Genomic DNA, 144,179 nt, shown 5'->3' with positions numbered 1-144,179 from the left:
GTCATAAATCACTTTTTTCACAAGGACTACCTGTATTCAAATGAACCCATTCAAATACAGGTAGTCCTCGACTTACAACAATTCACTTAGTGATCGAAGTTACAATGGCACTGAAAAAAGTGACTTATGACCATTTTTCACACTTATGACTGTTGCAGCATCCCCATGGTCACGTGATTTACATTTGGATGCTTGACATCTGATTCACATTTATGACGGTTGCAGAATCCCAGGGTCTCATGATCTCCTTTTGCGACCATGTGACAAAATTTCCTTAACAACAGTATTACTAATTTAACAACTGCAGTGATCTCCTTAACATGCAAGAAAAGTCATAAAAAGGGACAAACCCACTTAACAAATGTTTCACTTAGCAACATAAATTGTGGACTCAATTGTGGGCGTAACTTGAGGACTACCTGTATCAACAGTGATCTTGCCCACTCCCAAAATTATGCAAGCCATTTCTACAATAATGTTGAATTTTGATTGTGCTTATTATTTTGATTGGAAAGGATGTATATAAATGAAATTATTATTGCCATCATTATAATGACTTTTTTTCATTACTATTCGTTTTAGATACACAGTGAGAGTTTGAACCAGAAGCTAATTCTTAGTTAACGAAACAATATTTTATGCATGTGTACAGTTCTTCAACGTTATATAAGTTGACATCTTTGCACTTTGTCAGGGGGAAACTAATGCTAAAACTTTTGCAAAACTTCAATCTTAGAAGCAGGAGGGGAAAATATTCAAATTAAATAACCATATGCAATGATAAAGTTTAATTTGAACAATTCATTCTGGTCAGAGAATTTGTGTTTCTTTGATAAAGAATTTGGATTTTTGGCAGGCTTAGATTGCCCACAGCCCTAAAGTATGCTATATATTTATTTTCTTTTCATTTTCCATCTTCTCCTACCAAATATTTTGTACAAAAACTGGAACATGTGCCTATAAATTATTGCACTCTCTGGATTAGGTTTATGGTTTCTTAAAAAAAGTGATTTTTAAATATGTGTGTGTGTATGTGTACTGCTCTTTCATATTTAACACTTGGCACATTAGCAAAGTAACAATCAATAGCAGACAAAATGACTAGATATAATATTCCCCACTTGTGTCAACTTCTGTGCAATTAAAGTGGAAAAATTAAATATTGTTGAAAAGTTATGCATAATTGGAGAATCATTCACCCAGAACAACCACTTTGCAAGTGTCTCTTTTTTTGGTTTACAACCGATTACAATCAAAAATTGGCACGCTTCATCGCACTGATATGTTGTTTTGTGGGATGCAAGATTACGTTATGAAGCTATAAAATGAAATGTTGATTTTATTCCCGTCATAAATATGATTTGTCATGGTTTTCCAGGCATTGAGAAGGCTGAGGAATCTTAAGAAACCAATTCCCTGGAAATAATATCTGCTTACCCTCAAAATTAGAATTAAATAGAATTAAATAGCTCTGGTTTTTCTGTTATACATGGGAGGAAATGCTCTTCTAGCGTTTGGTATGGTGGAATTTGCTACTTGATAGGGAAACCAAAGTGGAATCGAAACAAAAGCCCTTCAGCTCTTTGTTAATCTTCTCAGCCTAATACTCTCCAATTATCTTGGACTTCAACTTCCATAATTCCCAGCTGTGCAATACAGGACTGACCTGTATTGTTGCAAGATGGATGGAGGACTTGCCCAAAATTGTTTTGGCTGTCCTAAATTACTGTAACTAAAATTTAGCCTGCTACCTATTAATCAATGAGTCATTAAAATTGGTGGTGCATTTTTAGAGAATATTCATTCAACTTCAGATATTTTTGGAGGAAAGATCTAGTTTCCTCTAAAGAAAGGGTACATATAATGGATCCAGGTTAGTATTCCTTGCTTGCTAGACTATTTCTTTAAACAAAAAGCATAAACCAAGTGAAACCTTACTGAATTCACATTCTATCTAGGTAATTTATTTATGACTACCCCTACATCAAACAGGTTCTGTAAAAATCAGCTAGAAGACACCTGATGACTTATCCGAGATCGTGATTGGTCAGCCTGAATTTTTGTCCTTGAAAGCTATTCTCATCTTTAGAAGACTGCATTGGCTGGATTATATGTGATTTCAGATGGCTGATGATGAGGAAAGAAAGGCCCACTTGACTTAAGTCCAAAAATTATACCGTACATATCTTCAAAGGTTTGAGTTGTTGCTAAGCATGCGTTGCTAAATCTGATAAGTTATTGCATTATTTGTTCACAATGATTTGGGATTCCTTTCTGTTGGATTTATGAATTGGTATAATAAATTGGGACAGGACTTGGTTTAGGCTTTTTTGCTTAATTTAGGAAATTGTCTTATCCCTAGTCAAGAGGCTGCTGGGCATATTGAAAATGTTTGCCTCGTTTTTATAGAGAATATCTTGTCCTTCTCTAGAAGATGCGTGGATCTGAATCCTCATGATCATGCTGTGGATTTTTTTCTTTATCTATGTTTTATTAATACTTTTTTTATATATCACATAAAAAATTCCATATCTATCTGAATAGCATGTTGTCTGGGCACATTTAATTTTAAGTATAAATGCCATATTGATCAACATTAATCATAATAATAAACATAATAAACATATCAGTAATAATCGCAAAATGGTAATACAATTAGTTTATCTTACAAAGTTTTCAATACAAAAGTTCTTATTACCTTTTGGATCTTTTTAGATTCTAATCTCTGATTCTGTTGATTAACCACTAGTAAAACAAGTCCCATGTCAAAAAGTATTCTGATTCTTCCTTTTCCTTTATTTTAAGTGTTAATCTGGATAATCTGGATTATTAATAGTTGTAAATCAAGTCATGACAATATATCTATCCCAGAAATATATAATTGTGTAGTTCTGGCAGGCATTTTACTCATAGATTTGGGAGTATAAATGCCCTTTGGTTCTCACAACAGAAGGATATTTTCAATAAACAAAACAATAGCAGAATTTTGAATGCAGTTAAGAACTACACACTCCAGTCCACTTCTCTAAACGTTATGCAAGGTCTTTCTACAATTGTCACTCAGAATTAGCAATAACAATAGCACTTAGACTTATATACTGCTTCATAGTGCTTTTTCAGCCCTCTCTAAGTGGTTTACAGAGTCAGCATATTGCCCCAAACAATCTGAGTCCTCATTTTACCAACCTTGGAAGGATGGAAGGCTGAGTCAACCTTGAGCCGGTGAGATTTGAACTGCCGAACTGCAGCTAGCAGTCAGCTGAAGTAACCTGCAGTACTGCACTCTAACAACTGCGCCACCTCAATAGTTAGCTCTATCATTAGACACAATTGGAGGCAGATTAATAAAGTTATAAAGATTCTCAGTCATCCCGGTCATGGTTGTCCCTTTTTCAAGTGGCAACTGGACTTCCTTTGTTTTTCCCTGAAGATGTTTCGCTTCTCATCCAAGAAACTTCTTCAGTTCAGCTTCTTCAGAACTGAAGAAGCTTTTTAGATGAGAAGCGAAACGTCTTCAAGGAAAAACAAAGGAAGCCCAATTGCCTCTTGAAAAGCACCTTTGGGACTTAGATATGCCTGGAAATGATGATTCAAAAACCATAAAAGACAAGTTGGACAGCTATTCTGAAATCTGGTGGTGTTACAATTATCATACTAGGGTTGATATTTTCCATGGATTTCCTGCACACTTTTTTACATGTGTTACAACCTGCTCTCTGCGGACTTCACATAGGAAAACCTGGGTAGAGAAGACTAAGGAGTCAGGACTCCTATGAAGCAAATTTGCTGAGTCCAGGCTTAAGTTCCTACCATGCAGGGCTAAATCTTGCTTTGAAAAATAAGGAAAATTAAAAGCACATGTTCCCATGAGACTGATTTATGCAACTCAGAGTCTGCATACAATCTCAGCATGCTACACATGCTCTCTTTTCCCAAATAAAAGGTACCAACCAGGAATATTATCACAGACAAGGACAGTTTGTTAATACAACTAACTAGGTTCTTCTACCACAGACACTCCCTATGTGACCTCTTAGCTACTGTCCTGAAAGAAAATATATACAAAGCTTTAAAAGGATGTGTTTGGGAGCAACCATTCAAAAACTTTTGTTACATGAATAGAATAGAATAACAGAGTTGGAAGGGACCTTGGAGGTCTTCTAGTCCAACCCCCTGCTTAGGCAGGAAACCTTACACCACTTCAAACAAATGGTTATCCAATCTCTTCTTAAAAATGTCCAGTGTTGGAGCATTCACAACTTCTGGGGGCAAGTTGTTCCACTGATTAATTGTTCTAACTGTCAGGAAATTTCTCCTTAGTTCTAAGTTGCTTCTCTCCTTGATTAGTTTCCACCCATTGCTACCTGTCCTAAAGACAAGATAGCTGTCCATACATTGAAAGACAAGGTATGGACAGCTATCCTGAGCTCTTGTAATGTTGCAATAATTTATACAAAGATTGACATTATCCATGAATTCTATGCATATTTGAAACACATTTTTTACAGTAAGGTTGTGAGCTTAAACATCTTTAAAAGGGAGTAAGCTCCAATCAGTACATCTACTCCCAAGTAACCCTGTATAGAGATTTGCAGCAGATTATGAAGCTTTCATGAATAATGCTGCTTTTTCCCCAGTTTTGTATTCTCAAGAGTTGCACTTCAGAATAAGAAGAGATGACTTACAGTACAGTTTGTACAAGAAAACCTCCCAGTGATCGTGCATATTATTAAAAAGAAGCTGGTGTTGTATCTTGGCACACCATTTTTTATTTTTTTTTTATTTTTTTGAATCTTAAGAAAGTTAATGGGTATGTTTTCATTTATTCATTATGGGTATATATAGCTGAAAGCAATTTTTTTAAGGTCAACTGAAATTCATTCATCCTTTTCAACCAGTTTATTAAAAGTCATTGTGCCTGAATAAAAAAACATCCACAATGAATCAGGATTACATTTTTTTAAAGGTTGATTATTTTAGAATATAGGTATCATTGCAGATGGCAAGAACTACCTAAGGAAATGCCCTTTCGTCTTACGCATGCAGAGGTTGGAAAACTTCTTCTGAAGTAGCACCTACTATAATGACATGTTTATATATCACCTAAAATTCTGTTTATGTTAAAAAAAAAAAGCTTGCTTCAATCATATATAAACTAAAATAGACTGAATGGATTGAATTGGCTGACTAGGTCCAATCACGCTGATCATTCAACTGAGTTTCCTTTCATCATGAAATTAATAGCATTATAAGAATAGAAGGTGGCAATCATTCTACTGTCCTGTTCTGCAAACAAGGGTTTAAACCAATTGGTTTAAAAAATTGCAGAGTCTGTGTGGATGCAAGATACTCCAGGGATACATCTGGATTAACACAACTGCTTGAATATCACTATAAACAAATGAATGGAGTCACTGTTTTATATATTAACTTTGGGAGTAGTCCTTTAAAGAGAAGCATAGAGCATCTCCTTACCATAAAAGGATTATAGATGGGCCAGTTATAGCACCCATCCTAACTCCCAACTTGTGAGTATTGACAAGTTGATCTATAGCTTCTAAATAATGTGACTCGTGGTGGTTTACTTTCATAAAAAAAATTGAAAACAGAAATAAAAACATCAACATAATCCGAAGGAAAAAAATCAAATAGCAAATAGTAATTTCACCATTGAAAGTGCCAATCCAACAACACTAGGCAACTTCAATTTCTCAAGGCCTTGGGAAATAAATCTACTTTTGCAGCCATTGACAAAGATGCCAATCTAACCTTCAATGGAGGACTATTACACAAACTGGTCCTCCCTACAGAAGCATCCCATTGATCTCAGATCTCCTAAGAGCCAAATCCCTGCCCTTCGTTTTAATGTAATTTATTATCTTCTAACGCTGCATGATCTGAAAAGACCTTCCATTGTAGGGGTCGTCTGAGAAAAAGTCCTGAGTTTCTCAGGAGGGAGGAAACACAGACAGAACATTCTTCCACTACTTGTGATGTCTGCCTTACCTATCAAGAATATTGAAAACATCCCCTTCTTAAATTTTGGAAACAGAAAGCCTCTTTCAGATGTCATCTGCCAGTGATCCTTGTTTTCAGCACAGGAGACACAAGCTTGGGGTGAGGGGGAAGTATTCCCATTTCCTGTTACACATAGTGGGATGATTGTTCTAAGACTGTATCTGCTGTGTGGGGTTATATGTAGTATAGGAGTAGATACTATAAGGCAATGTTTCTCAACCTGAGCAACTTTTAAGATGCGTGGACCTCAATTCCCAGAATTCTGGAAATTAAAGTCCACATATCTTAAAGTTGCTCAAAAACACTGCTCTAAAAAAAAGGAGAGGTATTCCTTTATGGAGGATGCCTCTTCTAAGAAGGGACCTGCTGCCTATATTTGGCAACCTCTTGTGGCTTTAAGGTAAAGGTAAAGGTTCCCCTCACACATATGTGCTAGCCATTCCCGACTAGCACAGAAATGATGCTCATCTCCGTTTCAAAGCCGAAGAGCCAGCGCTGTCCAAAGACGTCTCCATGGTCATGTGGCCGGCAGCATGACTCAATGCCAAAGGCGCATAGAACCCTGTTACCTTCCCACCAAAAGTGGTCCCTATTTTTCTACTTTTTTACATGCTTTTGAACTGCTAGGTTGGCAGAAGCTGGAACAAGTAACGGGAGCTCACTCCGTTACACGGCACTAGGGATTCAAACCACTGAACTGCCAACCTTTCAATCGACAAGTTCAGCGTTGTGTCACTGAACCACCATCCTTATTTATTTGTTTGTTTCTTTGTTTGTCAACAAGTACAAGGAAACAAGTAAAAGTATAGACATAGACACATATAAAAGGAAATAAATAAACAAAACAGCCATAAACACATAAAATATATAAATGGGAACAAGTAGGACAGGAACGGTAGGCACACTGGGGCGCTTATGCACATGACTTTTTTGGGGGGGGGATTTGATTTATATGCCGCCCTTCTCCGAAGAATCAGGGCGGCTAACAATGCGTTAAGCAATAGCCTTCATACTTTTGTATATATTTATACAAAGTCAGCTTATTGCCCCCACAATCCGGGTCCTCATTTTACCTACCTTTGAAAGGATGGAAGGCTCACCAGGCTCAAAGCTGAGTCAGCCTTGAGCCTGGTGAGATTTGAACTTGCAGTAATTGCAGGCAGCTGATGTTAATAACAGTGCTTTAGTCTGCTGCGCCACCAGGGCTCTTATTTATCAAAACTACAAAAGAATAATTGCCCCAAATCAATGACATGAGTCTAATATTCATTAAATAAACCAAATAATCAGTTACCCTTCTTGGGCAGATAGTTTAGCCTCCAGCAACCATGGGCAAACTTCAGCAGGTTGGCAGTTCCCGATTGGGGGAACTGCCCAATCAGGGACCAGGGTAGACATGGTTAATACTTGGAAATCATCAGGCAATTCCAGAACGGTAAGCTAAACTAGGGAGCTGAAAGGAATAGCAGAAAATGACCACAGCGTAGCATTTCTGCACTGTTGCCAAGAAAACCACATTAACAGATACATGAAGTCACCAGGAGTCAAGCTTGACTTGGAGACTTTATTTTTCCCATGGCCAATGGTAAGAGATGATGAAAAATGTAGCTCCAAACATCTGGAGGACCTCAACTTGAGGAAGGATCACTGAATATCACAGCCTAAGGAACCTTGTCAGATAAATTGGAAAATCTTTCCTGAATTGTAACAATAGTGGTAGCAATCTTGGCATTTCCAGTTCATTGTCATACATCTGAGGTTTAAATGACTCCTAGATAGCTATAGAGACACATAACTATTTATGGCAATAATGATGAAAGACATCTGTAGATCCCGCTTTTGCTGCTTTTTCAAAAACCTAGCATAGTTGCAATGTCTGATGGATGTGTAAAAAAAGGGGAGAAAAGCACACAATCCTCCTTTAAAAAAAAAAAAGATTAATGTTTAATTGACTTTCTGAACCTGTCTTTTTTTGTTGTTATTTATGATTGAATATCCCTGCCAGGAGGACAAGTCTAGAAGACATGTCTGTAATAGCCATGCTTTGCCTATCTCTTTCTGCCCTTCCCATTTGATGTAAAGCACAGCAGAGTTTAACTTTCTTTTAAGGTCTTCAAGTAATCTTCTGCCATTCTGTTTGTTTAGAAAGACTCTGAAAGAAAGGAAAGGTGTGGGGGGAGGGAATCCCAGCTGGTAAAACCAGCATAATAAGATCCTGTCACTTTTAAAAATTATTTTATAGGACAAGAGTTGAAATAACTTTAAATAGAGACAATGAGTTTATTTATTTAAAAACTTGTTAAATAGAGTCTGGGAATTCAAATATTCTGGGGTGGATATTGTATAGAATTGGCTTGGAGCCAAAATATTTGGCGCTAAAAGGAAAAGCCAGCTAACAAACGTTCTCCCTGACCGCCATTGAGGAAGAGTTTGGTTTGTGTGTGCAGTATTTGTCTTGTTTTTTTTAAAAAAAAGACTAATTAGTTATACCTATACAACCAATATCTGAATTGGGAGTCCATCCCTACTATTCAGCCTCAACCAAGGAACTTCAAAGACCTGTAAGAATATTTAGCTTTTTAATACTGGAATTGGTGCAATATGTCATCCTTTTCAAATAAAAAAAAAAGCTGTGTAAACAGTACTTTTCCTTTTGTAGAAATATGTCTTCATGTTTTATGTACGGCTCTCACCTCCCAGGTATAGTTCTTATTTACAAGGTTTTTCTTGCCTATTTGCAGTGATTTGAATGAGGAGGGCGAGTTTCTCAGCTCTTCCTTTCTTGATTCAGGTTCTAACCCATCTGTTTCAAACATATATCAAATTGCGATGTCTACTTTGGAAGCAAATTGTTGGGAGTAGACAATGGAGGCTGGGCACAGAGCTGGGTGGAAGGAACACAAGAAGCTACTGGTAACTATCTAGTACTTTGTCTTCTAAATAAGTTTCCTCCAATGGTGGTCTCCAGAGATATTGAGACTTGAGCTTCATAACTATCATTTAGCATGGCCAACACTATGCTGTTCTACTTTACTGGCTGGGAATTAGGGGGCTTGAGTCCCCATACATTTAGAGAGGGCCACAGAAGTTTATTCTTCAATGAATGAAAGCCAAGATTTTGTCCCAACTTTTTGAAATCTGGACCAGAAGTTGTAGAAAATATATACAGTTACCTTATACAGTAAATGCAGTACCATAGAACTGTAATTCCTCTATGAACAAGAGAATTGGGCACAAAATCTATTCTTTGGGGGTGAAATTAATCCAGATTTCAAGACATATATCAGCCTTTTGTCTTTTCTAGATAACCCTGAAATATACAAAACATTTTCACCTGAATTTGGAAAGGTTAGTCCCAACAGCCTTAGGGGGAAAAAGTGAGTACTTATATGTAACTTAATTAATATTCTACATGCTTAGATGGATTGATAGGGTAATCTTCCTCCAGGGACTATATTTTAAATAGATGGATACTGTTTATATTTTTCAGTATTATCTGATTTCCATGAATAATTTATTCCAAATACCCATGTATAGTGCAGCATTGTTGGTCAGTAAAATATATATAATGTAAATGTGCTTCTGATGACAGACTAGCTTGTTGTGTATCACTGAGGAATTTGGTTATAAATTTTGTGTGTGTGCATGCGTGCGTGCGTGAATGATACAGTAAACCATCTATCAAGTAGGAGGATGGTGTGGAGTTTAAAGAATTAGTGACTTTGAGAGTAGTAACTGCTGCAGGTATGATTATATAGGTTTATTTATCCAGATACAGAAGGAGCAATGAAAAGGAAGACACTTTGATAAACCAGTAAGCTTAAAACAGTATCAATCTGCAAAGCAAGCCAAGCAAAGATGGCCATTTTTTTAATACTCAAAACATTTATCCCTTCCTGGAGTAATAAAACTATAATCATTTATCGATGTCTAGCTAAGCTTATGAGCTACCCATTGATTCTCATTCAAACTTAGCCAAGGCAGATTGAATAGGTTAGATGATGCCAGAACTGTTGATAAGGAATTTTGGCTGGGGTAATATCTGATTAGAGTAAGTATATTGTGTGAAGAGAGATACTGAGTAGTTAGGATTAGGATTAGAAGTGAAATGAGTCTTTGTTCTACTTCAATATCCAAGGCATAACCCCTCTTTAATTATTTCTGCTTATAGCAGCCCTTCTCAAGATTGTATTGTCCACATGTGCTTGGAATACAAAGGCTATACATGGTGGGGGGGGACTCTCGGAACCATAGCTCCAGCTGAACTAAAAGACACCAGATTAGAGAAAGCTGGTTGTGCAAACTCAGAAAATTCAGATAAATGTGAAATCTGGTTAATGAAGGGTAAGGGCATAATGCACACCCAGCCACTAGATCTACCAAGATCCTGGTAGGTCACAATTCCTGGTGTCATACAGTGTTTCTCCCAAAACTCTACTGTTGGAAAACATAGGATCGCCAGAGGCAAAAATGGTCTTAGTTTATAAGATTATATGATAGCAAAGTAGAATAGGAAGAGATTCCCTAAAAGATGGTTTAAGATAGAATTCTTCATAAAATTGGGTGTAGGTCAAACGGCTCCCAACCAAATACCCCACCATGCCAACAACCTAATATAATTTCACACTCATGCAGAAGAAATACCATGTTCTCTACTAAAACATAATTATTTATTGGTTAGTCTCTTCATTGATTTATTATTTCAATCATAGCCCACTTTATATGAAACCCTGAAAGAAGCCTACAATCAGAAATAAAATGTAAGCAATTAAAATCCGATAATAACCATAATTGGTTCTCAATGAGTTGAGCAGGTATTAGAGAAGTTGAGCAGGGTTAAATCTGGTTGGACTTGGATGGGAGACCACTTGAAAATTTCATGGCTGTCCACTAGATTGGAAAGTTTTAAAAAAGGAAGTGGAAAGAAAACTACATGGGACATGTCTACGAATTCACCAAGAGGCTAGCTTTCCCTTGAGAGATTCTTGACTTTTGCTAAAATTATTATATGCAAAGTTCAAATGCCCAGACTGAAGAAAAAATTGTGTGTTTTCTTCATAAAGGTAGAAAAATAATAGTTGTGTATGCTGTAATTGAACGTTACATGTGATATATGCAAACTATGTCACCAGAGGTGGTATTCACCAGTTCGGGCTGGTTAAGGCGAACCGGTAGTAGCCATTCATCATCCTCTTCAGCCACGTTTTCTATCCATATGCATGCGTGGAAGCTGTGCATGTGAGCAAAGCACATGCATGGAAGGCCATGCACATGCCCGGAGGTGGTCACATTTTTGGTGCTGGGCGAACTGATAGGTAAATTATGTGAATCCCACTCCTGTATGTCACGTTAAACATTCTTGGCATGATTGTTAAGGAATTCGCAGAGTAACCCTTGAGTAGCAAGGGTGTGCACATGAAAGCAATTGAGAGTAGTTACGAATAAACACAGCCAACACACAGATACACTGAGTTGTGTTTACTTTCAGGAAACAGTAAGGCACAGTCCAATAAACAGTCCAGGTCATACACATATAAAGCAGGAGATAGCAAAACGACAGTCCAGGGATAATCCAATAACAAAGTCTTCTTACCAGTTGTCGTAGTCATAAACAGTTCTTCTGAATTTGCAAACAGTAGCATACAGAGATATCAGAGAGCAAAAGCAGCAAAGAGAAACAAACCATGTTTCTAGCTCCCTCTTAAGGAGATTGGCTACAGAGCTAACCAATCAGGACACAATATGATGCAATACAGCAGTCTTAAAGCTATATTGAAGGTTTATATATTGCCCACCCAACAAGTCAGGTAATAATCATTTCCTAACAATGATGCTCCTCAGTGTTCTCTCCTATCTGCCATTGCCATTCTATCAAGTGCTAACAAAATATTTTCCTGGCTCCTTCTCACATGTTCTAAAATACCGTACCCCTCAATTTTTCCTTAACATTTCCATCTTTATTTCCAGAATACTAGGTACAGCTGATCTACTCCCCCCCCTTTTTTTTTTCTTCTCCACAGCATGTTTAAAAATCCGCCAATAACTCTTTCAATAAAGGCCCTACTTTTTCATTAAATGTTTAGACCAGTCCTTCTCAAACTTGGCAACTTTAAGATGGGTGGAATTCAACTCTCAGAATTCCCCAGCCAGAAAGTTGTCAAACGTGAGAAACACCGGTTTAGGACTTCCCTTCTTGCAATATTTTCGTCTTCCACCACTGCAAGAAGCATGATTACTGATCTGAGCTGCGTGAGGAAAAATTACCTTTGAAAATTAAAGGACAGGACACGCACCTTGGTGTGCATGTCATTGATAGGAAAAACTCTCCCTGCTGCTAAGTTCTAATGTTCGTTGAAAGCATCGTTGATCTTCATCAACCGGTACTACTACTGGCTAGCTAGGAACCATTCTTTGATATACCGTTACTAAGACATTCATAAGTAGGGTTAACAATGATAACTCAAAAGCCAAATCAACCACATGTTAATTACTACTGGAATAGCTATGAGCAGCTGCAACCAAGACTAAGCCAAGGTTAACACTTCTCTCCCCACTTCTCTGTTCTGAAAAGATCTCCAACACTGTACTCCAAGGATAGGTATTGCAAACTCCAAAGTTGGGGTAAGTCCCAGCACAACTTAGCTCTGACTCTTATAATAGCCTATAATGTTTCATTAAGTATAAGTTCATTTCACAATGTCTAGGCAAGTTAACTTTTGATATTATTGTGCTTTTTTTCCCCTTTCCAAACATTTTGCCTTCTGTGGTTTTTCGAATTCCCATGCTAGACAGATAAACTTTGGAGGTAACCAGTGTAGGATTGTACTCCCTTTAAAGTTTTAAAGCCTTAGAGAAGAGGATATAAGATGTGCATGAATGTTGAGAAATTAAGACAGGAAGATCTTGTCTACCAAAGAATGCTAACTCAGGTCATAGGCAAAGCTCCCCTTTTAAGTCAGTTGGATACGTAGAGCAATGTTTCTCAATCTTGGTTATTTTAATATGCATTAACTTCAACTCTCAGAATTCCTCCCACCAGCATAAGGAGGGGGGTTCTGGGAGTTGAAGTCCATGTATCTTAAAGGCATCAAGACTGAGAAATACTGAGAGCATTAGCAATTAATTCAAGATGTTAAGAGTGACTATTCCATAACAAGCTTCCAACTACTCAACCCCTATCCACAACAAAGGCAGATGTTGCATTTTTTTCACTGCAAGTTGTTGTGATTACTATGGCTACTATACAAATAAAACTGGATGCAAGTTATTTTGTTCCAGTTTAATTAAAATGGAATGCTAGGGGTGATCCAATATCTCTAGCTAATTTACACAACCATCTACAATTAAGAATGGAATGGGCCATCCCAATTTACTCTCTTTGGGGGGGAAGGGTATGTGTGTCTGTAGGGTCTGTAGGGGGTGGTTTAAAAAAAATTCAACAGGCAAGCCCCAAAGTGTTCTGTGAGACACATTAAAAATAGGTAAGAGTTGAATGCATCAGAGTGGGCCCCATTTTGACTTTTTTGACCACACTGTGGATGCTCTGGTGTCCTTTAACCTCTTTTCATTGAAAATAAAAGGGGAGGGAGCTGCTAACCTAACGAAGACAGCATCAAATGATCTGAGTTAGGTTCCCCACTGCCCTGTGATTTTTTTTTTAAGTGATCGTCCTTCCTAGCTCTCGTCTGCTTTTCCCTTAAGTATTAGCAACCATTCAGAATAATAGCTATTTTGAAAGGTAATGCCTCATCCAGAAGACAAGCATTAAGAGATGGGAGGGGGACTGAAACACAAGACTCTCCCCCAAGCGTCTTACAAATGACAGACGGAAGAAACAAAGACGCCTGGTGGCGCAGCAGACTAATAACCTGTTATTAACATTCAGCTGCCTGCAATTACTGCAAGTTCGAATCTCCCCAGGCTCAAGGTTGACTCAGCCTTCCATCCTTTCTAAGGTAGGTAAATTGAGGACCCAGTTTGTGGGGGCAATAAGCTGACTTTGTATAAAATATACAAAAGTATGAAGGCTATTGCTTAGCGCATTGTAAGCCGCTCTGAGTCTCCAGAGAAGGGCGGCATATAAATCAAATTAAAAAAAAAAAAAAGACACCAGCAAGGTAAAAGTGGGGAAGGAAGGAAGGTCATTGAGCACCTTTTGGGGCTAAAGAAATGCTCAGGGGTGAACTGAAAAGGCCGACCTGGGCTTGAAGATGGGCCTGAGAGCTGGAAAAGGCAGCCAAGGCCTTCCCTGGCAGGAGCTGCAGGTGTTCCTGGAGGCAAGGGAGAGAAGAGACAAAGCCAGGCGGAAGGACCTGGCCAGCCACCGGGCCCTCCCTGAAGCCCAATCAAAAGGAGGGTAAATAGGCTTTAACGACAGACAGAAATTTTGTACAGAAACAGAAATTCGGGAGTCCAGTAATTCAGTCTTGGCTGTTCTGGGAACCTCCAGAAATGGATGTCAGCTCCCAGAATCCTCAACCAGGATGACCTCTACGAGAATCCACGTCCAACACTTCTGGGAGGAACCGGACTCGGAGCCTTTCCGCTGCCTCTTTAAAAATCTGGATTTCCCAGCAGTTTAAACTTGAGTGTCAAGTCCGGAAATCGCTCCTTAGTAGGCGAGCTAACGAGAGAGCATTTCCTCCGCAGCACCGCAAAGCCAGGGCCCCGAAGTCTTTCTTGCTGGGTGAGACGTGTTCTCTACCCCACACCCCCCACGCAACACACAGAGCAAACATTGGGGAGGGGAGGTTGCCTGTCTTCCTACCAAACCCTGTTTCCTTAAACTTCCGTTTAATTCTGGTTTGCTCTGAAAGGTATCCCTTTACGCACTGAAGGCAATAAACGAAATGCTGCTTGTCTTCTTTGTAGCTCTGGTCTCATTCTGAGATTCAGACAAGCCAATAAAAGACCCCCATTCGAGACAAGATTGGGAGTTAGGCTTGCGGGGGGGTGGAAAGAGGAAAAAAAAACCCAGCCATTCGTCTCCGCTCTTCGGATTTCCAATGAAAAAGATCTCTCTCTCTCCCTCCCTCCCTTTCTCTCTCCCCCTTTCTCTCTCTCTCTCTCTCCCCTTCTTTCTCTCTTCCCTTCTCTCTCCCCTTCTCTCTCTTTCTCCCCCTTTCTCTCTCTCTCCCCTTCTCTCTCTCTTCCCCTTTCTCTCTCTTTCTCTCTCCCCCTTTCTCTCTCTCCCCTTCTCTTTCTCTCTTCCCCTTTCTCTTTCTCTCTCTCTCTCTCTCCCCCAAAAAGGAGGGGGAGATCACCCTCCCGCAGAAACCTCTGAAAGGCGCCGGACAAGCCTGTTGAAACTTGGGGAAGTGTTAGTTTACTTTGTCAAATATTTGGAAAGGCTGGATCCATCGCCACTTAGGCCAAGCTCCTGGTTTTTTAGAGGTCTTTGATTAGTTTTCGGAGCTCGGAGAAGGGAGGCTAAAATGATATACTATATACTGATAAAGTGTAAATACATATATATATGCAATATATATATTCCACTCGCTCTTATACTTGGAAGCTTTTAACAGCTACCGGAATTGTCGTCTCTATCCTTAGTCAGAGCAGAGCCAAACAAGTGCCACCTTCCTGGGGGGGGAGGGGGAGAAGAAGCTTCAGGCCCAACCGAAGAGAAATTTAGCCGCCACGAAACCCCCATCGGATTCTATAGATTTCCATGCGAGGGATTCGCGCGCGCTCCATCGACTCTCCCGTCGGAATCCCCGGGATTTCGTCTTTAAAGAAGGGTGGCTCGAGAATGCACCTTGCAGTCGGCAGAAATCCAGTCTTATTTGCTTGAGAGTATAAACACACACATACACTCGCACCGGGGGTGGGGGGGGGGAGAGGGCCTTTTTCTCCCCGGGTGGCTCGTCTTTTAAAACGCGCTCGTATTTTCTTGGATCGCGACCACAGCAACTATAAATCTCAAAGAGGCAAAAACCCTTGGACTGGAGTCAGAGGCGGCCTTCGGGATTTGTGTTCCCACGACGCGCCTGGGTCGCCTTGCCTGTTGCCCTCTGAGCGAACCCAAAGTTTTGCTTCTTCGGCGTTTTACTTGTTTGGCAAAGCAAAACAAAACCAAAAAAAACCCAAAACCACAAAAAAAAACCCAGGGACCAGCGCGTGCCTCCTGCGATCGAGTGCGACTGCCGTTCAAATCAGATCGGGTCCGCTTGGAACCCCCCCTTCTTTTCCCCCCAAAAATCACCGGTCCGCGCTGCATCCGGGGTCCCTTTCTTTTATAGCCCACGGGGCAGAAGAACCTCTTTTTCGGTCTTCACTCGGGAAGAAAGGGGCGAAATAAAAGGCACCTTTGGAGGTGAAATCAATCGAATTTCCTTCCTTTTGTATTTATTGCTAAATGAGGCTTTAGATACAGTAACATACCAATTAGCAAATTGCACGAGCGAGGAAGAAAACCCCTTCCCAATTTTAAAAGTGAAAAATGAATTCCCGTTATTTTTTTTAAATTATTTTTTGTTTGTTTTCTCGTTTAACTCTCCGCGATTTAATACTAGCAACTGTCACGGACCGAATAAAACCAGGCGATCGATGTGGGGGGGAAAAGCGAAAGGCGTTTGCAAATAAGTGCGACGTTTAACTGTAGCACTTCGGAGGTTTCGTTCCCACAGTTTCGCACGGGAGAGATCGGGCGACTTCCTTAAAAAGCGCCTCTTTTTACTACTGTTCGCGCCATTTAAGACAGGCCAAAGACTTGTGCAAAGATTATCAATGGCCAAGTCCAGCAGCGGGCAGGAGTCGGCTGGAGGGCGCCAAGAATCAAAAGCCCAGAGGTTTTTTTGCTACCGAACTTCACCTCTGGACTTTTCGGTCAGGAACCTGAAAGCTTTGCAAAGCGACGCATGTCAACTCTTTTTCTTTTCCTTTCGTTTTCTTTAATGAATAACGGACCTGTTTTCAAATTGTATCGACTGGATACATCTGCTTTAGGGGGAAGGAAAGAAAGAAAAGGGGGGAAAAAACAGCTAATCAAAGGCAGGCGAGGAGGAAGAGGGTGGTCTGTTTGGCAGAAAATTAAGACAGTAATCCAATGAGATCGTATGCTTTTTCCTCTTCTCTCCCTCCATCCTCTCCCCTCCCCCATTTTTCGCCCAAACAAGCAAATAATCGTGCATATAAAAAACAAAACAAAACATGTCACGCAAGCTATGCCACAATTTTCTCTGCAGCCCCCCCCCCCCTCCACTCCCGTATTTTATTTTATTTTTAAATTCCAGCCATTGAAAAAGTCTGGATCGCTGATGGGATCCAAACCAAATTAAGGACCGAGTTGGTCCTTAATCGTCCGGGGTATAACCAGCCTGCCCTTCGTAAAAAGAAGACTTGAAATCCTTTTCCCTTTTGTTGCCTTTCTAGACCTTAAGTGTTTTTTTAAAAAAGCCATTCATCCGAGAATAAATAAGAGAGAAACCTGAAATAAATGTAAGCCTTGCTAGAAAGTCAACCCCAGTTCAACATTCAGCGGGACTTGTGTGAAGCTCCCGAGGAAACTACCAGGAGCGCAGCTCGAAAAGCATGTTTCACAGGAAAAGGTTTCAGGGGGGAAGCCTAGGAAATCTCCTTCGAAGAATTGGTGTAAACTCTGGAAAATCCACACACGCACACGCGCGCGCAACCCACACACTGCAGTAGGATCTGAGCGCTATGACAGGCCAATTATGACTAGCGGAGACCCGGTCAGAACCCGCCAGGAAGCAAGTCTGAAAACTGACACGACCGACGTTGCGAGTCGTGTCAGACTCTTCGCAGCCTTTTCACAACTGCAAGCTCCGATTCGAGGCGCACATGCTCGGCGCTTCGATTTTTCCCACAGACCCGGTTCGCCCGAAAGAGCTAACATTGGGGGGGGGGAGAGAAGTTGACCAGCATCCATAGCCGACCTTTTGGAGCCTTTGCAGTTATTATTATTATTATTATTATTATTATTATTATTATTATTATTATTATTATTATTATTATTATTATTATTATTATATAGCGTCAAACAAAAAACTAGGCTCACTAAAGCAATCAGAGCCAAGGCCACACATGACAGCCAACTTGGCCACGCGCGAGAGAAAAGACGCGGAAAAAGGCAACAAGCGGAGGAAAACCTTGCAAAAGTTTCTCTCCGGGTTCAATGAGGGTGAACCTGGGCTTTTTTTTTTTTTTAAAGGGGAGACGAGGAGGGTGTTCGTAGCGGCTGCGGTTTTCCCACCCCCCACCCCCACCCCCTTCGAAGCCTTTCCACGGCGACCGCCCGCTTTCTTTCTGCAAGAAAACAGATTGAGAGAGGAGTTTTTACGGGAGCGGGGGGTGGGGGGACCCCGTTTGCAGCGTTGCAAAGGCGGCAATTGGAAAGTTCAACATCGGGCTTGTTTTGCACGCGTCCCACCTCCGTCCACGGCAGGCCAAGCCAGCGTGCAAGGCACGGAAAGTGTGTGTCGGGTGGAGATGGGGCGAGAAGAGAGGGGGGGCGCCCAATTTTTTTTTAAAGGCTTCTCCTGAGGGAGAAATCGGTCCGTTACGTCTAGGGGTGAGGGGGGGGGCTTCGAACAAAGAAGGAGGCCCCTCAAAACACGCGGAACCCCGAACAGGCTGGCTCTCGGTTTTTCTTTCTTTTTTTCTTTCCCCCTTTTTTTTTTTTTTTTTTTTTTTTTTTTTTTGCAGGCTTGAAACTGACCGGCCCTGAGGAGGAAAACCTGCGACGGAGGCGGCCCTGAGTTCCTATGGGATTTCCCGCCAGCCGGGGGTTCGCGGTTTGCAAAAAAAGAAAGGAAAAAAAGCGCCTTTCCCTCTGGTCCTCCGGAGCCCCTCCCCCCTCCCCGAAGTCCCTCTTTCCCTTCCCCCCCCCCCTCCCGCACAACCTGCCCCAGCAAATCAAGAAGGTCCGCTCCCTCCGCCGCCACTCTCTCCCCTGGCAACCTCAGCGCCTCCCTTCCACACACGCACAGAGAGCCCGCCTGCTCGGCTCCGCGCTGTTGTTGTTTTTTCCAAAGGGCCGACAGCGCCCACTGCAGGCGCGCCGCGCCTCTGCAAGCCTCTCCTCCCCGCTCCTCCCTCCGAGCAACTAGCGGCGTTCTCCGGCACTGAACTTTTGCTCAACTCTTTCGGCCGCCTCGGCTGAAGTTCAACCAGCCAGCTTCTCTCTAACCCCCCCCACCCCCCCCTCCTCGCCGCCGCCGCCGCCGCCGTCACCCCGGCAGACAAACAAACAAAACAGCGCCGGGCCCGCCGGCAAAGCCCAGCCGAGAGCAGGGAACTTCCCCTCCGCTTGCAAACCGCCGCTGGAAGAAAATCCCAAGAAATGCTCCGCGACTTTTTTCCCCCACCCCCCCGCAAGCGGCCGCGAGTGGATGGGCAGCAGCCCGGCAAGGGACCCGCCTTGGAAGCCAGGACAGGATCGGGCGCGGGGATTTGGGGGTTCCCCTCCGGCCCCAACGGGGAGACTCTTCCCCCCCTCCTTTCCCGGCTCTTTCCCCCTTCCTCCCCAGCCCAGAGCCCGGACGCTTCGGCCGCCTGAAAGCCTCGTGGCAGAGAAGGGGGAGCAGCAAGCGAAAGAGCGCGGACACCTACTTGTGGCCAGCTTTCTGGCTCTGCCTTTGGATCGCATGGGTGCCAAGTCCTGCGGACGCTGCTTGGATGGTGTTGGGGGGAAAGAGAGATCTGGGAGGGGGGAAACCAGTGGACGGGCTTTTTTGTCCCCTCTCTTTTCCCTCCTTTTATTTGTGTTTCCTCCCTCCCTCCCCCCTCTTGTCTTTCTCTCTCTCTCTCCCTCTCCCTCTCTCTCTTTCTCACCCAGACTCTCTTTCTCTCAACCCAGAGCTCGCTATCTCTCCAGCATTGTCAGTTTGGACACCTTCGCACATGCGCACGGGCGGCTTCTCTTCTCTCCCCCCCCCTTTCTCCCTCTCGGCTCAACTCTTCCCCCCCCCCTTCAACCATCTCCCGGTCGCCACTGCCAAAAAAGAAAAAGAAAAAAGTTTGGAGCGATCTTTCACTTTGGGGATGTGGGGGGGGGGGATCTGGTCGGCGGAGCGCAGGAGAGCCCAGCTTCTCGCTTCTCCTCCCGGGAAGACCCTTTAAAAAAAAAAAAGCGGAGGGGAAGCAAAAAAAAATGTGTGGGGGGGGCTGCGATGCGCGGATTTGCCCCGCATAAAACGCCTGAATATTGAAGGATGCTTGACGCTTCTCTTCCCCCCCCAAAAAAATAAAATAAAATCATTCCACGCCACGCCCTTCCCACTCGAGGGAATTCCGCCGCGCTCCTGTCCTGGCACGTTTACTCGCAAGCAAGCAAGCCTCGCTGGCTTTCTGAGACTCGCTTTAGCTCTCGCTCCCCAGCCCGCCTGCCTGCCTTCCTTTAGCTAAGCTCCGCAGCTGCCCAACGGAGGGAGATGGCAGCCCGGCGCTTCCAATGAACGGTACCCCGCGTTTCCTCCAGGGGCAGCTGATGCGGACATTCCTTCTCCCCCCCCCCCCGTCCCCTCCGTCCGCAGATAGGAGTGGGGCATTGAAGATGAGGATCGCCCGGAGGGAAGGGCGCCCGGCTTTTGAAGACAGCAAAATCGCCTCTTTTTCCACCTCGAAGTTGGAGAAAGGACCGGGAGGACAATAAATCTTGATTGCCTTGTGCCTGCTCGTCCCCGTAGCCAGCAACGCGCTTTTACCGTCCTTCTGATGTTGGCCCTCCCGTTTTAGTTTAAGCAAGTGGCGGATACAGAAAGGAAAACAACCCCCAGATTGATTGGGATTGGGACTGGGACTGGGACGTGGGGGTAGGGGGGAAGGAAGCCTGCAGATTTCTCTCCCCCCCCCCAAATTGAGGAGAGCCGGTTCAGATCCCCGAAAGTTCTTCTGCTCCGTGTTTAGGGGTTGTAGGATCCATCGGCCGCTCCTTTACTCGAGAGGAGACACAGTTGCCCTCGCGATGGCGGGTGGGGGTGGGGGGCCGTGTCTGGCCCTGTCTCTTAAGGCGGAAGGCCTTTGCTGCATTTCTAGGTTCAGCATCTGGGCGCCCCCGATCCTAACCTTCCGTTAACTTGAAAGTAAACCGTGCGACTTTCTACTGCGGTTCCAGGGGGAAACGGCCTCCGTTGCTCAAAGAAGTAGGAGGTGACTGACCCCCCCCTCCACCCTCGGTTTCTTGTAGCCCTCTGCGCGTCTATTCAAGAAGTCAGGGCGGTAGGATTTGCTCCCGAGTAAGCTTACTTTGAATCCCCCCATAGATTGGTGTATTTAAAGATTGATTGATTTTTATTATGTAATGCTCTCACCCATCAAAGGAAGCTGTTAACTAACAACCTGGTAGAGACCGACGCTTTAGCGTCCAGCCTGGTTAAGAAGTAAATCTTGATTTCCATAGGGTTTCCTCTCTAATAAACGTATTTAAGATCTGGCCTGTATATCGGATATGCCCTTACTCGGCATATCTCCTAACTCCCTCTAAATTCCTAGCGAAAGTAAATCTGACTAGACTGCAACAACGACTCCAACCCAGCCAATTCGCAGCTCCCAAGAAAAAAACCCATTTATTCAAGTCAACGGGACGTCATATATGTAGGATTTGAGAGAATTGGGCGAGTCTTCGGGGAGAAAAATTCCCTTCGGCTCCGCTCGCTTCTCTCCTCTCCCTTCAGATGTAACTGAATTGATGAGGATCTTAAGTAAGCCGAATTATTTCATTCACGCGAATAAACCAGTCGATAGCTGAGCATTCACTTGAAGCCAGGAATCTCGCTTCTAAGAATTGGGCCCCGTTAGAGGTATGAATCAACTCGAGCTACAATAATGGGTTTCTTTCTTTTTATTTATTTATTTTTAATTTTCCTCCGGAACAATCTCTTTGTACTAAATAGCTTTTGTTCAATACCTCCTCGACACTATTTATGTGCCCATTAATATCTGTTGCAAAATTCTGCTAGATACCATAAAATAAAATTATGGGCTTTCAGACCCGAGGTTGAGCTGGTTCGTGCAAGGGAAGCCGCTTGGTTTGCCGTTTCAAATTTTCTCCCTCCCTCTCTCTCTCTTTCAGCACCTCTTCGTGGCCGCTGCCTAATTCTAAGAAGCGGATGCGCCCGATCCTACAAACAGTTACGGTGGTCACAATCCGCTTCAGGTTTAAGCGTGCGTAAAACCGCAGTAATCTCCACCGTATTTTTGAGATAGCTGGGGAAGATTGTATCGTAACGCAACCCCTCACAACGCGGGAGCAAATGGTTTGGGGCTGTAGAGTAGCCGCAGCTATTCCCAGACACGGCCCCGTTGGGACTGGTGGAATTTGTTTCCGAACAAACATGTTTCTAATCGGACATTAAAACAGCAGAGACCAGAAGTGGGGGAGGCCCTTTCTGGTAAGAACACCCTTTTAAAAAAATAGATACCTACGAAAATAGGATTTTTAAAGGCTAATAGCTTAAATAGCTTTAAGAAGCTATTTCAATTTCGAGGCGACATTGAATATGCAACAGGCGGCAATCTGCTTCCGATCTCGAAAAGCGAACGTGTGAAGAGTGATAAACACAACATCTTCCTTTCTCCAAGTTGAGCACATGCCAGCTTCTCGGGGAGCCTAAAGTGTTTCTCAGATGTTTTTCCCCTTTCGAGGGTAAACGCATGTACCAATTCATTTCCCGGTATATGGTTCGGGGGGAAAATCTGATCATGTTTAGCTGAAATGAAGTAAATTTAGTGCGGCCATAGGTCAATTGAGGGCTTTTAGGTATGCGAGCTGAATGAAACCCTCACGTGCAGCAGCAGTCTATCTGTAAACAGTTCTCGCCTTCGCGCGTTTCTCAAGGTGAGCTTGCCTTAGTACGGTGTGGTGGTGGGGAGATCCACTCTCTTGACGGATCGGGACAGGAGAGCCCCTTTTGCTAAAGAAACCGCTCCCAGAATTAGCTTGCTGGGGGACTCAAGCTCGGGAAAAACTCAAACCTGAGGATTTTTTAGGAAGAAAGGCCTATCCTCAGAGGCCATCGGATGTGTGAATGCTCACCTCGTGATATTTACCCTGTCTCTGAGTCCCAGAACAGGCCAGGTGTTAAAGAAAAATGTTGGAGCTATCTATGAAATAAGAAAGAAATCAAATCTAGCCCAGAGAAGTCTGGGCAGAAGGCGGGGGGGGGGTTAGGGATGGAGATGAACAAGAATGGAAGAATTGGAAGTTGAAGTGACCCTCCCGGCGGTGAAAAGGGGAGGGGGCCAGATGGGGATCCGCGGACCCCAGGGCGAAAGGAGACAGCCTTCTTCCCTAGATAGTCAACTGGTGCTGCTGCAGCAACCTGTCTACTCCAGCCCCGTTGGAGAGGCCTTCTTTTATAAGCCCCCAAGCCAGGTTACCGTGTCCTTTAGAGCCCCGGGGGAAGGGGGAGAAATCCAACAGGTGAAGCAATGGCTCTCTTTCTTCCCCTTCAGATTGAAAGGAAGGCTCGGGCGGGGCTGAGGAGGGGATGCGTAACTCTTAAAGGCACAGTAGGAAAGAAGCGCGCTAGAACGGAAGGGTCTTGTTTCTTTCGCTCCTCTCCGTTTTGTAGCTGTTTGGCTCAGGGGCCTCGGACTGCCATCCCGTTATCTCGCCTCTTTGTGGGCCAGCGTGGGCTTCTCTCCCCGGCGATCCTTGGGCCTTGCGGGCAAGCAGCTACCAAGCTCAGCCGGCCAGCTCGGGGAGGCCCGGTGGAGAGCTCCCGACCATTTTCGCAGCTACAATCTCAGGGTAACAGTATCTTACCAGTAACAAGAGTTGGAAGGGAGCTTAGAGGTCATCTAGCCCAACCCCCTGCTCGCGCAGGAGATCTGTACTAGGGATTCGAACCGCCGAACTGCCGACCTTTCTGATCGACAAGCTCAGTGTCTTAGCTACTGAGCCACCTAGTCAGGCCGACGTCCAATCTGAGGTGGGGGGGGCGAGAGAGGCTAAATGAGATCTAACGAGAGTTCACACGTTAAGCTAAGTGGTTGCTTGGCTGGGGTTAAGGGTGTGCAAACAAACCCTTAAAAACTGACGTTTCTAAACTGAAACCTACGGACCAGCCCTGCTGTGTGAATCCAATCGGGGGGTCGCGCCACAAGCCATAGTTAGACCTCATCACTTGAGGCTCTGTGCGAACGCCTCTCAATCATGTGTAGGCGACCGGGAGACCCAGATGGTGAAATGGGACATCCACCTCATTTTTAACCATTCGCTAATATAGTGCGACAACCTCACAAGGGGGAAAAAAGGAAAGTTGAAAAAAAAAATCCTCCCCCCCCCCACGGCTGCTTTTTAAGCTTGGAGAAAAAGCGGGAGATAAATGTAAACCGTTATCTCCATCTCTCCCCGACCGAGTCACCGTGAACGGCTTCCACCTCCCTCTAAAAAGGCTTTACAGCAGTGTTTCTCAACCTTGGTAGCTTGAAGATGGGTGGACTTCAACTCCCAGAATCCCCCAGCCAGCGCTGCTGGCTGGGGGATTCTGGGAGTTGAAGTCCACCCATCTTCAAGCTACCAAGGTTGAGAAACACTGCTTTACAGGGTTCCTGAAACGGACATCCCCAAAATTCGGAAAGGCTTCCGCCGCCCAAGCAAACCTTTAGGATTTTCAACGCCTTGCAAATACGGTCCGACCCGAGAGGCAGGATGGCCGACTGAAAGCAACGGGGTATGAGTAAACCGTGCGTTGCAGGTGAGTTCGGTCCCAGCCGACTTTTATATCCGTGGCGTTCAACGGGGCTTTATACCAATATTCTGTTACTATTGCATCTTTAGCGTTCGCCTGGCTTGAACCATCACATTGTATAAATGCATAGTAAGCTTACTTACTTACTAAATGCATACAGAAGGTTAATAAGACTTCAAGCAGTTCTTGCTCACTCGCCTTTGGGTGTCTTCTTTGAGGCTAGCCTGGCTACCACCGACGATGCCTCTTCTTATGGCTTTGCCTGTAACCTAGGCGAAGACTGGCCAGGTTTATCGTTTCTCCATTCAGACGACGGTGCCGGGTAATCTATGCTCTCCTTAGAAAGCCCACCCCCTACTCCGAAGCAGAGGATGGGTGGGCTGAAGCCCGAAGGTTACCGGGTTTACTCAGAAAGGAATTCCGCTGAAAGGGGTCTTTAACCATGGTTTGTTCATCAAGACACAGCTGAATTTATTCATCAGGAAACCGTTCGACTCTGTTAATATGATGGACTTTAAAAAAAAACAAAACCCATCCCATTTTCTTTTGTTTATATATCACTGATTGCACACGTGTGCAAGTTGTGGTTGGGTGGATCACTGATTTCCATAATCAACTCTTCACTCATTCTTTTTCTCCAGATGGGTTGGTAAGATAGTTCGTCTCAGCAGTGTTTCATTTTGACCCTCTGCTTTCTACCCATTAAACTTCTCAACCCTCCTGCTTTACCTCGTTAACGCTTCCCATTTTACAGAAGGGAAAACTGAGGCTGCCAGCTAGTGGCTGTATTCACACAATGAGCCATGGGTTCCTGAAGAGTAGCCATGGTGGCGCAGTGGTTAGAGTGCAGTACTGCAGGCCACTTCTGCTGACTGCCGGCTTGTCTGCAATTTGGCAGTTCCAATCTCACCAGGCTCAAGGTTGACTCAGCCTTCCATCCTTCCGAGGTCGGTCAAATGAGGACCCAGATTGTTGGGGGAGATATGCTGACTCTGTAAACCGCTTAGAGAGGGCTGTAAAAGCACTATGAAGCGGTATATAAGTCTAAGTGCTATTGCTATTATGGAATAAACTAAATTAAGATGCACATCGACCTTGGTTTACAGACGCATCATGGCTACTTTCATACAACATGCCAAACCCAACTAAACACTTAGCAGTTTAGCCTGCCTAGTTCTTCTAATCACCCAGTACCATAATAGAGGCTTTCAGTGATTCTGTGAGTTCATGGTAGGCCTTGCAGAAGGTGGAAATAATAATATATAATCCGAACATGGAGAAAACAGAACATTCCTGCAGTTATTTATTTATTTATTTATTTATTTATTTATTGGTTCGATTTATATGCCGCCCTTCTCTGGAGACTTAGGGCGGCTTACAATGCGTTAAGCAATAGCCTTTATACTTTTGTATATACCTGCTTAGTAGGGCTTTCGGGGGCCCCCCTAAGCGGTGTTCTTTTTTATACAAAGTCAGCTTATTGTCCCCACAATCCGGGTCCTCATTTTACCTACCTCGGAAGGATGGAAGGCTGAGTCAACCTTGAGCCTGGTGAGATTCGAACTTGCAGTAATTGCAGGCAGCTGGTGTTACTTAACAGCACTTTAATCTGCTGCGCCACCAAGGCTCAGTTAAATGCAACTCCGGATGAAGACGATCATTATGGTTTTCTTAGCAACAAGAAGAAATTATGTAGCGGTTCTTTTTCTAAGTCTCCAGCATGCTGGGATTTTCTCGTGGTCTCCCATCCAGCAGTTAACTAGAATCTCTTCCCGATCTTGCTTAACTTTGCAGCTCACTCGAGGTCGAGCAAATGCTGCCCAGACACCAACGATAGCATCACGCCCTCATTCTAAGGTGCTACCTGGTCATCCCCTCTGGATTTCTGCAGCCCAGACCTGGAGATCTAAGCCCCGACCTTCTCCCTCCCACGCCAAGAGAAACAGGCTGGCCTGTGGCAGTTTTCATTGCCAGGAGAGGCAGGGGGGCTGCGACATGGAAAAAGGAAGCTGCTTTCCAGATGGGGGGACGCCAGTCAACCTGGGGTGCCTCGTCTCTCTTTCTCTCCCTCCCTCCCTCCGTCCATCCACTCAGTGACAGCTTTGGTCGGTCAGTCAGTCAGTTTTTTTTTTATTTGATTTATATGCCGCCCTTCTCCGGAGACTCAGGGCGGCTTACAATGCGTTAAGCAATCGCCTTCATCCTTTTGTATATGTATACAAATTCAGTTTATTGCCCCCACAAACTGGGTCCTCAATTTACCTACCTTAGAAAGGAGGGAAGGCTGAGTCAACCTTGAGCCTGGAGAGATTCGAACTAACAGTAATTGCAGGCAACTGAATGATAATAACAGGCTATTGGTCTGCTGCGCCACCAGGCTCTTGCCGGGCAGCTATCCAGGGGCGAATGAAGAGGGAAGGGATGGAAGCCGGCGTTCCTAGCCAAGCTTCCTAAAATGCACCGGCCAAAGCTGCCTGTTTAGAAGCCCGGTTTACACATTCGCCCGGCACCCTCCATGATGAGGAGGACCCGCGGCGCTTTTTCTCCTTAAAGGCCCCTTTGAGGAAAAAATGGAGCTGTCGATCGGAAAGGTCGGCAGTTCGAATCCCTAGTACAGGTCTCCTGCGTGAGCAGGGGGTTGGACTAGATGACCTCCAAGGCAGGGGTGAAATCCAGCAGGTTCTGGAGAACCGGTAGCGGAAAATTTTGAGTAGTTCGAAGAACCGTCAAATACCACCTCTGGCTGACCCCAAGAGTGGGGTGGGAATGGAGATTTTGCAATATCCTTCCCCCAGGAGTGGAGTGGAAATGGAGATTTTGCAGTATCCTTTCCCCAGGAATGGGGTGGGAATGAAGATTTTGCAATATTCTTCCCCTGGAGTGGGGTGGGAATGGGGATTTTGCAATATCCTTCCCCCAGGACGGGGGTGGGAATGGAGATTTTGCAGTAACCTTCCCCCAGGAGTGGAGTGGAAATGGAGATTTTGCAGTATCCTTCCCTCGCCAAGCCCGCCAAGCTACGCCCACAGAACCGGTAGTTAAAAAAAAAATTGGATTTCACCACTGCTCCAAGTTCCCTTCCCACTCTTACTGTTACCCTCCTTTTCTGTCTGCTGGTTGTGTGCATCCCTCTTTTCCCCACCTCTTCTCGAGCCGACCCTCCCCGCCAAGGCGGCATAAATACAACGAAGAGAGCTTTTCCCAGAGACACACAGCCCAAAGCCGCTGAGCGTTAGGAAGAACGACCTGGGGGGGAGGGAGAAGGATGCCTTCCGACTCCCGGCTTTGCAACTCCGTAGAGGCTGCTTAGGATCTTGACAATTCATTTAGGATAACGCATAAAGTCGTGCGTTTCTATTCCCCCACAAACGCCTTTTCCTACCCACCGTCCAGCTTTTGAACAAGGCCGCAGCTCTTTTGGAAAGAAACCCAGAGAGAGAGAGAGAGAAGGGGGGGACGCTTCGCGCGCCCCCCACCCCCCAACAACACCCACCCCTGGCCCCGCTCTCGCCTCCTTGATCGCGGTATTTGTTGCGCCATTGTCTTTGTGCAGTGAACTCTAGTTGAGTTGTTAAGTCAGCCACGGCCGCTTATATGGATTCTCTTGGCTACCAACGCAGGAAGATTAATTCAATCATTGTCGGGCAATGATTGTTTTACCAAGAAAACAGCGCTTGATGCCCGGATTTCGCTGTCAAGAAATTAAAAACTCTTGAACTGGCCCCACCAAAGCTGATATGAGTTTATTATTTGTATGTGTGTGTGTTCAGTCCGAGTGGAAATTATTAATTATTAAGTATTACTAAGGAGGAGGAGGATTCTCAGAACTCTGTGGTGGGACTAATTGGTCTCAAATTCAACCTCCCCCACCCCACCCGCTTTCTGGGGAAGAGTTCTCCAGATCGGTTTCCAAAGACAGCCTTTTATGATGACCCGCTGACCTGCGTGGGCGGGGGGAGAGAGAGAGCGGGCGTGAAAGTGGCGCAGCTCGGCAAAGCGGGGAGAGGCAGCTGGGGTGGGAAGTAACGTTTTCCCCCCAAGTCCCCTTGGGCTATAATTATTAGAAATTAATTGGGTTCAAGACCCTAGGTAGGACTGGGTAAATTAATAGCGCGTCTGGTTGCTTACAGTTGAATGTTTAGACCACAGGAGAGAGAGAGACAGACAGACAGACAACACTTAGCCCCCCCCATCCCTGACCCATACTTCTTCCCAGAACAGAGGTGAGATTTTATTTTTAAAAAGGCAAACTTTTTAAAAAAAATCCTTTATCGTCTCCCAAGAAGGCCAGCTTTTTTTTCTCTCTCTTTACAAGATACGCTTCCATTGGTGAGCTATCTTGGTGGGGTACCCCCCATTCATTAATGGGGCGCCTCCATTAATCTTGGCGGGGTCTCTCTCTCTTTCTCTCTCTCCATCCAGGGTTGCTGCTGACTTTGAGTTTCTTCGGATTTATTCGCCCCACGCTATGTTTTTTTTTTCCTACCCAGCCCTGCCCTGCCCTGCCCTACCTTTCCTCTTCTTCGACTCCCCTCCTCTTCCTCCTCCTCCTCCGGGGGCTACTTAGGGGTTAAAATCAAAGCGAAATCTTCCACCACCACCCCCTCCCCACCTTCCCATCGCCGGTACAGTTGGAACCGTCGCGCTCAGAGTCAAAGTGGGAAAGGAAGCCTCGGGCAAAAGGAAATTACTGCGAGCTTTCGTGACCTTTCCGAGAGGTAATCAATCAAGTGATCAACAGGGATATTTATCATTTCTCGATGGGGGCTACTTTAGAAATGCACGAGGAAGGGGGCGGGAGAAAGCCAGAGGAGGGGAAGGGGAGGAGATACAGGCGCGCCACCCGTAAGTTTGACCACTAAGCCTAGACATTGTAGCCTTTCCCCAACGAGGCCCCCTTCTGGGAGAGGGGGGGACTACCCACTCGCGACGCCTGGACACCCGTGGGAGCTACTACAGCCCAACCCGTCCGGACGGCGTCGCGTTGGCAAGGAGAAAAAAAGGTACTTGGGTCCCAGCCGCACTTACTCACCAAGCCCCGAGTTCCTACAAAGAGTCTAACCTTAAGACATTAACTACATCAGGGGTCTCCAACTTTGGCAATTTTAACCGTGGTGGTGGACTACAACTCCCATCCAGCAAAGCTGGCTGGAGAATTCTGGGAGTTGAAGTCCACCAGGTTTAAAGTTGCCAGGGTTGGAGACCCCTGAACCAGGGGTGAAATCCAGCAGGTTCTGACAGGTTCTGGAGAACCGGTAGCAGAACTTTTGAGTAGTTCAGAGAACCGGCAAATACCACCTCTGGCTAGCCCCAGAGTGGGGTGGGAATGGGGATTTTGCAATATCCTTCCCCTGCCACGCCCACTAAGCCACACCACGCCCACCAAGCCACGCCCACAGAACTGGTAGTAAAAAAAATTGGATTTCATCACTGCCTTGAATTACATTATATAAGGAGCAGTTTCTGTAAGGTTTGGAGCCCAGTCTATAGGAAATCCTGCGTTTGTCTCCCTCCCGCTTCCCAAACTTGGCCACGTGAAACGGTCCCCGCGGCTGTTTTTCGGGCTCCAATCTTTGAAAAACCCCAGGGACTTGGAAAGGTATAACGCTAACCGATCCTTGCAAAAGTGCAAAAATAAACGCGCGGAGAGGGTCGATTTAAAAAAAAAAAAAATCTGTGGCTTTTTCTTCCATCCAAGCTTAACGGAGGCAGCCTGAGCGCGCTTGCGCAAGAAAGCCCCTCCGCTAGAGAGTGGGGGGGGGGAGCGAGCTCTTATTCCCGCAAGCATCAGTCGACCCGGGATTGCGCTGCCCGCCCTCCCTTCTCCCCCTTTGGGGTGCTCCGGCGGTCTCCGCTCTGGCCCCGAAAGGGGGTTTCATTCTCGCCCAGCGGGCTTGGAGCGGGGCGGAGCCTCGTTGGGTTGGAGGAGGGGCGAGGAACGGGATGCGGGGGTCCTGGGTGCTAAAATCCTGCAGTTGCTGTCGTCTTTCTTCTCCACACATCAAGAAAAAGCCCCCTTCTAAAAAAAAAAAAAAAAGAAGAAGGATGTGGTGGCTCAGTAGGTAAGACGCTGAGCTTGTCCATCGAAAGGTCGGCCGTTCAACGGTTCGAATCCCTAGTGCCGCCTAAAGGGGGTGAGCTGCCTTTACTTATCCCACCTTCTGCCAACCTAGCAGTTCAAAAGCACATAAAAAAAAATGCAAGTAGAAAAATAGGGACCACCTTTGGTGGGAAGGGAACAGCGTTCCGTGCGCCTTTGGTGTTTAGTCATGCCCACCACATGACAAGGGAGACGTCTTAGGACAGTGCTGGCTTTTCAGCTTTGAAACGGAGATGAGCACCGCCCCCTACAGTCGGGAACAACTAGCACATAAGTGCGAGGGGAACCTTTACCTTTATCTAAACCAGTGGTTCTCAACCTTCCTAATGCCACGACCCTTTAATACAGTTCCTCATGTTATGGTGACCCCCAACCATAAAATTATTCCTAAAACCATTGAAAATATGTGTTTTCCTATGGTCTTAGGCGACCCCTGTGAAAGGGTCGTCGGACCCCCAAAGGGGTCGCGACCCACAGGTTGAGAACCACTGAAACAAAAGGGGGGAAAAGGGACTCTGCAATCAATCAGTCAGCGCTCCCCCCTCCGCATGGGGTGAAGGAAATGAGAGCTTCAATTGCAACCCCCTCCATCCTCCCCTCTTTGGCAAGGAGCCCCCCCCCCCCCATAACCTCACAGGGCAGGTAGGAAAAGCAGCACGCGGGAGGAGGGCGCACCATTCACAAGAAAAGGGTCTTTTTCTTCCCAGCAGCCAAGCTGATGAGTTGGATTACAATGCCCATCGCACACAATGTGGCTTCCCATCAGACAGCGCTTCCTTAGTCTGGGCGCTCTTGGGGAAGGGGAGGGGAGTTTTAGAGTTTCTCTTGAATTATTTTCCAGGATCCCATATTTTTGAGCTCAGCTTATCCTTAAGGCAGGTGTTTGTTTGTTTTTTTCAAACTGGGCAACTTTAAATCCTGTGGACTTCAGCTCCCAGAACTCCCCAACCAGTCATGCTGACGGGGGAATTCTGGGAGTTGAAGTCCACAGGGTTTAAAGTTGCCAAGTTAAAAAAACAACAACACTGCCTTAGTACTTTAAACAAATTGGCTCTGAAGTCTATTTCTAGAGGGGGATTTCTAGCATCTTCTAAGCTATCACCTGCTGAAGTGACATAATATTCAACATCTTTGGGGTGCATCCTCTTATCCCCTTTATTGCAGCACAAGCATGCTCTAGTTCAGGGGTCTCCAACCTTGGCAACTTCAAGACTTGTGGACTTCAACTCCCAGAAGCTTTGCTGGCTGAGGAATTCTGGGGATTTGGAAGTCCACAAGGCTTAAAGTTGCCAAGGTTGGAGACCCCTGCTCTAGTTTGTGTGTGAGAGAGAGAGAGGGGAGGGAAGGAGGGGGAGACAGACAGACAGACAGACAGACAGACAGACATGAGCCCTCATCCCATCTTCACCTACAGCTGAAGCTATTTAACTGCCTCAGTTTTATAGTTTGAGCTGTGAATACAACCTGCTGTGCTTCAACTTAGTGTAATGCTTCCCATAACGGTGGCCCCATCTTCGTGAGGCTCCATATAAATACAGGTTTAGCTCTCTCTTGAAATTGCGCTAGACCTGTGTTTATCAAATGTGATTAGCACTTTTTAAACCTAGAAATAGAGCCTGGTTTTGGCAACCGTATGTGGCTCTGTCACCTTGGGGAACATTATCAGTGTTTCTTCTATTTCCAAAACTTTTAACATGGCTTCTAGAATTTGGGGGGAGGGGAGGAATGACTCCGTGGCCCTTATGGATACTGCTGAGGACCAAGACAGAGCTGGACTACTGGCCAGCACTCGCGTTATCCTACAGCAGGGATGGGGAACTATTATGGCCTTTTTTTGACCTGTGGACCTTCAACTCCCAGAATCCCTGAGCCAGAATTCTGGGAGTTGAAGTCCATAGGTCATAAAGGGGCCGTAGTAGTTCTCCACCTCTGTTTTACAGAATTGGGAACACACGAGCATATTCATGATCGATGGCTTCCTCCCTGCCCCGTCTCTCCAAGCCTGTGAGCCCTCTTGAAAGAAGCCAACAAAAACTCTTAACCTCCCCTTGCCCATCTGCTATCTACAGTAGATGGTAATTTTCCTGCTGACAGGTGATGGGGGGGAAGCAGGAGAAGCCACAATGCTATCAACTTCCACCAATCGGCTTTCCTTGACTGGCACTCTCAGTAAGGACCAATTGTCAGCCTCTTGGCTTCCGGATCAGATCAGCAAAGGTGATGATGCAACCCAGCACCCTTTCTTATGGCTCAAGGAGGATCCTTTTCCACACAACTGTCCAGCTGTGCTTCTGGCCTCCCAAACTATTTCCAACTTCCTCTTCTTTCCCCTCACCCCCCAGCTAATTTAGTGCATCCCTCCAGCCCTTGAACCAACCTAAACGGTGTGAGATTTGCAATTCTGAACGCTACCCCCACCCCGCCTCATCTCCTTGGGCAGCCATTGGGGGAGGGGGAAATGGGTGGGCAAAGCCTAGCAGGGTTGACCCACTGATGGGATCAGAATAAAGAGGTGAAATACTACTTACACACACACACACACACACACACACGAGAGAGAGAGAGAGAGAGAGAGAGAGAGAGAGAGAGAGAGAGAGAGAATTGAACCCTCTTTCTTTGCACCAAAGACAAATTCCTTGTGTGTCCAATCACACTTGGCCAATAAAGAATTCTATTCTTCTATTCTATTCTATTCTATTCTATTCTATTCTATTCTATTCTATTCTATTCTATTCTATTCTATTCTATTCTATTCTATTCTATTCTATGGATGAGATGAAAACAGTATCAGGGAGACCCGGCGAGAAAACGATGCCAGATGCCATGTTTGTAGCATATTTATTGCAACTTCCCCTACACACGCGCATACACACACAACACAGAGAAGGGGATGGGGGAGAGAGAGAGGGAGGGAGGGAGAGTGTTCTGCAGTGATCTAAAGCAGGACTCTCCAACCCTGGCAACTTTAAGACTTGTGGACTTCAACTTCTGGAAGTTGAAGTCCACAAGTCTTAAAGTTGCCAAGGTTGGAGAGCTCTGATCTAAAGTCCGCCTTCATTACTGACATCTCGTTACAGAAACGGTTGGATCATGGCGTTGTAAGAAGCTACTGCCTAAATCACTGGTAAGAAAACAGCCATTGCTAACCGCCCACCTCTTCGTTAAGATTCAGAAAAAAGCGAGAGAGGAGAGGACGAAAGCCGGATAGCTGCAGCTGTGTGGATGAGGCGCAAGTGGAAACCCTCCGTTATGCGCTTGCTATATATATATATATATATTTTAAACGGTAAAGGGAATTTCCTGAAAAATAAAGCAGCGTTGCTTCCCCATCCTTTATCTCAGAGGGTTTATAGTAAGCAAAAGATTCCCCCACCCCAAAAAAATTATTCTGGGGAAATTGCGCGGGGCTCATTGGAGCCTCTGCCCTCTGTTCAGAGAAGGGTTTTCTTTGCCAAGCGAGGTGTGCTTTTCAAACTTAGAACAAGCTTAGATTTGCCTCCTCAAACCCTGGCGTGGCCGAAAGCCAAGGTTAGCGCGAGCCAAAACAAGAGGAGAATCCTCTTGGTGGAATCCAGAAGCCAGTCTGGATCTGGTGCCCACCGCGCGGGCATAAAAGGTGTTGGGGGGGAACTGATCCTAATGCCCACAGATGAGAAGAAACCGGCAACACGCTGGCCTGTCAAAAGCGGGGTGAGCAACGCGGGCAATGAAAACTCTCTTTCGCCATCTAATGGCCGAGCGGATTTTGGCAGCCCAGAGACCATCGCCTTAACTAAAGCAGACATCAGAAAAAGAAAAGAAAAGAAAAAACATTTGCAAACTGTTTTATTCATCGTGATCGGCCTTGCATTTCCAGGGAGTTAGAGAAGATCCTCCCTTAGACTGTGGGAATGAAACTGCTTCGTGAAAACCTTGGAGCCTTAGTAGTACAGTGGTCTAAAGCACCCTGCTATTAAGACCAGCTGCCTGCAATTACTGCAGGTTCGACTCTCGCCAGACTCAAGGTTGACTCAGCCTTCCATCCTTTCTAAGGTAGGTAAATTGAGGACCCAGTTTGTGGGGGCAATAAGCTGACTTTGTATAAATATACAAAAGGATGAAGGCTATTGCTTAGCACATTGTAAACCGCCCTGAGTCTCCGGAGAAGGGTGGCATATAAATCAAATTAAAAAAAAAAAAAACCTGCAGCGGAACACACAAACACCCAACACACACACATTCACAACACACACACACACACACACACACACACACTAACGGAGTTTCCCTTTTTTGCAGCACTCAGAAGGGTCTCGGCTTCCCACGCTGGCTCAGAAATGCCAACTGATTGTCCTGCGCTGCCTCCTAGCGGCCACAACCGGGAACGTCGGAGCGAAGAGATGCGCCACTTCTGGAGGGCGCAGTCTTTTAAAAAGGATGCTTTCCTTCTCCAGCGGTTTTGCCTACCACATAATTTATAAGGCAGGGCCTGAATGGGTCAGGAGCCGTCAAAGCACACAGGGTCTCCTAGATGGAAGAAGCCATCTTCGGGCCAGTCCCCTCTGAACTCAAGTCCTCTCTTCACTTCTGTAGTGCGGAACTCCACATTAAATCATGTTGATAGATGGGTGTCCAGCCTCTGTTCCATAATCACATTCTTCCTGTTAGGAAGTATTTTTTAAAAACATTTAACTCAGAACACCTCCTCTAAGTTCAGTGTGTTATATTAAGGCTGCACTGTCAGCCAATCCAAATTCCAGAAAAAAAGTTGAATGATCATCATCATCATCATTGGTCCTGCATAAATATTGTGCATCATCTGATGCTTTCATATTCTTTCTAACCTCCATTTGGGGCAGGGGGAACAACTGCTTCTGACAGCCACGCTCCCAAAGTAGTTGGTGGAACCAGGACAGAGATTAATGGGATTTCATGCATACCCGCCTTTCGTTTAATATGATGATTAGGTCTAGGGACTTAATACAGGGGTGTCAAGGCTCGTGGGCCACATCTGGCCCACAGGTGCTTAGATCTGGCCTGTGGTCCACCTTGGAAACAGCAAAGGACCAGCCCACAGTGCCTCTGCCAGCGAAAACGGAGCTCAGGAGGGCCACACACAGACCTCCTGGGCTCCGTTTCCGACCACGCAGGCCTCCCGGACTCCGTTTTCACTGTAAGAGAGCTACAGGAGGCCATCGTAGCTGGAAATGGAGCCTCAATGAATGAGCTGGTCACATCCACCCATCCCAGGTCAAACACAACCCTGATGCGGCCCTCAACGAAATCGAGTTTGACACCCCTGCTTTAATACCATAGAAGCAACTCCAATGGCTTCTCAAGTTGTTTTTGATGTTACTCCACCTCCATCCTTTTGTGTCAAACAGCTTTGCAAAGGAGCTTGGGAGGAGTTTTTGACTGAAGAGTGTAGCACAACTCCCCACAGCTAAGTCACCCCAGGATAACTTGCCGCAGGACAGTTCAATGCTGTGTTAATCAATTCATTCAGTGGGTAACCAAGATTTTGTCAAAATTATTGTAACTTCTTGTATTTCTGGATTAACTTTATTTTATTATTATTGGCCAATGGTTCTGTTGAAATTAATTTAACTTTTGTATTTGTTGAATTGTCCTGCAGCAAGTTGGTTGCAGCATGTTGGCAGCACTCCAGTGGTCATTGGCTAAGGATTTCTCTGCTCCCACCATTTCCAAAGTTACACTTGGCAAAAACTTTCAGGAAATCCTGGGGCTCCACTCAGACTCACTAGGGACCAGTTCTGTTTCACGGTTTATTTACTAAAGTGGAAGAAAGTCACTTAATTCAGAGAAATCTTTATTATATATCTCCAGCATCTACATATCAGATATAAACTGCCTCTGAAAAATGAAGGTTCAACAGAAGGAATCCCAACCGTGGACCACGGACCAGTACTGGTCTGTGGCCTTCTAGGAACTGGGCCATACAAGTGGTCGGCAAACGAGCAAAGTTTCATCTACACATATGTGGGATCTAGGTTGCACATGAAACCATCCACTCTGGTCCATGGAAGACAATTTTTCTTCCGAAACCAGTCCCTGGTGCCAGAAAAATGAGGACCACTGCTCTACATAGTTGATCATAGAATTGTCAAATCAAAAAAGACATTTATTCCTGTTCTTATAACTTGCCCCACAGAATTCCTATATGATAGATACATGGCCTACAAAATATTCACCCTTTTGGGGTTAAACAATGAATCTTAGGCCTGCCATCTTTTACTAAGCTATATGCTTTTCCCATTAGACTTCCAAAGGATGCTTCAAAACAGGGTTAACAGGATTATCGGCTATCTTGCAGTGCATTTCCACACAATTGGTGTGGAAATGCACTGCATTGTTATGGCTTCAAACAGCGTCACCCTTGCCTGCATGCCCAAAATTACCCACAATCAATATTTCTCTATCAAAATTTCAGTGTGGATCACACCCAGGGAATGGCTGGGTCTGAGAGTTGGAGAAAAAATGAATCGTAGGTCTCTCTCTCAGGTTCCAATTCAAATTATTTCAAAGGAATTATCCTTTTGAACCAAATTGCCAAACGGACTAGATGCCAAACTGGCAGGATGCCATCTCATCAGTTCTGTAGTAAGAGTTTCTTGTTTGGGTATCAAATCAAATAAATATTCTAATCCAATCAATTCAGTTCATATCAATGGTTCTGATCAAATCAACTCCAACTTTTTTGGAATCAGGCTGACCATTCAGTCCAAGTCAATAATTCAAACTGTATCTTGGATGATTTGCATCTTGGTAATAGACTACACTACCAGATTGGGAGGAATAAATCTTTGGGGGTCAAAAGTTATGCTTGGTCACCCATGACATGATGGGGACCAAGCTGCAGAAAGTAGGGTGGGCCCCTGACAAAAATTAGCCCTCATTACCCAGATCCATTTAAATTCAATTAAAGCAAAAGGAAATTAGTGAAAAGTCAGTGGGATTCATTGTGATTTAATTCAATAATGTGTCATGTATTAAATCAATTCTTGTTGCTTTCACGTGAAAAAAAGACTTTGGTTGGAATTTAGGAAGGGTTTTGAAGGTCACAGCCAAGGTTTTGGAGTCAGCCCCTATTTTGTTTAATGTGCAATGTCTAATTGATAGTAGTACATAAATGATACGGTATTCATAAACATTCACCAATATATAGTTTAATTCTTACCACCCAGCTGTGCAAGGGATGAATCAAAAGTCTTCATCAACCACTATTCTTTGGTTTTTCAGTAATGGTTGAAATCACTCAGCACTTCCTAAGAAAACGTCAGCACCTAACAGCTCAGGAAGATGCAATTTAGCCAGGAATGGTGGTGGGAACATGCTGTTTTATTTTCCCTTCCTTTTTTTTCCACAAAAATAGACTCGACCCCATTTTGGGAGAGGTCAACTTCACATATGTGACCTTGGGTGACCTTTGGCGCTCTATGATGACAACATCTACAAGAAATAGCTTGAACTCCTGATCCCTTGACAGTCCACAAGACATCTATCGGGTGCAGAGAAACCTTGCAATTAATACAAATGTATGTCCTTCATGAGATGGATGACCACGGTGATTAAAACAGTCTTTTCACTGGTGGCACCATTAGCCCCTGCAACCACAATGAGTGACCGATAGTCTTACATATTACAGATTGTCAACTCTATTTCTTGTGACGCTAACGCATTCTGGAAATTTATACCAAACAAGGGGAAATACTTAGGAACACCGCCTCAGATAGGGTAGATTGGGTCTTCTCTTTCTTTTTTTTAATATTTAGTTCTTGAATTACCCTTTTTTTCTCTCTAAATTTTCACTTTTGCAAAATTTGGTACTCGAAATGTTTGAGTAGTTGGCTAGGTTGAGAAGTTAAAACAAAATATACAGAGTAAGCATAAGAAGGTGGAAATGTCAAACCACTTTCATAACCAGAAGCTATCAGGAAGACTACAAGGATGAATTTGTTTTGTTTTTTTTTAAGGAGATTGATACTAATTTACTTTAAATGAAAAGAAATTCAATTTTCATTCACATTTATTAAGAAAATGCTCTGATGTCATTCTTCATTTCCTTATTGATATGTGGCCTGGAACGCATCCCTCAAAGGCCAAATCCAGTCATCTACCTAAAAAAACATGTTGCCAACCCCATATATACTGTATTTCCCCAAAAATATGACCTACCCCGAAAACAAGCCCTAGCCCGATTTTCACGCATGGACCTAAGCCCTACTCCAAAAATAAGCTCTAGTTGAGCCCTGCCCACCATCTGGTTATACGAGGTGGGGTGAGGCGCATGCGTAAAAATCAAGCTAGGGTGGGATGGGGGGTGGACCTGCCTCACGCGCACTGTACCAGCTTACCTTAGGACTTCCGCAGCTAGGCCTCCCAGGCCCCAACACCTGTTGCGGCGCTGCCTGACTTCTGCAGCTCCTTGCAACCGGATGCCATGTGGCGTGTCGTACCAGTACCGCTGCTCGTGGCAGAATGCCTAAAGGCTCATTGCACTGGTGCCACCACTCACATGCGCTATGGCACAACATGCCACACAGCCTCCCATGACCAGCAGCCCTGGTGCGACGAGCCTCACAGTGTCTAAGAAGTGGCACCGGCGCAATGAACCATGCAGCATTGCCGTGAGCAGCTGCAGAAGTCAGGCAACGGCATGACAGATGTCAGGACATGGGAGGCGTGACTGCAGTGTCCTAAGGTAAGCAGGTAAGAGATCCCCCCCCAAAAAATAAAATCTGGTGCTTATTTTGGGGCCGAAAAGAAAATAAGCCCCGGTCTTATTTTCGGGGAAATACGGTGTGTGTGTGTATACTTCTTTAACTGTGCAAAGTGTTTCATCTTGTTAATCTTAGTACATGCACCAGATCAAGATTTAATCCACCCCACAAAAGCAAGAAACTAAAAGTAAACAAGTTGTTTGCTTCAGTTGAGATCCCTGCTCCAACTGCTATTTTGTAGACCTTGAAAACAATAGCGCTTTGTTTTGGATCACTTTCTGTAAACTCAGGATGGTTTTTTTTTTTTCCTTCCCAACTTCATTTTCTGCTTCAAAGATCACATTTCAATCTTGCATAATGTTCATTACCGGAAAAACACACATGCACTAAATAGTTGCTGTACGCTTGAAATTACGTGTCTATGGCTGATTTAGCAAGGCGGCTCTTTTTCAGATGAAATAAGCGGTTGTAATTAATTGCATATCCTTTAGTGCCTTGGTGTTACTTATACCCCTAAATCCATGGAGGCTAATTTGAAGCCATACATTTCCCTGTCACTCTGGAAAGTATGTGTATATATAGAAGGGGAGGGAATGCTGCCGTGTTTTATGAGTTTATATTTATATAGGCTACACATTTTAATATCACTTGCAAGGATTTGGCATTTGTATCCCAAAGACAGTTATCATACGTGGAAGGAGATCCTATCGATATGGTGGAATTTATTCTCCCAAAAGGCTGTAAGCAATCATAGGATTGTCAGCTTCCCTTAGTATATCTTATCAGCTACACCAAAGACGGAATAATATTGCCCCATGATGGAAGCTTCTGCAGAAATGCAACAAGCAAAACAACAAACACAGACTTATTTACAGAGTGTAAAGCAGCTTCCTAAGCAAATTGTTATTCCCTTCCTTTGCTTTTGAGGGCTTTAATTAGTTGGTAGCAGGGGTGAAATGCTCCCGGATTGGACCGGATCACCCGATCCAGTAGCGATTTTTCCCCGTGGTTCAGCGATCCGGTAGCGATTGCCACCCAGGTGTCATTACTTCCTGTTTTTAACCAGGAAGTAATGTTTTTTTTACCTTCTGTGCATGCTCAGAAGGTTTTGTGCATGCGCAGAAGGTGTGCATGCGCAGGTGACACGTGCGTGCTTCCGAACCGGTAAGGAAGGTAAGTAGATTTTACCTCTAGTTGGTAGCCGATTCCAATACTTGATAAAGCACCACTGCTCCACAAACTGCATTGGCTGCTGGCCTGCTTCCATGTCCATTTCAAGATGTTGGTCATTATCTTTAAAGCCCTTCATGGCATGTGTCCAAGCTACTTGAGGGATTGTCTCATCTCACTGGGATTGGCCCCTCCCACACGCACCGGCAGAGGAGACATGTTGCGCATCCCGTCAGTCCAATTATTCCAGCTGGTCCAGGACGAGAGCCTTCTCTGCTGTTGCTCCTGACCTCTGGAACATCTTATCGCCCTCTCCGCCCCTCCCACCCCCCCACCCCCGATGTGAGGTTGGGCCCAGCCCTCCTGTCCTTTCACAAGGATCGTAAGACCTAGCTCTGCCAGTTGGCCTGGGACCCCAACAGCGCAGTACTGCAACTACTTCAGCTGACTGCTAGTTCAGCAGATCAGTGGATCAAATCTCACCGGCTCAAGGTTGACTCAGCCTTCCATCCTTCCGAGGTGGGTAAAATGAGGACCCAGATTGTTGGGGGCAATATGCTATTTAGTATGTGTAAGCCGCCCAGAGTCCTCGGAGAGTGGGTGGCATAGAAATATGACTAGTAAATAATAATAATAATAATAAAAGGCAGTGTGGTGGTAGACCAGTGGACTCCAAAAACAAATGGGTAGACCAGTGCGCTCCAAAAACAAATAGGTAGGCAGGTACGGCTCTGCAAGCAGTTAAAAGCCTGGTAGACCAGTACTTCTGCTAAATCCTAAAGAATTGTTTGTCACATGACCATCAAACCATGCCCACAAAATAAGCCACGACCACAGAGCCAGTAGTAAAAAATTTTAGAACCCACCCCTGCCCCGTGCCATCAGGTTTTAATGATTAGATTTTAAGGTTTGGCTTTAATTTGTTTATTTAATGTACATGTACAAATACACCTTTGTAAGCCACCCAGAGTTACTTTGTGGTAAGATGGGTGGCCAATAAATTTTACAAAGAATGAATGAATGAAGGGAGGGGAGGAGGAGGAGTATGCATGGGAATACAAAAAAAGGATATAAATCAACCTGACAGCGATTAGACTGGATCCTAAACTCACCCAGTCTTAACTAGTTCTAAATTTACTCAATCTAGGAAGCTACGGTGTGCAATCACCAAAACACGGCTCATTATCCTGTTATGCTTATTTAATCCTCCAGGAAAAAGAGCTCTAGAACAGCAGCAGCTCCTATGGTAAGCAGTTCCATTGGAGAGCTTCTAGGCACCTTCCCATCTTCGATGAAATACATTGGTCAAGCCACACCTCCCAATGCCTGGTTAGCAAAATGGGGAAAGGACTGATGTCACTCAACCTTGCCAATAGTCTGAGGATTCACAGAGTACCATGCCTTTCTTGGAGAAATTCTTTATTTCTAAAATGGCAGCTTTTGATTCAGGTGGTGTAACTGTATTGATACCCATATGATCAAACCACCTGGATAATGTCCACACCTTGGATTGCAGCTAAAACAATTTCAACATTGCTATTTTAATGGAGCTTAGTTATCATTTCAGTAAACGGGACCAGAATTTACGTAACATGACATAATGAAATTTGGGCTTAGAATATTGCAACAATTTTGTAAATTATAGCCTAGGACCTCAAATTGCAGGAAGCCATGCAAATGGAGAAGGCAGCCGCAAGTTATTAAAACAACAGCAGATGAAAAAGAATCATCCATGTATGTGGAGGGGAGCAGAAGGAGAAGGAGAAGGAGAAGGAGAAGGAGAAGGAGAAGGAGTCACATTGACCCTACTCCAACTCCCAGAGCATAAGAAGGAGCAAAGGAAAACCAGAGGAAGGCTTGCAAAATTCTATTACTATAGCCCAGTGTTTCTCAAGTTTGGCCACTTTAAGATACATGGACTTCAACTCCCAACATAGCTGGCTGAGGAATTCTGGGAATTGAAGTCCATATATCTTACAGTTGCCAAGCTTGAGAAACACTGCTATGGCCTATCTCAATAAAATAGAGTGCTAATCTTCCTGTAGAGTTGGTTTCATAATCCAGTGTACCTTGTAGGGCTGGAACATATAACCAGCCGTAGCCAGTGGTGGGATTCAACCGGTTCGCACCACTTCGGCCAAACCGGTTGTTAAATTGCTAGCTGGCCCCACCCCTCCCCACCTTCCAGAAGGTGGTCCCACCCCTTCCAGAAGTTCCCACACGCCCCGTTTTGGCTGCCAGGTAAGTGCAGGGAGGCCTACTAGGCCCAAAATGGCACGAATGTGTGTGGCAAATTCCCATCATGGCCCAGGTTTGCTCCCAGGGAGGTGAGTGCTACCACACCACCATGGCCATGTCCACCCAGCCAGTCATTAGGGCAGAGAACCGGTTGTTAAATTATTTGAATCCCACCACTGGCCATAGCTTATTCTATAAATCCTGGTTAAAAGGAAATGATCAGCTCTTGGCTGCAAGAAGCTAAATTGTTAATTGATGGCAGCTAAGTGAAGAGCAAAATCTAGTTCTTTTCTGCCCTCTAGTGAACATGGAATGTTTCAGAGCTCCACTAACCCCAGCTTAAGGAAAACATGATTTAAAATGATACATGAATCCAGCTGGAAATAATGTCTGGTATTTCAGACAAATTTAATATGGATCTTAAAAAGAATCAGTTAATCAGCTAAATAATATCTATTTATGAATAACTGACCAAATAAGTCTAAGTTTACTTCCTATTCAAGCTGCCTTCTTCAACAGCTTTGCAATCAAAATTATTTATGGAATACTTTTATAGTCCAGAATAGTTGGGAATAGCTAGAAGCAGACACATTTTGCTTTTAGTCGTAAAGTGTCATGCTGATGTGTTTCTAAATATTTTCCCCTGATTTCTGTATCAAATTCAGTTTTATTAGATTCTTTTAATAAAGATCTATTTTAATACCGAATAAACGTAACCCTTACTCCAGTAATTTCAGACTTGATTGATGTGTTATGATCATTGGAAAGCTGTATGAAGTAACAGTTGGTGTACAAGAACATCCTTATGTTGATATGAGAGTCCTATGAAATTTTGCCCTTGAAACGTGCCTTAAGGTGTACTCTCAGTCCTTTCCTATCATCCATTAGAAACCTGTAAACAGTTTCAGAGCTATACTTTGATACCGATGGTGGAATACATCCAAGACAAATCTTTAATTAACAGCAGGTGGTAACACCTCATTGACCTTGCTTATGCTCAGAAGCTAAAAGGCATAGTTAGTACTTAGAATGGACCCTCCTGGGCATAGTAGAGCTAACTCTCTACAGTGACAGAAGGTGAGAGTAAATTAAAAAAGGAGGGGAAACGCAAGGAATTGACCGAACAGAAATCACAATTGCTTTTGCTCATGTGCATGAATGTTTCTTAACAAATCATGGTTAAACAACGGCCTAGAGATGTGAAGGAAGATCCATTTTTTTCAGCCCCTGAAATATACCTGGAGCGTAAGGTCAACATTTGCTTGTACACTTTGGGTTTATCCTATTTTCAGGTGCAAAATAGGTATAGTCAAGTTTTTTTTTAACCTACCTGTTTTGTATCTTAACCCCTGCCTTTAATTGATATACTTTTGCTGCCCTTGAAGGCAAATTTTTTAAAAATGTGCAGCTTTTAACCATAAAACTGACCTCCTCCTGCCTTTGGGTGACCGTAAGTACTTTGGTAAGAACTCAGACACAGGTTAATAATTGACAAAAAACAAAAACAAAACCCCAAACACCCTACATTCTTATTTTAAAAGTTAATCAAGTTAAATATTTAAATGTTTAACAAATGTAATCACTTGATCCATAGGAAATCACCAACTTTTCATTTCTTGATTCTTCATGAATCACCCTATTTCTAGCCACAGACCAGAACAAGCATAAGCCTCTCTCCCGCAAGGCATAACTTTAAACATTGATGGTATCTGAGAAGCCCTGAATGGTATCATTTCTTGCCAAGTTTAAAAAAACAATTTAAAAAAATTCAAGATATACAAGTACCAGGAATCAAGCCTAGATACATTCAAGTCATATGACCATAACATACAAATAGGTGCAATAAAACAAAGGTCCAAACCCAAGCAGGAAAGTTAGTATTAGATGTCCTGGCTTGCATATGCCCTGGGATGAGAGATATTTTCAAAATAACCAGTGATATCAATTGTATCCATATAGTATGTATGTATATATGCATGCATTAATATCCACTTTTATTTTTAAAATAACTCAACAAATCCAACATACCTTCTTCCTCCTGGTTTCCCCACAACAACAGCCCTTTGAAGTTGAGTTGGGCTGAGAAAGAGAGTGGCTGGACAAGCCGAGGTGGCGCAGTGGTTAGAGTGCAGTACTGCAGCTACTTCAGCTGACTGCTAGTTCAGCAGATCAGCAGATCAAATCTCACCGGCTCAAGGTTGACTCAGCCTTCCAGCCTTCCGAGGTGGGTAAAATGAGGAGCCAGATTATTGGGGGCAATATGCTATTTAGGATACTGTCTTTGGTGTAAGCTGCCCAGAGTCCTCGGAGAGTAGGCGGCATAGAAATATGACTAATAAATAAATAAATAAATAAATAATAAAGGTATGGCTTTCATGGCTAAGATGGGACATTATTATTATTATTATTATTATTATTATTATTATTATTATTATTAATTTGATTTATATGCCGCCCTTCTCCGGAGACTCAGGGCGGCTTACAATGTGCTCAGCAATAGCCTTCATCCTTTTGTATATTTATACAAAGTCAGCTTATTGCCCCCACAACTGGGTCCTCAATTTACCTACCTTAGAAAGGATGGAAGGCTGAGTCAACCTTGAGCCTTGGCGAGATTCGAACCTGCAGTAATTGCAGGCAGCTAGTCTTAATAACCAGCTTAATAATAGGGTGCCTTAGACCACTGTACTACCAAGACTTGAACTCATGGCCAACTGCGTTCTAGCCTAGTGGTTAACCACTAGATCAAACTGCCTCCTTTTTTTAATTGAGTTGGTAGGGGCCTTTTAGCCTAGGGGTCTCCAAACCCCGGACCACGGACCAGCACCAGTCTGTGGCCCGTTGGGAACCAGGCCACACAAGCAGCAGATGAGCGTGCAAAGCTTACTTTGTGCAGAAGATCATTAAAGAGAGATCCAACCTAGAAATATGGAGAAATTTTCTGACAGTGAGAATAATTTATCAGTGGAATGGCTTACCTCCAGATGTTGTGGATGGTCCCCAGGGGTGGGTTCTATTTACCTTTACTACCGGTTCGCAATGGGATCGCACACATGTGTCCACTTCACTTGCCTTGCTTTTGCACATGTGCAGAAGCTTCTGCGCATGTGCAGATCGCTGATAACAACATCCGGGGCAGTGGGCAGGGCCTCTCAGCAGTTTTACTACTGGTTCTTGTGAACCGGTCCGAACCAAGGGCAACCCTCCACTGGTGCTCCCTCACTGGAGGTATTCAAGAAGAGATTAGACAGACATTTGTCCAGAATGATATAGGGTCTTCTGCTTGTGCACGTTGGACTAGAAGATTTCCAAGGTTCCTTCCAACGCAGGGGTGAAATCTACTTACCTTCCTTACTGGTTCGGAAGTGCACGTGCCGCACATACGCAAAACCTTCTGCGCATACGCAGAAGGTATAAAAACCCAGGTGGGTGGACAGAGCTTCACTCTACCATCACTACCGGATCGCCGGACCACCTGCCATGATTACTATCAGATCGCCTGATGCGGTCCGAACCGGGAGGAACTCCTGTTCTAACCCTATTATTCTATGGTCTATGGCCATGGTGGCGAATCTATGGCTTGCGTGCCAGAGGTGGAATGCAGAGCCCTCTCTGCTGGCATGCGTGCCATCTCCCCAGGTTACATCTCTGTGGAGTTTCTTTCATGAGCTTCTGTTTCCCTGCAAACGACGAAACCGAAGTTCACAAAAGAAAAAGATCTTAGCTCTTGCTGCGCTGCCGGTGTTGGGATGCCCCACCTCCTGCCAGCCAGCTGGTCTTTGGGTCTCTGCTGCACATGTGCGCTTCTCCGTGAATGCATGCGTGTGCACGTCCATGCATGTCCACACATTTCTGTGCATGTACACATCCACATGTCTGTGCATGCTAACGCGCGTACCTTTCTGTTTGGGCACTCAGTGTCTAAAAGGTTGTCATCACTGGTCTATGGTCTAATATCTGGGCTGTTCTTCTGAGCTGCAAAAATCCAGATGGCCACTAAAAAAACATCGAAGCATGTGCTTTGTATCTCTTTGCTGCCATCTGTTGGTGATCATCTGGATTTCTGCATCCCAGACTTAGTGCAATCCCTTCTGACATTCACCCACATGAAAGAATTGGGTAAAGTGAGCTGTGCTCAATTGGACATAGAATGGAACTTTCAGGAAAACATGTGTTTAAACTGCTGTTAAGCTAAGAGTTCATTGGAACAGCAAGGGAGTTCATTGGAACAGCAATCAATCTTAAACCTTCTATCTTGAGCCCAGATTTTGATACAAGGCCAAGACATTACACCTGTAAGGAAAGTGTACTAATCTTTACACAACACTCTGTTTAACTTCTAACTAACAGGGACTTGCCTGGAAAGCAACAAGCTCCTATTCTTGAATGAGCCTTATGAAAAATGCATCTGGTTCTGCCTGTCAGTTTCAATGCCTCATCTTCTTCAGGAGCTGCCACAACTCCAAGAAAAGACCCAGATGAGGACATGCAGTTTCTAGTTAACAGTAACAAGATCAGATATGCTCGAGACAGAAATATTGTTTGTTTTTATTACCAAGAAATGTGCACCAAAATCAAAGCAACTGCAGGAATGAGAAACTTCTGCTCAATGCCCAGCATCCACGATGTCTCCAGCCATCTGTTAAAATTTCATCTCTGATCCCTTTCATTTACTGCAACAGAATCAGAAGACTACCCTGAAAGATTCCAGGAATACAATATATTTCACCGTGGTGGGAATATTAGGAAAACAACCATTTTCTGGTAGATTGCTTCAAAACAGTACATTTTTTTAAAAAATCAAGTTTGTTTTATTATTTAATCGTCTTTTTAAAAATATAGACAAATATCTGGGGGATTTAGGAAACAAAGGATAGAAATCCAATTTTGCAGATTTTATTCCTGTTTTGCTTCTTTAAATATGCTCACAAAAGCATAATTGAATATCACTGATTTTGTAATCTAGTGCAAGATTGTAAATAATCTTGAAACGTATGAAGCTAGAAAAGGCCAATATATTTAGCTTATACATTATAAGTGACTGAGGCAGTTCTCTGTGGTGAAAATTTAGATACTGTATATTGTAAGGAAATAGGGTGAATCATAGTATAGTAGTTGGGGAGAAATGTTGATAAAACATTCACAATTAAATAGTACAGGGTTTCTCAACCTTCATAACTTTAAGATTATGGATTTCAACTCTCAGAATTCCCCAGTCAGAATGCTGTCTTTCATAGCCAAAAAAGATAGCATAGATTCAAAAACATGGGAAGTATTAGTACCGTTTTATAAATCCTTAGTAAGACACCTAGAATATTGCATCCAGTTTTGGTCACATTACAAAAAGAAAGATGTTGGTTTTGGAAAAAATGCAGAGAAGAGCAAGTAAGATGATTAAAGGCCTGGAGACTAAAACATGTGAAGAACGATTGCATGATTTGTTTGGCTAGTCTAGAGAAAAGAAGGATTAGGGAGGACATGATAGCAGTATTTCAGTATTTGAAGGGCTGCCACAAAGAAGAGGACGTCTATTTTTCAAAGCACCAGAAAGCAGAACAAGAAACAATAGATGGAAACTAATCAAGGAAAGAAGCAACCTGGAATTAAGGAGAAACTTCCTAAGAGTGAGAACAATTAACCAGTGGAATAGCTTGCCTTCAGAGGTTGTGTGCTTCATCACTGAAGGTTTTTAAGAAGAGACTGGACAGCCACTTGTCAGAAACGGCATAGAATCTCCTGCTTAAGCAAGGGGTTGGATTAGAAGATCACCAAGGTCCCTTCCAGCTTGATTCTGATTCACATTGCTCATATCCCAACATTATCAGGGGTGAAATCCAGCAGGTTCCGACAGGTTCTGGCGAACCGGTAGCGGAAATTTTGAGTCGTTTGGAGAACCGGCAAATACCACCTCTGGCTAGCCCCAGAGTGGGGTGGGAATGGAGATTTTGCAGTATCCTTCCCCTGCTACACCACGCCAAGCCACGCCCACAGAACCAGTAGTAAAAAAAATTGGATTTCACCACTGATCATTATATGTATTCCCTCATTCCTCAACATAGGTTATTTGACAGCTGAGGAAAATCAAGGCCTAGGTTTGTGTGATCAAATTAAACTCACTCCATTTTCTAATTCAATCTGTAAAAATGCTGACCATTGAACTCTCCAGTATCACTGAATAGCTAATATCTACCATTCATGAAAAAAGTTATTAACATAACAGCTAAATTACTACTGTACCCTGACCCTGCCAATTAAGCACTTCAACTCCACAACAAATTGCTTTATAAATTAAAAAATAATTCCCATTTAAATTTAATTAAAACTAAATGAAGTTAATATGATTTTTCTATCATTTAATAATTTTCCTCATTTGTCACCTTGAAAAATTACAATTTGGAATAAATCTCTGAGGGCAGCAATCCATGGCTTTGGAGGGTAGATGCAATTTTGAGGCCTCATGAGGCGCACTTCTACTATAAAGCAATAGCTGCTATTTTGTTAGAAGTAAAGGAACTATTGAGCTGTAAATGTAAATGTTCTGTACTTTATGTACTTAAGATACATAAATGCAATATCCTCGTGTTGTAATGAGAGGGAGTTTGATGTGTCCATAAAATTGAAGCTCAGCTATTCTTGTTGCTAAGTATTTCACTAGGGTAATTTTCAGAAATTCCCAGCAATGGCCATACTAGATGAGGAAATTTAGATGTTGGTCTATGCAACAGGAAGGCACCTACATTGGAAACAGTAACAGGGACTATACATTTGCAACGATACAGCTGCAAATCATAGGGTTAATAGTCTCTCCATTGTTCTTGTACCCTTCATTCCTTGCATTGTTCACTAATTGCAAAAGACTAGCTACTGAATGCCACATAATCACATCCACAGAACAGTAGAATCATAAATGACTTGTCAAGATTGTTAGGGGTTCTTTCCCCCCCCCTCAAGGTTTTTTATTTTTTATTTATATTTTTTATAAAAATGTCAAATCACTGCATGAACAGTGTGGCACCTGAGCACCATACACTTCAAAACAAATGAAATTGATCAAACATAATTATTACACTCAATCTAATAGCAATACATATCTATGTTAGATTGCAGTGTATCATTATTCAATTATTCCATTTTCTCATTACTTTCATAACATAAAAATGCATACATTAATAAGGGGATGCATATAAAAATGCATCCCCTTATTTCTATCACTTATCCTAGCTTTTAATCATGTCACCCTTTATTACAAAACTTTTTATTACCTGTCTAATTTCTAATCATGTCACTTGCCTAAAGAAAAAAAAGGGGGAAAAAAGAATGGGGGGGGGTAGAAGCAACTCAGAACAGCAACAACAAAAAAGGAATCCACTCTTGCCCACTCCATACTTTAATTGCTATGCTTTAAGAGAAAGAGGGGAAGAAGGAAAAGCAAATCAGAATAAACAAGAAAATCATTTATCCATTGTCTCTTGCCCGCTTCAGTACTTTTAATTGCTATGCTTCTTTTTCCCCGACTTGCCTCCCAAATTCCTCTTAAATCTCTATGTCTATTTCTTGGATGTCCTATCTAGGTGTTCCCCCACCTCTACCTTCTTCCACTGCCTAGTTTCTAAAATTTCTACTCAAGCCCCAGCCTCCATTTCAAACATATCTTCCAACTCTTTTAATATGTTTCTCCCTGGTTTAATTCATCAATCACCATTGTTTTGTTATCTCCTCTTTGTCTTCATTTCTTCCTGTGGCTCCTCCTAGATCCATGATGGCGAACCTATGGCACGCATGCCACAGGTGGCACGCAGAATCATATTGGTGGGCATGCGAGCTCAGCTCCGGCCAGCTGATTTTCGGGCCTTCTGGAAGTCAGGAAACATGCTTTTTCGGGCCTCTGAAGGGCCTCCAGGGGTGTGGGGAAGGCCGTTTTCACCCTCCCCAGGCTCCTAGAAAGGCTCTGGAGCCTGGGAGAGTGAAAAATGGGGCTACTATGGCTGTTCACCGCCCTGAGTCCTTCGGGAGTAGGGCGGTATACAAATTCAATAAATAATAATACCGGCCCACAGTGCTATTGTGTGCCAAAAGTGAGGGGAGTGCAAGGGGGGTCGTGCGCACATGCACGGGGGGGGGGACGCATAGAATTAAAGGTGTGGGCACACATGCATGCGACCCCCCCGCAATTCCCCCACTTTTGGCACGCAATGGCAAAAAGGTTAGCCATCACTGTCCTAGATTGTTAGGAGTTCTAACACAACCCTTACTCAAAAATAGCAATCATTCACATACTTATGGCGAGGCTATCCTGCTCCTTTGCTGTATTTTATGTATCACCAGAATTTTGGTTTTGCATCCTAAATCATTCCAAAATTGGAAAAGCATTAACATGCAAATCTAATAATTCCTTTGCCTTTCCCCAATTTTGGCTGATATGCCAATTGCAACTCTACCTGGGGCAAGAGGATTTTTCTATGGTAACGTGCTAGAATATTGCAACATATTCTACATGGGGCAGCCTTTGAAGACATTGAATCATTCAGTTGTGTACTTGATAGGCAGCTATGAAAAGCAAGTAAAACAAGAATCATTCAGAAGCTAAAGATTTGAGTGCAGCAATCTATATGGTGGCATTCACAGAACCACACCACACCATACCTACAGCAATTGCCAACAAGCCTCCAAGTGCAATTTAATATGTTCCTTAAAAGGCCTCTCATGGTTTGAGGCTGTTATCTGCAGAACTGTAGTGTCCCATTAGAATTGACCCAGCATTGAGCCTAGGTGGCGCAGTGGTTAGAGTGCAGTACTGCAGCTACTTCAGCTGACTGCTAGTTCAGCAGATGAGTGGATCAAATCTCACCGGCTCAAGGTTGACTCAGCCTTCCATTGTTCCGAGGTGGGTAAAATGAGGACCCAGATTGTTGGGGGCAATATGCTATTTAGTATACTGTCTTTGGTGTAAGCCGCCCAGAGTCCTCGGAGAGTGGGCGGCATAGAAATATGACTAATAAATAAACATAATTTGCCTATCAGAAACCACTCCCAGCAGACATACAGGTGTGTCCCAATAAAGATCTTCCAGAACAAAATTAACAAAATTCAACAAAAATGTATATTTTGAAATATCTGACCACAGATCAGAAGTGGAGCTGCATTGCAATGTATTTGTGTAACTCATACTCACACATCTTTAAAAATATGTAAGTTTGATACTGTAAAAAAAAAAAAAAAAAGCTCTCCATGGGTTATAAAGGATTAAATATCAATCACAAATTTGTGTTCAAGAATTAAATCTATCTCAGTTCTATATTTGTATTTTCAATCTTACAAATTCTGTGGTTATTTTTGCTGATAATGAACACATATTGCCATCTACTGTTAGAAAACTGATACATTTTCATCGTAACTTTTTACCCACTTAAAATGCAGTTTCAAATGTGCAGTTTCAGATTTCACGTTATCCTATGATGGTGCTTTATGCTGGATCAGGTCCATCCAACTTTGCATTCTTCACTCGGTTCTGAAGTGATCCAACAATAATTTCATTTATGGAAAAATTATTCTACAGAAAAAATCTGTTGTTTACAATTCTCTATGATCTCGAGTCGTTCAGACTACAAATATAGTGGTTTCTCAGCCCTGGACATCATGATTTGTGGATAACTTTGGCACACAGCTTTGATTCTGGACTTAAAACCATAACATCAAAACAGAGTGAACGTATCCATCTGGCAGAGGTTTTCTTCCTTCTGCTAGATCTGAAAATGTTGTTGCAAATAACCATTGCTTTATTTTTAAATATGAACAAACCTAAACCTACCTGCTTGGTATTTACTGAAAGCCTCAAAAGATGTAACATCTTTGAAATTATTTTCTCTATTAATTCAGAACTTTGACACAATGAAGCATCAATTGCATAGATTTACTTATCTAAAACTGAGACATACTGGGATATTTTTCTGCATAATTATTTGCCATATGGCCACCATAAATTCAATAATACATTCTAAATATAGGTTTGCCAGCAATTGACTGGGTCGGAAATTCCTTTGCCCAGTATTTTGAAGAGAAAAACTGGGACATGAAGACACTGAACTAAGAGTACACAAACATGAGTTCTGCAGGTGTATCATGTCCATTACAGTGGACTAGACAAGGTACTGTAGATTCTTAAGACTGCTGAGTAATTGTTCAAACCACAACAGTGTAGCAATGCTACTTATCAGGGGCTAACTTTTCTGGATAACTAACATGCACGGTGTAACTGTCGTCAAAGCATTACCACATATAAAAACCACCTGCAACTATAGACTTTACCTTCCCAAGCTTAGTTCTGGTCCCCAGTATGAAATACTATGGCTAGTTGGTTATCGATGAGTTTGAAAAAAAAATCACCCCTCCAATCATGCTATCAACATAACTTTGACTGTAAGGTTTTCTTATCATATACAGTTCTATTATCAAATTAATTTTATTTTAGTTAACATGTAAAATTTAAACTACAAACTGTAGTTTAAATGTATGTTTTAATTAAGTGAAAAAGGCACTTACTGCTTTCCCACATTACAATTTTGTCAAGATAGCTTCCATTTCTATTATTTGTTGATTTATCTTATTCAGTTGTACAGTATAAATCTGTACAGTACAGTACAATACAGTACAAATCTAATCCATGCTTTTGTAAAAATAGAAAAGCCTATTTTAGAAATTGTGTTATTTTAAAAAACGAAGTCAACTTTAGACATCTTAAAGAATATTAAGATAATGGAAAGAACTTCTCACTTATGTTCCTTTACACCCAGATTTAAATAATGAAATAGAAGTGGCGGCTAATAATAAAGTATGCTTGCAAACAATTAGAAAATACCGCTTGCTGGATTTCTCAACTTTGAAAGTTAAAGATACCACTAGATGGCAATAGTTGATCAAACTGAAGTCCATATTTTACTAGAAATAGCATCTGCACACCATAAAGGATATTTATATTTTAAAAATATTGCATCTTTATAAAGAATTATGACAATGTATAAAACAAGTGACAAAAATTTCATGAAAATGCAACTTTACGCACTTTCACAAATGTAGGGAGCTTAATCTCAATTTGAAAGTATGTAATTATTGTCTGATGACCTATAGTCCATTCCTATATTCTAAATTTGCAAATTACACATGATAAACCAACAGCAACCCTTGTATTGTCATGACATTTTTACTCAGGTGAAGAAGCTAAGTACACCCCATCTGACGTTTTTCTTTTAATGTATGTGAACACATCAGTACTTTACCTTCAAACAGTATATATGTATGAATTGAACAAAACCTATGAAAATTGACTTTGCAATTATTCAGCAAAAAAAGCTATATGCAATTTCCTTCTGGGGAGAAAGTACACCAATTTGCTTTGCCCTTTTTCTAATTCACCATGCAGATTTCAGCTGTGCAATGTCTTGAGGTGTTTTTCCCCCCATATGCAAAGTCCACCCATTTCAAAACATCTCACAGGGTTTTGATGGGATTTAGATTCAGCTTCGATTTACCCATCCCAGAACCCTCCATTCCTTGAAGGATTTACTAGAATAATTAGGGTCTTGGAGCAAGGTCCACTTCTGGCTGAACTTCAATCTTCTAAGAGTTTCACATTTTCAAGGAGTCTCTATTAAAACTAAAGTAGAAATTCTATGCTGCACTACCAGGCCAAGGCAGTAAAGCAGCCCCAAATCGTAACATTTCCACCCACACACTTTAATTAGCATCAGGTTCTTCTGGTGAAATTATTTGGTGAAATCATTAGTGTTCACAAAATGTCTTCTAGTATTATGACTAAATATATTTTCCTTGCTGTCCAGAACATCATGTTCCAGAAGACCTGGTCTGTATCTAGATGTTCATGAGCAAAATGTTACCTTGTTCTTCCTGGACAGCCAGTTTCTTTCTGGTGCACCTACATGATCTCATTTGTGCAGGTTCTAATAGTAGATTCGTATAACTTTGACATCAATAATGACAAGATCTATGTATAGATCATGTGATAGAATTCTGGGGATTTTAAAGACTTCTTTAAGCATCAAACATTCTGGTCTTTGGCTGAACTTACTGGGACAGCATAGCCCCATGATGGCGAACCTATGGCATGTGTCCCACAGATGGCACACAACGCCCTGTGGGCACGTGAGCCATCACCCTAGTTCAGCTCCACCACGCATGCACACACGCCTCCCACCAGCCAGCTGGTCATTGGGTCTCTACCGCTCATGCGGGGGGAGTGCATGCATGTGCAAGGCACTTGTAGGAGGCCCATGCATGCATGCACAGGGCACATGCACAGAGGCCACACAGGCATTGCATTTTGGGGTTTCAGGTACATGCACATGCATTCGGTCCAGAAAAAGTTAGCCATCACTGGCTTAGCCAAATTGGCAGTTGTTTGAAATCTCCACTTATATTTTCTGGACAAATGATAGCTGTTCACTTATTTGGTGCTCTTTTTAAATCCCAGACTCAGAGACATCATTAACTTTATTGGAAAGATTTTACAATATGGATACAAGAATCTTACCAAGAGTAAATTGAATTAAATGTCTGAGATTTGAATAAGATAGGTTCCTCCTAGACTCTCTAAAGACAAAACTAACAGACCTCCCAAAATATACTCAGCCACAAACCAACCATAGTTTGGCAAGTTTATTGTATGGGCCTAGCAAATGTAGAACACATTTAATTTAGAAGTTGATGGATGTTTTAGCGTTCCAAGTTTGCAAAAGAAAACCAAATACAAATGTAAGATGATGCAAAACAAGTTTTAGGTAATCAAAAAACTAGGCTGGATGGCTCAGAGCATATATTTATTGAGTTTATGACTTAGGGCTCTGCAGTACTCTGGATATGAAGGGGGAAGTGATTCAGAGCATGTAGGGCACTCACACTGCACCTGTCAGCAACTCCTTAAAGATATATTTGATTTAAAGAATTGCTGACAGGTGAATTATGTGCACCCCAAATCACCCTTACCCTTTGAATCCAGATCACTGCACAGCCTTTTATGGACTTGCATTAATCAAAGCCAGTGCAAGTAACCATCTATTTTACCTGAAGCTATTCCTGCAATATTTACAATTACACCATTCAAAAACATCTCAAGAGCTATCATTTGATCTAAATGGGTTTGTACAGTATTAGAAATTAGACACCATACTTCAGTTAAGTTTCCTTAAAACTTTGGTAAGAGAGCCTTTCAAAATGTGGGGGCACTAAATCATTTATCCCATTCTTAACTAGTGGAAAAAAATGAGAATCAGGGAAAAATAATATAGGCCAACTTTCCTGTCCCTCTTGGTTTTCCCCAACTATGATGGAACCACAATTTCATAAGTCCCTGTACTGTTGCCAGAATAGAAGGCAAGAAGCCACCCCTTTTAAAAAACTGGTCTGCCTTGCAGAATGTTGCCAATGTATTTACCACTTCAAAAGTACATCTAGAAATATCCTGAAAATACAAAAAATAATCCAAGATAAGCCGTGTGTATAACTATGCAAGTCATCCACTCAACCTAGAAAAGGGGGGTGGGGGAGGCAAAACAAGCATATCCATTACTTGGGGTGAAAAGACAAAAGCACCCAATAATATATTCGTAAAAATTTGCTAAACTTGTATGCCACCTAAACTTTGGAGGGCTCACATTAAAAGAGATAAAAAGATGAAGCGAAGGTTCTTCAAAAATGCTTGTCCAGGTCAGAGTCGTTTCAGAGACGGTTTTAAATAGAGTGAGAAAAACTAAGAAATCAACCTACCTCACCACCCAGGATGCCTATGGAGATTCTCAATCATCCTGGTCACCTTTGTCCCAAAAGTGCTGTTTTTCAAAAAAAAAAGGCAACTATTTTTTTTTCTCTTTAAAACATTTCACTTCTCATCCAAAAAGCTTCATCTCTTCATCGAGTCAAGGAAGCTTTTTGGATGAGAAGCGAAACATCTTCACGGAAAACCAACCAAGTCCAGTCGCCTTTTTGAAAAAAGCACTTTTGGGACTCCCACTCAGGGCTAAGCATGTCCCCGGGATGAGGCCCTCCCACTCTTTTTACTTTCTTTCGCCTCAGTTCCTCTTTCGAGAGTTCCCCATTCGCAATCTAAATCAATGCAAAGGCGAGGTGGCGGGAGGGAGATGCAGAAACAACTGCCATTTCCCCCCCCCCCCAATCAATCATGGAACTGGGTTAAACAGTCGACGCCATGCCGGGAAAACAGAACTGCACAACTCGAGGAGAGCTGGCATTCGCCATAGCCAGGGGTCCCCAAACTTGGCAGCTTTAAGACTTGTGGACTTCAACTCCCAGAATTCTCCAGCCAGCCATGGTGGCTGGAGAATTCTGGGAGTTGAAGTCCACAAGTCTTAAAACCTGCCGAGTTTGGGGACCCCTGGCCATAGCGCTGTCTTGGACGACGCGCAGCCGTTCCCCTTCTCCCCGGGAGCCTGAGCTTGGAGTGTCCGGACGACGCCCGCCGCTCACCCCACTACTCAGGGGCGAGCGAGGCAGGAGGCGCCGCCCGTTTTTGCTCTCGCGCCGGGCCCTTGCGAGCCCCTTTTTTTTCCCCGGTCCTCCGCCCTTCGGTGAGACTCGCCGCCCCCGAGGCGAGCAGGGCCGAACCCTTCGCGGCAGCAACGGCCCGGACCAGGCTGACCGCGGCCTCGAGTGGGGGCGGCGGCGCCGGCTCCGAAGCCAGCACGCCCAAAGCGGAGAAACAGGGAGGAAACCGATGCGCGGCCGGCTAGCGGAGGAGGTTCCCCCGAATCGCTGACGTTTTTTTTTTCGGAGCTTCGGTTCGCTGAAAGTCAGCGAGTAAAACAGCGAAAGAGGATAAACGCCATCGAAGCCGACAGCGAGTTAGGGTTAGAAAAGAAGGAGAACCTCCTAACCGCCGCGAGGCTCCTCCCGCCTCCGGAGTTTAAATACTTTCCCTCAGTAGCGTCCCATTGGGCAGCGAGCGAGGACTCCTTGTTTCTCATTGGTGCGAGGAGGGTGACGACATCGGGGTGGGGGGTTCCTGGTTTTTTTTTTTTGTAACGGAATCTGCCCGGGCTTGACTTTTTTAGCAAGTCATGTTGGTTGGAAAATTCTGGGTTTTGCTATGCACATGGATGGATGGATGGATGGATGGATGGATGGATGGATGGATGGATGGATGGATGGATGGATGGATGGAAGAAAGAAAGAAAGAAAGAAAGAAAGAAAGAAAGAAAGAAAGAAAGAAAGAAAGAAAGAAAGAAAGAAAGAAAGAAAGAAAGAAAGAAAGAAAGAAAGAAAGAAAGGAATTTTTTATTGCCCAAATGTGATTGGACATACAAGGAATTTGTCTTTGGTGCATATGCTCTCAGTGTACATAAAAAGACATTTGTCAAGAATCATAAGGTACAACACTTAGTGATAGTCATAGGGTACAAATAAGCAATCAAATCATACTAGGAAACAATCAATCCAAGGTTGGCAAGGTTGTTTTACAAATTTGTGCTTTAAGAGGAGTATGTTAGTCTGCGGTGAACCGCCTTTTTCCGACGAACACTTTTTTTAAAAAAAAAAGCATAAGCTTTCATGCTTATGCTTCAAGTGGCTTTTTTGAATTGGTGTATTATGCAATGCAAAGTAGCACAATGTAATGCAATGCACTGCTATGCTATGCATTGCAATGCTTTGCACTTCTTTGCACTGCACTGCAATGCATTGCTATGCAATGTACTGGTATGCAATGCACCGCCATGCAATGCACTGCACTGCACTGCTATGCATTAAATACTTTGCAATGCACTGCTATGCTTTTAAAAAAATGTTCCTGGTCCAGAGTTTCTTCTGATAGATGGGCAGCTGTACATGTTTGTTAAATAGATAAATAAATATTGTGATCTAGTATCTCATGAAGAGCTGCAGGTCAGGAAAGTTTATGAGTTTTCATAAAATGCGGTAGTTGGAAAAAGTGCTACCATATTCCTGTTTTGATGAAGGAGGGAAGGAAGGAACAGAGAGTTGGTTTTGCTTTGCCTTGGTGTCTGTGGGTGTAATGGAAGCATAAATGCCTGATTTCTCTTCCTCTCTGGTTGGAAATTCTGGAAGTTGGAAATCCAGCAGACTTCTACAGTGCTAAATTAGGGAAGGCTAATCTATGGCAAAATGCAATAATCCAGATTTCTATAGAAATGATGGATTACAATATCAGGCCTGGGAAAAGCTGATATCAGTCCGTTCAGCTATTGAAAAAGGTGGATGTTAAAATGAGCAATTTCTTTAAAAAGCAGCAGGTAGCACCGAACTGGCATGAAGGGTATAACTTCAGAAAGTGTGTTTCTCCACCATGTCAACTTTCCCAATTTCTCAGCAATTGCTGTGCTGGCTGAGAGATTCTGGATACTAGAAGCCACACATCATGAATTTGCCAAGGGAAAGTTGGGAAAGACTGGTAGTATGAAGTTGCCATATTTCTGTTCTGAAACATAGGGCAACAGCAGGAACCTCAAGCCAAGGTTACCCAAGTTTGGGAAGACAGGATGAAAAGTTACTGATCTCCTGCAACCATTCCACAGTTTTAGGCACAGGCATGATCTGATAAGGGCTTTACAATCTCATCTTCCTTTTGCAATCCTGTTGTGCAAGGATGGGCTGCCTGTGGCTATATGAGCTTTTTAAGTCACCCTTTATGGTCCTCTCAAGCCTGTTCTGATGGAATGAAAACTAAAAGCGTTTTATTGTCATTTTGGGATTAAACATTAAGTCCTAAAATCAACATCACAGTTTTAAAAACAGACACGGCCCAGGACTTCCCATTAAATCTAATCCTAACATGATATGTGATGTCTCTCTTTCCCCATCTTTCAATCATTAGTCCTACCCCCCCCCCCCCAAATTTGGCCAGACCCTTAGTCAAAGGTTGACTATTCCTGTTTAAATGCTTTTCAAACACTTTGCTCCGTCTTTTTCTCTTATAAAGAAATCTCAGCCAGTAGATGCTCCTAGATGGCTTACTTACCTGTAACAACTTTCCATACAGTTAACTCCAACCACTTCTCACCCATTCTTGAGTGGATAGAAAACAAGATTGGCTTGAAATTGGTTGCCCCCATCTTGCCTCCATTATGACTGTTTTGACTCTCTGCCAAATGGTAGTGTCCTAATTTTGTGTGTGCCAAATGTGATAGCTAAATAATTGCCTGAACCCTTTAGCTTTGCTGTTTTCCATCAGGCGTTCAGCTGATAGAAAAAACATTTCCCAGTCACAGCGCTCCTGCAGGAACAGAATCTCTAAGTTCCTTCCTGTGCCCCCTTATCAACACTCCAAGATGTTGTGAATAATTGGAATAAAGTTAAAACAAAATAGATTGAAACATGAGAAAGCTCTGTCATGAACAAGGTTTATTTTCCTTTCCCAATTTTTTTATGTAGACCACAAATCAGGGGTGAAATCCAGCAGGTTCTGACAGGTTCTGGAGAACCACTAGCAGAAATTTTGAGCAGTTTGTAGAACTGGCAAATACCACCTCTGGCTGGTCCCAGAGTAGGGTGGGAATGGAGATTTTGCAATATCCTTCCCCCAGTTGTGGTTGGGAATGGAGATTTTGCAGTATCCTTCCCCTGCCATGCCCACCAAGCCACGCCCACAGAACCAGTAGTAAAAAAAATTGGATTTCACCACTGCCACAAATGCTAGCTTCTGCATTCCTCTGTATCTTTGTTTGGGAAGCAGTGGGAACAGGATTGGTTCCTTCATTTCTACATTATTTTACATTATTTCTCTGTTATGCCATTTCAGCCTTAATCTAAACCAGCAAGGGCAATAGAGTCATAGCAGTTTAGAGTATTGCTGTCTGTGAATTATTACAGGTAGTCCTTAACCTACGACCACAACTGAGCCTAAATTTATGTTGCTAAGCGAGACATTTAAATGAATTTTGCCCCATTTACAACCTTTCTTTCTTGCCACAGTTGTTAAGTGAATCACTGTATTATAGGATATTTACTGAAATATAGCCTAAGGAAGCAGGCATGGAATTGTTACCTTTATTTGTCTTTCAAAAAGGTGAGGCAATAAATCTCACCAAGCGTTCCATGATGTTCTTCCCACAGCTTTTTAAATAAAAATGTTTCAAATACAACAGGAATCTAGAAGCACTTCCTGTGTACTATGTTGGGCCCAACTTCAGCATATTCTTCTTTGGAAATCCACATCTCCTGAAAGGCTGAGAGAGAAGCAAGAATGGATCCTCCCATCCAGACAGAGATCTTCCTGTCAGGAGGTGCTTGGACCAGGACTTCAGTGTCTTTGGGAGCCATGCGAATCAGCTCCTTAGTCAAGCGATCTGAAATCCCAGGAAAGAGACTGGAACCACCAGAAAGAAGGATGTTGGCGTACAGAGTGGTCCTTAAGTCAATGTCACATTTCATGATGGTATTGAATAAGAGTTTATCGATTCCTGGTGCTTCCATGCCAATGTTAGATGGGCGAAAGAGGGTCTCTGGGCAGCGGAACAATTGATTATGGATTTTAATAATCTGACCATCAGGCAATTTCCATGTTTTCTCTATTGCAGTAGGTTGTTTAGCCATTTCTTCTTCAGGGTTTAAGCACACATAACACAAGGCCTCCTTGATGATCCTTACAATTTCCCTTTCAGCTGTGCTCACTAAGGCAATGCCACTTTCTCTCAGGATTCTCATTAAATAATCTGTAAGATCCCGGCCCGCCAGGTCAAGTCGGAGAACAGCATGAGGCAAGCAGTAGCCTTCAAAGATTGGGACAGTGTGTGTGACCCCATCCCCAGAATCCATCACACAGCCTGTCGTGAGACCCGCAGCGTAGAGGGCTAACACAGCCTGAATGGCCACGTAGAGGGCTGGGACTTCAAATTTTTCAAAGAGCAACCTCGTCATTTGTTCACGATTGGATAATGGGTTAAGTGGTGCCTCGGTGATCAGTGCGGGCCTTGTGCTGGAGTTTAATCTCAGTTCATTCTCATAAGTATGCTTCCAGATTTTCTCCATGTCTGGCCAGGAAGTGACAATGCCATGTTCTACTGGATATCTGTTGGATAAAAATGAGAATTAGACATTAACTTCCAACATATTGTCAGATGTAAAAGCATCTAGGTCAGGGGTGTCAAATTCACGTCATGTGACATATCGTGACTTTTCCCCCCCCTTCGCTAAACTGGGGTGGGCGTGGCCAGCGCGTGACGCATCCGGCCTGCAGGCCGCAGGTTTGACACCCCTGATCTGGGGAATGTACTGGATTGCTTAATTAATATCAATATAGCTTGTGCTATCTACGTACAAACATGCACATATCTAAAAACAACTTGAACAGGGACAGACAAAGTTCTAAAAATTCACAAAGGATGTGTTTCCATGTCAAATCTCTGTTCTAAATAACTTTTGTTTTCATCAACCCCAGTTTATAATCTTAGAATGCTTCTTCTGTGGAAGACTTGATACTGTAGTTGTTTAACATTAGTTACACTCTGTTTATATTTTTCTTAGATGCTTATTCCTCATTTCCTTCTATAGAAGTTTGGGGTGATGTGTGTATAGTCGTTTCTTTTCTATCTGAATTCTCATAACTTTGTCAGATAAACTGGGCTGAGAAGTAATGATTGGCCAGAGTCATCCAAGGTGCTTCCTTGGTTAACTGGAGAATGGAACCTGGAGCTCTTTGTCATTTATCAGCGTTCTAATTCCGTGGTGAAATCCAATTTTTTTTTATTACCGATTCTGTGGGCGTGGCTTGGTGGGTGTGGTGTTGCTTGGTGGGCATGATTTGGTGGGCGTGGCAGGGGGGGAGGATACTGCAAAATCTCCTTTCCCACCCCACTCTGGGGCCAGCCAGAGGTGGTATTTGCCGGTTCTCTGAACTACTCAAAATTTCCACTACTGGTTCTCAAGAACCTGTCAGAACCTGCTGGATTTTACCTCTGTTTTAATTACTATTCCTAAGGTTTTTCAAGTTGTAGCAGACTAAGGGTTGAGCAACACATTAAATCTTTATGGAATACATATTCATGGAATGTTAATAATCTTTGTGGGGTGAAGTTGCTCCTAGTAGAAAAAGGCCCTGCACTTACATTTTACATATAGAAACTGAAAACAAATTATAGTTATTTTCAATTGATTTTCTTTTATGCATTACAAGGGTAGAAAATTCTACATGAATTCAATTGCTGTAGATCAGAAATGGGCAAGGTGCATATTTAAATATTATTTACTTTGATACACAGCATGGTCAATGATAGAGAAAGATGGAAATTCATTCAGCTCAGTGACATTTGGAGACTATTTGTTGTCCATTCCTAGAGGATCATGATTAGCCTATTATGAAAAGGTTTTAAATTCTTCCTTTGGTCCACTACCTGATACAATCTCTCTTTCTGTCTTTCTGCACTCTCTCTGTGTGTATAGATAATCAAATTTCCAGACCTAATTTGGCAGACAAAATCATTTATTTGGCTTTACACACACATACACACAAACACTCCTCTATGGACATTTTGTCTTCAGTTCTGAATCTTTTGCAAACTAGGCCATTTAAATAAATGAATTGACTTGGTAATTTATTCATACCATATATTTTTTATTATAGTTCCCAGTTAGCAGAGTTAAACCATGTTTATGCTTAATTAAGCACTGTACAATGCTCTAACTGAACCTCAACTTTTTACATAAGATTTAACAGCAAGCTGTTTAACCCCAAGCTGGTCTTTATTTTTAACATTGGTATGTTAATACAAAATCATAATAAAGAAACATGACAGTTGTTAAATTAAATAAGGGGGGAAATGGCCATCATAGTTTGGATAATCTAGAGAGTATCAGCAAAGATAGTAGAAAAGGAAGCAATCTTTGACTTGAAAAATTAAATAATTCAATATGATGTACGCCAGTAAGTAAATCTCTCCTCCTATTTTGAGAAGTGATTAAAATCTGAGGAAAGTCATCTTCTGTTTACAAACATGTTTATGTCTCCTTCATCTAGTGCTCTCAAGAAAAAACACCAATAAAGAAATGGCTTGCCATTGTCTTCTTTCAAGATGTTTTCCCTTAACCTGTTCTGGTTTTGATATTAATTCTGGCATTTCTTGATGATTTTTCCATCCACAGATTGAGTAGTTGTGACCCTGTCATGTAGTATAGTAGAAAATCAGGGTTTTCTTCTTGTGGGTAGAGAAGAATCTCTGATAGCCTACACTGCCCTCCAAAAACCAGCAAAGGTACCTCTAGTTCCTTTTAATAGCACCTGGACAATATATACCTTTCCAGACAATGAACTCCAACCAGCAGTACATCCAACCAGCATGACCAATCTGAAAGACTACCAATTGCTGCCAATTATGGAGTTAATATCTAATTACATGGATCAAAGCCAGAACTCACTGTCAATCATCACAGAATGCATTAGTCCATCAAATTAACATTCTATTGTTCAGAATAGCCCTTTTCCATTGTAGTACTACAGACGTCGTTGACTTGGCCTAAAATTATGTTCATGTAAATTAATCTTCTCTTACATCATTATTTCAACCTTTAATTCCTAGGATTCCTTGTTCTGAAGTCACTCCCTCCCCTGAGTAAACAGTTTTAACATGATTTTCAGACCAGCTAATTTTTACTTATCCCCCTATGGTTTACATTCCCCAGTGTTTGCTAAAGCACCTGAGGGAGAGGATCCCTCTCTTGGCTTGTGCTTCATCTCCAATGTAGAAATCCTTCTGGCCAGCACCGAGCATTACAGACTTGGCCTTGGCGCGGCCTATCAAGTTGGTAAAGATGACACGTGGTTCCTTATCTCCAGCAACACCAGCCTTGAGCAGGCCTGAGCCATTGTCTAAAACTATAGCTGGTGGTAGCTCACCCATCCCTTGTTGATGGTTCCTGTTCCTGCACAGAGCATGTGACCCTCAGTGGGCTTGTCTTATATTGGGGAAAGATTAAGGCTAACAATCTCTCCAGACAGGTGTTGCTCAGGCTATTATGACCTTCATGTTGCTATGATACCTTCTGAGCAAAGCTTTGTAAGGCCTTGAATAGATATTTGGATAAGACAGGATGAATACAGTGATTCTGTTTTCTCTGCATTCCTCAGTGAAGTCTGTTTCATGGTTCAAGAACTGTCCTGTTGTGGTTAGTTTTTTCTTTTCAGGGGACATGTAATTTAAATTTGACCAAAGGCACAGACACATAACACAAGCTGACACTTCCCATTCCAACCATTCCAATTTCTCACTAGGGTGACTTAAGCATGAAGCACCAGGGCAGATAATTTTTTAATGGGGAGATGTCCTTCTTTTACCCAAAAGATGGTTGGGGAAGAACAGGATATCCCTTTTCCCCAGGACTAAAGTTTTTGATACTGAGCCCAAGATATTGTGGAGTGTGTAGGGCTGATGCGAGCCTAATATTGGCTAAGAATGGTTTTTATTTTAATAATTGAAGTGAGATAAGTACTTGGGGAGGGATGAATCTAGGAGGTTTATGTATAGAAATTAGCCAATATTTGTAAACAGATCAACCAACTAACAGAGATAATGGAACAGAAAAAGGAAAAATATTTAAATGAGCCAACCTGCACTAAAAAAAGATAAAATGCATCAATACTGCTGCCTTCATTTGGGAGCGTCAGCAGGCTATAGTCAAAAGAGCTAAAACAGCTGCAACAGTACTATGGAAGTTCTGTCTGCCTTTAAAATGCTTTGCTTGTGTAGGAAGTTAGCACCCACCCCTTTCCTGGAAGAGTGAAATATTTTAGGAAATATGAAAAAGGCAGAATATTATATTTCCCTGGATGAGAAATATGAGAAGCATATTTTACAGACAAAGCAGCTCCCACCTTCCTGCCCCCCACCCTTTGTCAATGGGCCATTAAGGCCTGGGCCAGTCTATTCTACATAACAAAGATCTGCCTCCTTCAGACAGAGCCATAGTAGGAATTGCCAAAGATAGGATTAGCCCTCTACACAATAGCAGCAGAAACTCACCACATGTGACCTGGGAAGCACATGTGACCATCAGCCAGCAAGACCCCTGTAGGAAGTTAGCACCCACCCTTTTCCTGGAAGAGTGAAATATTTTAGGAAATATGAAAAAGGCAGAATATTATATTTCCCTGGATGAGAAATATGAGAAGCATATTTTGCAGACAAATCAGCTCCCACCTTCCTGCCCCCCACCCTTTGTCAATGGGCCATTAAGGCCTGGGCCAGTCTATTCTACATAACAAAGATCTGCCTCCTTCAGGCAGAGCCATAGTAGGAATTGCCAATGATAGGATTAGCCCTCTACACAATAGCAGCAGAAACTCACCACATGTGACCTGGGAAGCACATGTGACCATCAGCCAGCAAGGCCCCCACCCCCTGGGAGTCTGACAACCAATCAGGATACTCTTTCGGGGCCCCAAGAAATGCAGAGCCAGAGAGAGCATAAAAACCCGTGGACTCGCTGTATTCCTCCCCTTTTCTGTTCAGGAACTCAAGCTATGTGATCCTGTCTTCCATTAAACCATCTTTCCAAGCAGTCTCCATGTTTCCAGTGTCTGTTTTCCCCACTTGGAGCAGAACCTAGAAGGATGTTTCTTCCAACACCCCCATCCCCTGGGAGTCTGACAACCAATCAGGATACTCTTTTGGGGCCCCAAGAAATGCAGAGCCAGAGAGAGCATAAAAACCCGAGGATTTACTGTATCTGCCCCTTTTCTGTTCAGGAACTCAAGCCATGTGATCCTGTCCACCATTAAACCATCTTTCCAAGCAGTCTCCATGTTTCCAGTGTCTGTTTTCCCCACTTGGAGCAGAACCTAGAAGGATGTTTCTTCCAACACTTGTAAAGACAGATATAGCTTTAATCATATGGTCAAAGCCGCCATCTTGGCTTTTTGGGACATGATATCTGGCCTTCCTCTTCCAATTCTCTCAGGCTTCTGGCAGAGAACCTGGATCCTAAGCCTAGTTGGGAAGCTGCCCTCACAGAATTGCTGCTTTCAGGAATTGCAGCCCCAGCATTGCTAAGGATAACAAAAAAATAATTTGAGCTTGGATCTCACCCACCACTTGCTTCTCATTGGAATAGGACTCTATATTTAATAAAATATTTACCGTAGTTGACAGCCAGGTTGCTAGATCTGTGGCACCTTCTTTGTAAGCACTTTATTTTTCCGGGAAGCAGATATTTTTCATTATGCCAATAATCATCTCCCCAATAAATTTGGGGAGCAAAAGAAATAAACCTGCTTCTCTAGCCTGGGGGTCCTTCAGTTTTGCATTGAGGTGACAATTCCCAACAGCCAATTGTTATGGGTTTCAGGTTTTGCTGAAAAAGACTTCAAAATACAGCTTTCTTGATCTACAGTCTTGATTCAAGGATTTTTGTGTCTTGAAACAAAGACCTCTTAAGATCTGATTAAAAAGGGTATGGTCTACTTTGATTGAAGGTCAATTGGTCAAATAGGTTTGCTGATATAACATACCCACAAAAGAATTCTGCTGGGTTTTTATTTGGCTTTTGGAGAAAGACAATGGCAAGAGAATGACATGGAGAATGTTTAAGAAGCATAGAGTCTGGGCAGGGATTGGGGAAGTGGGCAAAACTATCTTCTCTTCCTGGAAAAAGTACTTTGATGGGCTATTCCCCCTCCAGGCCTAGGGCAGCAATATGTTAATACAGCAAATTCCTCATTCTATATTTAGACTATATAGCTCCATATAAACAGGTTACAGAAGTGTCTTCACTCAAACAATCTTCTTCCAGTTTGAAAGACAAAGAAGTGTAATGATCTTTCCATTTGAAAGGCAAAGAATGGTAAGCAAGCACTAACATGCCCGAAACATTTTACCACTTAAAAGTGGGGAAATAGGTATGTAAAAATACTTTTTTTTCCTACTTGGGACCCATCAATCACTTCGCAATGACTCATTGGAATCCTTTATATTACACCAGGAAGGAGAAAGCTGTAGCGGTCCAAATTTTTGGAATTATAGCTCTGTCTATCTCAGCCAACATAGACAATCGTAAGGGAAATCTGGAACTCATCAGTTCCCCATCCCAAATGTAATCAGAAGCAAACCCCACTGAAGCCAATGGGATTTACTCCCACATAAGTAGCCTTAGCATCAAATCGCCTTTTAGCCCAGAGTGTTTCTGGGAGGTTGATTCTTGTAGTGAGCTTATAGTTCAGTATGCCACATGCCCCAAGAAAACAATTATAATTGCACAACAAAATAATTTGATAACAAATAAGCATGTCACTGAATCCTAATGAATATCATGTGTCATCTTTTAAGTCTCAGTTCAGTCATGGGGAATTGCAACATCTTTCATGTTGGCACAACATTTTTTTCTTCTTTCTAACACTAACACCAGAACAATTAGACAAAAGCACAGTTTTTTCCGCCCAATGCCATCACTCTGCTTAACAACTAATTCCCACAACACTGTCAAAGAATTTACTAAGACTGTATTACCATTATTCTTCTCTTCCTTACTAGTATCTATCTCTTCCCACTTATTACTATAACCGTGTTGCTTGTATCTTTCAATGTATATTGTTTTTATTTGTTTCCTAGTACGATTTGATAGCCTATTTGTAACCTTGACTATCACTAACTGTTGTATCTTTTTATTCTCGATGAATGTATTTTATTCTCCTTATGTACACTGAGAGCATGTACACCAAAGACAAATTCCTTGTGTACCCAATCACACTTGGCCAATAAAGAATTCTATTCTATTCTATTCTATTCTATTCTATTCTATTCTATTCTATTCTATTCTATTCTATTCTATTCTATTCTATTCTATTCTATTCTATTCTATGAAACAATGGAAATTGAGGCTATGCTTTCAGCCAAATGTGGCACAAGGTTTCCACTCCCACAAGTTTGAAGAGGGAGAGGAACACCTGCCACAACAGCTATTGTGTTTGTGTAATGGTGCTATTTACTTTGATGAAACAGGTACTTTGTGATAGTTACAGATAATTAAAGTGCTCTATTTATTAGGAAACTAACTTCACCACAGAAAGAAGAGGGAAACATCTGGGCAAGTTATGTTGTGTAGATATTATTTTAACATTCAGATGACCTCACCTGGAATTGAGTGGAAATAAGGATGAAATGGTAATTATATACCTTCCTTGAAAGAAAGGATAGCATGGAAAAAGAATCTACATCCATCAAATTCAATGCTTGTTTCTTGCTCACCCCTGAAATCCCACTGTGTTCAATTTGGCATTTACGCCCACCTAGGTGTACTTATAATGTTCTTTTCTAAAATTAATTATATAGGGTCTTATAGAATATAATGATCCTACCAATTTTAATTTATTTTTATACTTTTTAAATTCTCAACAATTGCTTCAAGGAGTGACAGAATAACAGTTAATCCCTTCTTTTTATCAAGTCATAAGTAATTGAGTTTTTAAGAAAAGAAAATGAGGATAATTTAACAATTATTTTTGTAAGTATAAATGTTAACTGTTCTATAGTTGTGAATATATGTACCTCAGGGTTGAATTGTGATATCTTTGCTGCTCTTTGAGCTGGGTTGCTTGCAGACATTTCACTACCCGATTAGGTATCATTATCCTATAAATGTGTAGCAGCAATACTTGATAGAGGAAGTCTTCATTTGGGGCCGCAATATTTATATTTTAGTTATATTTTTTTTGTGAATAAATATTTGGTTCCACTGTTGAATGATGCTGTATTCAAATTCTGCTCGAGGAGGAATTAGCAGAGTAAAAGTAAAGGCATAAGGAAAATAATTTCAAGGCGTTGGGCATAGCGGTTTCCGTAGTGTAGTGGTTATCACGTTCGCCTAACACGCGAAAGGTCCCCGGTTCGAAACCGGGCGGAAACATATTTTAATTTCCAAAACTACTTTTATTTAGACATAAGTTACTTCTTCAAAGTTTTTTTTAAATGTATTTTATTTATAATGGACAGAAAATGCTTAAAAATGGACTTTCCCTCAAACAATTTGTGGCAATAAATTTGCTTTTAATACATTTTTTTACACATGCTCCCAATGTCTAGGAACAACTTTTTAAAAAAATAATAGTTTTTAAAAAAACCGTGCATCTCAACGTTTTAATATTGCAACCGTGCAGCTTTGAAATAACTGTTTATTACTTTTGTTTCCGACTTGGAGGCGCAAAAGTAAGAGTAATGGTTTTATGTAGCTAATGGCTAATGCGCGTTCCTTTGTCTAGATCAGTGTTTCTCAACCTTGGTAGCTTGAAGATGGGTGGACTTCAACTCCCAGAATCCCCCAGCCAGCAGTGCTGGCTGGGGGATTCTGGGAGTTGAAGTCTACCCATCTTCAAGCTACCAAGGTTGAGAAACACTGATCTAGATGCACTACAGACATTCCAATAAATCCTAATATACTTAATTTCCACTTTAACCAGATGACAAATAGCTCTCGCTCCATCCGTCTCTACAAAGTCACTCGCACCCCCTCTCCCTAAAAATTAATAATTTATGGCGCTAGGCATCATGGGAAATGTAGTTTAGGCTGTGGAGAAACGCCCATTTTTCCCCCACAACGACGTCATTAAGCCCCGCCCCGATTCCAACCGCAGCCATCGCCATTCTTTCCTGGCTGGAATTGGCTCGGCGAACGGAAGTGAGCCTTGAAACGCCACCAACCAAGGAGGCGGACTCAACAACGCGTCATCGCAAAATGGCGCCCTGAGCGGAAGAGGCTTCCGCTCTCGAGTTGCCACCCCTGCCAGGTGTGTTTGCCCAGTAATTCTGAAGGGAGGGAGGGAGAGAGTAAAGGAGAAGCGGGCTAGGACGGAACCATTGGGGCTGGATGGCTGGGGGGTGGGGGTGGGGAGAAGGATGGAGAAGGGACACCCCGGGCTTGCTGGAGAGAAATCCGAAGGACCGAGGAGAAGAAGTGGGTGGGAGGCAAGCCCAGCTGGCGGGCGTGTGTGACAGGAGAGAGCCGGCATTTGGGGAGGTCAGATTTGGAAGCTCTTCCCCCTCCCACCTCTCAGCCAGATCCTTAGGCAAAAGGGAAAGCTGAAAAGATGCTGATGCCAGTTTGTGTTCTGCTCTTACAGGAGATGCCACTCTGCAATATTGCCCCAAAACTCCCCCCCCCACACACAGTGTATTTGCTTGTTATTAGAGGGCTCCATGCATCTTGCACAGGGAGTAACCCCTTAACAGCCTTATTAGGGTGAGGAAGGGCGACTGAGCCCAAATCACCCAGTGAGTTTCTCTAATGGAAGTTGGGGGTCTCCCTTGAATCTGGGTCTCTCCAGTCCTGGTCCAACTTGCCACTCCGTGTAGATGGATTAGATAAATAACACACCCCTTACTCATCCTGCTTCTTCCCCATCTGTCAGCTAGGATTGCGCATCACGTTTTTTTTGTAGTATTTCATTTGTGTAGTTTTAGTCTTTTTAATATTGTAAACCACCCAGAGTTATCTTGGGGTAAGATTGGGCGGCCAATAAATGTAATAAATAAAGAGGCTATTAAGAACACGGAAAAGTAAAGGTGTCTTTGGGGGATTGCAGATGGATCCCTGTGCCTACTGGCACTCCAAATCCTATTCTGCCCTTTGTATCTGGATCCCTACATAAAGGCATTGAGCAGTAAGATATAAATACCCTTTGCATAAAATGGGAAGAGTCTCAGTTGAGCTTTGCAACTGAAATACGCCTTTTAAGTTTGGCTTCTTGAATTTATTCTGCCAAATATACTTTGCATGGGGTTGTGGGGAAAACCTGCTCGGATGATGCAGGAAATCTGATAGGGCACCCATCCGATTCAGCCTCTGGTTGACAAACCGAAAGAGAGTCCAGTTTTCAAAATCTCTCATTATATCCTAAAATAGTGTTTAACCTCCTTTCTTTTTGATGTGATTTAAATTTGCTTCTTTTGGAAAGGGAATGCTCATATTTTCTAGAACATCTTTTCCCAGCAAATGTATTTTTGTGAACTGTAGCACCTGTGGGGAGGTTGTATTTGGCAAATGAAATAGTTTTAGTTTTGTCTGAGCATTTTGCTTGTTTTCATAATAATTAGATTCTGTTGTCTAAATAATACAAAAATAGTAGACAGAGACAAATCTTTGAATGGGTTTGTGTTGTTTCTTTTATTCTGCTGAAACTACCGTAGGAACCCTGATGCTTATATATTTGTTTTTCTTCTCAGGCCAAAGGGAAGATACTGTGCACCATTACGCAAAATGCAGTGTTCCCATCACTGTGAGCATCTACTGGAAAGTCTGAACAGGCAGCGTGAAGTGGGCTTCCTTTGTGACTGCACCATCATTATTGGTGAATTCCAGTTCAAAGCTCATCGAAATGTTCTTGCATCTTTTAGCGAGTACTTTTGGGCTATTTACAGGGATACTTCAGAGAGTAATATATTTCTGGATCAGAATCAAGTGAAGGTTGATGGATTTCAGAAACTTTTGGAATTCATATACACAGGAAATTTAAACCTTGATAGGTATGGCTGGATATTTATTTAGTGTTAAAGGAAATACTAGACAGAGAACTAAACAGAATGTTCTCGCTTAAGATAAAAATTACAATGTAAGTTAAGATGTCACAGAAATAAAGCAGGCAGGAACAGAAGAAGAAACTAATATATGCAAGGTGATGTGCAATGTCATATGACGATTAGTTTAATCCAATTTGCAAGCTCCTCATTTCATAGTACAAAATCCTCTGTTATATGAGTGGTGTACTTTAAAAAAAATCAGTATTAAGCAAGGAATGGGGGGGGGAAATGCCTTTCGGTTGAAGTGTCATAACAAGCAACAGCTTAACAGATTGTATGACAGCAGCTTGTTACAAGGAATTAGAACTGATACCGCTTGCTATGTATTGAGATTTTATATTTATAGCCTGTCTTTGTACAGGAATTCAAGAAGCCAACAATAGTATTTGCTCCTCTTACTTGTCCCCACGAGAACCACCATGTAATAATAATATATAACAACAACAACAACAACAACAGTATTATTAACATGTAACAGTGATACCCATTGTCATCGGGGCACTTGGTACCATGTCCAAGAATTTTATAACATACATCAGCACATTGCAGCTTCCTGCAATAACACCAGCGGAACTGCAAAAATCTGTGCTACTTGGAACATCGTACATCTTAAGAAGGTACTTGGTTGATACCTAGGATGCTGGCAGCAACCTGTATCAACTGTTAGCACCAGTCAATGGTATTTGTGATACATTTTTGAATGTTCAGGTGACTGAGTTTCATATTTAATGAACAAAATAATAATAATTAATAATAATTAATAATAATAATAATAGCAACCTTTATTGTCATTGTACATGTGAGGATGTCTGAAGTCACCTGATGATTTTCCATGACTGAGGATAGAGAGAACTTGAATCTCCCCACTTCTAGTCCAAATACTTGAACCACTACATTCCTCTGCCTCTCACAGAGGTGACTAAAGGAATAATTCAGTTAGTATCACTTGGTGATATATAAAAATTGTTGGCAATTATTTTCTATTCAACATTTTTGTTGGCTAAACCGACTTCAACATTTTCAAGCTTAGAATTTGCCCAGTGGTCTATCTAAGCATTGGCTCTCATGTCTTAATATTTACCATATTTTTAGGTGGCAGTACTTCTGTTGTGACATGCTCCATGTCAGCTAACATCCAAGTATCAGATTTGGTCAATAACAGTATTAGACTACATAGTTCAGGTGAACTGATTGGTAAAATGGGATTATAAAAGCAGTGACATCACTTTTATGGCTGATGCTTATTTTTGTGATTTAATGGCCATTTCAAAAGAGGAAAAGGGAGCATATTATAAGTCTTATTTCTGATCTAGATTTTTAAAGTCTTGTTAAAAACTGTATCTGTTTTCTCAATTTAATACTCGTGCATTTTTAAGACCCTCGGTTTTCTTCATGTATATTTTTCTTGCAGTTGGAATGTTAAAGAAATTCACCAGGCTGCCGACTATCTTAAAGTGGAGGAAGTAGTCACTAAATGTAAAATTAAAATGGAAGATTTTGCTTTTATTGCTAATCCTTCTTCTACAGAAACTTCTAGTATCACTGGGAATATTGCATTGAACCAACAGACTTGCCTGCTAACACTTCGTGACTACAATAACCAGGAGAAATCAGAAGCCCCTTCAGTGGATATAGCTCAATCTCCAGTCTTAACAGGAGCCCTGGAAAAAAAACCTGTTCAACCCAAAAAACGAAAAAAAGCCTTCAGTTCCCCCAAACACCCACCGAGCAAGCCAGTACAATATCCAGGTGATGTTGCAGAAAACTCTGCCATGGAGATGTTTTTAGACGCAAATAAATTGGCCACCGAGATAACAGAACAAGCTGCCCAAGGTGGTGATAATTCTGAACTACAACTTACCCCTGTGGTGGAGAGTGAAACTTTTGCTGCTCAAGAAATCCTTGTGCAGACTATGGCCGTGAAGCCAAAACAAGGCAAACCACATCAAAATTGTGCTTTGAAAGAGCACTGCTTATCTAACATTACCAGTGACAAGAACTCCTATCAGTTGGAGAGCTCGGGAGAAGAGCTGGATCAGAAATACCCCAAGGCCAAGCCAGTGTGTAATACATGTGGGAAGATATTTTCTGAATCTAGTAGCCTGAGACGGCACATGCGGATTCACAAGGGAGTCAAACCATACGTGTGCCAGCTGTGCGACAAGGCGTTTACCCAATGCAACCAGCTGAAAACGCATGTAAGAACTCACACAGGTAGGCTATCTGTTTGGGTTTGGGGATTATATCCTGTCACAATGAGCAGGAAAGGTTACCCATCTTTCAAATAAATTCCCTTTTGCCAACTTGTGGTCAGTTATAATAATATAAGTAGAATTCAGGAATGGTCTTCATCTTCAGATGATTTTTTTTCAAGCAGGTATTCCCCTACCAAATGAAGCTAGATATATCAGTATTTCTTGCTTCTATAAGCTGCAAGGAGAGATATAATGTTTTACCATATATAGTTTGTGAGCAGAAAGTTCAGTCCTGGGCATTTTCAGAGTAGATGTATTACTTTGTCCTGATATACTGGTTTACTGATTTGTGAGCTATAGCCTTATTCTACCCTTTGTGTAATATTTGTAGCCCTTGTTTCTTGCCAAAACTATTTAGGTAGGGATATTATAAAAGTTCTTCCAAGTAAGTAAAAGAAAAGTAAAGCAATATATATATATATATGCCCACACTGCATTACTAAAACATAGTTAGACCTTCCGCAAAATCTTATTAAATAAAATGGTTTCTGCTGCACAGGTTCTGGTTGACAGTGCATACCTACTTTGATGTAAGCAGTAAGTTTGGTTTTTGCCATAATTGTAAAAACGTTAGAGAATCTTATGATTTAGATGATGAGAGAGTTGAGTGAAAGCACTGCGGTGTCACCCTTATGTCTTGCACATAAACATTTATCAGGGCAGAGCATGTGTGAGGCAAAAAGGCTTTTAAAAGGCTAATTGGCTATTTAAAAAGGCTAGAGCCTCAGTGGTGCAGTGGTTAAAGTACAGTACTACAGGTTACTTTTGCTGACTGCTGGCTGCCTGCAGTTCGGCAGTTCAAATCTCACCAGGCTCAAGGTTGACTCAGCCTTCCATCCTTCCAAGGTGGGTAAAATGAGGACCAAAATTGTTGGGGGGAAATATGCTGACTCTGTAAACCGCTTAGAGAGGGCTGTAAAAGCACTGTAAAGCGGTATATACGTGCTATTGCTATTGCTAATTCCAGAGAAGTTGGGGTGGCAACTGGGTGTTTATGGCATAACATGACATAGTGGTAGCTGAAGATTTGGGGTGGTGGAGAGCTAGTGGAAGAAGGCTGAAGAAAACCAGACTCAGATGAAGTACATATAGATGATGTTGTAAGTTGTGGGGCTCAATAAGGAGGAAACAGACAGAGGCTTCAGAGAGTGGCCTGGCAGCTCAGCTTTAAAGTAGCAGCTGAAGTTTATAGGGATTGCAGTGATATCAGAAAGATGGAGTCCAGTAATGGAACGATCAGACTTCCAAGGACATTGACTGGTGTGAGTGACCTGTCTGGTAAGTCAAGGAGAGAGCTTCCTGTTCTGCTTGGTTCTCGCAGCTAGGAAGAAGCTGTCCAGTGGGAAGAACAGTGACTAAATGCCAACTCCTGATCTGGCCCAAACAGCAGCCACAAAACCAGGTCAGGCATCAAATCAGCCAAAGTCACAGCAGCTAGCAGTAAAAGAGAGTGCTAAAATAGGAAACAGAGAGAGAGCTCTTATATTGGTCCTGCTGAACTCGCTCCCAAGCAGTTGTCCCCCGGTCTGTGATAATAACTGGCAAGGGCTGGACAAGGGAAGGGAGAGGCTAAGTGCTAAGGCAGGGAATCCCTAGGCCAGGAAACATAGGAGAGAAACAACAAGACCGAAAAGGAATACAGTAAGGTCCTTCTTCGCTCTCTGTGAACTGAAAGCATGGCAAAGAAGAGTTCAGTTTTTCACAGTCAGTGTTTTGGGAAGACACCCAAGGTCACGTTGTTTGGCTAGAAAGACATGCCAGATGCTAACTGGATAAATGCCCAGAATCTAAAACCGAAAGCTGAAGACAGCTAGGAGAAAGGAGAGGTGAGAAAAGTCATTTTTCTTAGGTATCACGTTGGCTGTAAACCAGTAAGTAACCAGTAAGCTTGAATGAATTAATTAAATTTTTCCGCCCCAGAAAAGGACTCTTCTAGTAATCCTTCAGACTGATCATTGTAAAAGAAAACCGACAACAGGTTTTTTTTCTCCTTTTCTGGCAGTGTTTTAAAAATGTTTGCGATGGAAGTTGTAGTGTGTGGCTCCTATGCATAGTATTTAAAATCTTAATAAGTAACAGTGTAAGGTTGTCACCATTCTTTTCATTGGTTTGTTGTGTGTGTGTGTGAGGATTATGTGATAATTAAGTCGTATCTTTCTACACGGTATTTTTGTCCATGCAATCTTCTAGAACTAACAAATACCTATGTTGGTCTGAATCGTCTCTGCAGTGTACAGGGTGCAACTTTGTGTTTTAATTTTTGATGGTCAATGTTTTAAACCTTCTAGTTGTTTTGTACTGTTATTTATGACATTGTAAGCCACAAAGAGTTGCTTGCTTAGTGAGATGGGTGGCATATAAACGTAATGAATACATAAATAAACTTGGAATGTCAAATTTGACTTGATAAACTATTGCAAAACCATGAAAGGAACACAGACACCGCTACCTATGTCTTCCTTCCCGTTAAATGTGTAATCATTCCAAGACTCAGTGGAGTAAACAGCATCTGAAAATGTTCAAGCCTTAATTAAGCAGAAAGACAATACTAGAACTCCTGAACATTTGCTAAGGGGTTGATTTGTGGCAAAACGTTTTCCAGCTTTACATGGGCGGTTACGGCTAATTTATTCTGGATAATCAGGAAAAACCTCTCTCCGTTGCATCGATTACTGGCAATAGATTGAAGTGCTGTTAAGCTGGAATAAAGAGCTTCGTCAGCCAAGGAGATGGACCTCCCCTAGGGTCCAAATGATGTCACCAGATGGGGTCCTGCCCACTCTCTGAAATTCAGCCATATCTCCTTGTCTCTGTCCATAATTCCTTTTTGTCCAGAACGGGGGGGGAGGGGGGGGGAATCCTTTAGAACAGGAGTCTCCAACCTTGGCAACTTTACAACTTGTGGATTTCAACTCCCAGAATTCCTCAGCCAGCGCATGCACATTCTGGGAGTTGAAGTCCACAAGTCATAAAGTTGCCAAGGTTGGAGACCCCTACTTTAGAAGGCATGGCTAAAGTAATTCCCTTTAATTCCCTTTGCAGGTGAAAAGCCATACAAATGCGATCTCTGTGACAAAGGTTTTGTTCAGAAATGCCAGCTTGTTTTCCATAGCCGAATGCATCACGGAGAGGAGAAACCGTACAAGTGTGACGCCTGCAATCTGCAATTTGCAACTTCGAGTAATCTAAAGATTCACGCCAGGTGAGTGAATAATGAGCATCATCTGAAACTTGGCTAAAGATGATGTTGTTTGCTGAAAAGCCACCGGGGCACTGATAGTAGGTTTTACTTTTGTACCTTAGGAAACACAGTGGAGAGAAGCCATATGTCTGTGATCGGTGTGGGCAGCGATTTGCACAAGCAAGCACGTTGACTTACCATGTGCGACGACACACGGGAGAAAAGCCTTATGTCTGTGACACCTGTGGGAAAACGTTTGCCGTTTCAAGTTCACTCATCACTCACTCAAGAAAGCATACAGGTGATCCTGAAATAAAATGAATTAGGGAGGCCTTACTGGGTTGGTGTAGCTATAAAAAGGGAACTTTCGAAAGGCAAAACATGGACTCATGTGTCTTTTGCCCTCAGTAGGAAACAGACTAAACAGACTATAACAGTTTAAACAATAACAATAACAGACTAAAAAGTTTGGAGAACCAGCATCTGATTAAGACTGTTCTATATATCAAAGGGACTATGCTGCCTATATTAGAGTGTAGGTGAAAGGCAGCATTTTCTGATAACTTATCCCATATTTTCTCTGCAGGAGAGAAACCTTATATATGTGGCATTTGTGGCAAAAGCTTCATTTCTTCAGGAGAACTTAACAAACACTTCCGGTCTCATACAGGTAAAATCTGAAGCAAATCTATTACTTATGCATGAAATCTTGCCAGGCTCAAGGTTGACCCAGCCTTCCATCCTTTCTAAGGTAGGTAAATTGAGGACCCAGTTTGTGGGGGCAATAAGCTGACTTTGTATAATATATACAAAAGTATGAAGGCTATTGCTTAACGCACTGTAAGCCGCCCTGAGTCTCCGGAGAAGGGCGGCATATGAATCATTTTTTTTTAAAAAAAAATGTTGCTTAATGCTATACTACTGCTCATTTGCTAATTGAAGGGTGATTTCACCACCACCCCTTCCTGTTGAAATATCTATATAGTGAGTCTGACTAGAAATTTTGCTTTAAGGGGAAAGACCATTTATCTGTGAGCTGTGTGGAAACTCCTATACAGATATCAAGAACCTAAAGAAACACAAATTGAAAGTTCATTCGGGTAAGTGCTGACTTTAATACCTAATGCTTACGTAGCCTAAATCAGGGGTCTCCAACCTTGGCAACTTTAAGACATGTGGACTTCAACTCCCAGAGTTCCTCAGCCAGCTTTTGCCACAAGTCTGAAAGTTGCCAAGGTTGGAGACCCCTGGCCTAGTTCAAAGGCATTTTACTTAGTCTCTGTTCAAAGCAGAGAAATCTGTGCCTCAGTCCTCTAAGCTAACAAAGTGAAATGCTGGATTTTTTGTAGCAACGTCCTGACATTCTCTGTTGCTAATCTATCCCTGCATAAAATATTGAAAGAAACTAAGAAAACAAACTGGAACCAGGAAAGGATAAATGGGCAGGAAAATATAGGAATGTTGCATTCACGTTTCCAGTACTGCTTTTCTTCAGTTGAAATGATTCCCCTTCCCTCTGTACTGTTTGTTTTGATAGGTTAATCATTTAGCTTTTTTTTTTTTATGCAGGGCTGAATCTCATGTAACTTGTAAAAACTAATTTCATGTCTTTTATTGTTCTTACAATAAAATTCATTATTCCAGTGCTGTGTTTTATATTACAATCAAATACTTGAAAGATTTATGGTGATATCTGTGTCAGACATGTTCCACCTACCCACCCCTCAGCTACAGTATGGGTGCTTGGGTAGCTTTCTGGGTGTTGTGGTGGTGGGTGCAGAAGACAATACGATTGTGTAGTTTTTAGGTATAGGCATTTGAAGGCTTAATATATCTGCAAAGACGTGATTAGTTTTCAGGTATACTGCTTTAACATTCTTCATCTTCCTGCCACCTCTTTGCAATTTTTTTTCTTGAAACTGAGGATCATAGTCATCAGTGGATAGACCTTTATGACCTTGTGGCTGGAATCCTTAAAAATAAAATGTGAATTTCAAACTCTAGTTTTATTGGAAATTAACAGTGCATTGCCTTAAATCAGGGGTCCCCCAACCTCTAGGCTGCAGCGCATTACCGGGCCTTGGCTCATTTGGAACTGGACTGTGGGCAAGCGTGCACAACTCTATTTGTACGACAGGTGCGTGTGTCCACCCTTTGTGCAAATGGGGCTGCACACGTCCTCACCAGCCACTCGCGTGTAACCATTCCCTCTCCTCCCCTTCCCCCCTGCTGGTCCACAAAACCGGAAAGGTTGGAGATCGTTGCCCAAAATAGGCATATGAGGTGGAAAGTATTAATTTATTTCTAAGGGAAAATTATACTACTCTAACAGATTGGCTATTCTGATGAAGGTCCAGAAGAGCCTTTCCTCAGTAGCACTTTTTTTAAAAAAAGAGACAGTGTGCCTCAGTGGTTAAAGTCTTAGATGGACACAGACTGTGTTCGGTTCTGGTGCTAAGCCACAGAAACTGACTGGGTGGTTTGGAACCATTTGCTCTCTCAGCTCAACCTCTCCCATAGGCTGTGAGGAAAACCAGAAGAAGAAGCACTGTGGTGTGCTGCCTTGATCTTCTGAATGAAGGATAAGATATAACTCTAAAAAATAAATAATATGTTGCAGTCCAATTCCCGTTAGTGCCAGTGGCTATGCTAGCTAAATATTATGGGGGTGGGGGGTGGGGAGGAAGGGTTGATTGGGAAAGAAAGGGAAACAACTTTTTCAAATATTCTTATAAATCTAGAAGCTAATTGCTGTGTTCGGCGTTGGCTAGATGTTGGTTGTTACCTATAAAGCCCTATGTATCACATCTGCCCATCCCGCTCATCCAGGCAGGGAAAATATGCCAGGAACCCCTTCAGTCAGAGAATTTCTGCCACTGTCCCTGCTGTGTGGCACATCTTGCCCTCAGAGGTATGGAAAGCCCCCCAATCTCTTGGCTTTCCGCAGAGGGGTCAAAACCTAGCTGTGTAGCCTTGCCATGAGAACCCTTCCCCTCGCCTATATTAACAACTCTTTAGTCTCCCCATTTTTGATCTATCTCTTGCAGCTTTATAGTGCTGTTTTACATTTTTAAATTTTTAATCTTAAATTATTTGATTGAAATGTTTTAAGAATAGAATAGAATAGAAAAGAATAGAATAGAATAGAATAGAATAGAATAGAATAGAATAGAATAGAATAGAATAGAATAGAATAGAATAGAATAGAATAGAATAGAATAGAATTCTTTATTGGCCAAGTGTGATTGGACACACAAGGAATTTGTCTTTGGTGCATATGCTCTCAGTGTACGTAAAGAAAAAATAAAATATATTCATCAAGAATCATAAGATACAGCACTTACTGATAGTCAAGGTTACTAAAAAGGTATCAAATCGTACTAGGAAACAAATAAAAACAATATAAATTGAAAGATACAAGCAACATGGTTATAGTAATAAGTGGGAAGAGATAGTTACTAGTAAGGAAGAGAAGAATAATGGTAATACAGTCTTAGTAAATTAAATATTATTGTATTGATTATATTGTACACTGGCCAGAGTTCCTCTATGTGGGAGATGGGACAATGTGTGTGTGTGTGTGTGTGTGTGTGTGTGTGTGTGTAAATAGAAATATAAAATAAATAAAATTTAATGTTCCTCGTATGCCATGTTACATGGTATATTAGTAAATAGGTCTTTATTTTCAAGAGTAATTCTTCCGTTTTGTTTTGACATTTCAGATTCCGAGTACCCATTGGATTCCATCACACTTGACCCTTCTTCCTTCAGCGAGCAAGATTCAATTCCAAGTGAGAAAAGCCTTTTGCTGGAATCTGCTGATGTGAAGCCTTCAGACCTATTGCCTCTGCCCATTGGAACAGAGGATCATCAGATATTGCTGCCTGTCACGGATGGTCAGTCTTCCCCATCTGACACACTTCTGAGATCTTCCATCACGGGATATTCAGAACCTCAGTTTATTTTCCTCCAACAATTGTACTGACAACTGTTGAGTGGTGAAAACTATAGAAATCCAAGCGTCTCTGATCAAAAGGAGCTGTGGGTGAGCTAGATTTCATCTCAGTTTCCACTATGGACTTTGGGTGATGCATCTTTGCTTTGAATTCAGCTTTTTCTCTAATATTTTGTTACTCTAGGACAAAGATTATGTATTTTCACCTGAAAGAATCAAGATGATTGCATTTTCTAGGAGATAAAAAAAATCTTTTGTTTTTCTTCAACATCTGCCTTAAGAACCCTAAACCATTTAACACGGGGAAGACCCTTCAGTGTTCATGCAGAAACTAAGTCAAGGTATTCAAGCTAAAAACATTGAACTGAAATTAGTGTCTTTTTTAAACCCTAAATGACTTAGCTTTTGAAATAAACAAACCCAACAATAATTGAAAGCAACTTTGAAAACAGCCAATATAGATGCGGCAGCTGCCCAATATGTTCCACGGAGTGTTACAGATACAACTGGATGCCATTGGACAAAAGATGGGGAGAGTTGTGACATTTCCAAGATGTCAACTTTTCTGTCATGGAAAATTAGGATCTTGGGACAGAGGAGGCTATCTGAAGAAGATGCCAGGTGTCCAGGAGCAGAGATAAATCTGAATGAGAGATTAAGTCATTGGATATAGGAAGCTGCAATGATATTTGCTATGTAGGCCACAGAATGAATTTCTTATCTAAACAGAAATTTGCAAAGTTACCTATATCAGTGAAATAGCCTGATAAGTTATTATCAGTGATTGTGCTATATCAGTGATGGCGAAACTTTCACACGGAAACATCCTGTGTGCATGCACACGCTCGTCAGGGCCACGCTCCAGAAAAGCTAAACTTTCGGAGTCTAGTGCACATGCGCGCCTGATGATCAGTTGGGCAGCGTGCATGCTCAGGCCAGTTTTCAGCACTGCTGCGCGTGTGAAGGACAGCTGATCATCACGCTCACATGTGCGCCAGAAACCCGAAAGACAAACAGGCAAGGCCACGCGTGCCGGGTCACATGGCTTTGCCTGCCATAGGTTCATCATTAGGGTGCTATATGTTGGCTCCATTGATAGATAATAATATAATTATGATGTCCTTGAAGTTAGATTTCAGGTCTTGGGGATAAAATTCAAAGCTAGAATCATCCAAAGTAATTTTTTTCTGACTTGCTACCTATTCTATACAGATTCGGCTAGTCCAATTATTTGGTCCCAGAACTTTTGTTTCCGGTTTCAGATATCCCTGGCTTGAAAAAAAATTGGAATGGCTTGGTTACAGATTTAAGAAAAGCTCTACTGGTTTATCAGTCATCTCACAAAAGTTAGTAGCTTTCTGAGAAGATTGTTAGCTTGATCTGTCATGTTAGTTGTAGAAAAAGAATTTTATTTCCTCCACGGCTATCAGAAAAATGAAGGGGCTGAAGAAGAAATACTGACATTCCATCTTTTCTCTGGCAAACTATCTGATCACTTCTCTACTCATCTAGTTTTAAATTCTGAGTGGTTCATGCATACCAAATCAGTTTCTAAATACATAGCTGACTTCTGATCTATCCTTTCTAATGGATTATAACATCTTGTGCAACAGAAGCTGACCTGTACAATATCCACACCAGAGGTGGGTTTCAGCAGGTTCTGACCAGTTCTGGAGAACTGGTAGCGGAAATTTTTAGTAGTTCGGAGAACCGGTAGTAAAAATTCTGACTGGCCCCACCCCCATCTATTCTCTGCCTCCCAACTCCCAGCTGATCAGGAGGAAATGGGGATTTTGCAGTAACCTTCCCTGCCACGCCCACCAAGCCACACCCACCAATCCATGCCACACCCACCAAGCCACAACTACAGAACCAGTAGTAAAAAATTTTGAAACCCACCACTGATCCACACTGACCATTTCTACGCTGCTAAAGGCATGTTGGGTTCTTTTTTTTCTTGAAAAGCAATTCCCTTCCAGTTGAAATTCAAGGCAAGCTCTAGATGTGGTTCCTTCTCTAGAAGAGTAAAAAAAATGACAAGTCTTTTTTTTTTTTTAGCTCTTGATGTCTTCGTGGTAGTTATGTTTTTCATTTAGTAATTCCAAGTGTTTCTATGAGGAGGTGCCAAGTGGCTTACTATTTTTTTCAATCACTCCTTGCCAAAAATATATATCTTTTAAGGAGCTCTGCATTGTAAAGGAATTAACCTGCTAGTTTCAGCCAAAGATTCAGTTTATCTAGAATTCTGTCTTCATGTTTTGACTAGGAGGCGTCCTTAAGGAATTGCTGATAAGGACATGTTTTTAAAAACATGTCTGTTTGTGCTGTTAAGTTGACCTTAAACAGCATGTGAACTTAAACATATGGTGAAGTTATGCTCAAACTCCTAAGAAACAAAAAAAGAAAAAGCTAGCTGTACTATTTCACTCCCTTTTCTTATTCTTCTTTGTAGACCTTAGGAAATACAAGCCAGGAATATTGAAAGAGGTGGAGAAATATTTGAGTAGGATTCCATTCTTTTACAAATTTATCCAATGCAGCAAAAGCAAATTCACTGTGTCGTAAGAAAAAGTACAATTATTAAATGTATAGCAGTTTTAGCACTAATGCAACCTGTACCGTCTCTCTGACAACTATACCAAATTCAAATTCTGGTTCGGGTAAGATTTGTAGTACCCACTCAGATAGGCTTACATAGGTGTATGGTATTTATGTGCAAAACTAAATATAATCCAGTAACTAGGAAACCAATTCAGACAGAATGAACTGTATTCCTTACATTGCATAATGTAAAACGAAGCAATGTATTGTGCATTTTGCCCTCCAAAATGGAAAGAGGAAAGAGGTCTTTAAAAGGTGTCCCAATTATTGAATCTGGGAGTTTGTAGAACTGTATGCAAAGGGCAAACATTGCCATTGGATGTGATTGTGCAGACATTTTGGACCAGGAAAAAGAGAAGAGTTTAAAAGGCATCTCCATGCATTTTTCAGGACCAGGAGAGCTAGAGACTCAGTAATTCTGATTTTAGGAACTATGTTCCTAGCCTGATGTGTTGCTTGGTAAATCCAGCCTGAATAATAATCTGTTTCTGAATCGACAAAAACTAAAAAGAGGATTTTGCCCTTATTAGCAGCAGCCAAATTGCTGTTCTAACAAAGTGGCTTTGGAACCTATTTCCTTCCCCTCCCCCCCCCCTCAAGGACATAATTAGCATTGTTAGCCTACATTTAGGAGTTATAGTTTAGGGAAGAGGAAAAGGAGAGTTATCTCTATGAAGCTTAGCAACCACTTTTTACTTTTGTGAAGATGGAGAGAATCTGGTTGTTTACTTCTGATACTTTCCTGATACATTCAAATCAGACTTTTGTGGTATAATCTTGCTTAGTGCTGGTGATACTAAGCTTCTGTTAGCACAAAAAAAAAATCTAAAACATGTAGGAAGATAAGTTTTGGATATATTTCTTTATAATACATTATAAACTACCTTCTGGAGAAAACAGTTTAATACAGGTATTTCAGATGAAGAGGATTTGGGTCACTCTTGAATACCGTTTCAGAATTTCCAAAAATCTTGTCCCTGGGGTTTTTATTGGACTGTATTCGACTATTTAATATTTATAAATATTTTTTTTTTCCTTTCTACGGTTTGTGGTTTGTACACGAAGCAGTTTTTTTAAAAGGCCATTTTTATCTTATACACTACTTAGGCTCTGGAAGAGCTGAAAATTATTGGAGCAATAACTGAATATACAACCTTTTTTTAAATTCCCAGTCTCAAGATTCTACTGTGATAGTGGGAAAACTTGGACTGTTGAGCGATAACTTATCTTTCTCACAAATCACGGTTTCTGCTGGTATTAAAGTACTAGCTGTGAGAATTTGCTGGGTGCTGTAGGGATTGTGTCACAAAGAGGGGTATGCTACATTTTGCGTCCCCCTCTAGCTTGGGGGCGGGGGGGGGGGAGATAGAAGGAAGAGCCAACTGCATTTTGGATTTAAATTACCGTATTTTTCGGAGTATAAGATGTACCTTTTCCCCCCAAAAAAGAGGGTGAAAATCTGGGTGCGTCTTATACTCCGAATGTAGCCCTGCCCAGCTTCTCAAATGAAGGTTTCAGAGACTGAAAAAAGCATCAGAAACGAAGCTTCAGAAAAAAAGCCCCCAAGCAGAGCTTCAGAAAAGAAGCCCCCAAACAAAGCTTCAGAGGCTTTTTTCCTGAACCTCTGTTTCGGAGGCTTTCAGAGGCAGGAAAAAAAGTTTTTTCTGAAACTGAGTTTCAGAAGCACAAAAAAAAAGCAAGGCGCAAAGCTCACAACCAAGGTGTCAGCGCTGGGAAATGTTATTTGAGATAACGTCGGAACCTGACACAAGGAACCTGTTGCTAAAATTCACCTCTGGGAACAGTTGATTGGGGGTATTCCAGGAGGCCAATCTACCTGTCAATCAGCTTTTTTCTTATTTTCCTCCCCAAAAACTAAGGTGCGTCTTATACTCTGAAAAATACGGTAACCTTCTGGTTGATGACCAGTTGTTTGGTCTGATTCACCAGCCATTAAACAGAGGTTTTAATGCTGATATGGAACGCTGCCTTCATGAAGACAGGGGATGTCCTTCATCCTTATGTTGAGCTCTTGGCTGAGAATGTTACTATGTTAGAATGTTACACATGAGAGTTGCACGATTGTGGGCATTCTGAAGAGTTTTGTGACTTCTCCCCCCCCCCCCCCCAGTTTAAATTATTTCTGAAATATTTTTCTCATGTATTTGCAGATCTTTTTTGTTCATGGGTAAATGTGTGTGTAGCTGACTTCCTGTTTTTTGTACATCCCTCTGAGGCTACCCGTGCAGAGGTTGCAATATTTTAATGTTAGATTTGAATAAACTGGTTTTGTAACACTTCTGGGCTCTACTCTTCTATTGTTGCTTGGGATACAAAGGGACACAAAAGAGATTTAAAAAGGCTTCATTCCAGAATGATCAATGACCTAAGCATGAAACAAACCAAGGATTTTAGGATAATCGAGTGGTCTGAAATCCACTTGAGAGTTCAATTCATATAAAAAACATATTGATGATTGTTACAACATACACACTCGCAAACACAAAAGCTACAGAATAAATGTTTTCAATCAGATTAACTATTGCTGCCTTGAGACCCCAACTATTGAAATAAGCCAGATTCCCAGCATTGATTGTTGTCATGATTATGATACAAACACCTAAAAAAAATGCTTGTGTATGTTAAATGCAAGGTACACATATGAAAACACTCCTGAAAAGGGGAGGGGGGAATTATATTCATAAATGTTCTGAAACAGGATTTATTGCTAAGGATGCATTTTCAACTTCGTTATCTGGGTCTCCATAACTTGGTGTCCAGTAGTAATGACGCTTAAGGCCATGGGACAGCTCAGCAAGATATACACGTCCATCCACTTTGTAGGGCTCAACATCTGTTCCAGTGGGCTTCAAACGGCCACTCTCAAGCAATTCTGCAAATGCCTGAAAAAACACAGAATATGAAGTTGAGCATTTTTGCAGTAAGCAGTGGCACAGGAATACTTTCAGTAAGAAAATAAAATGAAGAATGCCGCATAACAGTATATGGCCACAATACATGTGGGTAGAAAGTGGGTAGAAAGACAGATCTTGAGGGACAGGCAGAGACTGCCACAAAGACGATGGTCAAATGAAAGTAGAACATATTGTAGAACATAAAATAATAGGGTTAGAGGTCTTCTAGTCCAGGGGTCTCCAACCTTGGCAACTTTCAGTGTGGAGGACTTCAACTCCCAGAATTCCCCAGCCAGCAAAGCTGGCTCGGGAATTCTGGGAGTTGAAGTCCGCCAGGCTGAAAGTTGCCAAGGTTGGAGACCCCTGTTCTAGCCCAATCCCTGCTCAAGTAGGAGACTCTATACCATTGTGGACAAATGGCTGTCCAGTCTTTTGAAACCCTCCACTCATGGAGCAACCATAATTTCTGGAGGTAAGCCTTTACACAGAGATCTGTCATCTCTTCAACGATATTCCACTCATCACTTCTTGTCCTACCTCTTTGAAGAATCGTTCAACCCCTTCATTTCTGTGACAGCCCCTTAAGTGTTGAAAGACAGTGATCATGGCACCTCTAATCCTCTTAGACTAGACATACCCAGTTCTCTCAACCATTAATCCTGCTGCTTAGCCTCCACCCCCTAAATTTTGTTCTCCTCTATATTCTTTCTAGGGTCTCAACATCTTTTTTGTATTTCGGTAATCAAGGAACCTGAGTCCAGAGCAGAACTGTAACCTGAAAAAACATCAGTTTGACCCTCCCTAATTCTCACAAAGATAAAGGAGAGAAGAAGCGCATTTAGACTTGCAAAATTTTGTTTTTTGTTGTTAGTTGCGAAGTTGTGTCTGACCCATCGCGACCCCATGGACAATGTTCCTCCAGGCCTTCCTGTCCTCTACCATCCTCTGGAGTCCATTTAAGCTTATACATAAATTTAAAAGTAATTTTGGCCTGCATGACTTTGATTTCCTACTCTGAAGAGCTACTAATGGTGCGGAACCAACCAAACCATTCTTTCACACCATGTCTGCCTTGTCATCTCAAATGAAGCCCATCACCTTATCCTAGATGCTTTGCTGCCCTGGGACAAATGGTCATAGTAGAAAGAATCAGTAAGTGATGATATTGTGGTGTTTTTTCTACACTGAAGCCAGATCTACACTAATCTCACTAGCAATCCTGGCTGCACTTTCCTTAAAAAAAGTAATGGTTATTTTGTTAACAGATTGACAATAATGTCACAGGTTAGAAATAGATGGAATAATGGAACAAAATGCAAAAGAAGATAATCCCTACTGTGGGCATTATGCCATCTATATTTTGACAGACTAAAGATAGAGGAAGAAAAAAGAGAAGATAGGTGTGAAAGGAAGTTGATTGTCAACATAATGGAGAAAATTTGTCTAATTTTTATATGCTGGGCTACATTTCAGTGCAAGAGTTCAATAAGTTTTTTTTTTTAAATAGCTTTCATATCAGGTGAGAGGAACTTCTTCCCCTGGGCAGGATTATAAAAACAGAGAGTGGTGGGATATGCTCATTAAGCAATAATTTATTATAACCCTCTTATTTAAAAATATTTGTCTGCATTATATGCAACAAGAGGAGAAAAAGAAAAGAGGCCCACTATATATACATACTAAGAGAACCAATCTATGTTTCATCACTCAATTATTTAAATGACAATTGTCGGCTTAGTTGTTTAATTTCCCATTTTCCATATTATTAAATAAACTTACTTAAACTTGTTTCTTTAATAATATTTTAAAAAAAGGGAAACACTGAAGCGAGCAAATGTCATTTACAAGTTGTAAACAGCTCTTCCCATGCTAGGAACTGAAGTGCACATTGAGAAAGCCTCAGTGGCTGGATTCAGACAGTTCCTTCACTTAAAAAAGCACAACCTGGGTTTATGCAATGTGTGAACCCTACACAAACTATTGCCCAAATGTCAGTTGCACAAGAAAGGAGGACAAGATATTTGGCCTTAAGGTGAATGGTAACGGGTGACAACATCATCCTTCCTCTGCAAGGGGCTGGCAGATGGAATTGCTTTACAAGTGATGATGATGATGACTATCACGAAGGACAACTAGTTCACTATATCTGAAGAAACCTTTGAGCAGAAGGACCTACCACACAAGCATCTTCATCAAATTTGTTTCCCCAGATGTAGATGTACGAAAGGACAGGGTTTATTTTCATGGCTTCTGAAAATGCTACTAATCCTGGTCCAGATATATTGTTGTACGTCACTGCTAGCCTAAGAAAAGAATATAAAGCAGAAAACAAAGTTTTGGAGCAAAGTTGACCAGCCTTAGCCTTTTTCAAACTGCATGAGAAAATATCTGTATACTAGATCAGGGGTCTCCAACCTTGGCAACTTTAAGACTTGTGGACTTCAACTCCCAGAATTCTGGAAGTTGACGTCCCCAAGTCTTAAAGTTGCCAAGGTTGGAGACCCCTGTATTAGATGCAACTCTATATTTTGTTCTCCATCCATAACCAAATCTGCTATCATTATCAAGAACCACAAAGTCCATCTTGCTTTCTATCCCTTTTTACACATGACAGTGTTTATGTCTCTGGCCCACCCCCTGGTGCTAATTTCTCCTTTGTTTGATGATTAGGAACTTCATGGAAAATGTCACTTTCCATTTTCCTTAGGGCTTCTTATCTATGCTCTGATAACTTAAGTGTTGTGGATGAAACAGACCACTATGGCTTTCAGCAAACCGTGGCTAAGCAAACCATGGCCTAAATGGACATATAAAAAGCTTACATCACAGACCCAGGTATCAGCACACTGAAGAGTGATTACAGGCAAATGAAATAAGATCAGGAAGATTTTGGCACCAGGAGACATGTGCTTAAGCTGTGATCACACAGATTCAGATGGGTTCAATTTTGTTTGAAGTTTAATTTTGTTCAATTTTGTTTAAAGAAACTTGAAACAGCCCACTTACTTTCTCATCCTAGGCTCACAAAAGTAGGTGGATATTATGTAATGCAAACTACTTATCTAAACCCAATCTTCATAAAATTGGTTACAGGCATGATTTTTAGGACCTTTTTTAAAAAAAGAAATCCCTAACAAATAATGAAAGCCATAGTTAAATATGCTGATTTTTATTTATTTTTTTGATGTTCTATCTAAAACATTTTAAAAGAGCATTCTAAATGTGGCTGTTGTGCTTAAAAAATAACAGCCTGAATAATTTTTCCATTTTTTGTTGCGGTTTCATTCATACCTGCAGTTTTCAATACTCTTGTGTTATCACATCCATAATGTCTAGGGATAAAGATTTTGTATACTAACGCTTGGAGGGTCCGATTATATGTAGCAAGGGCGTCGCTCAGGTAGAAAGCACCATCATTCTCTATCCTGTTAAAATTAAGATCCACAATCTCGAGTGTAGTGTTTTGTTTTAATAGCTGTCCTAGAAACTTCATGCCATCTCGGCTAATTTTGTTACTGAAAAGAGATAAGCATAAATATTCATTTTTAAAAGAATGGATTGTGTTCCAGAGGAGGAACTGTATTGCAGTCCACAAAGGTTAATTAATACTATAATGTATTTTTGCGCAGTCAGAAGTGAGAAGGCATTATAGAAAAAATATGCGTGGTTGTTTCCTAAATAATACATATTGGCAACTAATACTCTAATGCCATGTTGTATTATACAATTGCCCTTCCTTCCTCTACATTGTTCAAAAAGGCTAGGAAAGCTGTCAAGTCTACATGTATTTATTTATGAACGAGCTGCATTATATGATTTAGGTTCCATTGATTTCTTTGAGTCTTCTCTAGGTAGGTGGGACTGCACCTCAAATATTGTGCCAATTCTGGGCACCATCTTTTAGGAATAACAGTAAGATACTGGAGTGTGTCTCGAAAACAACCAAGATGTTAGGAGGCCTGGGAAAAAGTCTTATGAGAAGTGATTATGGGTATGGCTTGGAAAATGGAAAACTATAAGAAGACATAATAACTCTTTTTTAAAGCATCTGATGGACTGTCATGAAGATGAGGCAGAATTGCCCACAATTTCACAAGACAATAAAGTATTACAAAAAAAATAGAGCTCTGATGGATATTAGGAAGAATCTCTTAAAGGTCAGAGCTGCTCAACAATGAAACTTCAGGAATTAATGGTTCTTCCTTCATTGGAGGGATTTAAATAGAAACAGACAGTCATCTACAATTATGGTGCAGTTCTGTATTAGGAAGTGGGTTGGAATAAATCAGTGTTTCCCACACTTGGTACGTGGACTTCAGCTCCCAGAATTTTCATCCACTAGCCATGCTGACTATTGGAATTCTGAAACATGAAGTTCACACATCTGGAAATAGCCAAGGTTGGAAAACACCAGTAATAGACGATCTTCTAGATCAGGGGTGTCAAACTTGCGTCGTTACAGCGGCGTCATGTGATGTATCGCGACTTTTTCCCCCTTTGCTAAACTGGGTATGGATGTGGCCAGCACATGATGCATCCGAGCTGCAGGCTGCGAGTTTGACAGCCCTGTTCTAGATCTTTCCAACCATTTCATTTTATATTTCTACTCAAAAGTGAATCCCATTGTCATTAGTTGGCTTTATTCCTAGAAAATGGGATACAAAATCACAACTTTAATCTGGACCTGAATTTGGATATAAAACTTGAAACCCACAACATAACTTTAACTATTATCCAATATTATTAATATGATTTCTTTTCTAGCACATTGGTTCAAAATTGGTGAAAACCAGACCTTTTCCGAATCTTAATAGCATCCATTTCAGTAGAATTTGCCATCGTATCCCCAAAATCATATTTCTCAAAATGTATGCACCCACATGTGACAATTGGACATTCAAGAAATCTCAACATATCTAAAAACAGGAGTAGACTGCTGGAGGTTCGCAGGGGTTCAGGAGAACCTCTAGCTAAGATTCTGTGCAGTTCGGAGAACCCCCAAATCCCACTCCTGGCTGGCCCCACCCACCCCTCCCCTCCCAGGAGTCCCCATGCAGCCAGTTTTGGATGCAGGTAAATTCAGGGTGTGCAGAGGCTTGGGGAGGGCGAAAAACGGGCCTACCAGAAGTTCGGGAAGTCCAGAAATGGACCCATTTTGGACCCAGAAGTGGACTCCAGAGGGCCTCCTCAGCCTGGGGAGGCCCTTTTCGCCCTCCCAGAGGCTCAAGGAAATCCTCTGGAGCCCGTGGAGGGCAAAAACACCCCTCCTACCATGGTGTAGGAGGCTAACTAGGCCATGTCCATCATAGCCATGTCTACCCAGCACCTGGGCAGAGAACCCCTTGCTAAAATTTTTGAAGCCCAACCCTGTTAAATTAGGGAAGCCTGGATTAATGCAAGAGAAGTGCAATTGTTTATCTCTACCTCCATACAAAGGGGGAATATCAGCAGGCTTGTGAAGGAGGATGAGGAACAACTAGACGGCAGAAGTTTTCAGAATTACCAGTGTTAAAAAAAGAAGCCCTGTTAAAAAAAAAAAGCCCAGTGTTAAAAAAAGAAGCCCTGTTAAAAAAAAGAAGCCCAGTGCTAAAAAAAGAACCCCTATTCTAACAAAACAATCTATATTGTTCAAGACTCTCTTACCAGCTGAGATCAAGATATCGGAGGGTGCTATTGTCATACAAGGCATCGCACAGACGTTCAATCCCAAAATTCTTCATTCCATGTTTACATAAATGCAATTCCACCAAGGTGCAGTTGACTCTCAGCATAGAAGCTATGTGGATGGTGGTTTCTTCCTGAAGTTCCATATTATTAAATTACATTTTGAACCGATTCCAGGTAGCAATAGCCATAGCATTTAGACTTATATACTGGCCTCTCTAAGCAGTTTACAAAGTCATCCTATTGCCCCCAACAATCTGGGTCCTCATTTTACCGACCTCAGAAGGATAGAAGGCTGAGTCAACCTTGAGCAACTGAGGATCGAACTCCTGGCAGTGAGCTGAATTAGCCTGTAATACTACATTCTAACCACTGAGCCACCATGGCTCCTAACCACAGCCTTTCCCAACTGGTGCTTTCCAAGTGTGAGGAGGGAGATACGTTAGGTTTTATCTGGGTTTGGCTAGTGTAGATTCAAAGGACAAGGAAACTTGACATTGCCTAAGATTTTGATCCTTATTTATAATTGTTACCATCTATTCTTCCCCAGAGGGAGGGAAATCAACTTAAATTTAGGGGTGTTTTCATGGCCATGTGTCATTGCTAGTAAAATACCCAGCATACTCACTTCTTCACTGTACAGAATTGGCCTGTTGAGATTTAAAGCTTTAATTGACTCATTGTGATTCAAAACAGTTGCCAAAGCTATCATGCTCTGCGTACCCTGAAAATAAAAAAAATAACAAATCCAGAAAAAGTCACCTCAGCTCCACAGTTAAACTTGAACAACTTCAGCTAACACTTAAAATTAACATTTTAAATTCTGTTCAAAACCCATAATGGTAAATCTTTCTTGGCTGTGTACTGTAAAACATGGTTGAGTTATGTTTTTCTTTTTGACAACTCTCTCAAATAATTTTGTTTTAACTTTACTTACCAGGTCACAGTCTCCAAAATCTAACTTCTGTATCGTGTTGTTCACTTGTATCATAGCTGCAAAATACATTCCTCCTTTATTCTCAATCTTGTTGCCCGTCATTCTTAAGTAACATAGTGTTTCGTTCCTCTAGAAGGAAAACTTCAATTATTTCTTTGCAACAGTTTAAATTGGTCCCCATCTGGAACTTTCCAAAATCCCTAGCCAGCATGGCTCTTTCCCAATCCTTTGCATATGCTACAACATTAATGTTCACAATTTCCACAGGGAATTTAAAAAATTTTAGCCACTCACCCACCCTTCCTGGATGATGTCAGGCTGAGGAGAGACTGGTGTTATCCCTGACATTCTATCTCAGGGTGTTTCTCTATCTTGACAACTTTAAGATGTGTGGAGGACTTCATCTTCCAGAATTCCTCAACCAAGATGCATTCTAGGAGTTGAAGCAGAGGCGGTATTCAGCAGGTTCTGACCAGTTCGGGAGAACTGGTAGCAGAAATTTTGAGTAGTTCGGAGAACCGGTAAATATCATCTCTGACTGGCCCTGCCCGCATCTATTCTCTGCCTCCCGAGTCCCAGCTGATCGGGAGGAAATGGGGATTTTGCAGTAACCTTCCCCTGGAGTGGGGAGGGAATGGAGATTTTACAGTATCTTTCCCTTGCCATGCCCACCAAGCTACGCCCACCAAGCCATGCCATGCCACACCCACCAAGCCACACCCACAGAACCGGTAGTAAAACATTTTGAATCCCACTACTGAGTTGAAGCCTGCACATCTTAAAGTTGTCAAGGCTGAGAACCATTGTTCTATATATTTGGAAACTTAGACTTTTTTCTAAAATCATCTAATTGCCATCAAGAGGGGAAGAAAACTTGCTGCAAGTGGAATTATAGGTCCAGGTTACCTGAGGAATGGTCTCACCCCAATGGGATTGACTCAGCAGGTGAAATCCAGCAGGTTCTGACAGGCTCTGGAGAACCGGTAGCGGAAATTTTGAGCACTTCAGAGAACCAGCAAATATCATCTCTGGCTGGACCCAGAATGGGGTGGAAATGGAGATTTTGCAATATCTGTCCCCCAGGAATAGGGAGTGAATGGGGATTTTTCAGTATCCTTTCCCTGGAGTGAGGTGGGAATGGAGATTTTATAGTATCCTTCCCCTGCCATGCCCACCAAGCCACGCCCACAGAACCGGTAGTAAAAAAAATTGGATTTCTCCCCTGGGCCATAGTTCCCCACTTTTGACCTAAGGACTGGTCCTGCACAGAGACTGTAGTAAGACTGAATCCACACCCCAACTGCCTAATTTGAAACTATTGAGTAAAAAACTTTACATCCCAATGTGCCTTGCTCCAAATGGGAAGCTCATCTCTTCTGTGCCTTGATCCACACTTACGTGCATTGCTTTAGCTATGAATTCTGCTCCAAGGGTACCAATGTCGTTAAACATCAGATTGAGGTAGAGCAGGGTCCGATTATCCTAAATACAAAGACATGGGGTGTGTTGTTAATGTTGTCCTCGCTGGATCTCTTTCACACCCTTCCAAAGATTGGTTTCCTTGTGACGAATGCGCAACAAATATTCCAGTTTGGTCGACAGACCAACACTTGCAACACGTGGCTGAGAGTTAGGGCTCAACAGTTACATAAAGATAAAGGCGCCCCTCGCGCATACATGCTAGTCCAGGGGTCAGCAACCTGCGGCTCTAGAGCCGCATGTGGCTCTTTCACCCCTCTGCTGAGGCTCCCTGTCACTCAAAATATATGTCACCACCGCCAATGTGCAACACCCGCCAGCACACGGTTTATTGAGCTTTTCAACCCCTGGTTGGCCAACCATGGATAAATCCAAGAAAAGAAAAGTTTCAGAAGAAAACAGAACATTTAATTCAACTACATATGCTAGTTTTGTGGCTGCTCAAGAAATAGTCAGGCACAGGAAGGGTTTTGTGGCTCCCGGTGTTTTCTTTTCTGTGGGAAACGGGTCCAAATGGCTCTTTGAGTGTTTAAGATTGCAGACCCCAGTGCTAGTTTTTCCCGACTCTAGAGGGCAGTGCTCATCTCCGTTTCAAAGCTGAAGAGCCAGCGCTGTCCGAAGGCATCTCCGTGGTTATGTGGCCAGCATGACTAAATGCCAAAGGCGCATGGAACTCTGTTACCTTCCCACCAAAGGTGGTCCCTATTTTTCTACTTGCATTTTTTATGTGCTTTCGAACTGCTAGGTTGGCAGAAGCTGGGACAAGTAGCTCACCCCGTTACGCGGCACTAGGGATTCAAACCGCTCAACTGCTGACCTTTTGATCGATAAGCTCAGCATCTTAGCCACTGAGCCACCGCATCCCTTTAACAGTTACATGGCTCCATGCAATCTCCCATCTCAGGTACAGATTTGGGGAGGATTTCTGTAACCACGTGACACCAGTTCACCTCAGTTTGATACTAAGAACAACTCTCCCCAAACCGGAAATGGTCAGAGAAGATGATGTACAATTTTAAGTGGTGGGAAGCAAGGACTCTGCAAAGAGCTCTTCTGATTGCTCCAAACCACACCACTAAATAACATAAGAGCATTCAGTGACAGAAACAGCTTGGGGACTCACATAAGCTGCCTGAATTTCTGGAATTCTCCTTCAACACAAAAGTAGTATTACAAATAATCCTTAACTTACAACCAGGGGTGAAATCCAGCAGGTTCTGACAGGTTCTGGAGAACCAGTAGCGGAAATTTTGAGTAGTTTGGAGAACCGGCAAATACCACCTCTGGCTGGCCCCAGGAGTGGGGAGGAAATGGGGATTTTGCAGTATACTTCCCCTGAAGTGGGGTGGAAATGGAGATTTTGCAGTATCTTTCCCCTGCCATGCCCACCAAGCTACACCCACAGAACCGGTATTTAAAAAAATTGAATTTCATCACTGCTTACAACCATCATTTTGCTACCATTCGACTTTTCAATAGCATTTGGCTTACTTAAAGTGACTTACAAACAGTCCTCGTATTCTCAATCATCATGTGATCAAAATTAAGGCAGTTGGTAGCATGACTTATGACAATTGAAAGGGCCCGGGATCATGTGATCCCCATTTGCAATCTTCCCAGCTGGCTTCCAACAAGGAAAATCACTGGGGGGAAGCCAGATTCACTTCAGAACTGCATGATTCCCTTAACAACTGCAGTGATTTGCTTAACAAAAGTGGCAAAAAGTGGTGGCAAAATTAGGCGTGACTCACTTAGCAAGTATATTGCTTAGCAACAGAAATTCTAGTCCTAATCGTAGTCATAAATTGAGGACAACCTGAACTAGGCTGGCCCAATCTTATCCACAATCCTCTGTAGGTATGCTGGGTTTATGAATTCTAGAATCTCCACCCTGCAAGGAAAGACTGGGAGTTTTAATTGCAACAGACATGAAGGGCAAATGCAATTCAAGCCCAAGAAATTCAAGGAACAGGGATTTCTAGTCTGCTTCATAGATACCTGAATGAAAGCAGCAATGTGGGCTGCACCAGCATCAGTTAAGAGATTGTATCTCAGGTCCAGCCCTGAAAAAAACAAAGGATGCAAAAATGAACAGACCGTAGTTGTAATCACTTTTGTAACAATACCTTAACGCTTCCCATCACATTCTCTACCCCAAAACTGCATCCAGTTTGGATCGCCACGATGTAAAAAAAGATGTTGAGACTAGAAAGAGCGCAGCGAAGAGCAACCAAGATGATGAGGGGACTGGCGGCTAAAACATATAAAGAACGGTTGATGGAATTAGGTATGTCTGGTTTAATGAAAAAAAGGACTAGGGGTGACATGATAGCAGTGTTCCAATATATAAGGGCCTGCCACAGGGGTGAAATGTAAAATTTGTTACTACCGGTTATGTGGGCATGGTTTGGGGGGGGGGGGCAATGTGACTGGATGGGCGTGGCCAACTTTTTTTTTTTTTTAACTTTTCAAAGCATTTTTTCTAATGCTTTGAAAAGCCTCTGCCGATCAAGCAACTCAGCTGGGATCATCAGAGAGGCTTTTTAAAAAATGCTTTGAAAGCCTCTCTGACTATCAGGCAACTCAGCTGGGATCGTCAGAGACTTTTCAAAGCATTTTTTTTACCATCTCTTCGGCCAAGAGGTTGCAGAAAAAAATGCTTTGGAAAGCCTCTGACGATCTCAGCTGAGCTGCACAATCATTGGAGCCTTTTTTTTTTTAACTTTTAAAAGCATTTTTTCATTGGAAGAGTTGTAGAAAAAATGCTTTTAAAAGTTAAAAAAAAAAAGCCTCTGATGATCGGGCAGCTCAGCTGGGCATAGTGGGGGGGAGGGCAGGGATTTTTGCTACCGGTTCTCCGAACCACCCGCTCCCATCGCTACCGGATCAGTTGATCCGGTCCGAACCGGAAGCATTTCACCCCTCGGCTGCCACAAAGAAGAGGGAGTCAAGCAATTCTCCAAAGCACCCAAAGGCAGGACAAGAAGCAATGGATGGAAACTAATCAAGGAGAGAAGCAACTAAGGAGAAATTTCCTTTGTACAACAATTAATCAGTGGAACAAATTGCCTCCAGAAGTTGTGAATGCTCTAACATTGGGAGTTTTTAAGAAGAGATTGGACAACCATTTGTCTGAAGTGGTGTAGGATTTCCTGCCTAAATAGGGGGTTGGACTAGAAGACCTTCAAGGTCCCTTCCAACTCTGTTATTCTATTCTATTCCATTGGCTTTCTCTAACTGCAAAATTCATTCATGAAGCTTATTCTTGCTTTATTCCAAGACCTAATCTGAATATTACACTGGGTCGAAAGTGGGATTTCACAACGGTTGCATTCTCTGATTGTGCTTTTGTGACATAATGGGGAGATCTGTATGGAGGTTCTCATTCATTCAGGTCAGGGTTGTCCCAAAGTTGCTTTTATTTTAAAGGCAACTGGACATTCTGATTTTTCTTTAAGATATTTCACTTCTTATCCAAGAATATCTTTCGGTATTGTGAAACGTCTTTTAAAAAAATCAGAAATGTCCAGTTGCCTTTAAAATAAAAGCACTTTTGGGATAAATTGGAAAATCTAAACTTCAAGTCTTCCTTCAATTATACCATCTGATTCTAGAGGAGCTCCTTTAACACATTAGAGCAGAGGTCTTCAAACTTGGCAGCTTTAAGACTTGTGAACTTCAACTCCCAGAATTCTCCACCCAGCATAGCTGGCTGGAGAATTCTGGGAGTTGAAGTCCACAAGTCTTAAAGCTATCAAGTTTGAAGACCTCTGCATTAGTTTGTGTTTCAGAGGCTCAAATAAGGATACATACCTGTAAGAAACACATTGTTCATAAAGACAGACGCAAGGATTTGAAAATCAGAATCGGTCACTTTCTGCACAGGTATCAAGCGGTTATTCCCAGCTATTTTAACAGTTATCCTTTTGGCCAACCTGTGGACAACATAAACAGAAGCTTTTTTTGTTGCCGCTGTCCAATTAAAAGGGAGGTTTAAACATTATTCATGGATTTGCAGAGCCCTCTTTCTCTTTCATTGAAAGGAAAAAGTGATTCATAATCTGAAATGCATCCAGGCATATGCAGTGTTGTGGCCCACGGCAGCCTGCGGAGCTGGCAGCAGAGTCGGACAGTGAGGAGGTTGGGGAGGAACATGGACCAGCCCTGGGGGCTGGGGAGACACGGGCGAGGGCTCTGCATTGGAGGCAGAGAGGAAGCTAGACAGCAGTGAGTCAGAAGAAGAGTTGGAGCCTGTTCCCAATATGCGCATGCGCAGAGCTGCCAGAAGACAAGAACAACTAAGAAAGCAGGGTCAACTCAGGAGTAAAGACGCACCTTGGAGGTGAATGGCCCCTCCCATAGGAAACAAAAGAGAAGTGAACGGGGAGGGGGCTTTTGCAGGAAACAATTTGTTCAGTCGGTTTTTGCCAAAGTGGAAAGGATCTGTTCATGATTTTAAAAGACTGTGGGCCAAGTTTTGCCTTGTCTGCAGTTGGAAACTAATTATCTGGCAGCTTTCCCAGTGAGATAAGGTGTGTTAATAAATATGCCTCTGAAAGACTGTTTGCAAAGCCGTACTGACTGTGAATGAACGTAATTCACAGTCTTGTAAATAAAAGGGGTTTTACCGGGACTAAGGTTCTGCTTCTTGCTACTTAAGGAAGCCTACGTCAGAACATGCAGGTGGATTTTTAAAAACTGTAAGTCTCACTCAATTTGCTCCAAAGTAAATGATATCATGATGCAATCCTCCTTGTCCTTAATATCAGAAATGCAATAGATTCTATTTAGCATTTAGGGAGCTTGTCTCAGGATTTCCTCCCTTAGTAATTTCTTTGCTTTGGCTGGAAGGCAGAAAAGCTGTTTTATTGAGTCACACAGCATTAGTTCATCTAGCCCAGGATTATCAGTCATTTGGCAAAATGCAGTTTGGGCTTTAGGCAGATCCCCCCTCTCACCCATCTTTGACAAGAGCAGAGATCCAACCTGGTATTCTCTGCAGGAAAATCCCTTTGTTCTACCTCTGAAGGATAACCTGTTCAGCATTATCCCCAGCTGGGCTGCAGAGATTTCAAATCGAAGGTGCCTCTGGCCCTTTTTTCATACAAAGAATGCACTCTTCGGTTGAGCAATGCATACAGCCTCAAAGGCCCAATGCTATAACTCCAAGACAATTGCATGCTTTGAAGCACATAGGCAATTCTGCATTGAACTACTACAGCATTCTGTTATTGGACAAATAATTCTACCTGTCTGCTTCAATTTCCAGAATCTCACAATTTTCTTGTGATTTTGCAAATGAATTCTGGAAGCAACACCTAGTAAAGATCTCAAAAATCTCACCCATAATACTTGGGAAAATCTGAGAAATCTCCATTGGGACCTGGAGGGTAAAGTTTCTTAACCTTCCTCTGTTTTACCTCATTGTACAATATGAATATATAGAGACACATCTGCATACAAATATTTCTCAACTTACGAAGGTGTTTTTTTCAAGAGGCAACTGGACTTTCTGGTTTTTCTTGCAAGACGTTTCGCTTGTCATCCAAGAAGCTTCTTCAGAGCTGAAGAAGCTTCTTGCGTGAGATGTGAAATGTCTTCCAAGAAAAACCAGAAAGTCCAGTTGCCTCTTGAAAAAGCACCTTTGGGACAACCATGACTGAGAATCTCCATAGACACTCTCAGCTTACAACCATAATTGAGCCAAATTTATGGTTCTAAGTCATGACAATCATAAGTCGAGGCACCCATGTGATCGACTCAATTTTTTTTAAAAAAATTTGTGGCAGTCATAAAGCAAATGCAGCCTTTGTTATGTGAACGTGATGGTCGTTAAGCGAGTCAATGCATTCTTAGGGAGATTTTTTTGCAAACAAATGTATAAATTACATCATGTGACTGTAGAGAATGTCACTCTTGGAACCTGGTCCCTCCAGGTTCCAAGAGTGGGAGGGAGGTAGTCCCTCCAAATAGTTGCCAAGCACCCAGTCATTAAGCAAGTCTGTACTTTATATGTGTCCTGAAGCTTGCAGAATCCAAATTTTCCTGCTGCAAAATCATAGTTTTCAAAAGCATTTCGTATGCCCAGAATATTTAATGAGTTATTGGCTTAGTTTTACTATGTTGCCTTACGCTTCATCATGGAGTTTCACTTCTTGGAGAATGCGCTTTATGAATGGGTTCACGGGTTGTTTTACTTCTCTGCAGGTTTCAGAATATTGTTGATCCAGGCTCATGCATGCTAGCATGCTTGCCTAAAATGGAAAGGAAGGTGAGAAAACAGGCACTGGTTCTATAGCATCTATGAGCAGCGTCGTCATGTACAGACACTCACAAGAAACCCTCGGCTGGGTATATGTTTATGGAATCTTCCTGCAAATTGGAAGGAACTAGCAGCAGCTGTGGTACAGAGCCCACAATCCAGGAAGCTAAATCAGTGTTTCTCAAACTTGGTAACATGAAGGCCTGTGGGCTTCAACTGCTGGCTGGGGAATTCTGGGAAATGAAGTCCCACATGTCTTCATGTTACCAAACTTGAAACATTTCTCTACATGATCATCTGGAAAGAGATCCTCAACTTACAACAATGGAGCCCAACATTTCTGTTATTAAGTAAGACAGTTGTTTAGTGAGATGTGCCCCATTTAACGACCTTTCTTGCCACGGTAGTTAAGTAAATCACTGCAGTTGCTAAAGTTAGTAATATTTTGTTAAGTGAATCTGACCTCCCTACTGACTTTGCTTGTCAGAGGGTGCAAAAGGTGATCATATAACCCTGGGAGACTGCAATTGTCCTAATAAATACATGAATAGAATAGAATAGAATAGAATAGAATAGAATAGAATAGAATAGAATAGAATAGAATAGAATAGAATAGAATAGAATAGAATTCTTTATTGGTCAAGTGTGATTGGACATACAAGGAATTTGTCTTCAGTGCATAAGCTCTCAGTGTACATAAAAGATATAAGTGAAAAATCATGATCATAATCATCATAAATACGTTCATCATGAATCATAAGATACAACACTTGGTGATAGTCATAGGATACTAAATAAGAATCAACATAAATCATAGTAGGAACTAATAAACAATATAAATCGTAACAATCATAATCAACAAGTCATAAGTAGAAAAGGAAATCGGTAGTAGGAAGGTTGAGAAGAATAGTAGGAATACAGTCTTAGTAAATAGTTTGACAATGTTGTGGGAATTAATTGTTTAGCAGAGTGAGGGTAACAAACTGTCCTTGTGTCTAGTTGTTCTGGTGTGCACCAGTTGCCATATGCTCGCATTTTGATCACATGGCCATGGAGGATGCTGCAACGGTCGTGTGAAAAATGGCTCTAAGTCACTTTTTTCAGTGCCGCTGCAACTTCAAACGGTCACTAAACGAACCGTTGTACAGTACTGGCACAGGTCCAGTGTGAGCCTTTGGAACACCATGACTCCGGATGCTCAATGAATATCTTTTCTTCTAATTTTTAAAGATCCACATCGGTGGGCATTTTCTCACGGTTACAGATGTGCATTTGCATATTTCCCTTGCCGTGCCATTTTAGCCTCCTACCGCTTACCTGTGTTGACGCTGCCTTTTTCCCTCCGTGGCTGCGAAGCGATTCCTTGGCAAAGATCGGGCTGCTCGAGAGAAACACACGGTGCCCGGACCGCGGTTGCTATGGCGACCACACACGCTTTTCGAAATGGGCATGCGCCGCCTTCTCTCCTCACCGCCCCCCCTCCACTCTCCTCCCCCTTGTAGCCGTCTAGAGCAGGGGGTCTCCAATCTTGCCAACTTTCAGACTTGTGGACTTCAACTCCCAGAGTTCCTCAGCCAGCTTTTGCCACAAGTCTTAAAAGTTGCCTAGATCAAAGGCATTTACTTAGTCTCACCAGCTTTGTTGGCTGAGGAATTCTGGGAGTTGAAGTCCACAAGTCTGAAAGTTGCCAAGGTTGGAGAGCCCTGCTCTAGAGATTTGGCAGGGATGCGATTTGATGTATTTCCTTTCCTGTGAAGCGGCCAAGGCTGCGGGGTTGGCCACATTCGCATATTCGGAGTCAAAATGCCAAGATGCGAAGATGCCCTGCCTTGCCGGTGGTTTCTTAGGGGGAAAAAAATAGCAGGAGGAAGGAGCAGTACTTTGAGTCCTTGCATGAAAAAAGGGGGGATATTAATCTGTCAGTCAGTCAATCAATCAATCAATCAATCAATCAATCAATCAATCAATGGTTTTGTCGTGCCTTTTAACTCTTGTGGGGTTTGGAATTTGGCCCATTCGCTTCCACTAAACTCAGCCTTAGCTGTGTGACATGTCAAACATCTTTCCTTGCCTAGTTAAAGACATCTAAACACAATGACCTCCACATTTTAGTGAAACTAGCAGTAATAATTTCTGGTAACCCACTACTTTCGGACCAGCTGAAAAATCTTATTTAAGAATTTAAATTCTTAAATTTTATTTAAATTTATTTAAGATTTAAGAAAAAAATTAGACTTAGCCCCATTTGGAAACATGTATGCATTGTCCCTCTTCTTTTTGCATAGTTTTTGATCACATCCTACAATGGCCCATTAAATTCTGGAGTAAAAAAAAAAAAGAAGAAGTGTCCTTTCATTTGAGATTGACTCCAAACGACTTTGCAGATATCTATGGAGTTTTCTTGGCAACTGACAGATTTGCCTTCTGGAGTAGGCTTCCATTTCCCAGTCTGCACTGCAGCTTTGCAATATCCCTGTAATTTCCCAAGCAAGTCTGATTTTACCATAGTTATTTGTGGAATCAGCTGAGGTTGGCCATCTAAGCCATGGCTTAATGGAGAAAACCTAAGAATCTTCAGGTTGAGAGTTTTCAATAAATGTCTGTCTCATCCCCTTTTCAAAATCTCCATATATATATTTCCCTTCTCTAGATACTAATTCAGTTAATGTAATCTGAGTGCACTTCTACCAAGGGTATGGACCTGCTCACTGCTTTCATCAAAATTGAGCTCATCTTATTTATTTCTAGGTCAGCTACAACTCAGTGTAATCTATTTTGCAGAGATCCACGATGCTTTGAAATGAACTATTTTTTTCATTAGCAACAAATCCCAACAATCTCTGCATTCCAGCTCCTTGACAATTTTCATTCCCCACAGTTTGCCAAACAACCATAGGATCATTGTTACACAGGATATTGGTAGAGCCTGAAGACATATGGCTATTCCTTCCTTCCTTCCTTCCTTCCTTCCTTCCTTCCTTCCTTCCTTCCTTCCTTCCTTCCTTCCCCTCTCCTAGAAAAATGAAATATTCTAGGAAATATTAAAAAGGAAGAATATTATATTTTCCCTAAAGGAGAAACATGTTTCTTAAGACAAACTCAGAGCCTCAGTTCCCTGACACCCCCACCCCAGCAGATATTTTGGTGCCAATCTATCTACAAGACAAAAGACATGGCCCTCAGGACATGATAGGATTAGCCCTCACTCAAGATCCAAACCAGGACAAAGCCATTAAGCCATAATAGGAATTGCCCAAAGCCCTTTCATTATATCATCTCCCACCACAGTTCAACCAAGCTTGACTCAGAAAACCTACAAGGTTAGCTATGATACCTACAGCAGCCAATAGTTTGCCACAGGAACAGGAAGCTCCAAGGCGGAGCCCAAGAGAGGGTATAAATCTCTCTCCCTCTCTCACCCATGCGCTCATTTGCCCTGGACCCAAAAAACCCATGTGGTCCACTATTAATCCATCTTTCTAAGCAGTCTCCATGTTTCCAGTGTCTTGGAACTGAACCCAGATGGACATTTCTTCCAACACTTCCTTCCTTCTTTCCTTCCTTCCTTCCTTCCTTCCTTCCTTCCTTCCTTCCTTCCTTCCTTCCTTCCTTCTTTTTTCTTTCTTTCCTTCCTTCCTTCCATCCCTCTCTTTCCTTCCTTCCTTCCTTCCTTCCTTTTTTCTTCCTATTGTGTCAAGAGACCCCTGTTTTTGTGGTCTTCTCTGATAGTTGTGAAGAAACATTTATTTGTCTGCTTGTCAAGAATTCTCTGCTTCTGCAATGCAGAGACTTTCTGTGAACCATCGCATTCTCAAAACTAAGCCACCTATTACTAGATCAGTAAACTAGTATTAGATCAAAGCAAAGAACAGAGTAAAATTTCAACATACATTGAAAACATCACTTTAGCCCTTTATTAAAAGGAAAGAAGCACAAGAACTGAACATTGATCATAGTGTAAGTAGACCTCGCATTTGATATGGTAACAGTTGTTGGAATGGCTTCATAGTTTTATTATAATCTGCTTATCTGTATCTTTGGATTCTGACAAATTTTTTTTTTTTTTGCAGTACTTTGTCTTACAAGCCAAGAGAATCTGGCAATTGCCAGAATAATTTTAAATTTTGAAGTTTTTACCGATAATCTATTGGAAAATCATCAAGAACTCATCTGGATCACTTTCCTTGCCCCATTATGTTTATATGTCTATATTTCCCATTGGCTAAACTGCAATGACAGCAGCTAAAATCATATTGATGTATGTCATGATTTCTTTTTTGTTTTGTAATAATTAAAGGATACACAAAAGTGATGCACCAGAGGCTTAAGAAAAGCAGTAAGCCAAGCAACTGTCTGCTTTTAATTGGTTCTACTTCCACAGAGAAATAACAAAAATTTATGAACATGACCAGTGCTTCAGAGGGAAGTATCAATCTGACTACAAAGAGATATTCAGAAGTGACTCAATCTAAAATAGCAGCCTACAGAAAAGCTCGATCAACAGAGTAAGAACTCTGGATTTCAGTAGCTATTAATACTTTCCAACCAGGGGTGAAATCCAGCATGTTCTGACAGGTTCTGGAGAACCGGTAGCGGAAATTTTGAGTGGTTTGGAGAACTGGCAAATACCACCTCTGGCTGGCCCCAGAGTGGGGTGGGGTGGGAGTGGAGATTTTGCAATATCCTTCCCCCAGGAGTGGGGAGGGAATGGGGATTTTTGCAGTATCCTTCCCCTGGAATGGGGTGGGAATGGAGATTTTGCAGTATCCTTCCCCTGCCATGCCCACCAAGCCACGCCCACAGAACCAGTAGTAAAATAATTTAGATTTCACCACTGTTTCCAACCATTCCTTACCTAACTCTAATTTTGTTGGCTTTCCATACAGATAGAGTCCAAATGTAACTCTTGCTTTATGCTGTCAGCTTATTGAAAAGAGAAAAGTTTTTTTTAAAAAAACTTGTTAATGCATGGATAGGAGGTAATAGGAGAGACACAACCCAATCTGGTAATATGCATCAAATGTATAATTCTGTCTTCTGTCTCTGTCAGAATGTTGTATCTTACTATTGAACTGTCAGATCTGCTAGGGACCTTTCATACAATTAAAGGAAATAATTGCCCTCTTTAAATTCGATGAATCCCTTCCTGGCCTTGCACAGGAAAATACACTGATTCTTGAATTGCCAATGGCTGCAATGTTTGGCCACATATGGTTCAAACGACATTTCCCCTTTGAATCAGGGCCATCATCCAGCATTGACATAAATAAAACCTGTCCATCCATCTAAACCACTGGTGCAAATCCTGTTTTTGAATTGCAATCTCAGTGCACCTCAATGTCACATGGTTGTAAAAAATCTAAGGTGAAGCGGAGTAAAATTAACGAAAGAAAATCAGATTTTTTTTCTCCTATGCGAACTGAATTCCTAATAGTTTTCCAATGCTACCTGTCAAATGTCTATGTCTAAACTGTCTATGTCTAAAATGTCATCCAGGTCATGGTTGTCCCAAAGGTGCTTTTTTCAAGAAGCAACTGGACTTTCCGGTTTTTGTTTGAAGACGTTTCGCTTCTCATCCAAGAAGCTTCTTCAGTTCTGACTGGATGGTGAGGAATGGAAGGATGTAGGAATATATACAAGGAGTATAAATGCAAGGAGTATAAATCCTTCCATTCCCCACCATCCAGTCGGAGCTGAAGAAGCTTCTTGGATGAGAAGTGAAACGTCTTCAAAGAAAAACCAGAAACTCAAGCTGCCTCTTGAAAAAAGCTCCTTTGGGATGCTACCTGTCAGTTTCTCAAGACAATTGTACGGTTATAAGCTACTTTAGGAATGGTTTAACTCTTAAGTTTGGGTTCTGTATATCAGCTCAAGAAAACCAACGTTTAAATAATTGAGTATATGCAAAGCTCCTATTGATCTATTGGCTTTATTTCCAGCGTTTTTCTATAACGATACCTTGGAAGCTGAGGTTGACTCTGAGACGGAACTGTCCATGGGGGAACTTAGTTGGCCCGAGGTTGAGGAGATCATTTTTTCCCCTTTTTCTACCTCCTTAATATCAATTTCTGCTTAGCCTTAGTCTTTAGTACGAATGTCAACCGTTATCGGCTTAGTTTATGACATCAGTGGTACATCAGCGAATCAGATTCAATCTTTATTTGAAAAAGGCAAACGTCCTAGAATCCGGCAGTTATATCAGGAAGCAAGCGGAAACTTGCAGGGATTAAAAATAATTACTGTTCCTATTTCCAGAAAAGAAAAGAGTTTTCCTCTTTTATGTCATTTTATCACACTGTTGTCTCAATCGAGCCCAGTTATGAATGGTCTCACACCAGATAAAACTCTGGGGTATTGTTCCTAATTATTTTTTAAATAAAAATTTGAAACAATATTTTGCAACAGTCTTTCTCAACCTCAGTGACTTTTAAGATCTGTCGACTTCCATTCCCAGAATTTCCTAAATTCTGTTAAATAACCAAAACAACTTTGTGAATAGGCCAAAGCATTCCTTTATTGTCAAACACCTCTTTATGAGAATCTTGCAAGATTGACAGATTGACCCTTGGAAAACGGCAGAAATTTAATAGTTTGATCTCAGATGTGTCTTCCCTCATATCAACTCCATGCTGGAATGTTCTTTTCCTCCTCCTAGAGCCCCCCCCCCTTCAACCAGTGGTTCCACCACACTGGCTGAAGAATTCTGGGTATTGAAGTCCACAGATCATAAAGTTGTTAAGATTGTGAAACACTGCTTTACAGTATTAGCACTCTGAAGATTGGTCATTAGCTCTCTTAGAGTCTGAGAGTCGCTGAGGACACTTGGGGTTTTATCTGCACCCTCAGGTCACTTGAATGAGAGTGCAAACAGAGCTAAGAGTGCTAACAACCTTAGCTAAGACTGCTAAGAATATAAATCCATCCATTCCCCACCATTCAGCCAGAACTGAAGAAGCTTCTTGGATAAGAAGTGAAACATTTTTAAGCAAAACAACAAGCAAGTCCAGTTGCCTTTGAACAACACCTTTGGGATTATACTATATACTTCCCTCCGTAGAAAACTCAGAAACCATTAACATTTTAACTTTATTCTGTTCAGAGGAGCAGAAGTATATATCGTAACATAATAATGAACATTCTTTGTTTTGGTATCAAACTACAACTGAAAGCAAACCAGATACCCATTGCAGAAAGTTTTAAGCATAACTCGCTCCAAATATCTGAAATAAGTTACTTTCCTTTTTACATAGGAGGCAGTAGTTTTTTCTATTGGGAGTAGCTGAACCTAAATTTGTGGTTGTCTAGAAAGGGAAAAAAAATGTCTTCCTCATTAGGCAAAATTGTTACACTTCTCATTCTTTATATGATACACGGAATATTTTAAAAAATGGTTCAAATCTCTTTTTATAAAATCTCTTTCATTTGTTACTGGATTCATTAATTTTAGACCACTCCTTTCCTGTAGAATGGAGTAATGCACTATTTTAGGTACAGATCAGTGGTAGGTTTCAACATTTTTTACTACCGGTTCTGTGGGCGTGGCTTGGTGGGTGTGGCAGGGGAAGGATACTGTAAAATCTCCATTCCCACCCAACTCCAGGGGAAGGATACTGTAAAATCTCCATTCCCTCCCCAATCCAGGGGAAGGTTATTGCAAAATCCCCATTTCCTCCCAATCAGATGGGACTTGGGAGGCAGAAAATAGATGGGGATGAGGCCAGTCAGAATTTTTACTACCAGTTCTCAGAACTACTCAAAATTTCCACTACTGGTTCTCCAGAACTGGTCAGAACCTGCTGAAACCCACCTCTGGTACAGATAATCCGTTATTTATGACAACAATTGGAAAGCATTTCCATTGCGAAGGCAAGGCAGTTTTAGTGAGTCGGGTCCAATTTTACGATCTTTTCTGCCATGGCTTTAAGCCAAACATTGCCGTTGTTAACTAAATCACCTGGTCATTAAATGACTTCATCTTCCCCCTGTCGACTTTGCTTGTTAAAAATCACTTGGGAAAAGTCACCTAGAAGGAGAGTGTGTGACTCCCGGGACACTGCAACAACCATAATAATTTCATGCTGGTTGCTAAATGCCGCAATTTTGATCATGTGATGCTGCGACCATTGTAAATGTGAGAATTGGTCATAACTCATTTTTTCAATGCCGATGGGACGCTGAATAGCTGCTAAACAAATAGTTGTAAGTTGAGGACCCCCTGTATTTTAAGACATGGCTGAAAACCTGTTTCTCTTTCTCCTTCTGGGAAAACAGTTACATTCCGATTGGTGTCTGCAAGAGCTCTTATTTTGCAAAAGCATCTGCTGTCCGCTCGGAAATTTTCCCTGCCATTCTAGAATGTGAGAACCTGCCAAAAGCAGAGGAAGGGGATTTGAATGAAGTTGAAAGGATAATATATGAAGTTTTGGGCACCAAAGAATCGAAAGATGAAATTCTGGTTCCCGTGCAGATCACAGACCGAATTTTTTTCCTTGATTTAGCCAACAAGAAATTGAAAACCATCCCATGGCAAGTGTTTGATCTGGAAGACCTAGAGGAACTGCATCTGGAAAGAAATGAAATTTGTAACATCTCAGGAGCAATAAGTAATCTTAAGAATATACGGGTTCTTTATTTGAATAAGAACAGGATATCAGAGCTATGTGAGGAACTGGGAGAATTGAAACGTCTCCGAAGTCTGGATCTGAGCAGTAACCCACTTCCTTTCAATTCACTTACAGTCATCAGTAAAATACGGTCCCTTTCTCATCTCAGATTCTATGATTTAAATCTGGATGAATTTCCTCTGGAAATCTGCAGACATCTTCATCACTTGAAGCTGCTGGGACTCTCTAACAACAATCTAAAATGTCTTCCCAAGGAAATAGTGAATTTTACCAAACTTCAAGAGCTCTATCTAAAAGAGAATGGATTTGAACATTTTCCCTTGGAACTTTGTCAATTGCATAATCTAGAAATTATAGACCTTGAGAAAAATAATCTGAGTGTCATTCCGGATGAAATTTCATCCCTGCAGAATTTATCTCAATTGTATCTTGCCTGTAACAAGCTGACAATGGTGCCTGATTCACTGAGTAAGTGTTGCAAACTGTCTCTCCTTGATTTGTCAACAAATCAATTGTACAAACTCCCTCGAAGTTTAAAGCGATTGACAGAAATGAAGGAATTTAGCATATCGGGGAACTCCCTGGCTAGTTTTCCACGTCCATTACGGCACTGGAAATGCCTTACTGTAATTTATATGAAGAACTGTGGCCTGAAAGCGTTACACCCTTCTTTTGGAAAACTAACCAATACAATAATTTTAGATCTAAGTCAAAATCTTCTGGAAGAATTTCCAGCACAGATTTGTGCAATGGAAAATCTGGAGATATTGTCCCTGGACGACAATCTGATAAGTAAGGTATTTATCCATCATATTTCTATCCTACTTCTTCCAGTCAGATCACCTTCCATAGTAAATTAAAATTCATTTAAAATATCCTTAAATACTTTTTAAAAGGATAATAATTGTAGTTTGTTACCAGATTTATATCACTGAAAACCACTGATATATTTTGCGGGATGTGCCTAAAAATATAAAAGACCTATAGAGGTAAAAGTGCAGAATCTTACTTGCTAAGGGCCCTTCTCGAAGTTTACATTGTCAAATACAAAATAAACATTTAGAAAATATAAGGACCACTCAGTTAAACCAACAATTCCACACACATAAACATATACAGATACATTTTCATCTTTAAAAACATGGAAACCTATGCTTTTTGGGAAGTAAAATAATGATAATAATAGTTGCAATGTGTGTGCTTTTCTATCCCCTTAATTTTAAAAGACGTTTTGTAACAAAATATTGTATTAAAAAGTGCAGTCAGAAATTAATGTTTTTTATTTACCACTTGAGCTCAGGTGCCCAAGATCTGCTTGTTAGCTTAGCTCTCTTCCCCCCACCTAGGGCTGAGGAAATATGCAGACTTGAGTCAATAAATGTAGGGAGCCTTTGCAGGGGTGTCCACAGGTTGCAATCATAAATTGTGTGTGTTTCATGTGGGACACACAAAATTGGTGGAGCTTTCACTGTGCCATTATGGCTGCAAACCCTTTGGACAGTGGTGGGATTCAGCCGGTTCGCACCACTTCAGGATAACCAGTTGTTAACTTTCTGAGCAGTTTGGCAAACTGGTTGTTGGAAGAAATCATTAGGGCAGAGAACCGGTTGTTAAATTACTTGAATCCCACCACTGCCTTTGGACCATACCTTGCAGTTTCCTTCAGCCTGTGGTACACTGTTGGAAGGAAAATCCATCTGCAGGGATCCAAAAGGTATAAAACCCACCCACTCTCAACTCCATTTTGGTCAGCTGCCCCAGAACCACAAACCCTGGTGGTTCTGTTCATCAATAAATGGATCTTCTTTCCAATCAGTTTACAGCTTCCATTTTATTTCTAGCACCTTTCTCACAGCTTGGAACTGAACCAGATGGATTTTCCTTCCAACTCCACCCTGGTGGACCTCCATGAAATGTGTTTTTAGATACTTGTCCCAAAAGTGTTCTCATTTCTTCCAGATGTACTAGGGCAGCGATCCAGCTAGGGAATGAGTGGGAGACTGGCCCACGTGAGGAGTAGGCTAGTGCACATGCATACAGCTCAATTTGCACAAGCAGAGGGCTGGCACGTACACGCATGAGTGTCTGCTGGCCTGCTGCTCATGCCCTTCAGCCAGCCACTCACAAGGCCCAAATCCAAATAGGTCACAACCCAGTAGTGGGCCACAGCCCAGAGGTTGGGCAGCCCTGTATTAGGGCAACAAAACTTGTGACTGCCAGTCAGTTGAAAATTGTGGTTGAACTGAGGTCCCAACACTGAACCAACCAAAACTGAACGCAGTATTCCAAGTGTGGCCTTACCAAGGCATTATAATGTGGTATTAACACTCAACGTGAATGAATGAATGAATGATAGCACTTCTGGTGGTTGGTGACTTGATTCACATTTCCAGGCAGAATAAAATATCGTGGGGTCTTCTAAAAATGTTTTTTATTATTACATTTTAGCTGGAGTTATTATCTTTTTTCTTAAGGTGCTAGAAGATTCAACAGGCATTACGTACTGAGGGTGATGAGGGAAAGAGAAGTTGAAAAAGGAGAAAGAGAATAACTTTTAGAATCTTGAAGAATTCAACATTGTTTGTAGTCTCCAGGGATGTCTGCCAGAAGAAAGTTAAGAGGGGGACCATAATCAGGTGGTCACAGCTGTCATGTTGATGTTTGTGAATCACCTGTAGATACCTTGGTGGTTTCCTTGTTTTAGAAGATACTGGCATATAAAAGGGTACTTGGTAATCAACGAGCAATTCCTTCAACTTTTAGAACCCATTTATAATGTACAAACTGAATAATATGTATTTTCCCAAATCTGTATTTTGAAAACATCAAGATACCTCCAGCCGTAAATAAGCTTTATCAGCTAAAAAGCCTTGGTCTAACCGGCAACAGGTTCATCTCGTTCCCTGAGGAAATATTCCACATTGCATCACTAGAGACACTCTACCTGGGACAAGATAGAGGGACCAAATTAACAGAGTTACCAGAGAATATTAGCCAATTGCAGGTAAGAAAAAGTACTAACCATACAAACCAGTGGTGGGTTTCAAAATTTTTTACTACTGGTTCTGTGGGTGTGGCTTGGTAGGGGTGGCATGGCTTGGTGAGCGTGGCTTGATGGGCATGGCAGGGGAAGGATACTGCAAAATCCCCATTTCCTCCCAATCAGCTGGGACTTGGGAGGCAGAGAATAGATGGGGACGGGGCCAGTCAGAATTTTTACTACCGGTTCTCCGAACTATTCAAAATATCTGCTACCGGTTCTCCAGAACTGGTCAGAACCTGCTGAAACCCAACTCTGATACAAACTGAAGTAAAGACATTTGCAATGTAAACAGCAGGCCTAGAAAACTGTTCATTGTTTATCTATATCAGCAACTTTAAGATATGTGGACCTGAACTCCCAGAATTCCCTAGCCATATTGGCTAGGGAATTCTGGGAGTTGAAGTCTACATATTTTAAAGTTGGTGAGTTTGAGAAACACTGATTCATGGCCTCTTGGACTTTTGGCTAAGATCAAGACAGAGGTGGGCGTCACATACTGTAACAACCGGTTCATCCAGAACCGAAAATTTGAGTGTGCACATGCGGCATAGAAAAAAACGGGGATTATATAGGATGGGATAGGGCCAGGGAGGGTGGGCAGGCCCAGCCGCTGGTCGGAACTACTGGTTCACCCAAACCAGTCTAAACCAGCAGCAGCCCACCTCTGGATCAAGATTGTATCAAGTTTTCATCCGACTTGTTCTCCATGTTCTCCAATTCTCAGGTTATTGTTCACTGCAGCAATTAGAAAAAATAAAGGACACATATGCATACTTATTAGTCATTGTTTGCAGAAAGACAACATTCTGATGATGCCACTGAGGCTAAGCAGTCAGCAGGTTTTCATTGTTCAAAGTGAGCTGCACTCTTCTTCTTTTTTAAAAAAACAAAGCCTACCCTGATGAAGTTATAGGATGCTTTGGCTGCAAATGCTGTGCAGAACGGAGATTGGCATCAGTCAGGGGATTCTGTACAGGTAGTCCTCCACTTAATGGTCACAATTGAGCCCAACATTTCTGTTGCTAAGTAAGACAGTCGTTAAGTGAGGCTGTTGGTTTGAGCTCCAAGCTTGGCAATTTGGTTGCAAACGTTTCATCGAGGAGACATCTTCAGTGTGTTTTGAATTGTGCTCCTCTGTCAGAAGAAACTATCAAACAAGTCTCTTGTTTGATAGTTTATTCTAACAGACAGCAAGGCAGCCACCTGGCAGGCATCAGAATGCCAGCTGATGGTGCTACTTTTCAACTGGCCTTCTAGGGAAGGAAAGGATTGCTGACTTACCTGAGAGGTTGCTTAGCAGGTAGACTCTAAGATACATTGGGGCAAAGGAATGGAGATGCAAGAATTCAGGAGCAAAACATCCTGAGTAGTCAGTTCTGTGGAAGGGCCTGCAGATTCAATTTTGCCTTTTTTTTCCCCCATTTAAAATTATATGTGGCCTCACATTACATTGTTCTGAAGATTACTTGATTAGTTGAGTTTCTGGACAAATCAGTAGCCACATCTGGCCAAATGGACATGTGCATTTCCCCCTTAGAATTTAAAAGAACTATACATCGAAAACAACTTCTTGGAGTATCTTCCATCAAGCATAAGATTATTGAATAACCTGGAAATACTTGACGCTCATAACAACTTTCTTATAGAACTGCCTGACTCCATATGCCAACTACAAGGTAAAAAAGAAAAAGACATAGACAAAGAAAATTATTGGCTTCTTTAGCCTACTTAGCTCATTACACCATTTCATATTTTTGTTTCTGATTTGTCTTTAGGTTTGCAGAAGCTATTACTCCATAACAACCAATTATTTCAAATCCCAGAGGACTTGGACAGCCTAGAAAAATTGCAGGTTCTATCGCTGGAAGGGAATCCTATGATGAACCCACCAGTGGAGGTGTTCAGTCAAGGGTTGCCAGCCATATGGGAATATTTACGACAGGAAAGAAAAACAAAAGAGACGGCCGTAAAGGTATGACGTTGGGAGGACAGTCAGAAGTATACAAGAGAACAGGTTAAAATATCTAATGAAACGTTGTTCATCCCTAGTATCTTAAACAGTTGGAGCACCTTGACTTGGATCAAGAGTGTCTTTCTTGGAAAAAATGCTACGATTCTTAATTCTTATGATCAAACTGGAACTGGATATGTCTAGTCTTATGAAAAGAAGGACTAGGGGGTGACATGATAGCAGTGTTCCGATATCTCAGGGGCTGCCACAAAGAGGAAGGAGTCAAAGCATCTGAGGGCAGGACAAGAAGCAATGGATGGAAACTAATCAAGGAGAGAAGCAACTTAGAACTAAGGACAATTTTCCTGACAGTTAGAACAATTAATCAGTGGAACAACTTGCCTACAGAAATTGTAAATGCTCCAACACTGGAAGTTTTAAAGAAGAGATTAGATAACCATTTGTTTAAAGTGGTGTAGGGTTTCCTGCCTAAGCAGAGGGTTGGACTAGAAGTCCTCTAAGGTCCCTTTCAACTCTGTTATTCTATTCTATTCTAATTACATATTGCACTAATTACATATTGCACTCAGAATAGAATAGAATAGAATAGAATTCTTTATTGGCCAAGTGTGATTGGACACCCAAGGAATTTGTCTTGGTGCATACGCCCTCATAAAAGTACATAAAAGAAAAAATACATTTGTCAAGAATCATAAGGTACAACACTTAATGATTGTCATAGGAAAATAGTCAATATAAATGTTAAGGATACCAGCAACAAGGTTACAGTCATACAGTCATAAGTGGGAGGAGATGGGTGATAGGAATGATGAGAAGATTAATAGTAATGCAGACTTAGTGAATAGTTTGACAGTGTTGAGGGAATTATTTGTTTAGCAGAGTGATGGCGTTCAGGAAAAAACTGTTCTTCTGTCTAGTTGTTCTGGTATGCAGTGCTCTATAGTGTCGTTTTGAGGGTAGGAGTGGAAACAGTTTATGTCCAGGATGCGAGGGGTCTGTAAATATTTTCACAGTCCTCTTTTTGACTCGTACAGTATACAGGTCCTTAATAAGAATGTAACAGCATGATCATGTGTAAATAATTATATGCAATGGCATGTGGGAATGATTTGAAGAGATAGGAGGAAGAGATGCAGTTACTGGTATTGCAGGAAGTCCTCAGGTTATGACTCTAATGTGCATCATAATTGTAACACGTGACAGTCATAAACTGGGTCGGTTACCTGATCCATCTGATTTTACAGCCTTTTGGCATTGGACATTAAGTAAATCACTGGTTATTAAATGAATCCATGGTCATTAAGCAAATCAGCGGCTCGCTATGAGTGTGATTTTATTGAAAACCAGAAGTAAATGCTGGTTTCAGAAAAACTTTCATAAAATTCTATCTGGTTGCCAAGCAGTCATGTGACTGGTGGAGGGAGGGGGGGGTGACTGTTGGAACTTTTAATTCAGATCCTCTGGGTATGTCTGTTACACAAACTAAGCAACCAAGTCGTTAGTTGAGGACTACCTGCAAAAGACAGCTGAGTCCACAAAAGGCATTCTGGAAATTGAAGTCCACAAGTCTTAAAGTTGCTGCTCTAGGGACCAGCAACTTTCTACTGGAAAAACTGAATGGATGTAATTTCTTCTTATTTGTAAGAAATTACACTTTAAAGATGTTTGGTAATTAGCTTCTTCTTCTTCTTTTTTTTAAAAAGCAAGAATCCGAGGAATTGAATATCCTTACTGAAAAGTATGATTAAATCATCACCACATCATTGGAAATTATGATCAATATAAAAAGTATAATCTGATTAGTGTGGGATTTGGGGCAATAATGCTGAAAGAGGCAAATTGTACAGGTTTCATAATATTAATTATCATAAAGGAAACGTGGATTTAAATAAAGGGGCAGGATGTTGAGTGATGTGGGGAAAAAATAGAAGAGTTGCATTCTCTGTAATATTTTATGTCTGAATCAATGAACAAACCCACCTTTAGTAAGGAGGAGCTCAGTATACCTTGTCCAGCTTCTGCAAAGGAACATAACAATTGCTAACCACATTGGGGTATTAATTATTCCCTCATTCCCTCAGGTCCAGGCTTGGTGGCGAGGCCTAAGGGTGCGCAAAGGGGTTGGAGCCTATTCAGAGATCCTGAAAATGATGAAGAAGGTCAAGAAAGAGAAGAAAGAGAAGAAAGGCAAGGAGAAAGAAAAACCCAAAGACAAGAAGAAATAATTATTTCTTGGGGCTGTACAGGGCCTTTGGAAAGCCTGCAAGAAAAAGAACAAGAGGAATAAACACAAACAAATGAGCATTGTTTTTTTTTTTTAAATCCCTGTTTATCTTTAGAGGTAAATAAATTCTTTTTTTTTACTGGTCAAAGAACATTTCATGTGGTTGGGATGGGAAGCCTGAAGAGAGGTTGAATTGACTATCCAACTCATCAATAGGTGAGGACTAGATATTAGATGTCTAATATCTAATCTGAAATCCTCAAATAAGTGTATGATTATGCTGGCCACATGACCACAGAAATTGTGTTCGGACAACGCTGGCTTCCTCGGTCAAGAAATGGATAGCCACCATCCTCTGGAGCAGGGTTCTCCAACCTTGGCAACTTTAAGACTTGTGGACTTCAATTCCCAGAGTTCCTCAGCCAGCTGGCTGAGGAACTCTGGGAGGTGAAGTCCACAAGTCTTAAAGTTGCCAAGGTTGGAGAACCCTGCTGGCTGAGGAACTCTGAGAGTTGAAGTCCACAAGTCTTAAAGTTGCCAAGGTTGGAGAACCCTGCTCTAGAGTCAGACACAACTGACTAGGAAACTCTTATCTTAGATATTAGACGTAGTTCTCCACCTTTCCCATCTAACCTTTTGGCTGGCTAAGGAATTGTGGAAGTTGAACTCCACAAATCTTAAAGCTGCCAAGTCTGGAGACCCCCTGCAGTAGCATTTTAGGTAAATTTGGAGAAAATAGATATCAATCCACCAACTAACCCTTTGTATGCTACTCCAAAATTTTAGGCTCCATATCAAAGGTTACAATGGACATTTCGTTTCTTATTCAACCTGGAATCTTCAAGTAGCTTTTGCTGAGCTGCAGAGAGAAGCCAACCATTTAGTTCTAGGTCTGTGAACAGAAGTATCTGAGATAGGGCATCCAACAGCTTCCCAAGCCATTCCCCACAGCCACGCCAGGATGAAGGACGACAGCTAATATCCAATTCAGAAAGTTGCCCAAGAGCAGATAGGCTTATGCAGAAGGTCTCCCATCCTTGGTCTGAAATACTGTTGTTATAGCTGAGGTCCAGGTTCTTTAGCTGAGCCAGATGCCCAGCCTGGATTATCAAAGCTGAAAGAAACAATCAAAGAAATTAGGGGCAACAAAGATGATTAGGGGACTGGAGACTAAAACATAAAGAACGGTTGTTAGAACTGGGTATGTCTAATTTGATGAAAAGAAGGACTAGGAGTGACATGATAGCAGTGTTCCAGTATCTCAGAGGCTGCCACAAAGAAGAGACAGTCAAGCTATTTTCCAAAGCACCTGAGAGCAGGACAAGAAGCAATGGATGGAAACTAATCAGGGAGAGAAGCAACTTAGAACTAAGGAGAAGTTTCCTGACAGTTAGAACAATTAATCAGTGGAATAATTTGCCTCCAGTAGTTGTAAAAGCTCCAACACTGGAAGTTTTTAAGAACAGCTTGGATAACCATTTGTCTGAAATGGTATAGGATTTCCAGTCTAAGTAGGGGGTTGGACTAGAAGACCTCCAAGGTCTCTTCCAACTCGGTTATTCTAGTCTATTTTATTCTAAATGTAGATAATGGGTTTAAAAACATACAAGGTGTACTCTCAGGTTGGATTTTGCACATGACTATTAAACTAATCTATTTCACAACATTATGAGGATAAAATTGAGAGGGGAGACCCATGTGAGCTCCCTATTTATAAAAAATAAATGTCAATGTCTTGTAACTTGCTGTTGCTAGGGAACTTTTTCCCAATCATGGAATTACCGATGAAGAAGCCCTAGTCTTTTGTCATAGAATTCCTGTGTGCTTCACACACAAAAGCTAAACATAAAGAGTTTAGGTCTATTACATTTTCTTTCCTTCCAAGAATGCCAAGGTCTCTTTTTCTAATTCTTTTTATTCTCTTCTTTTCTGCACATTTGCTTCCCCCAACCACCCTTCTTTCTTTATTCTGTATTAGTTTTATTGGCTTTTTATATTCTTTTTAAAACGTTTAGTACAGTTTATAATAATTACCTGCTCTCTTGCTGTCGGTGGCTGCCATTTTTAGTTACTATCAGGTCCCTTTCATGACTAAAGCGATTGACAGTTGGCTCCGAATATCAATCTTCTATAACAAACCTGTGCACTATAATGTCTCTTTTAACTGAAGACTTTTTGCTAGCTTTCTAAGTAATCCCCATCTTCCTAAACTAAATCTGGAAAACCGCAGTCATTTTTACGTTGCTTATTCTAATGTTAATCCTTTTATTTTGAGTCTTTATCCAGGCTACTGGGAGTTCTGGGAACCAGTTTAGAAGAGACTAAATTGGGAAAGGTTGTTGCTAAGGATTAGTTCACAATAAAAAGGGAGCCATCTGAGACTATCCTCCAGATCAAACTCACGGTGATATTTAGGAGATATGTTTTACCCAATGAACAAACCAAAAGTGAAATGTAGTTTTTACAGAACAGGTGTTGAGAAATGGAAGGGGATGGATACCTACCCAAATCAATCATATCTTCATCCACCAAGCTGCAGCTGCTCACCCTTAACATTTGGATCTTGGAATCAGGGTTTAAAGCTTTCAGAATCAGCTTCAAGTTCCCACCAACACATTTATTCCAAGAAAGGTCTAGTAACTTCAGTTCAGGAAGATGAGAGACAGCATCAGCTGAAAAGGATAACAACAATCCTTTGTATATTCTCAAAGAAAGGCAGCCCTATGCATCCACATTAGATTTCATCTAAATATATAAAACTGATTTTCCAACATTTTATTCCTCCTGAACCTTCTTTTATTATTACTAAGGAACAAAACCCTTTTCAGGTAGTCCAGGGGTGTCAAACTCAGGTCATCATGTGACGTATTGTAACTTTTTCCCCTTCGCTAAAACGGGCATGGCCGTGGCCAGCGCATGATGCATCTGGTCCACGGGCCACAAGTTTGACACCGCTGAGGTAGTCCTTGACTTCCAATCAGTTGCTTAGCAACTGTTTAAAGTTATGTTGTATCTGGAACAAAGAAATTATGACATAATTCCAAAGTTCCAATGATCACCTCGCCCCCATAGTCACATGATCACACTTTGGCATTCAGCAACACGGCTGCATTTATGTCCATTTGCAGCATCCCACACTCATCTGATTACATTTTATGATGATTTTAGATTTACATGTACAATGTACAAATGGACTAAGGGCCCAATAAATTTTAAATTTATTTAAAAGACTTGGAAATTAATCCTAAAGAGGCCTTCCCAAAGGATTTTGTTTTGAATTTTAAAAATTGAACATTAGAAGGAACTAAAAGGAACGAAAGATTATGATTAAAGAAGAACACTCAAACTCGACTTCAATTTATCGAATGAAGCAAAATATTTTAACACTGGACATACTGAAGAATATTTTTTAATAATTGACCCAGAAATTAATTTTAAAAGTGTCTGCCTCTATAGGCAGACTATATGTGGAAGAGGAACAAATTCTACCAGAAAGAGGAGGAGGAAAACATAAGGAGTCAAAGACAGAATTTTAATGTGTTCTTACCTATAGAAAGAAATGAATCATATTGCAAGGCACAATTGCTGAGCAGCACAGATGTCAGTTTTGGTAAAAATCGGAGTCTGCTAAGAAGATGATAGGTGGATATCCCTACATTTGTATTTGAGGATAAATTCAGTTCCCGAAGATTTGACAAAAGAGGTATTATCTGGGCTGAAAAAAAGGTAACATACTAAAATTATATGTATATAATTTTATAATTATATACTTATATAAATATATATATATATGAATCCATTAATAGAAAACCAGCTCCATGTATTGACCTATGAATCTTTTTTCTACACTTTGCTTCCCTTACTTGCTTGAACACAACATTTATAAATTCTTTGAAAAATGGAATAATAGAAACAGCTTAAAAAGTGATAAGAAATGGAGCAGTATCAATCTTAGGAGATAATGCAACTTGACCATCATAGCCAATATTGAAGAGAGCACTCACTTGAAGAGTGTCTTCTGTTGAAGTAATGATCTCAATGGGTTAAAATATCTTTGACAACACATTAAAGATGATTTAATTGACTAGACTGGGATATTTATCTCACTTAGCCGACCAGACAAATCTATTTTTCTGCTGTAATTTTCAATAATGGCCCTGCTCTCAGCTACTGTACTGAGATATAAATTGCTTGAATTGATTTGTTAAAAGCCTGGGAGAATTGACGATTCCATTTTTGCATGGGCTGATAAGCACTGCTTCTCCCAGCTAAATGATTTTACAATTCATTATAAGTCATTTCCACATATTTCTTACATAAAACCAACATGTCCTCTTCTTTAATACAACACTGGTGAAGATTCAGGATTTCAAGGTTACTTAAATTGGCCAAATGACCAGCCAAAGACTGGAAAACTCCTCCAATCAATTTATTGCATGATACATCTAATATTCTCAATTCCGATAAATATTGGAAAGCAGCATCTGAAATAGGTAAGATTTACTAATTATATATTTTCTAACCATTACATGCACATAACATATTCATTTGTACAATAGATAAATCATATTTCATCCAAAAGGATGTATACAATACCAAAAAAAGAAGAAGAAAAGATTAACATAATATAACAATGCTGAATTTACACAGCCAAAATGATAAAAGCTGTTTAACTGATTGTTCACCATATTCACTAACTTATGTTATTTTTCCTTTGACAGAAATGTGGCTGAAGCATAATCTAACATGTTTTGATTAGCTCAGAATTAAGATATTAGATTTTAGTTTCAATATTTTTCTATAAAACTTACTACACTAACTTACTATACACTAAGAGGTTAAGCACATTTAAAATATTCTTAAGCAAAAACATATAACTGTTGCAATATTTTCAGGATCAGACTCAATAAAGATAATAGAAGTTATAGGTTTAAATATAATTCTCTTTAATCATAATAGGCATTCTATATTCGCTGAATATTCAAGATAGAAGCAAGGAAAATGGGGAGGATGGCTCCTTTTATATACAAGGGGCGGAGCCAGGAATGGGAGTGGTAAAATATGAATACATTAAAGCTCAAGTAATAAGTTAACCCCTGATGTTCCATATATACATTATTTACATATTAGAGAATAAGGCATTTACATCTGACAAATCCCCCTCTAAATGCCGGTTCGTTATACAACACCAGTTACATTCAGATTCAGGACAATATAATACATATAATTTAGAAGTTAAATATTTGTGTTGTTTAGAAGGTAAGGGTTTTGTTAATATGTCAGCTAATTGTTCAGAAGTATCACAATGTATTGCTTTGATGAATCCGTCTTGAGATAGTTGTCTCACGTGCTTAAATTTTATATCAATATGCCTGGACCTTTGTCCAATTGCATCGGATCTAGAAATTTCAATGGCCGCTTTATTATCTTCATGCATAATAAATGGTAAAGTAGGTTTCTTCCAAACATCTGTGATCAAATCATTGAACCATACAAGGTTATTTGCAGCTTTAGACAAGCAAACATATTCTGCTTCTGTGGTAGAGGTGGCTACCAGTTCTTGTTTACCAGTATACCAGTAAACTGGACAATCGTTCAATAGAAAAACATAACCAGAGGTACTCTTTCTGCATGATGTATCACCAGCCCAATCTGCATCAGCATAACAAGTAATTTTTGGTTCTTTGTCATTATTGGGTTCCAATATTAAACAAAAATCTAATGTACTTTTCAGATATCTTAAAATTCTTTTGACAGCTTCCCAATGATACAAGGTTGGTTTGCTAACATATCTTGACAATAAATTGAGAGGTAATGCAATATCTGGCCTAGTCCAATTAGATATATAAAGGAGTGAACCTATAACTGATCTGTAAAATGTGTTGTCTTTAAACTCAGGGGAAGATTCATCATTGTTTCTAAGAAAATCAGTTTGCATAGGTGTGTCACATGTTTTGGCATTATTTAAGTTACATTTGTTTAGGAGTTCAATGATTTTATCTTTTTGGGTAAGTTTGAATCCCCTTTTTGTTTTGTTAATTTGTACACCAAGGTATTTATTCACTCTACCTAGTGATTTCAATGAGAAGTGTTCGTTTAACTTATTTACAAAGATTTCCCTGCTCTCTTTATGCTTTCCAATATATAAAATATCATCCACATAAATTAATACAAATTCAATATGATCATTACTCTTTTTTACAAAGAAACAGTTATCAGCAGTGGTGGCGTTGAAATCCATGGTCTTTAGTACTTTTACCAAACAATCGTACCATCTTTTGCCAGATTGCTTCAATCCGTACAGACTCTTATTTAGTAACCAAATTTCGTTCTTATTAGTGTATTGACTGTGTGGTGCTCTTACATATATTTCCTTATCTAATTTTGCATGTAAGTATGCAGTCTGTATGTCATATTGAAACACGTCTAGATTGAGTGCAGATGCTACTACAAGAGCTGTTTTGACACTCTCTGTTCTCACTGTGGGTGAATATGTGTCAGTATAGTCTTCTGGATATTTTTGTGCATAACCTTGTGCAACTAGTCTGGCCTTGTATAAGGTATTACCTCCTTCTAAATTCTTAATTTTATAAATCCACCTGGTACCTATAATTGTTTTATCCTTAGGTGCGATCGCAGGTGTGAATACATTTAATCCTTGTAAACTTTTCATTTCTTTTTCCATAGCTAGTTCCCATTTTTCTCTTTCTTCACGGGGAAGTTTCAATACTTCCTCATATGTATTAGGTGTTATTTGTTCTCCATCCATATGCATAATATAATCTTTGTATTTATTTGGTATTTGGTTTCTATTATTTCTAATATTTCTTTCAGGTTTGCTATGGTTGTCATGCAAATATCTGGCTTCCTTTTTTGTTAATGTGTCTGTCTTTATTTTATGCTGACTATTTGTCCAAGTTTTGGTTTTGTTCTTACTTTTGTTAATATTTTGATTTTCTGTTGTTCCTTCCTCGCAAGATATATTATCTTTGCTTTTATTAGGAAAAATTTCATTAAGGTGCAACTTAGACCAATTGGCCTGCTCATGAAACACAGCTGTTCTGGATACTATAAATTTGTTATTATTATCGATGAATCTGTACCCTTTGGTTCCAGTTTCGTATCCCATGAATCTTAATCTCCTGGATACGTTTTCTCCCTTTCTCCTCAATTGTTTAGGTATGTGCACGTCTGCAGTAACTCCAAATATGTGCATGTGTGCTAATTTAGGTTTTCTATTGTACATCACCTCATATGGTGTCTTATTCACAATACTGGACCATGTTCTATTTTGAGTGTAATTTGAATAATGTAAGGCTTCTGACCAAAATTGTTTGCCTAAACCAGCATCCTCTAATGTGCATCTAATCATGGTTTGTAGTGTGGAGTTCTTTCTCTCTGCAATCCCATTTTGAAAGGCAGAAAATGGATTGGACGTGAAATGTAGCATCCCTCTATCCTTTAACCATTGGGAGAATTCTTTAGACATGAATTCACATCCCCTATCTGTCATAATTTGTTTTATTCTGATATTATGTTGTGTTTCTATGCGTTTGTAGAATTCCTTAAATTTCTGAAAGGTTTCATCCTTGTGCTTTAATGTGTAAACAAAACCATAGCGACTGTAATCATCCACTATTGTTAGGAAGTAACGTTTTCTATAGGTAATTGATGGAGTTAATGGACCAACTAAGTCCATATGTACCAAATCAAAAATATTGTTAGTTGATCTGTTAGATTTTTTTGGTCTAGGACTGGTTTTTAGTTTGGTGGATTTACATACTGAGCATTCTAAATAATTTTCACAATTTTTTATTTTTACACCTTCTGCGTGTTCAGTCATTTTTTGTACTACAGGAAAGCTTGCATGTCCTAACTTCCTATGTAAGATATGAGCACACTCATCATGAATTGGTTTACCTATTTTTGGTTTCTTCTCATTGTGTGTATTTTTGTTATCATGAGTTATTTTACATTCATCATTGTCACTGTTACTGACATTTTCATCATCTGCTTCAATACAATCTTCCATATTTGAATCAATGTTATGTAACCATCTTTCTTTGGTTATCAGATAGGGTAGACCCCCTTTTATCATCACAGTGCCTACATTTGTTTTGTTCTTTTCTATAGTTGCTTTCCCCTTTGAGAAAACTATATTGATGTCAGATTCTCTGCTTAGTTTTATAGCACTTAGTATGTTGTGAGGTATTTCTGGGATTAATAATACCCCCTCTATTTTCCCTAAACCAGGCAAGGTCACATTTCCTCTGCCTAATACTTGAACCTTTTCTTGATTAGCTACCTTTATCACAAACTTATCTTCTGTAAATGAAGATAATATACTTTTGTTATTAGTGGTGTGATTTGTTGCACCAGAATCAATAAGCCAATTATTGTTCTCATCTTGTTGTGTTTTGGTGCTGTCTTGTTTATTTAGCCCATTTAGTGACCCAGATTTTCTCTCTTTTGAATTTTCTCTACCCCCTCTACTTTCTCTGTAGTTTGGTGGACTTCTATATTTGTGTCTATCTGTGGAAGATTGTCTGTAATTGTATTTGCTCCTATATTCTGGCCTATGTCTCTCCCTTGGGACTTTGGGACAGTCTCTTCTACTGTGTTCCCTGGATCCACAATTGTGGCATCTAAAGGCTTCATTATATTTATCTTGAAAGACTACTTTCCTAAAAGATTTGTGTTCTGTTTGGTTACTGGAACGATTTTTTCTTGAATTGTCTTCTGCTATCAATTTGTTAGATAGACTTTCTATTGATAAATATCCCAAATTAATGGTATCTAAGTGTGACATAAAGCTATCCCATGATGGATCAAGTGAATTGATAATAACACTTTTCATAGTTTGATCTGAAATCACTTCCCCCCTCAATTGCAGCTCAGCTCTTATTTTGTTTAGATTTATCAAATGTTCACTTATAGAAACCCCTGGTTTCACTCTAGAAGAAAAGAAATCCTTAGACATTCTTGTGGTTGTGGCTACGCTATCGCTGTGAAATAGATTAAACATGCATTGAATTATTTCTGATACAGTTAGGTTTGGTTTGATGCTATGATACATTGCAGGAGACACGCTAGAAATTATTATGAAAAATGCTCTATGATGTAAACAGTCTATTTTTAAAGTCCAAGGTCTTCTTGGAGGACTAGTTATAAAGAATAGTAAATTTTCTTTCATAAAAATAACCTGAAGCTGTTGGTACCACTCTTGTAAATTAATGCCATCAACTCTAAGTTTTGGGAAGTCACTGGGTAAGTTCCCCACATTATTTTGTCCATTACTTACAACCTGAGGCAGTCCGTGGTCTCTCAAGTGCAGGAAATTACAGAACGGCATTGGGATGCTTGTAACGAGTCTGCGCGGTTCTCTGGCCAGTTCAAGTCTTTCGGGGCCGTCTACGTAGTTTTGCACATGCGCGTTGCTCATTTCTTCTTTGGCGCCGTTGTGGAAGGTTCTCTCCATTTCAGCTCTCTCGATCCGCTCCTCTTCAGATGAGTCGGTCTCTGGCTCGGTTTTTGGGGCTTTGGTGATGGCGGCGGTTCTTCTCTTTCTCTTGTGTGTGCTGGCACTCGATTCTGTCTGCGGTGTAGGACGGAATCGGCATGGCTCTCTGGGCTCGGGTGTCGTCGTTTTCGAAGTCAGGATGGGAGCGTGCAGGTCTTGAGTTGTCGGTTTGATTGCTTGCTTCTTCGTTGATGTCTTAGAAATTTTCAATCTTGGCCCAAAAGCAGCAAAAAGTGTTTTCATTGCTGACTCTACTTGAGACTTTGTTAAATCGTCTTCACTTTCTGATTTTGGTTTATCTGAAGAGTTTGAGACTTCTTTTTCACTTTCTTCGTCTGATAGCGTTTTTCGCGCCAGAAATTTTGAACTGAGCGTTTTGATTGGTTCTGCTTCACTCTCTTTTGAAGTTCGTTGAAACCAAGATGGCTGCCGTTCAAAATTTCGCGCGGGGTCACATCTTTTCTTTTTTACAACTATTTTCTCAGTAGTCATTTCACTCACAGTTTTTTGATCTTTGGGTTTTTCTTTAATGATGTTTTTCTCTCTCGCTGCTCCGCTGTTCCTCAGCATCTCCTGGAGGTCCGCGATGAGGCTTTCATCATTCTTTTGGCTTTTTAGTATTTTTAATATTTCTGACCTGAGTTCGTTATTTTCTATCTCGATTTCTTCCTGGTCGTTATTTTCACTCATCAATTCTTCTTCTTCAGTGGTGTATTCTTCGGATTCTCTCGAAATCGCATTAGTGGATTCGTTGATCATCTCTTGATCAGTTTCTATTTCTTTGCTGTAGGCCCTGGTGTTGGGCCTATCTTTCTTGGACATTTTTAATTACTTATTGAGTCAATTAACCATCCTCTGCTACCAGCTTGTTGCAATATTTTCAGGATCAGACTCAATAAAGATAATAGAAGTTATAGGTTTAAATATAATTCTCTTTAATCATAATAGGCATTCTATATTCGCTGAATATTCAAGATAGAAGCAAGGAAAATGGGGAGGATGGCTCCTTTTATATACAAGGGGCGGAGCCAGGAATGGGAGTGGTAAAATATGAATACATTAAAGCTCAAGTAATAAGTTAACCCCTGATGTTCCATATATACATTATTTACATATTAGAGAATAAGGCATTTACATCTGACAATAACTTAATTTTCTGTTCATAACTTGCGTTTATTTCAAGATTTCATATTCTGAATGTTAACAAAGTTTACATTATTTCAAGCAATCAGGTTTCAAATGCTGAATTTAGCAAGGTGATGCTTAAGATCTTAGCTAAACTATCATTTAAAAAAAAAACTAGAAATCTGAAAATGCCTAAAATGTAAAATTCAAATCAATTATGAACAATTCAGCTTTAATTACAGTAATGGAGCAACTCTGTATTTTAGCTTGATGGGTTAGATCCTAATTTTGTTAGTCATCCTTCACATGAAATGACTATATGTGGGCTTAAGTCAAAATGTGATTTTGACTTCAAGCCCCGACTTTTTGTGCTTTGACTATAGTAATCTTCATCACCTCCCTCAACATGTAGTTTTCAATCTCCCCCAAAAAAGATTGGATACAAATTTGAAAAAAAAATCTCAGTTCCCAATCAACACCTGTATTTACCTAGGGAATGGAAGCCATCTTGTTCTAATCCACATACATTCAGATTTAATACTTGCAACCTTGAGACAAACTGTAATTCCTGAGCAATATTTTTAAGACTACACCCCAACTTTACATTGATTGACAAGTCCAGAATTTTGAGGCTGGGGATCCTACTTAGAAGCTCGGCTGAAAATAAGACAGATGCAGAGTAGTTAAGAACACTGGAAAACAGGATAGCAGACAGTTGCAAAGATTTTTTTTTAAAAAAAAGTTTATTGCTTAGGAAATCACCCCAAACATTTTTGAACTACGATCGCTAAAGAAATATCAGAGAGACATTTTAATAAAGTTTCTGAAAATTCTTTCAATGGATTCCACGTGTCTGGGAAACTATATCTACAATACTGGAACGGGAATGCTCTCTTGACCATTTGTGATTAACATCTGAGATCTGGGCTAGACAATCTTTAGGTTGTGCAGTCCCCAACCTCCAATCTCCAGATCTGCCCAGCAGTACATCCTCAGAATTCAGGAACAAATCACCAAGTATCATTTATAGCTACAAATGAAGGAAATAAAATGTGTTAAGTCTTTGACAGGCTCAGATAGGTCATCTTAACAAAGAAACCCCATAGGAAAAGCATCAGAAATCATTTGTTTGGCTTGGCTTATATGCTGCTTCAACCCTAAAGATTCTGAGTCCTTGTAAATAACACAGATCAAATTTAAATATAAAAAGTAAGTTATATAACACAATAGCCATTAAGTCTTGAGATAACACCATTACCCCAGCTAGATTTTCAAGTGCTCCATTTGTAGGTACCCGAAAATGATTGATATGTATTCTAGGGAACAGACACATCCATTATTGGATAAATCACCCCTATCCACCATGTTGATTCTTTCATGATGCAGAATAAACAGCACATCCTAATTCCCATCTCTGTTCTACTGTTGTTACATATAAAAAGGATTAAAGCTAGAATAACCAATGGCCCCTCCTTTTAGGACATGGTAATCATCTACAGTATTTCCAGTGGCTTTAAAAAGTTCTGGGACATATAGATATGAATATAGACATAGATATTGTAAACAATGCCATTGTTCATGTTTCTTTCCCTGATTTTGCCTGCTTCTGTTTTACTTTTTAATTTTTTTTACAGTTAAATTTTTTTAAGTTTGCTGAAGTTCAATAATTAAATATCGAGCTACATTTTTGCTAGCTGAACTAAATGTTGTGTGAACTTGCTCTAATTTGGAAATAGAGATATAGTTGTATATACTGGACGCATCCTATATGCAAATTAAACTGGAAGTTATCCACAATAATTTTCCAATACACATGGCCAGCCATGCTGTCTCCCAATTCTTCTGACTTCCAGGATAAAATGGACCAAGACTTGTCTATTCATTGTCATGAACAATATAATGCACACAACAGAAGCACGGATGATATACCCTATAAGCAGGGGTGAAATGCTCCCAGTTTGGACCAGATCTCCAGATCCAGTAGCGATGGTGGTGGGTGGTTTGGAGAACCGGTAGCAAAAATCCCTGCCCCACCCCCCCATGCCCAGCTGAGCCGCACAATCATCAGAGGCTTTTTTTTTTTTTTTTACTTTTAAAAGCATTTTTTCTTCGGCTGAAAAAATACTTGTAAAAGTAAAAAAAAAAGCCTCTGATGATCGCGCGGCTCAGCTGGGATTGTCAGAGCTTTTAAAAGCATTTTTTCTACAACCTCTTTGGCCGAAGAAAGCATTGTAGAAAAAATACTTTTAAAAGTAAAAAAAACAAAAAAGTTGGTTACGCCCACCCAGTCACATTAACCCCCCTCCACCAAGCCACACCCACAGAACCGGTTGTAACAAATTATACATTTCACCACTGCCTATAAGTGGAAACTGTAATAGGCAGTGAAAGCAACCTTGGGGGACAGGAGGACGAGCCACAGCATAAACAACAGTCTGATAAGAGAAATCGAGAACCTGTCAGAACTGCTGGATTTCATCCCTGTATATAATTTTATGGTACTACTCCAAAAAAAAGTGGGGTCATTAGCCATCAAACCTCAAAAATACACTTTTCCCAAAAGGTTTCCACAATTTTGGCCACTACTGTAGTTATTTGGAACGTAAAGGCAGGGCAGGGAGGAAGCACTTTCAGATGAGCAAGATACTGTTGCGGTAACCTACAACAAAGGCAGTATTTAGTCCTCATGATTTTGGTTTCCTGTTTGGACCACTTAGAAGAGCTGGAAAATCATGAGTTCAATCCAACATTTGCTTTGAAGAATAAGCTGATAAAGTGAACACTCCAAAGACGTTAACATCTCTCTGCCACAGAATCTTACCTAGTGATTTGCCATCTTCCTGAGTAAGACAGCAATCTGTTACTTTTAATGTATGGAGTTTAGAGCCTTTGAGGATTTTGGAGGTTAGAAGGGAAAAGCTTCCTCCAACGCCAGGATTCCATGATAAATCTAGTATTTCAAGGTGAGAAATTCCTTCTAGTGCTTCTCCTGTAAAAACAATAAATAATAATAAATAATCTGGGATTCCTTGTGCTGTTTCAGATATTGAACTGAATATACGAAAAATATCACACATGTACGAAACTATTGAAGATTTCAGTCATTGAGGGTGTGTGTGTGTGTGTGTGTGTGAGTGAGTGAATCTGTAAATTTCTCTCAATTGTTTTGCTGTTCTTTATTTCCATAGTAGCTTGAGAATGGATTTGAACTAATTTGTACTAATGTGTCTGTTTTTGCATACTTCTTTATACATTGCAAACTGTAATGTCTAATCAAATGCCTATTTAGAATCCTACTTTCTTGAATATATGCATTGCTATGCCATTACGTTCAGGAATATATGCATTTTTGTCTTTTTTTTTTTTACATAGGTTTCAATGTAAAGTGTAATATGCTATAGGGATATATTGGGGAAATGCATTTCAATATTGAGGCAACAATCTTAATTTTGAAGGATAATTGAGTTTCTTTTGGGGGTATTGGCTCAAAAATGCAAAATTAGAGAATCAATCATGAACAGAGTAAATTTCTCTGCCATCAGTAATCACTGAGGCAGCTTTTAGTGGTTTTTTTTCTTCTATCATGCAGGGAACAAAAACCTTATCTGAAGAAAACAGAAGATACAAGTGGTAGAGCATCTGCCTTGAAGCCAAGCCTTCCCTTCCCCTCAGGGCTTGACTGGTTCATGGAGATATGGAAGGAGCGGAATTTAGACTTCAGATCAGATCCAATATCTTCCCCTGCTTTAGCATCAGGAAGGGGCCAGGTATATGCTTAGAGACAATTCAAAGAATCAGCAGGTCTAGATTTTGCAATTTTACCCTAGTGATCTGTCTTTGGGGTCATCCATCAATCTCTTTAATAACATAGTTAATTGGGATGACTTATTGGATTCTAGTACTACTAAACGGTACCTAAACACGCCACATCCTTGGTTGTGAGCCTGCAGCTGTTCAGCTGGAGGATTTTCAGCTCTTGCAGATGTTTGAACTGAAGGGCCAGAGGTTCTAGTGCTCCTCCTATGAAGTCATTCCAGGAAAGATCAATCTCTTCCAAATCCGGCAGCAGTGATATTACAGTAGCTAAAGGCAGCCAAGCAACAGAGAAAGATTGCTGACACACAGTTTCAACAAACATAATGAATGTTATTATTTCTCTTAAATCCAACTCCTGCATCTGAGTTTATTAGTTTATGGCTAACACTAAGCCACACCAATACAATCTACGTCTCTTCTACTGAATATACATGTAGTTAAATGTGCTCCTCTTTAAAACTTTTGCTGATTCTTTATTCCCTTTATTCCCTTCAACTTTATTTAGTTGAAAGAGCAATGTCACAGCTAACCAGAGTGAAGTAGGTTGTGCGAACAGCCCTTGGCTATATTTTCACACAATGATTCACACATAAGTGCTATGATGTAGCACTAAGAAAACAAGTCTGTTGAAGCCTTGAGCATATATATTTTCCTGAGGTTTTTTTCGTCTCCTCTCCAGCCACAAGAAGATGGAAAGCTTTACAGTATGTTTCTATTTAATGCTATTTAATGTTACAAACTGCAGATAGCTCTAACTATATCTGGCTCAAAGAAGCCTGCTTTGTAAATGGGAAATTAAAACTGATTTATATTAATAAATTGTCAAACAGTAAATCACAATGTCAAATTTCTTATTACACAGTATTAATAAAAATAATTAGACCATCTTTCTTTTGATTTACAACTCTCAACAGTGTTAATAGCAATAGCACTTAGACTTATATACTGCTTCAGTGCTTTTACAGCCCTCTCTAAGCGGTTTACAGAGTCAGCATATTGCCCCCAATGTTATGTATGTATCTATTTTGTGCGGGAAATTCAAATGCTCTGTGAATTGTGATTGGTTAACGGTTGCCCCTGAAAAGTATATAAAGAGGGCTGTTGCCTGTGTTCTTTTGCTGAAGTCTCACCCTGAATTAAAGAGCTGTTGTCACTAGCCTGCTTGTGCCTCTCGTTATTCCCGCGCTACAACACCCAACAATCTGGGTCCCCATTAAAAAAGAAACAGAGAGAGAAAATTGTGAAAACCTAGCCTTACACCAATTCCCATAATGTAAACTACTATCTATTGTTTTGTGGAAATGCATTACTTGAATGAATGAATGGTAATTCCTTATAACAGGTTTATTGGAGCAAAATATATGATAGTCTAAAACAGGGGTGTCAAACTCAAGGCCTGGGGGCCGGATCCGGACCGTGGGGTGCTTAGATCTGGCTCACAGGCCTGCCCTGGTGCCTCTGCCAGTGAAAACTGAACTCAGGAGAGCCACGCACAGCCCACCCAGGCTCTGTTTTTGGCTGCGATGGCCTCCTGCAGCCCTCTGCCAGTGAAAACGGAGTCTGGGCGGGCTTATGCGCAGCCTCCCTAAACTCCGTTTTCGCTGGCAGAGGGCTGCAGGAGGTTATTGCGGTCAAAAATGGAGCCTTGATGAGTGATGCCAAGCTGGCCACTCCCACCCTGCCCATGCCCCCTCTAGCCCCCCGAGGTCAAATGCAACCCTGATGCGGCCCTCAGTGAAATCGAGTTTGACACCCCTGGTCTAAAGGAACCTTAAAGATGAACAGATATTATGTGGAATAAATTTCTGTGGATGAAATTCATTAAATGCATTGGCGCTTGGTGTAAAGGAGGAATTGAAAAACTGAAAACAAAAGTCCATACAATGCAAGAAATACAGCCTACTGGCGGGGGGAATTCTGGGAGTTGAAGACCACAGATCTTAAAGTCGCTGACCACTCTAAATTATTTAAAAAAGGTTTTTAGGAAAGGGCTTGAAGTAAGAAAGGGGATTGACTGGAAAACTAAAGAGAAAGAAGATTCCACATAAGAAGAGCAGAATGAGATATTCCAAATTTTACAAATGCAAATATTATTGACAACGTTGATTCTTGAAGGGCCCCAAAGAAGATAATGGATGTGTGTGTGTGTGTATGTGTGTATGTGTGTGAAAAGAAGTATCACAGAAGTATACTCACTCAGCTCCATTATATCCACTGCATTCAACGTACAATTGTTTAAATCCAAATTCTTGTCAGAGGGCAATCTGCCAATTTTTTTCCAAAACTGCTGAACTCGCCAATGATACGACATTGTTTCTGCTGGAGAAGTAGAAGTTAGCAAGTTATCTGGAGAACAAACTAGGAAGGTACCATTTTAGCATCTACCAATAAAGCCAAGCCAGGCAGATGAACCAACTAACCCTCTTTGTGAGGCCTCTAATTGACCTAGTTTGGAAATACAAAGATATCTTTGCCGAATGTAGTTGTTGAAAATGGTCCGATTTCTCCAACTATGAATACGAAAGACATCAGACTGGGAACTGGGGGGCTGTGAGTTCCAGTTCTGCCTTAGGCACAGAAGCAAGGTGGGTGGTTCTAAGCCAGGAGTCTGCAACCTTAAATACTCAAAGAGCCATTTGGACCCATTTCCCACAGAAAAGAAAACACCGGGAGCCACAAAATCTGGGTGGGCGTGGCCAACTTGATGTCACTCACTTCCACCAGTCACATGACCCCCCCCTAGCCACACCTACCCAGCCGGTCATTAGGACAGAGAACCAGTTGTTAAAAAACAACGGGAACCACAAAATCCTTTTAACATATCTATCTCTCCCCTCCCTTCCTCCATCTCTCCCCCCTCTCTCCCTCTCTCTCTGTATCTCTCTATCTCTGCCCCGGCCGCTTCTCCATCGCCGTCACCCTTACCTTCTCAGGCCAGGTGAGAAGTGACTGGGAGGGGAGGGTAAGTGATGGGGCCATCCAGTGGTGGGATCACCTGACAGGGAACCACAGCAGAGGGCCCAAAGAGCCACCTGCGGCTCCAGAGCCGCAGATTGCTGACCCCTGTTCTAAGCCAATCACTTTCCCTAGGTAACCCTAGGTAGAAGAAAGACAGGGAAGATCACTTCTAAAAAAAATTGCTAAGCAAACTGCAGAAAATTGTCCAGGAAGTTACCAGGAATCAAGACTGACGTAAAAGCATGCCATTGGTTACCTTAGTTAACACACTAACAGTCAGACAAGTTTGTTGAGTGTAAATGTTGACACAGTTTTGCTGACTCATTTTAGTGCCTTTGGGAAAATGTGTCTGCCAAATATATCAAAGTATATTTGGTCAAATTACTTTTGTGTGCAACGTGTGAATTATTACAAAACCCATATTCTTCTCCTTGGGAAAAAAAAAACTTAAATTGTTTGCTTATCTAGGTATTGGTTAATAGTTGTGTGATAAAGAGAGAATCTGTTGTGATCTACTTTCTTCTCATCTTTGTCTGACTCTGACCTCATGCTATTTCTTGTGAATGGTCCATAGCTTTCCCAGATAAGCAAGAGATGGCACCATAGAAGCATAAGCAGAAATCAACACCATTATTGGTTATTAGGCTGGCCTCTTGGAAGATCATACTCTTTTCTAAACTGCAATTTGCACATGCAACATTTGAGATCTAAATGGCTTTGGCTAAGATTATCATCAATTTTAAACTGTTCTTCTCGGTCTACTTAAATTGGACTTAATGTCCTTTTGATTCACTGAGATAATGTCTAATACATTCAGTGCAGTGGTGAAATCCAAATTCGTTTACTACTGGTTCTGTGGCCATGGCTTGATGGGCGTGGTGTGACTTGGTGGGCGTGGCAGGGGAAGGATACTGCAAAATCTCTATTCCCACCCCACTCTAGGGGAAGGATACTGCAAACTCCCCATTCCCACCTCACTCCACGGGAAGGATACTGCAAAATCCCCATTCCCACCCCACTCCTGGGGGAAGGATATTGCAAAATCTCCATTCCCACCCCACTCTGGGGCCAGCCAGAGGTGATATTTGCCGGTTCTCCGAACTACTCAAAATTTCCGCTGTCAGTTCTCCGAACTGCTCAAAATTTCCGCTACCGGTTCTCCAGAACCTGTCAGAACCTGCTGGATTTCACCCCTGATTTCTAATTCACCTGAATTAGAGGGCAAATGGGTGTGGCACCTTCTTGGGACTGCTGAAAGAACTGTGTGGTACACAGTTCATATTCCTCCTCCTCTATTGAGAGAGGGCTGTTCAATTTTTATTTAGATGGCCTCTTTGACCTCTCTTAATGTCCCTACAGAAACAATTGGACCTATTGACTGTTGATTATTTTTGCAAGCTCTCTCACCTAATCTTAAAATACACCTCTTAAGACATAAGAAGTAATACAGTTCCATGTTGGTCGCGTACTGGTAATGCCTTCAGTGGGAACTGCAATAAAGACCTAAGCGATTGGTCAAGACAGCTCATATCTTACTTGCTCTCATGCAGATATGGGTGCTCATGAGGCAGGGAAAGTATTCACAGTCATGTCATCCAGTGGTGGGTTTCAACTGGTGTAACAACTGGTTCGCTTCGTGCATGCGCTTTGTGCACACGTCACACCACTGATGTCATCTTGTAAATGCAGCATCTTATGGTAAAGTTTTATGATGATATCATTGCACACATTACCATTCAGCATCAGCACATGCAAATTATCTAGTGAGATCTACATAGGTGAAACAATTAGTCTATGCTTGAACAGAATTTGAAAAGGCAGCAAATAAATTTTGTTCTGTGTATAAGCTGGATGGAAGAAAAAATTCCAGTAGAAATCTGAACAAAATAGGAATTTGTTAAACATTAATGAAAGCACTTATGCTTAGCCTCTCTCCCTCTCTCTCTCTCCCTCTCTGTGATTTTTTTAGATCTTTTTAAACTCTAATTCTAGACATGATAGCTTTAATCTAGAAACATTATCAGCTGTATGTGATCTCTTAGATAAACATTGTGTAATCATTGGAACTTGTAATCTTTTCATCTCCCATAAGAAACAGTGTCCATATGCACAAAAATACACAAAAAGGAAGACATATTTTTAAAGTTTTTTTTTCTTTTAAAGTTAAACAACTTCACATAACACATTTTAAAACAAGCAACTTACCTTTGTCATCCATTGTAAAGTCGTTTTCTGACTTGTAAATCAAATCAGCCTTGGCAATGGATTCTTGATCATTTTAAGTGCTTCACTTTGTTTAGTTCTTCTCGGACAATATCTGCTGTTAACATAACTTTCCTGAGAAAAATGGGTAAATTTGGGAGAATGATACCAAACTACTGCTATTCTAAAAATCTGTAGCAGACTTCAAAAACTTAGAGATGCTGCTCTAAGCAGATTTTTTTCTCAATTGGTTTTGGTTGTTTTCTGTTCCCCCAAATTTTGCCAAAGATTTAGTAAATAATTTTGCTTAGATATTTCATTAAATACCCTACCCTACTCTACTCTACTCTACTCTACTCTACTCTACTCTACTCTACTCTACTCTACTCTACTCTACCCTTCCTTCCTTCCTTCCTTCCTTCCTTCCTTCCTTCCTTCCTTCCTTCCTCCCTTCCCTTCTTTTCTGCAGTTCAAAAATTAAAAGGAGAATAATTTTGTAGACTTTGATACCACAGCTTCCTACATGTGACACTTTCCTGGTGTTGCGTTTTGTTTTCCAAGGGTTGAGTCAATTTATAGCTCAAATTACAATACTTCAAGAACAAGTTCAGTGTGTTCTCTAACCTTTCGCTCCCTCTAGTTTTAAGGATAAATTGATGCACTCTGAGAAAACTGTGGCACCAAATAGCTAAAAAAATTAATATCATAAGTAAAAGGAAGTGATCTCAGAAAAAAGTCTATTTATTTAGTGTGTTTAATTTAAAAAGATCTTTGCAGACTTCATTGTGCCTGCATTTACTATTTTACTGAGCAAATGATTGTTATTTTCATTTTATAGATTTGAAACCAAACCTAAGAAATTAGTGCCTTGTCCAAAAGTAAAGATAACCCTGGCTAAATGAATTGATCAATTGATTCTTTTATTTATTTCTTGAATTCAATTTGGATGCCTCCTGACTTGTGCCAATTTATTGAACTACATTCAATTCCAAACTGCAACGCATCAATGGGAAGAGGATAAATCTCAGAAGAATTATTTAGGTCCACAGTATAATATTATTCAGCCACAAGACAGAATAGGAACCAAAGAGCAACATATCAAATTACTGATGAGTTGAATTCTGGAAAAGTACCGGGTAAGGTACTAAGGAAAGGTTTATGCTGCAAACCTTTGTGTTAATATTTTACATTTCCTGAATAATCTTTTTGTTATTGTAATTGCCTCAAAAATGGCTAACCCTGCAATACGAGTGTGTAGGAGTTAGCATATTGCAGTCTGCTACCAAGACAGGTGTTGTTGGGAAAATACAGCAATCTATCAAGGGTGTGAGCACTAAATGTGATAAAAAAAAAAAACGTTTCAAGAATTATGTAGTTGTAAACTGACAGGTTGGGTAAACACTGGCAAATGCTTTATTTGGTTTGCAAATATCCAATATAGGTTTGATCACTTGCCACCCGTTAGAATCCCTGAGAGTACATTAGGGAATACAAGCGTTAAAACCATTCTACTGTAAATTCCAATAATTTCAAGCCAAATGTACTTTGGGGCAGGGGTGAAATCTACTTACCTTTCCAATTGGTTCGGAAGTGCATGCACATGGCACGTGCACTTGCTTCGCTTGCGCACATGTCATGTACACGTGTGGACTCTCTGCACATGCACAAACCCTCCTGCGCATGTGTAGAGGGTAAAAAACAGGTTACTTCCTAGTTAAAACCAGGAAGTAACGATGAACGGGCAGGTGGGCGGAGCCTCGCGCGCTACCGGTTCTCCGAACCACCAGTCGCCATCACTACCAGTTCGGACCAGGAGCATTTCACCCCTGCTTTGGGGACAGAATTCCATTCCAGATAGGAGAAATAACTAGCAACAGAGAAGGCATCACTCTGGTCCCATAAGATTGCATTATTTTGCTGAAGAGACTTAAAGCACAACAACCCTGCCTGATTTTATACAACAGGCAAAGACAACTGGGGACAGGTGATCCCATAAATTGCAAGCCCTAAGCCATGAAGGGATTCATAGGTGAAAACATGTATCTTTCTTTAACTGCACTCAGAAACCAATTGATATCCAACACAAGTCATAAAGTAGAGTCTATGGAGATTCTCAATCATCCAGGTCATGGTTGTCCCAAAGATGCATCTCCAAAATGCAACTGGACTTTCTTGGGGGGGACAGGTTCTTGAAAACGTTTTGCTTCTCATCCAAGAAACTTCTTTAGTTTTGAAGTTCAGAACTGAAGAAGTTTCTTGAACGACAAACGAAACGTTTTCAAGGAAAAAAACCAGAGAAAGTTCAGTTGCCTTTTGGAAAATGACCTTTGGGTCATGCAGTAAAGGCATAACAATTTACGTCACTATATTCTGGACCGGCTATAGTTTCTGATTGGTCTGCAAGCGACAAGTCCCATTTTCAATAAATTGCAAAAGTTCAAAAAGAAGGTGATTAAAATACAGGCGACTAAGAGAAGAACTTGCTAATCCAGAAAGCAGTGCAATTGTGTGCATACCATCCGTACTAAATATATTCTTAGTCTCAATTATATGTCAGAAAAAGAAGGGATTAAGGTAATAGAAGGGAGACCAACCTTCTTCCGAGGACAATCTCTTTAGCTCCTTCCCACACATCTACAATTCAAAGATTAAAGTGGATTTTTGTACTTTGCCTCATCATGACTCTATAATCCTAAAGGAAAATATTCTAAGGGAATAAAACCATTAGAGGATTAATGCCACAAGTTGATTTGACAAAAAGGATTTTGCAAACACTGAAATCCTATATTGCCTGCATTTAATCACAAAAAAATATTCTGAGGATTTTTATTTTCAATTTATTAATATTCTGGTCCATCCCAAGTGGTACATAACGATTCAGTTTCATATCAGTTTTAGGCTACTCCCTCTGTCTGAATTCTTCACTGCTGTAATTTGCAACTGAAACCGAATAAATTGGTGTATTATTTGATATGTATGCATCAAGGACGTAGACCTGATTCATACACATCACTTTCTCATCATGTTGTTTGCTTATGATTCAGAGTTATGCATAAACAAGCCAATTAGCCAACTGAGATCAGCTTGAACAAAGCCAAGACTGGTTCAGGCAGTTGAATATATCAAGAAAGTGTCTTTTCTTAAAGCAAAACACCTTGATCAGATAGAATCATACTAAGTCAGGCTTTAGAAATCAATGGATTTAGAAAGGAGGATAATCATTCAATGATTTAATTAAATTCAGTTAAAAATAACCTAATCTAACTTCTCTACATTTTTTTTCAGTACCTTTGTAACTTCAAACGATCATTAAATGAATGTTGTAAGTCAAGGACTACTGTATTCATTTTTTGTTTGTTTCTATGTTCCTCAGAAAAAGGAGGAAGCCGAGAAGTAAAGAATTAGCATGCCAGGAAGCAGGAAAGGGAGAGCAAAATATGCTGGGTCACAGGACCAGATAGCGTAAAGCAGGTGTGTCCAACCCATGTCCTGTGGTCCACATGCAGCTCTGGATAGCTAGTAATGTGGCCTGCACAAGATATTAAAAATAAAGGAAGTTCATTATTTGTAACCATTAACTATGTTAGAGCCACAGTGGTGCAGTGGTTAGAATGCAGTACTGCAGGCTACTTCTACTGACTGCTGGCTGCCTGCAATTTGGCAGATCAAATCTCACCAGGCTCAAGGTTGAATCAACCTTCCGTCCTTCTGAGGTCAGTAAAATGAGAACCCAGATTGTTGGGGGCAAATATGCTTACTCTGTAAACCGCTTAGAGAGGGCTGTAAAAGAACTGTGAAGTTGTATGTAAGTCTAAGTGATATTGCTATTGTTATTATATATTTTATATGCAGCCCAAGACAATTCCTCCACTCATTGTGCCCAGGCAAGCCAAAAAGTTGGATAACCATGTTGTAAATATTATGTTTAGAACTGCTATGCAAGTTATAACCTGTGTAGTGCCAAGGGTGATATCCATTGCTCTTCTAGAAGAATCCACCAATGCCATCTACAGTCTGTATTCATGTAGAGAAGGTGATTTAATCCTAAAGCATGTATTTCAGGCAAAGAACGATTGTTCCACCATGTTGATTTTATCCTATTCCAACCAGAACTTCATGAGCTACACAATGTCCATGGGTAGAAATCCATTCTATTGCAAATATTCCTCTTGCTGTCCCACAGGTGCTTCATCACAGATATTTTTAAAATAACTTTTCAATCATAATAAAAAAGAAATAACATGGCATGACCTCCTACTTCGAATCCCCAGAGATCCTACATACAGGTTTCATTTAGTGACTGGTCAAAATTACAACAGCACTGAAAAGAAGTGACTTATGATCATTTTTCACACTTATCACCATTGCAACATCCCCATGGTCACGTGATCAAAATTTGGATGCTTAGCAACTGGCATGTATTTATGACGGTTGCAGTGTCCTGGGGTCATATGGTCACCTTTTCTGATCTTCTGACAAGCCAAGTCAATGGAGAAGCCAGATTCACTTAACAACCATGTTACTAACTTAACAATTGCAATGATTCACTTAACAACTGTGGCTAGACAGCTCGTAAAATGTGGCAAAACTCACTTAACAAATATCTCACTTAACAATATAAATTTTGGGCTCAATTGTGGCCGTAAGTCGAGGACTACCTGTACAAGGATGGTATCAATACCTTTGAGAGACGAGTCTTTTCTGAATAAGTAAGCTTCTCATAATAGCCAGTTTGTGAGTGCCTACATCATTCACAGATTCTCAAAATTATTAATCTTAGATTTTGACATTCTGACGAATCTTTTTATTTTTTTTCTCTTGAAGAGATTCCCCCAAATGCTTCAGAGAGCTGGTAACCAACAGACAATAAGACCTAAAGAGCAAAAAGCTGTAACCTTTCCGTTTCTGTTTGTTTTTCAGGGTACTTAACCAGATTTTAATCTTTCCTACTCAATAGGATAAGCATACTAGGGCATCAGACTTGTCATTTGGCAAATCACATTGTTTTTCTTTTTAAAGGGGGAAAATTTGTGCAAGAGAAATAACAGTCTAAGCCACTGCGATCATTCTTCCACAGCCAACTGCATAATTTCTGCAACAATTAATATTTTTCAATGAATGCATTAAGGGCTTTGATCGCTGTTAACAGCTTAACAGGTTAAATATCAAAATAGGTTTATCAGATCAGTGGGATGTTTGACTTATAATTACATTGTTTTGTTTCTGCTGGCTGAGGAGATGATGTGGGAAAAGAGCTTCTGATGTCAGAATCAAGAGGACTTAAAGGTAAGGATAGAGCGTAATCCAAATAAGCTGAGTTTGGGTTTATATCAAAGTCAATGTTTTGACTTTTCAATCCTGCCAACCAGAGTGAATGCACAGCTCCAGCATTTTTCTATCTATTTACACTTCTCTTGTTTCAAAACGAAGGCACTGACAACTGCTGTAAGTACATGCAGTCACCCATAACTTACATGTGGGACAGCCATGTAATAACAATGTCAGTAATTTTAACATAGTCTCAGGAAAGTGTCTATTTCACATCAGGGACTTTATAACAGAAAGGCATTTCAATCACATGAATCTTTGTTTGATTATTACAATGTCTCTATTTATTAAACAAATTGATATAGCTTTGCATCTACCAGATGACCAACAGAAGGACTCTACTTCAGGAATATTTGTAGCTCTCATTTTAACTATATGTGTTATTTTTCATGATGTAAACCAGCTTGATGAAATGTGAAAAGATGGGGAATGTAATTTAACACAAGCAAAGCATGTGTATAAATATTTTATTTCTGCTTGTTCTCTAGCTATCCTAATAGTTTAACTTTAATCTTTAAAGCTTAAACAATATTTTTGGAAACAAGCCTTTTTACAACGGAAAATAAAATATTTCAGACACCGTTGTCTGTTCTATACAACTTAATTTCTTCTAAACCTCTGTCTTTTTAGAAGGTTTTTTAATTCCCTGCAAAGAAGGATAAACTTGTTTCATTGCTCTTGTTTGTTTGTTTGTTTGTTTGTTTGGCTGATATTTATTTATTTATTTATTTGTCAAGTACGTATTAGATAATATATATAAGTATAAGCATAGATTGAATACATAAAATGAATACAAATAAAGGGAACATTAGGACAGGGATGGTAGGCACACTGGTGCTCTTATGCATGCCCCTTACAGACCTCTTAGGAATGGAGTGAGGTCAACAGTAGACAGTCTTAGGTTAAAATTTTGAGGGTTTTGGGTTGAAACCACAGAGTCAGGTAGTGCATTCCAGGCATTGACCACTCTGTTGCTGAAGTCGTATTTTCTGCAATCGAGTTTGGAGCGGTTCACTTTAAGTTTGTATCTATTATGTGCTCCTGTATTGTTGTGGTTGAAGCTGAAGTAGTCATTGACAGGTAAGACATTGTAACAGATAATTTTATGAGCTATGCTTAGGTCATACTGAAGGTGGCGAAGTTCTAAGGTTTCTAACCCCAGAATTTCAAGTCTGGTGGCATAAGGTATTTTGTTGCAAGCAGAGGGGTGGAGGACTCTTCTTGTGAAATATTTCTGGACACACTAAATTGTATTAATGTCTGATATGCAGTGAGGGTTCTAGACAGACGAGAATTGGTCTAGCAAATGTTTTGTATGCTCTGGTTAGTAGTGTAATATTACCAAAGAAGAAGCTACGCAAGATTAGGTTTACAACTCTTAATGCCTTTTTGGCGATGTTGTTACATGATGTTCATAAATGATATGAAAATATATATATTATTTAGGCTATAGTGCTGAAGCCATCCAGCTGATAAGGGAAGTTTTAATAATTAAAATACAATTTTATTATTTTATTTTATTTTATTTCAAACTAATTTGAGTACTAATGCTAATGGGAAAATTGGGTATAAATAAATTAAATACATGTCTGCATGATGATTTGTTGATTGTAGTAGATGACCATTTTCCACCAGGCATTAAATATACCTAATTTAGCTGGATTTTGTTCTAGCTATAGTGA

General features: G+C 41.1%; 5 protein-coding genes and 1 non-coding gene across 10 annotated transcripts; 3 read left to right on the top strand and 3 right to left on the bottom strand.

Moving 5' to 3' along the window:
- Window positions 1-60,998: 60,998 nt before the first annotated feature.
- Window positions 60,999-67,827, bottom strand: ACTRT3 (actin related protein T3). Of its 3 annotated transcripts, XM_070946239.1 has the most exons (3): window positions 67,813-67,827; window positions 64,572-64,765; window positions 60,999-61,950 (listed from the first exon to the last, which is right to left on the bottom strand). In XM_070946239.1, exons 1-3 carry the CDS (start codon window positions 67,825-67,827, stop codon window positions 61,032-61,034), a joined length of 1,128 nt encoding a protein of 375 aa, XP_070802340.1. In that variant the 3' UTR covers window positions 60,999-61,031. The 3 variants fall into 3 exon arrangements, with proteins under 3 accessions (XP_070802340.1, XP_070802341.1, XP_070802343.1); XM_070946240.1 differs by lacking the exon at window positions 67,813-67,827 and having other exon boundaries at window positions 64,572-64,774; XM_070946242.1 differs by lacking the exon at window positions 67,813-67,827 and having other exon boundaries at window positions 60,999-61,939; window positions 64,639-64,660.
- Window positions 67,828-69,697: 1,870 nt separating this feature from the next.
- TRNAV-AAC (transfer RNA valine (anticodon AAC)) lies at window positions 69,698-69,770 on the top strand. The gene has a single exon. It is a non-coding gene; the product is annotated as a tRNA-Val (tRNA).
- Window positions 69,771-70,595: 825 nt separating this feature from the next.
- Window positions 70,596-86,725, top strand: MYNN (myoneurin). The gene is made up of 8 exons (XM_070946471.1): window positions 70,596-70,647; window positions 72,083-72,382; window positions 73,848-74,650; window positions 77,734-77,893; window positions 77,995-78,173; window positions 78,459-78,542; window positions 78,886-78,972; window positions 81,595-86,725. Exons 2-8 carry the CDS (start codon window positions 72,117-72,119, stop codon window positions 81,855-81,857), a joined length of 1,842 nt encoding a protein of 613 aa, XP_070802572.1. The 5' UTR covers window positions 70,596-70,647; window positions 72,083-72,116; the 3' UTR covers window positions 81,858-86,725.
- Window positions 86,726-87,116: 391 nt separating this feature from the next.
- Window positions 87,117-103,022, bottom strand: LRRC34 (leucine rich repeat containing 34). Of its 3 annotated transcripts, XM_070946476.1 has the most exons (11): window positions 103,003-103,022; window positions 101,556-101,677; window positions 99,237-99,358; window positions 97,422-97,486; window positions 95,343-95,426; window positions 93,945-94,073; window positions 93,636-93,731; window positions 92,987-93,141; window positions 90,703-90,858; window positions 89,520-89,646; window positions 87,117-87,331 (listed from the first exon to the last, which is right to left on the bottom strand). In XM_070946476.1, exons 2-11 carry the CDS (start codon window positions 101,669-101,671, stop codon window positions 87,128-87,130), a joined length of 1,254 nt encoding a protein of 417 aa, XP_070802577.1. In that variant the 5' UTR covers window positions 101,672-101,677; window positions 103,003-103,022; the 3' UTR covers window positions 87,117-87,127. The 3 variants fall into 3 exon arrangements, with proteins under 3 accessions (XP_070802577.1, XP_070802575.1, XP_070802576.1); XM_070946474.1 differs by lacking the exon at window positions 90,703-90,858; XM_070946475.1 differs by lacking the exon at window positions 87,117-87,331 and having other exon boundaries at window positions 89,612-89,646; window positions 90,635-90,858.
- A 3,061-nt stretch (window positions 103,023-106,083) lies between these two features.
- Window positions 106,084-117,549, top strand: LRRIQ4 (leucine rich repeats and IQ motif containing 4). The gene is made up of 6 exons (XM_070946472.1): window positions 106,084-106,190; window positions 109,957-111,106; window positions 113,140-113,313; window positions 114,890-115,028; window positions 115,128-115,324; window positions 117,406-117,549. Exons 1-6 carry the CDS (start codon window positions 106,084-106,086, stop codon window positions 117,547-117,549), a joined length of 1,911 nt encoding a protein of 636 aa, XP_070802573.1.
- A 793-nt stretch (window positions 117,550-118,342) lies between these two features.
- Window positions 118,343-137,185, bottom strand: LRRC31 (leucine rich repeat containing 31). Its single transcript, XM_070946038.1, has 9 exons — window positions 137,173-137,185; window positions 134,206-134,328; window positions 132,109-132,276; window positions 131,015-131,182; window positions 128,683-128,850; window positions 121,865-122,032; window positions 121,096-121,263; window positions 120,053-120,220; window positions 118,343-118,662 (listed from the first exon to the last, which is right to left on the bottom strand). Exons 1-9 carry the CDS (start codon window positions 137,183-137,185, stop codon window positions 118,343-118,345), a joined length of 1,464 nt encoding a protein of 487 aa, XP_070802139.1.
- Window positions 137,186-144,179: the final 6,994 nt, after the last annotated feature.

Source organism: Pituophis catenifer, unplaced genomic scaffold (assembly GCF_029215685.1).
Source record: "Pituophis catenifer annectens isolate HBS135680 unplaced genomic scaffold, rPitCat1.0.hap2 SCAF_6, whole genome shotgun sequence".
Taxonomy (NCBI): Eukaryota; Metazoa; Chordata; class Lepidosauria; order Squamata; family Colubridae; genus Pituophis; species Pituophis catenifer.
This window is presented reverse-complemented; position numbering and strand designations above follow the sequence as displayed.

Bases quoted from the DNA above. Each gene is read 5' to 3' on its own strand.
- ACTRT3 (XM_070946239.1), bottom strand. The intron at 61,951-64,571 runs GTGCTTTAGCAA...TTTATCCAACAG, and splicing joins AGAGGGATCCTCTCCCTCAG to ATATCCAGTAGAACATGGCA.
- LRRC31 (XM_070946038.1), bottom strand. The intron at 128,851-131,014 runs GTAAGATTCTGT...TCTTATTTTCAG, and splicing joins GGAAGATGGCAAATCACTAG to CCGAGCTTCTAAGTAGGATC. The intron at 118,663-120,052 runs GTAGGTATCCAT...TGTTTCTTTCAG, and splicing joins TGAAGATATGATTGATTTGG to CTTTGATAATCCAGGCTGGG.
- LRRC34 (XM_070946476.1), bottom strand. From the start codon at position 101,671: ATGCTAGCATGCATGAGCCTGGATCAACAATATTCTGAAACCTGCAGA. The intron at 90,859-92,986 runs GTAAGAGAGTCT...ATCTCTTTTCAG, and splicing joins CGATATCTTGATCTCAGCTG to TAACAAAATTAGCCGAGATG. The intron at 87,332-89,519 runs GTAGGTCCTTCT...GTGTTTTTTCAG, and splicing joins TTGATGAAGATGCTTGTGTG to GCATTTGCAGAATTGCTTGA.
- LRRIQ4 (XM_070946472.1), top strand. From the start codon at position 106,084: ATGAACATGACCAGTGCTTCAGAGGGAAGTATCAATCTGACTACAAAG. The intron at 111,107-113,139 runs GTATTTATCCAT...GAAAACATCAAG, and splicing joins ACGACAATCTGATAAGTAAG to ATACCTCCAGCCGTAAATAA. The intron at 113,314-114,889 runs GTAAGAAAAAGT...TTTCCCCCTTAG, and splicing joins AGAATATTAGCCAATTGCAG to AATTTAAAAGAACTATACAT.
- MYNN (XM_070946471.1), top strand. From the start codon at position 72,117: ATGCAGTGTTCCCATCACTGTGAGCATCTACTGGAAAGTCTGAACAGG. The intron at 77,894-77,994 runs GTGAGTGAATAA...TTTGTACCTTAG, and splicing joins AATCTAAAGATTCACGCCAG to GAAACACAGTGGAGAGAAGC. The intron at 78,543-78,885 runs GTAAAATCTGAA...TTTTGCTTTAAG, and splicing joins ACACTTCCGGTCTCATACAG to GGGAAAGACCATTTATCTGT.